General features: G+C 45.5%; 4 protein-coding genes across 17 annotated transcripts; 2 read left to right on the plus strand and 2 right to left on the minus strand.

The window, feature by feature from the left end:
* Positions 1 to 1,213: 1,213 nt before the first annotated feature.
* Positions 1,214 to 41,309, plus strand: ADGRG1 (adhesion G protein-coupled receptor G1). Of its 7 annotated transcripts, none has more exons than XM_081017014.1 (15): positions 1,231 to 1,365; positions 13,004 to 13,112; positions 21,687 to 21,884; positions 23,064 to 23,516; positions 24,907 to 25,045; positions 26,970 to 27,117; positions 27,646 to 27,789; positions 29,865 to 29,990; positions 30,992 to 31,037; positions 31,755 to 31,858; positions 31,960 to 32,078; positions 32,733 to 33,001; positions 34,429 to 34,537; positions 35,485 to 35,744; positions 37,415 to 41,309. In XM_081017014.1, the coding sequence occupies exons 3-15, from the start codon at positions 21,845 to 21,847 to the stop codon at positions 37,531 to 37,533; spliced, it is 2,076 nt and encodes a 691-aa protein (XP_080873140.1). In that variant the 5' UTR covers positions 1,231 to 1,365; positions 13,004 to 13,112; positions 21,687 to 21,844; the 3' UTR covers positions 37,534 to 41,309. The 7 variants fall into 7 exon arrangements, with proteins under 7 accessions (XP_080873145.1, XP_080873140.1, XP_080873143.1 ...); XM_081017013.1 differs by having other exon boundaries at positions 1,243 to 1,365; positions 12,889 to 13,112; XM_081017015.1 differs by lacking the exon at positions 1,231 to 1,365 and adding an exon at positions 1,755 to 2,493.
* Positions 41,310 to 42,524: 1,215 nt separating this feature from the next.
* LOC308483307 (uromodulin-like) lies at positions 42,525 to 57,246 on the minus strand. Of its 2 annotated transcripts, none has more exons than XM_081017043.1 (9): positions 57,008 to 57,246; positions 50,810 to 50,881; positions 50,000 to 50,170; positions 48,578 to 48,783; positions 48,105 to 48,265; positions 46,862 to 47,107; positions 45,824 to 45,983; positions 43,003 to 43,138; positions 42,525 to 42,678 (listed from the first exon to the last, which is right to left on the minus strand). In XM_081017043.1, exons 1-9 carry the CDS (start codon positions 57,240 to 57,242, stop codon positions 42,587 to 42,589), a joined length of 1,479 nt encoding a protein of 492 aa, XP_080873169.1. In that variant the 5' UTR covers positions 57,243 to 57,246; the 3' UTR covers positions 42,525 to 42,586. The 2 variants fall into 2 exon arrangements, with proteins under 2 accessions (XP_080873169.1, XP_080873170.1); XM_081017044.1 differs by lacking the exon at positions 57,008 to 57,246 and adding an exon at positions 53,784 to 54,189.
* Positions 57,247 to 57,261: 15 nt separating this feature from the next.
* On the plus strand, positions 57,262 to 85,649 carry DRC7 (dynein regulatory complex subunit 7). Of its 3 annotated transcripts, none has more exons than XM_081016991.1 (18): positions 57,262 to 57,280; positions 59,882 to 60,060; positions 61,429 to 61,603; positions 64,244 to 64,369; positions 65,347 to 65,541; positions 67,953 to 68,111; positions 68,749 to 68,967; positions 69,858 to 69,986; positions 70,690 to 70,762; positions 71,999 to 72,127; positions 72,565 to 72,693; positions 74,311 to 74,537; positions 74,945 to 75,160; positions 82,952 to 83,062; positions 83,542 to 83,652; positions 84,492 to 84,686; positions 85,009 to 85,148; positions 85,445 to 85,649. In XM_081016991.1, the coding sequence occupies exons 2-18, from the start codon at positions 59,921 to 59,923 to the stop codon at positions 85,536 to 85,538; spliced, it is 2,568 nt and encodes an 855-aa protein (XP_080873117.1). In that variant the 5' UTR covers positions 57,262 to 57,280; positions 59,882 to 59,920; the 3' UTR covers positions 85,539 to 85,649. The 3 variants fall into 3 exon arrangements, with proteins under 3 accessions (XP_080873117.1, XP_080873116.1, XP_080873118.1); XM_081016990.1 differs by lacking the exon at positions 57,262 to 57,280 and adding an exon at positions 57,283 to 57,394; XM_081016992.1 differs by lacking the exon at positions 57,262 to 57,280 and adding an exon at positions 57,337 to 57,355.
* A 2,330-nt stretch (positions 85,650 to 87,979) lies between these two features.
* LOC308483304 (cell adhesion molecule 2-like) lies at positions 87,980 to 104,815 on the minus strand. Of its 5 annotated transcripts, XM_081017037.1 has the most exons (8): positions 104,741 to 104,815; positions 103,249 to 103,421; positions 100,010 to 100,336; positions 98,096 to 98,416; positions 93,285 to 93,587; positions 92,432 to 92,635; positions 91,856 to 91,902; positions 87,980 to 89,398 (listed from the first exon to the last, which is right to left on the minus strand). In XM_081017037.1, the coding sequence occupies exons 1-8, from the start codon at positions 104,803 to 104,805 to the stop codon at positions 89,255 to 89,257; spliced, it is 1,584 nt and encodes a 527-aa protein (XP_080873163.1). In that variant the 5' UTR covers positions 104,806 to 104,815; the 3' UTR covers positions 87,980 to 89,254. The 5 variants fall into 5 exon arrangements, with proteins under 5 accessions (XP_080873163.1, XP_080873162.1, XP_080873164.1 ...); XM_081017036.1 differs by lacking the exon at positions 104,741 to 104,815 and having other exon boundaries at positions 103,249 to 103,546; XM_081017038.1 differs by lacking the exon at positions 104,741 to 104,815 and having other exon boundaries at positions 92,432 to 92,593; positions 103,249 to 103,541.
* Between the last annotated feature and the right edge of the window lie 499 nt (positions 104,816 to 105,314).

The following is a 105,314-nucleotide window of genomic DNA, read 5'->3' on the forward strand; positions in this document are numbered from 1 at the left end:
GCCATATAACTTCATTCCAACATTTTTCTAACATTCATTGATTTTACAATATCTCTGTAAATAGTCTTTAAACTTTTTCCAATCTTCTTCCACCGACTCTTCTCCCTGGTCTCGGATTCTGCCAGTCATTTCCGCCAATTCCATATAGTCCATCAACTTCATCTGCCATTCTTCCCGAATAGATAAATCTTGTGTCTTCCAATACTTCTCGATGAGTATTCTTGCTGCTGTTGTGGCATACATAAAAAAAGTTCTATCCTTCTTTGGCACCAATTGGCCGACCATGCCCAGGAGAAAGGCCTCTGGTTTCTTCAGAAAGGTATATTTGAATACCTTTTTCATTTCATTATAAATCATCTCCCAGAATGTCTTAATCCTTGGGCATGTCCACCAAAGGTGAAAGAATGTACCTTCAGTCTCATTACATTTCCAACATTTATTTTCGGGCAAATGGTAAATTTTTGCAAGCTTGACTGGTGTCATGTACCACCTATAAATCATTTTCATTAAGTTTTCTCTTAAGGCATTACATGCCGTAAATTTCATATGCCATAAATTTCAAATTTATTCCCACTAGATGCGTGGGAGGGCGGAGAACGCAGCGCACCCTGCACTGGTTCCAGAGCAATTCACATTGATTCTTGCATTTAAGGAGTCGGAGGCCTGACAGAGCCAGCATCCGGGGGTCATTTTAGATCCTGTAATCTTACGGGGAAAGGGAGTGGGGGCTCTTCCCTTCCTCCGGCACTTGAGGGCCTCCTCTCTCAATCTCTTTTCGTGAAGTTCCCAAACCCAGCTGGTCCCACTGCACTCTGCACATGCTCGGCATTCGGCGCTCTCCTTTCGCAAGTCTGAAAAAGCCCGATCTGTGACGAGCGAACACGTGCGGGGATCGAGTGCCCCGGGAGGGGGAAACAGCCACCCAGACGCCGCCGCTGCCACCTCCGCGGCCGCCGACGAGTCATCCTTTCCCCGGCAGCGTGGGACCTTGTTCCACTCCCTGCAGACGAGAAGAAGCGCGTAAGAGGAAAGTCCAGCCCCGGGACGCGCGGAGAAGCAGCAGCAGCAGCCCTAGCGCAAGGAGACGCGCCAGAGCAGGTGGGCCGCGGCTGCTTGAGACGCCTCTTTCTCTCTCCGAAGGGGCGGGCAGGCGGGCGGCTTCCCCACGCCGAAGAGCGCCGCGCCCAGCGTCTCCTCCGCCTCCCCTTTGCGAGACGCGTCGCCGGTGGGCAGCAGGTGAGCCGGGTGAAGGGGGCGCGCGCTTGACGTCGGGGACGGGCTGTGTGCGCGCTTACTCGCTGTGGTTCCGCGCTCGCCTTCTGTCAGGCTTAGGATCGGGCTGCCCGGTGCGTCTGTTTCAGTGGGGTAAGTGCGCGCGAGCCCCTGTTTACAGGACGTTAATTGCGTGCATTGCAGTTAATTATTCTCAACACCCCCACCCTCTTTAAATGGAAATGGCAATCGCGGAGCAAACCGAGCAGGGGAGGGGGGGTTGGCGTGCTTGGTTCGCCCCCACCCCCACGCCACCGCTGTGCTTTGCAGCCGAAGAGAAGCCTTCAAATCCCGGTGGAAACGGAGAAAGGGGGGTGGGTGGCATGTTGAATTTCTCTCCAGGTCACACCCACCTTGACTTTGCCTGTGCTTGCATAAGAAAAGCCGTTCAGTTTAATTGCACGCAGCCGTGTAATGATTAAGCCGTGCCCAGTCTGTTTTGATCCCAGAGCACGCGAAACCTGGGGAATTGTTCTCTAGGAGGCTGCGCTATGCTTTGAGCAGCCTGATCCTGTGCTTGTTGTCTTTGGTTCCGTCGGGTTTGTTCCCCAAATCAGCGTGGATTAGGATGGCAGCCTCGCCACTGCGACCGTAAAGTCTCTGGGATTTGGGTTGATTTTAATTTCTGGTTTACCTTCGGTTAAGGCTGGCAGGCATCTTGGAATGTCGTGGGCAGGATCCCGCCAAAGTAGGGCTTTGAAAGCCTCGTTTGGGAGTTGAAGAGGTGGGAGTGTTTAAACGTTGAAGTCCTAGGCATGCTTTAGTTCATAGAATTACATAGAGTTGTAAGGGGGCCCCCAAAGGACATCTAGTACAACCCACTGCAATACAGGAATCACAGTTCAAGAAGCCCTGACAGATGGCCAGCCAACCTTGGAAAATGTCCAGTGGAGGAGAGTTCACCTTCTGAGGGAGTCTGTTTCGCTGTCAAACAGCTCTTACCACCAGACAGTTCTTCCCATTGTTGGGAGTCTGCCACACTGAATACTCTGGGGATTATTGCAGAGTGAAAATGCATAGGATTATGGTGCATTTCTCGCCCTTCAAAAAGAAATGTCGTTTCAAAATGTTTAAATACTTGGGGTGGACCATGTCCTTATCAGTATTCACCAGCCAGACAACGAATGCAAACTGGTTTCCATAGCTACACTAGGGAAGGACCAATCACCTTGTGATGTGGTGGTCAGAACAGGAACACATTCATGCCTCAGCCTAAAGACTGTAAGTAGCCTCATGGCCAATTTCATTGTGAAATCTGTAGTCTTTTTATATTTTAGTGGGTATGTTAGGGACTTTCTTTTCTTCATTTTATACAGTTGCGGCATCTCCTGTTTTGTACCGTTCTAATCCTTTGTAAACTGCTTTGGGTCTTTTTAACAACAGCATCAGCAGCAAATTAATCGGGATTCAAACAAATAGTAATAACTTAAGACAGCCCTCAAGGTGGAGCAGGGTGAAATAGATAATAGATAAGTAAAATAAATGGGGTTGGGAACCTGAATAGGATTATTTAGTCCTATGGAGGTACCTAATTGCTTCAATTTCAGCTCAGAACTGCTCTTTGTTTGGGTGTGTGAGAAGCCAGTCATGGCATTATTGAAGCAGGGAGACGAAAGGACACCCCCCCCACGGACCCCCCTCAATGTATACGCTTGCTCTCCTCAGTTGATTAATGCAAAATTCATGTGTGTGAGCCCCCCCCCAACTCCAATTTTCAATTTTTAATCACAAGCACGGCATACAATCCCCACTGGGCTCATAACCTGCATTGTACAGCTGAGGTTCGGGCGTTCTCCGCCAAAGCGCCGGCAATTGTTCATACGGTGCCGGGAAATGAGCTAAAGAGAGATATTTGACTGTTTTACTTTAGCACTGGGGAAAGTGACTGATGATATGCGTAATAAAGGGAGACTAAATGGGGTGGGGGTGCGGCAGGGGGGAGAGGTAGGAAGACCCTGAATCCAGATCAGAGACCCTGGGTAACCAATTGATACAGTTACAGGTAGGTAGCCGTGTTGGTCTGCCATAGTAAAAAAAAAAAAATTAAAAAAAATCATTCCAGTAGCACCTTGGAGACCAATTAAGTTTGTTATTGGTGTGAGCTTTCGTGTGCATGCACACTTCTTCAGATACCATGCACACAAAAGCTCATACCGATAGCAAACTTAGTTGGTCTCTAAGGTGCTACTGGAAAGAATTGCTACAGTGTGTCTCCCAAAGGACACCCCCCCATCTGGTGGTCTATCCAACATGTAACATTTGCCGTGCTGGGCTGTGTTTGCTCCTTACATTCAAAATATGTACCATATTTTTCGCTCTATAAGACACACTTTTTCCCCTCCTAAAAAGTAAGAGGAAATGTGTGTGCGTCTTATGGAGCGAATGCAGGCTGCGCAGCTATCCCAGAAGCCAGAACAGCAAGAGGGATCGCTGTGCAACGATCCCACTTGTTGTTCTAGCTTCGCCGCGCAAAGCCTCTTCAGGGCAGCAGGGAGCCTTCATCCTGCTGCCCTGAAGAGGCTTCGCGCGGCTATCCCAGAAGCCAGAACAGTGAGAGGGATCAATCCCTCTTGCTGTTCTGGCTTCTGGAATTCATAATCCCCCCCCCCCTTGTTTTCCTCCTCCAAAAACTAGATGCGCCTTATGGTCTGGTGCGTCTCATAGAGCGAAAAATATGGTATCTTGGGAACTGTAGTTTACCCTTCACACAGTTGCAGTTCCCAGTGCCTTTAGCAAACTGCAGCTCCCAAGATTCTTTGGGAGAAATCACGGGCTTTAAATGTTTGTTGTGCATGCAGCCTTAGATATATAGTACAGTAATTTGCAAAATCAGAATTGCAGAGTTGGGAGGGATCCCAAATTTCATCTAGTCCAACCCTTTGCAGTGCTAGAATCATAGGTAAGGAATCTCTGACAGATGGCCACCCAGTGTCTGTTTAAAAACCTCCAATTCCAACCAGCTGTCTTGGCAAGAGGGCCACATCTCAAGTCCAGAGTCTGAGACCATGCTATTCTGCTTAGCTGGTGCAGTGTAGTGTATTGGTTAGAGTCTTTGACTACTGCATCCACACACTTAGGGCTGCGTACACACCATACATTGAAAACCCATTACTTCCCACAAACAATCCTGGGAACTGTAGTTCACCTCTCACAGAGCTACACTTCCTAGCACCCATAGCAAACTACATTTCCAAGGATTCTTTGGGGGGAATTAAATGTGCTTTAAGTGTTTGCACACAGCCTTAGATACAGGTTATGCTCAATGACCAGAGTGTGGTGAATGTTGACATTTGTGTCTTGCGAGTCCTAGATGAACTCTAGAAGTTCTGCAGATAGAGAGGTGGTTCCTTGCTGCTCGATCACAACAGTGATTTTAAGCTGACAATATTTAGGTCACCTGAGTATCTATGAGTTTTCAAACATTTACAAAGACTGTTTTTGTGGCTGTCAGCTTTCACCACCCTGTGTGAGAGAGACAAGCACACCCGCACTAAGTGTGGCGCATTCTAAGGACTGGATTATATGTGATGAGAGCAGACCCCGGAGTCAGAATTTGGTCAATGCTGATTCTTTTTGAAGGGGGTGGGGTGGGTGGGGGCTTGCAAAGCACAGCTTGGTTGAACGCAAGGGCAGCTGAACTCCTTGCCTGCATCACCCCCCCCCAAAAAATCTGGTTTCCGCCTGGTTGAGCTCCATAATTGAAAATAATGTTTAGGTGGAGAAAAGTTATTTCAGCTCAGCTCAACTCTCCCCTCCCCCTTTCATCCACTGGTGCTGTGCTTAAAGTCCCTCTTTCCCTTCTACTTTTATAGGTATTTGCCATAACCGACCTGGGTCATGCTCCCAGCACCTCTAGTTATGCCCTCTTTCATACATTACATTGGGCAAACTATGTTTCCCCAAATGGGTACCTGCCGCTTGATACCTGAGCTCATTTGGCATCCTCCGTGATGTGTATTGCATGTGTGATGTGGACCTCAGTTATGGCACTGTTAAAATGCGCAATTCTGTGTACCAACTAGGGGCTGTGCCCCTGCTCCCTTACCTCACCAACTCCTCTACCCCCACTTGCCAGCCCCCCTAACCTTTGCTCCCCTTTCCTTCTCCCTTCCACGGTAACCCATTGACCTTCCTCATCTCACCTCATGCTGCTGCCGCCACTACCACCATGGATTTCAAAGCAGCTGCCTGATTCAGGAGTGAGAAAGCCACCAAATCAGGTGCCTCTGAGCATTAACAGAGTGCAGGAGGGAATGGCTTGAAAGGCATGAAGGATAGATAGAAGACTTCTTCCTCTTAGACCTTCTGCGAAGGGATGTGGTGGCAGGAAGTCCAAGTGAGGTGCAGAGAAGCCCCCTCCCCACACCTTTTAGACCTTTTCCTGTGAGAAGGAGGAAAGTGGGACAGCCCAGGTGAGCTGTACAGAGCCCCTCCCCTTTAAACCTTCTCCTGTGAGGAAGATGGAAGCAGCCCAGGTGAGCTGCGGAGGAAGAGTGGTGGCAGGTAGGGACACCTCCTCAGCAGCCATCCTGATCATAGGAGAGGGCTAAAATGATAGTGTCAGTGAGCTGGCTGGGTTTCTGAGGAACTGCCCCTGCATGTTGCAACTCTTCCTCCGTGGCTCACCTTGGCTGACTGCCACTGCCCTCCATCAATGGCCCAGCAACTCTTTGAAGGTTGTCATCATGCTGCATTTCACAGTGCCACCTATCTGTAGCCAAGCAAACTGCAGCATGACGACACTCTTACAGTTTTTATTATATAGTAAGAGAAGATAGTCAACTGCCAAGCTTTATAGGAAGGAGAGAAGCTTTTAGCCTTTCTGAGTTGGTCAAGCTGGGCCTGGATTGTACCACTTCAGGCTGCAGGTGGGGCAGGTACATGATGACATGCACCTCGGTACAAAAAGCATTCACTTCATGTAGAAAATTGGCACCTCCTCTCTGCCATCTTATTCCTGTATGTGCAGGGAGGCGGGCGGGAGGGAGGGAGGAGGAGCATTCCTAGGGTTGGCCACCTCACTGAGAACTGGAACATAGCTTGACTGCATCACTAAGAGCTATAATTTATGAAACATGGGCCAGTGTGTCCCTCTTGTTGCAGAGGGATGAGATCCTCCAGGGGGAGACCTGACTGATGTTGGGCCTTTCCTATTCCTGTCATGAGGAGTTACGGTACCTTCCCTAACTTTGTGCCCTCTAGATGGCACTGGGTCCTGCTGGCTGGGGCTTCTAGGAGTTGTAGTCCAAAACAACTGGGAAATACAGCTGGCAACTGGCAGCTCATGAACTCAGTCTGGCCCCTTGAGAGATATTTCATTGATGTGCATCTTCAAACACAGCTGGTGGAGGAAGTGGACAAGAAGAGGGACTTTTTGCCCCATCTTCCTTTTCCCAAGTCTATTTCCTTGCTGACTTGTGCACTGCAAGGTTTCCCTTTGTCACTGCGACCAGCGGGTTGAGTGGCTGACCTTTGCCTTTTCCAAACAGCAGACGTTGACCATAGTGGGTGCCAACCACATTGTCTGTGTGACACAAGGCATGATGTCAGCCTCATCCTCCCACACAATGTTATGTTCCGCTCCTCAGGAATGTCTCTTGAAGTTCTTGTTTGACAAGTCCAGCACTGCACTTGGCTCAGGAGAAGCTCTCACACAAGTGTGCCCTGAAGTGGCTGACATGGAGTGGGAAATGGAGAGGGTCCATCACCCTCCCCTTTCATTGTCTTTAGATAGGATGAGAAATGTGGTCTTTGTTCCTTTTGAAGAAGAATAGGCCCATTCGCTTCCAGAAATTGGACATTGAAGTTGGTCTCCTACTTCAGTTCTGGAGTTGGTTCTTGTGTCTCTCCCCTGCAGTTTTAACCCTCTGTTTGTAGTTATTGCCTCTGCTTTTGGTGAGAGCTGCTTTACTTTTTTTGTCATTTTGCTATTTTCAGACAGCGTGTTAGCAAGATCATTCTTCACACAGCTGAGATCTGGCTTCCTTCTAATGCAAGATGGTTCAATGCACTTTGTTTCCGACTCTTAGATGCTTTTACGAGAGTGACGTGTTGGGCTTGGTGACACGGCATTTCTGTGATGTTTTTCTGTGACGCTAACAGAAAGTGTCACTTTGTTTCCTAGCAGAGCAATTTGTCACCCCAAACAAGGAGTCCATTCACCTCAGCCCTGGGATAATGATTCATTGGCAAGGCAAAAGGTTGCCAAAATATTAAAGGATTAGCATAATAATTTCCCAGCAGCGTGTTGGACAAGATTTGCTAGTGCATTGTGAGAACCAAATTTAATTAATAGATCATATCCAACCAAATTTCCCACTCCCAGAAGAGGCTGCCAACTGCACCCCTGTATGGTTTGTTGGTCTGGCTTTGCCTCCTCCCGTTCAGCACTCACCAGGTGCCAAGTATGACTTGGAGCATTCAGTAACGGCCACAAAGAGGCAACAGAATTAGTCCTAGGAGGCTGCCTCCTGTACCTCTGAGAACTGCTGTTCCGATCTTACTCCAGTTGAAGGAGATACTTCTTTTGAGTTGCAAATAAACACAGGTCCTTGGCTCCTTCGAAAGCAGACAGCCATTATATTTTAAAAGTTAGAACTTTTTGGGTGTCTGAGTGGAGCCTGTCTGCAACTACAATTAAATAGCAGAAGTGTACTCTCTGCTATTTAAAAGTTTGGCAAAGACTAGGTCACGGCTTGATCAGCCTGGGATGGGAGCCAGTACCATGTCTAAGATGTGCGGTATACACTGTGTGGTATTACTGATCTAAGTACAGTAGCTTCTTTCAGCATGGACCAGCCCTCCCCCAGCTGTTACCTTCCAGATGTTTTGGACTACAACTCCCATGCTGGGGGAGGTATCTGCTTGGAGAAGTCTGGTGTTACTGGTAGAAATAATTTCAACAAGAATTAGCACTTATTAGTATCTAATGAATTGTGTTGCCCTTTGCTGTGAGCCTTCATTGTGGGCTGTATATTATAATTATGTCAGTTGTCTGTGGCAAATAAATAAATAAATAAATAAATACAGTGGTGCCCCACAAGACGAATGCCTCGCAAGACGGAAAACCCGCTAGACGAAAGGGTTTTCCGTTTTTGAGTTGCTTCGCAGGACGAATTTCCCTATGGGCTTGCTTCGCAAGACGAAAATGTCTTGCGAGTCTTGAGATTTTTTTTTCGCTTCCCCCCCCCCTTTTTCTAAGCCGCTAAGCCGCTAATAGCCTTTTAGCAGCTAAGCAGCTAAGCCACTAAGCCTTTAATAGCCGCTAAACCGCTAATAGCGCTAAGCCGCTAAGCCGCTAATAGGGTTGCTTCGCAAGATGAAAAAACCGCTAGACGAAGACACTCGCGGAACGGATTAATTTCGTCTTGCGAGGCACCGCTGTAACCGTAATCAGATATAATCAGATGCAGCAGAAAGGCCCTGCTGGATAAGGGCAAAGGGACCCCATGATGTCCAGCATCCTGTTCTTACAGTGTGGACAACCAGACACTCCAAAGGGGAAGCCTGTGAGCAGGACTTGAGGGCAACAGCTTGTGAATCCCAGCTACTGGCGTTCAGAAGCAAACTTCCTCCGACAGTGGAGGGAGAACATTGCCATGGCTGCCAGTAGCTACTGGTTGCCTTATCCTCTATGAAGTGAGCTGGCACCCTAGAATTCCTGCATTGCAGGGGGTTGGACTGGATGACTCTTTGGGTCCCTTCCAACTCTACAATTCTATGATTACATGCTGTGCAAGTAACCCCGCTTCTGTCTTGGTGCCTGGCAGGAAGAAAAGGGCAGTGCTCAGTTGGAGATTATGCCAATAAGTTCCTTTCTCCCAGCTTCAGTGGAGCCTTGCTGTCTGTCGTGTCTGCAGTTTCATTCTTCCTTTCTCATCTTCGTGAGAAAAGGGGGTGGGTGCTTGCAGAGAGAGGAGCTAAGGAGCGGACCACAGTGACAGGCCTCCTGTTCATTTGCAGTTACTCTGAAGAGGGGATTTTCCTCTGGGCGTTCAGTCGAGGTGAGGGAAGCAGTTCCTGCTGGGATTCCCTTTCCTGCTCCCCCCCCCCTTACTGCCACTTTTCCTTTGTATCTGGTCTCCCAAGAGGGCATCCTGCCTGAGGCACTTGAGCACTTCCTTGCTGCTGCTTCCCTTCCGAAGGCTGTCAGAGAGGGCAAGTTGACAGGAGCCCAAGAGCTGCACATGCAGCCTTCCTCACCTTGCAGCTGCTGGGCAGCCACCCGTGCAGCGTGGTTTGGAGTGGGACCCGGAGCAGTGACTGCTGGTCAAGCCAGCTGGGGAATAGGGGAGGCTGTGTGGTTGTTTTCTAAAATAGCTCTCCATCTAGAACCCAAACATCGAAAAACCACTTGATCTAAAAACAAACACAGCTGCAACTTCGACACGAGAGGAAGGTACAGTCTCATATCTGTTTAGCACAGGCCTGAATGTGGCCCTCCAGGAATCTCTGTCTGGCCCTTGGGATTCTCTGTAGGCCAGACTTTGCTTTGCACCCTCCTTGAGTGCTTTTGCAGCCATAAAGGTGTCCCTTTAGGTTCTGTCTGCAGTCAGGTAGTCTCCTCACATCTCTCTCCCTGCCTCCCCCCAGCTCCCCAATTTATTCTCCCCCCCCCCCCATGTGCATGCACACACTAGCACAGGCAGGCCCCACAGCTCTCGCACAGAACAGGCTGTGGCTGCAAAATGTTACATATTTGGTTGTGATCCAGGTTTTCAGCGAGCGCTTTGAAGGGAGAGGAGGGGGCGGGGAGGTCGGGATGCAGCAAGGCTGCGAACAGCCATAGGGTGGGAGGGTCGCAAGAAGCCTCTTCTCTACCCAGTCCTGCTAAACTGTGTGGGGATTTAAACCCAGGTCTCCCGGGTCCTAGTCCGACACTCTAACCACTACACCACCACTGGCCTTCTGTTCCGTTTCAATTTTCTGCGAATCTCAGGGATGGGGGATCCCATGCTCTCCCACATGCCCGGGAGGTAAACCTGGATGCACGTCTTTTGGGGCTGCATTCTTGGGCAAGTCATGTGACTTGCACGAGAGCATGGCGCCCCAAAACACGTATCTTTCAGGGCCATGCTCTGACATCCCAGGAGCCAATCGGAAGCTAGGGTGTCTTCTGTAATTTCTAGGATGTTTTGTTTAAAATGGGCCAGTTGAGGGGTATGAGATCCTCAGGTCCAAATGCCACCTTCCAGGCCTCTCTGTCAGAATTCCACCCAGAATTCTACACACCTCACCAGCCCTAGTTCACTGCCTCCCACCTAGTCTTTGCCTGGCTGGAATATGTCCCTGAATTCTGACGATGCTTCTTGCTTGGCCTGGAAGGAGGAGAGGAAGAGCTCTCTCTCTCTCTCTGTGTGTGTGTGTGTGTGTGTGTGTGTGTGTGTGTGTGTGTAGGTGTGTGTAGAAACTAACTACTACAAAAGGGTAGAATTAACAATAATTGCTCTAACCGCTTCTGTGTCTGCCTCCACCTCCCTCTGGCATGTGGTCCTCAGAATGTTGCCCAGAAGGGAGTGCGGCTCTTTGGCTGAGAAAGGATTCCCAATCCTTGGCTTTATCTCTCGCCCTTTCTCCTAAAAGGGTGCCTGGAGCATTCCCTAGGTGGGTTTTTCCACAGGGAATGGCCACTCAGGATGCAGTTGCCAGCTTCCCAGCTGCCCCTCAGAGCAGCTGTCATGTGGCAAGAGCCTCTGACCATGGTCACCCAGCAAGATGAGCAACATTTGGCAGGGAGGGTAGCCCAAGTCCTGCTTGCTTTGTGGGCAAACCAGTTGTGGCCACTCCTCGGTGCAAATTGCACACAGGTGTCTTCAAAAGTTCACAGTCTTCTATTATAACACTGTGCATGCGAATCGATTTATCCTGAAGGAGGAGTGAAGGCCGAATCAGGGGAGAAATCAAGTGAATGGCAGAAGGTAGGGACTCCCCACCCCCGCCTTTTCTTCAGAAGCAGAATTTCACACTGAATATGGTATGGATTGCAAAGCGTGTTGTGGGGTCCTGAGACCCGTGGCTTTCATTTACAGCAGAAGAACTGCTGGAGAAGTTAGGAAGAACAGGCAGAGCATTCATGCCAAATTCCATTAATTCTGTGTGCTTTTGTGACCACCCTGCAGCTGAAGCAGAACGATGGAGATCCAAAAGTATGGTGGGCAGCCTCACTTTTTATCTTTCAACCTAGAATCTCCCATTTAAATTGACCCTCTGAATTTTTCGTTAGGAGAGAACCTGCCCAGCAGGATTTTGTTAGTACGGAAAGTTATTTGGCTAAGGAGAGGAGTTTAGTTGTCTTCAAGCTGGGTACGGGTGTGTGGGAGGTTCCATGACATACATTTTCTTTTATAAAGAGAGTTTCAAGGTGGGTAAGGGAGTTGGAAACGGGATGGTGGGAATTGCAGTCCAGAATATCTGGCGGGCAGCAGGGTGGGGAAGGCTGCATTCATGGGCTCCTCCTTCAGCGATGGGCACTTCACTTTATTTCATTTGTTGGATTTATCTTCTGCTGTTCAACCTCAAGGCAGTATATAATATAAAGGCACAAAATAGTACCAAAAAAATTCCACAAAGCCAGCAATCTCAAACAAATACCAGAAAGCAAAATACTGAATTATCAAATTGCTCTCTGTTAGGTGAAGGAGAGCAAGGTGAGAGGGGAAATCTGACAGGGACAGGCTTGTCGTGCTTCAGCCCTAAGAGATGAGGAGAAGCTGTATTTGCCCCAAATTCCTGAGGGTATTGGCATATCTGCGGAAGCTGATCCCCTCTGGTTTTGTAACAGAGGATTGCTAGGTTGATCCTCTTGTAATGGATGTCATTGATCCTACAGATTTGCCCCTTCCTGGTGCCTGTCCAGCTCCTCCGTGTAACTCTGCCCGGGATCACACAACAGAGAGCAATTTGAGAGTTTGATGCCCCATGCAAGCAGACAGTTCCTCTGACTACCTCTCCACTGGGACAGTTCTATTTTCTCTGGAAATTGCAGCACTTATAGCCCCAAACCCTAGAAGCGAATCAAAAGAGAATTATGGGGAGGAATGAGTGGGGGACCAGGGATGGGCAAACTTGTCCATTTTGGTTCTCTCTGTTTCCTAATATTAAGCCCAGTTCTCCACATTTCTGCAGCAGTTTGCTTGTTTTTTAAATCATGAAAATTCACCACCCTTTTAGTGCTAATTTATCCTAATAAACACATATTTGTAGCAGTCTTTCCCTAATATAATGCATTTTTGTATGCTGTTTTCACTGATAATGTGTGTTTTCATGTACATCTCCCCTAACACTTGCATTGCAATATTAGTAGACATTTGAATTTCCAAGGATAGTTGCATTTCTGTTCAAATTAGGTGGTTCCTAGTTTAAATGCAAACATGGTCGGATTCCTCCTCCCACCCTCATGGGCATCCTGGCCAGCCCCTGGGGCTTCCTGGGGCTTTACCTGCTGTTTCCAGAGTATTACATCATGGGAGGACAGCTCATAGGGACAGGAAGGTGGGGGAGGCAGGGTGCCATTTGCAGCGGCATTCCCCTTGCTTATCTAATCCCCCTGGGGAGCACTCAGTTCTCTCTCTGACGAAGCAGAGACTTCTTTTTATAATGTCCTATTGTTCTCTTTAGCACAGCCCATTGCAGTAAGGGGCTGGCTGGTGTGCCTTCTAAATATACCCCAAGGCCTGCTTGAAACAGCCTGCTTAGGGTGGAGATAAGGCTGTTTGTTCTGCGTCCGTTCCAGGATGTGTGGCTGCAGAAAATAAAAAAATGGCCAAGGAAGAAGCCAAGCCTGACCTTCTGAGATAAGACTGCTCCCGCCACAAGTGTGTGCCTGCGCTTCTGCTGCCAGGGTGAGTTTTGACGCATATTGGTCTGGATGCTGTTTGGTTTCTAAGAACAGGAAAGCTTCTAGAAACCACAGCGAACTGGCTGGCACAAGATATGATGTCCTCCTATGACAGCTGGCAATGGTCTAGCTTGTGTGGTATGGCCCCAGAGGAGAGTGGCACTGGAGCAAATCTGCTGGCTGCCAGAAGGAGCCTGTTCCAAGAGCTTGGGTACACACGATTTTCATATACAGTGGTATCTCTGGTTATGTACTTGATTCGTTCTGGAGGTCTGCTCTTAACCTGAAACTGTTCTTAACCTGAAGCACCACTTTAGCTAATGGGATTCCTGCTGCTGCCGCTGCGCCGCTGGAGCACGATTTCTGTTCTCATCCTGAAGCAAAGTTCTTAACCCGAGGTACTATTTCTGGGTTAGTGGAGTCTGTAACCTGAAGCATATGTAACCTGAAGCGTATGTAACCCAAGGTACCACTGTACATGCAGAACAGATGTGGCCATATTATGCTTCCTCCTGCTGTCCTACCAGGAGCAGTGACCATGTTTTGACTCTCTTTCTGTGGCTTTGTCCCATTGATGCAGGAGGTTAACCCCTTCCCTGCCTTGGTGACTCACAAGGATGGAGCCTTCCTCTCCCTGCCCATCTCAGGCCAGAGTTCTCTTCCACACACACACCCTGCCCCTTTGGGCTGTTTCTTGTGGTTCTCCCCCATTGCGCCTTGCCCACAGACTCCCTCCTGAGCATGGTTGGCCCAGGACACTTGGCTACCTGAAGGGGAGCCGTGAGGAAGACCACCCACTCAGCTCAGGCTGGTGCTTTGAATGGCCTTGCTTGGTTCCTCCCCTTGTTTCCTGCTGCATCTCAGGACCAGCTGTCTTGGAATCCTGGCTTGGTTTTTGCACCCATCATGGATACACATTGCCTCCTACAGCCCTCCCCAACTTGATGCCATTCAGATACTGTTGGACTATGGATCTAATCAGTGCTGGCTGTGGCTGGTGGGAGTTGTAGTCCACAACTTCTGGAGGGCATCAGGTTTGGGAAGGCAAGCATACTTCAGCAGGGCAAGTATAAAAGAAAGAAAAGAGTTGTTACAGGAATGATAGACCCTGCATGAAATTATTACACTTAAAAAGAGTCTAATTGGGTTTGGCTGGCAGGCAGTGCCCTGATTGCAGAGATCGACTCAAGTCCTCTTTTATCACGACTAAACTGCAAGGACTAGTTTGTGCAGAAAAGTCCTCTTATCTGCCGAACTCTTACCTCTTCTCCCCACCCACCTCTTTTCTCTCTTCATTTGACATTTCTGTCTCTGAATTTATGCTTTTCTGCTGGGTGAGGAGGAGCTGTTTGCTCCAGTTTCAACAGGAATTGCTGGCTTGGGCCTTATTTGGAAGGCCAGGGATGCAGAAGGGATTAACACTGAGTCTTTGCACCATGAGCTCAGCTAGGTAGGTGCAAGCAGAGTAAATGCAAGGCTGGTTGGAGACAGGCGGAGGCAGAGGGTGGGGGAGAAGAGAAGCTTGTCCAAGGCCTTAGCCAGAACTTTGCTTACCTGCACTAATGAGCGTCATCCACTCCACCCTGCTTCTCTTTTTCACCATGTTGAAGGAGAAGTAAAACTGGGTACTCCACCACCACCTGAACTCCTGTAGGATGCACAGCCCAAAATATTATTTTCCAGCTCTTCTGGGGCTTGAGCTTTTGGGTGTCTCCCCAGATTCTTAACCATTATCTCTCATTGCTCATACATTCCACCTTCCATTGAAGTAGACCCTCAGTTGTTCTTCTGGAGAGGACTATCCCGAGTTCTGAAACATATCGTGGGATGGGCAACCAGTGGCCTTCCTGGTGTTGCTGGACTCCCAGCAGCCTGCATGACCAGTGATCAGGGATGACAGGAGTTGGTAGGCCTTCTGGAGGGCCTCAGGATCCTCATCTCTGCTGAACTTGGTGCAGGGCCAGCGTCACTACTGCCGGTGTTGTGGTCATGTGGCTTGCTCTCAGCCACCGATTTTACCTTGCTGGGGTGTAAATAGGAGCAGAAGAAGCTGCTTCCTCCAGAGTTGTACAGAGCATTGGCCTATCTGCAAGAGAGGGGTGCTTTGTTCCACAGAGCTGTGGCTTTCTTCTTCTGAAAGCTGAGTAATGCAGCCCTGCATGCTGACTCCTGGGGAGAGTCACCGCTACATTGGCAGAAGCACTCAAGCTGCTGATGCCATTTCTTGCATGAAGCTCTTCCTTCCCATGGAGATTCACTAGAGTTCAGGGGTGCCAACTTGAATGAAATATTGCGGGGGCCCGGGGAAGCCCCACCCTGCATAATCGATCACATGATACAGGGCACACACCATTTGAATGGGAATGCCCATCAACTTTGTGGGGGCCCAGCCCCCTCAGATATTTTATTGCGGGGGCCAAAGTCCCCATGGCCCCTGGTGGTTGGCTCCTATGCTAGAGTTCAAACCTTACTCTCTTCAGGAAGCTCTGAGAGAAGACCTTCTCTTTAGTCCTAGCTAGGAATAGTTGCCCCACTTGAATGTAAGAAATCTGATTTATGCTTAGTCAGTCTTTTGTTCCATCTGACTCAATGTTGTCTACACCAGGGGTGGGAAACCTCTGGTTCTCCAAGCATTCTGGGGCTCCCAACTCCCACCTGCCCCAGCCAGCATGGCCAGTGGTTAGCGATGATGGAGGTTGTGGTCCAGGAGCATCAGGAGGACCATAGGTTTCCCATCCCTGGTCCAGAAGAACATTGTTTTTCGGCCTGTTTCTTCAGCCGTGCTCCCTTGGTTTCTATTTCAGGTCACTTACAGGAAAAAGGACTGAGATAGCTGTCAAGGGGTACATGCCAAAATTCTGTGTCCAGAGTTTGCAATTCCAGGACTTACCTTAGAACAAGAAGTTGGTAAACATTCTCCTCTGGAGTTCCCAATCGCCTGCTGATAACAAGATATCTTCTCCTGAGATAGGAGAAGAGAATCACTTGCAAGGAGAGCAGCAGTGGGGCAGGCATCCAGCCCTCCTCGTGTGCTTGCAGTATTGGCACACATCCTGCAACTGTGAGGGATCACTTAAGTGGCCTTCTTGTATGTGCATTTTGAGCAATTATTGGGGGAGGGGCACATGTAGTAATGTATGTAGCAATTATGCCTGGTTGTTTTAAATCATCACTCAGTGCTTAATGCCACAGATGTGCCTACAGGGTCCCCTGGATTAAATTGTAGCAGTTTTGGTTAATTCTTGATTTTTATTTATATTATTTTGTTACGCTCAGTTAATTAGTTAACTAATTAAACAGAATTTGTGTACGACTGAATGGTGAAAAACCTCTAAGCAGTTTACATAAAATGAAATATACATTAAAATTATCAATAAAAGTTAATGGCAAGTTAATCTCCCCCCAAGAAATATCAGTGATGATGATATAATATAATTTTATTATTTATACCCGCCACTCTGGGCGACTTACAGCATATCTAAAAACATAATAAAAACATCAAGCCTTAAAAACTTCCCTCAACAGGGCTGCCTTCAGATGTCTTCTAAAAGTCAGATAGTTGTTTCTTTCCTTGACGTCTGATGAGAGGGCATTCCACAAGGAGGGCGCCACTACCAAGAAGGCTCTCCACCTGGTTCTCTGTAACTTCACTTCTCACAGTGAGGGAACCAGCAGAAGACCCTTGGAGGAGAACCTCAGTGTCTGGGCTGAACGATGGGGGTGGAGACGCTCCTTTAGGTATACTGGGCCGAGGCTGTTTAGGGCTTTAAAGGCCAGCACCAAATAAAATCAAAAGTTTAAAAATATTCATGATAAAATAATACATGAAAATATATGCCAACTTCACATATCTCTAGGTGTGCTTGCCTAAACCAAAATAGTTTTTAGTCGGGGTGAAAGCTGCACAGCCTTTTCCACCCCATTTGTCGCCTGCAAAAGTCTAATTTGTTTGTCCCCACTTTAGTGCTGATGGGGAAACCCCAGCTTCTTTTTGATGTGGTTTTCACTTGTTGAAATCTGACTCTTGAGATCATTACATTGCTGGAAAGCCCTGAGAGGGGACTCCTGTTCTTCCTCAGCACCCTTCTTCCTTCCAGCCTTTGGGTTTTGTGATCCATCATGGGGCATTTAGCATGTGCCCCAAATTCAAATGGCAAGTGAGCCCATGTGATTTAGCAGTGCTCTAGAAAGCCGTGGGAAAGTAGTGGGGGAAATGGGGAAACCAGCCTCGTGACTGAAGCGTTATCGCCTGCAACCCGTTTGTGGGCACCTTTTTGACAGGGCAGCACTGCAAGTGAGAAGAAGGATTTCCAAACAGCATGAAGAGAGGGCATGTGAGTTCTGACAGTTAAGCGAGGGATTTCCCTACAGCAGCAAGAAGTGAGGGCACCTGACTTCTTGCTTGTGGAATCCTATGAACTTGAATGGATCCCCACTTGTTAAAATAAGTCGTTCCTGTTGGCTAATCTTTCCATACATAATTTTGTCAACGTATGCTCAGTATCTTTATTTCTTATTTATGGCACACTGTTTCTAGAGTGAAACATAATCGAAAGGGCAGGGTCTCTGCCACACAGGTGCTACAGTCTGAAGTTTTGAGTGAGGAAGAGGCCAAGAAAGAGAGGTCAACAGACTCTGAGGTTATCAGTGGAAGAACACAGTTGCATAAGTGGATAGAAATCAAAGATGAACCCAAAAACCTCTAAAGAGGGGAGAAGGGAAGCAGACAGTTGGGTCCAAGCTGGTGATCCACACGTTTGCTATCTTTGGCTCCATGAGGAATTGAGGGGCCTGTGCTTACAAACTGATGCTTAAGCAGACATCAGGATAGACAGGATGCAGTACCGAGGGAGGCAGGGATGAGACTGTGAAATCCCGCTACAGTCAAACCTTGGTTGTCAAACATAATCCGTTCCGGAAGCCTGTTCGGCTTCCAAAATGTTCGACAACCGAGGTTCGGCTTCCAATTGGTTGCAGGAGCTTCCTGCACTCAAGCAGAAGCTGCATCGTACGTTCGGTTTCCAAAAAATGTTCAAAAATCAGAGCATTTACTTCCGGGTTATCAGTGTTTGGGAGCCGAAACGTTCCAAAACAGAGGTGTATTTGGGGTTGTTGGGTTCTTAATGTCTTAAGTAGAGAAGAAAGTGCTGTTGACTTTTTAGAAAGCCACGTGCACACCTAATAACTGGCAAGTTGAGGAAACTTCTATTTTAGTCTTGATCAGAGAAAGTGAAGAGCCCAACCAAGAAGCTGGCAAGTGATATGGGTTTGCATTAACCATGGTTTCCATTGATGCACGTGTGACATGAGATTAATCTTGCAAAGGAACCTAGGTTCACTTCGGGGACAGGACGGGGGAGGGAGGGAGCGCACATCTCCACGACTGACTCCCAGTTTGCTGATGCGCTTGGCAAGGTGCCAGCATTGCACCTCCACTGGTCCCACAAATGAACTACATCTGGGTGGGAACAGTGCTCCAGGATGATTAGAAGATATACAATGAGCTTCTGATATGTTGCATGAGTGAACAGTTAAAAGACCAAGTTTTGCTTAGCAAAAAAGTGATGGTGCATTCTGAGTCGCTAATGTCTAAAGTTTCACTGACATGCTTTCATATCAAATGATTTGCATTCATTGATGGCAGTAGAGGCTTGGAAAATTCCTGTTGCCAACATTGCAGCAGCAAGAAAATTTCCCACACCCACAAATACTCTATTTTTATGTGCCAATCAAAGTGAGAATGTCTTCTGAAATTTATGAAAAATGTGAAGTTTCATTCTGATACTGGGGTAGGGAAAGCAAGCAATAGGCTGCATTCATTACTAACATCTAGCCAATTTCTATACAGGCTCTATCACCTTGTGAAACAATGTTATGTATGATCTGCTTTTAGTTTTGCCCACAAACACCTTTTTGAAGGTAGCTGTATTGAACAATGCCCCTGTTTCTCATCAAGTCAGTATTGCAAGGAGTTTATTATTCTGACGAAGTTATCTTGGCCTTAATGAATGAGAAAGCAATCCAGCCAGATTGCTTTATGATGTGCAGGGGGTTGGACTTAATGGCCCTTGGGGGACGTTTTCAACTCCATAATTCTATGATTCCCTACCAGCGATCTCAAGAAACCAAAGCTGTTGCAGTCCAACAGACACAGATAATACAGAGAGGGATTCTTGTGGCTTCATCCTCCATCTCTAAAGCATCCTTCTTCTGAATATCTGTCAAGAAATTATGAAAGCTTTTCTCCCGGTTGTTGACAATTACATGCAGAATAATCCTTATGGAATGGTTTCATCAACTCCTTAGTGAGCATATTTGCACATGACGTACTTCTTGATGCATGGACACAGTGTGAGATGGTCACACATCCAAGATATGTGGTGAATAAATAGAAAGAATCGAGTGGATCCAAACTCTTGCACCAATTTAAATTCCCATGCTAGCACCGGGGGGGGGGGGCAAAGACTGGGTGAAAGGGAAGGTTAGAGAACAGAGGACATCACACACCTCATGCAAACATTCGTCCGCACTGTTACAAACCTGTGCTGGAAGTCTAGTACTACTGAATGCAGTTGTTTGTTTATTTCAGGGAATGTGTGTTTTCTCCGAGTGTCAAATTGAAACATCACGTTTCCCATCAAACTGGGTACACATTTTTGCTTTAGTTATCTTCTGTGACATAATCTGTAAACCTTGGGATGGCTCAACCTTTGGTTACATAACATTTCCCAGACCTGCACATCCCCTTTGGTTGATTCCCACAGGAAACTGGAAGCTTGCCAGCAAGGAGCTGAATCTTAATCTCAGATGGGGGTGGATTTGGTTTGGATTTGCATTTTAATGTGAATCTACCTAATTTGCACTTCCTGAAACAATTCAGAAACCAAAACACTGCAATGTTTCATATTTGCACTTCTTTGAATTTTGTGGCACAGGCCTCCAGCCAAAAGTGTGTACGAGAATGCATGTATTGATGCATTATATTAGGCAAAACTGTATATAAAAATCAATTTTAGGAGAAATGTGATGTAAGATGCTGACAAACTTTTGTGAAGACTTATTTTTTATAACAACAACAACAACAACAACATCATATTTATTGCCCAGCCACTCTGGGCGGCTCCCAATAGAATATTAAAAACACGATAAATAGATCAAATATTAAAAACTTCCCTAAACAGAGCTGCCTTCAGATGTTTTCTAAAAGTTAGGTAGTTGTTTATTTCATTGACATCTGTTGGGAGGGCGTTCCACAGGGCGGGTGCCACTACCAAGAAGGCCCTCTGCCTGGTTTCCTGTAACCTCACTTTTCGCAGAAGGCCCTTGGCGCTGGACCTCAGTGTCCGGGCTGAACGATGGGGGTGGTGACACTTCTTCAGGTATACCAGGCCAAGGCTGTTTAGGGCTTTAAAAAGCACAAACTGCTGCAGAAATGTAGAGAGCTGAATTTGAGGTTGGAAACATAAGCAACTGCACGAAAGCTGGTTTGACAGATCTGTCCACCTTAACTCTCAGCATGTTAACCACTGCTGTATATTTGCACCCCAGGAAGCCATAGAGTCTTTGATCACACCTGTGTGCATTGCAAACGGGGTCAGGGTGGAGATTGTGGGGCCAGAATGGGAGGGGGAGGCAGCCCCAAGGAACAGTGTACAAATCTCGTTCCCATTGCACTGATGTTGTCATTCCATGCACAGTCTGCATGGTTGACTCAGACTGGAACCAGACAGATTTCTATTTATTTGTAAAAGCTGCCTACAGCTTCCGTAAACTTACTGCTGGTGTCTGGTGGGACTAATGGAAGGATGCCCTTTGACAGTGGGTGGGGAGTTGAAACGTGGGCTCCTGGTTCCAAGTTATTCCAAGACTGGGCATGGTTGACATGTTATGAAAGAAGCTGAAGTGTGTTTTTGGAAGGGAAAAACTCACCTCTTGGATGCATCCCTCAGTCTGAGGTTCTCAGCATGAGAAGGACTGCCCTGATGGAGCAGAGTTGAGGAGCCTCCAGCCCTATGAACTGAAGGGAGCCCCTGGGAGCAGTATGGAACTGTGCCAGAATCTCCAACCTGGTAATTTCCAGATGTTTTGAACTACAGCTCCCAGTAACCCCCACCCAGCACAGCTGTGCTAGCTGAGGCTGATGGGGGTTGTAGTCCAAAACATCTGGAGGGAACTGGGTTGGGGAAGGCTAAACTATACTGACAGCGTAATTCTTTATATGCCTCCTCAGAAGCAAAGTTGTGTTGAGGTTCAGTGAGAGGAAAGTTGGTGTACCTGAGGAAAAGCCCTGTGGAACTCAGTGGATCCCATTTCTGTGGTGACATGTTTAGGATTTCAGGGTCAGTTCATAAAATTAACCCTCTGCATGCATTAAACACGCATCTATATTATAGTGCCACACACCCCTGCTTCCATGGAAACGTTAAGCACCCAGTGTCAGTGGGGATTGAAAGCACTTAACTGCAGATTGTGCCAGTGAAGCTACCAAGAGCATCATTTTAAAAGGGTGTAGGTAATTCCAGAACTGTAGGTAATTCCAGAACCCAGAACTCTTTACAATGTTCCCTTCCCTTTGCAGACTCGGGACAATGAGTTTTTAACTACCACGATTGCTGGCACTTCCAGCTGGGCTGAGGAAGACAAGAGTGTTCATGGGGCCGCATGGAGAAGCTTGAGGGGAGCCCTCTGTCGTTGTAAGACCTTGACTGTGAAATAAGCTCTTCAGAATCGCTCAGAATGCTGTTCTTCTTGTTGCCTCTCCTCTTCCAGTCCCAAGGTAATGTATATGTCTTGTTACCACTATTCATGGAAAAATCAGGCCGCACCCCCTGTCTTCACAGTAAAATGGTTCCCTGCATTTACCACCTTGTGTCAGGGTTCCTCCTGGGATTCTGAGGCTTCTTCCAATGCTGCTATTTTGGAGGTGGGGGGTTCAATCACATCCCAGCAAATTCAGGTTGTGTCAGTTAAAAATAGATAAGGGACTCTGGGGCAACAAACTTGCTCCCTCCACCAAATCAGATGTGAGTTTTTTTGTGATCAGGAAATGCACTGGAAAGTGCTTAATGCAACATCATATAACCTTTTCTTTAATAAAAATCAGAAGGAATGCTGGAAAAAAATCTGACATTTTCTAACCTCCCCACAAACTTGGTGCAAAGAAATCGGGATGAAGGCTCGATAAACAGGTCATCCGGAAGTGTCCTAAATTGCTAATGCAGAAGGTCCTCTACAGAGTGCTACTGGTTGATGTAACCGAGGGCTTATCCAGACTTCCTTTTGTGCTGTGTTTCTAGGCACAGGTCTGTGTTTGAAAGTGCCAAGTGTCCCCACCCCCACCCCACCCATGGCGCTTTCCCCATAAAAACCCACTCTTTACTGATGAATCTGAGCAAACAGCATTCCACAGAAAACCCGAATTGCTGTTTGTTCCAATTCAGCGTCAAAGAGTGGTTTTTGTGGAGCAAACAACAAAACACTTGGACGTGGCACTTTAAATCATGGACTTATACCTAGAAAGTGCTGGGGAGAAGCTAAGTGTGGATGAGCCCTAAGAATCCCTTGTAGGGCTGGTCGATATCTGGCTTTCAGCATCATCATATGTCACTGGCTAAACATTGCAATATACTGATATATCATGATGTCTGGAATAAGGATGTAGAAGCATTGACTGGCTTCACAGTCTTTCCCACATTGTGATTTTTGCATAGCATACATACACATCATGATTCATGATAAGCTGCCAGGTCAAAAATTATGAAACTGATGTCACAATATGGACTTCAAACTGGTTTTGGATGATAAATGGATATATTGCCCAGCCCTAATCCCTTCCACATTCCTATATAACCTAGGACTTCTGTTTTAATAATACAGTCAGTGCAAATACTTCTGGGTGTTTTTCTCATGTCCTGATACAATGTCTTGTGTTGTTTGGGGGATGTCTGTGATGCAGGTATTTGTGGGATCAGCGGCGATGAAGGAGACTTCCAGTTTTGTGCAACCAGGAATCAAACAAAGAAAAGCAATATAAGCTATGAAATCCAGAGCGACGGCATCAGCATTGTAAACAGTGCAGAGAAACTGATCCTAAGAGCACCTTTCAGTCCAGAAATTCAGTGTGGACGTTTTACAGGATCCAAGGAGTGTCCTCTGCCACAACAATTGGGGCCTTATCGCATCTGTTTGCACTGGTTTCAGCATGACAGTCTTTTGACGATCACCTATGGGAAGTCCCAAACGAATTTCAGCCTGACTAGCCAGGCATATACCCTGTACTGTCCCATTACAACTGAAAATTCTTCTCAGCATGGCCCCAATGTGCTTTATAGGGTCTCCTATGCCTTTAATAGGGGTGTCCACAACACATCCCTTCCGGACATGTCTGCATATCATTTCTACTTCATAGGTAAGCTTGCTTCTTTTTAGAAGATGTAATTATGGAACCCAAAGGTCCAGCAGGCCCAGGGCCATTCTTGTGTGGCAGCACCCCCTCCCCAGAAAACCAACTTTGCAGCCCAGAGCACAGTGGGCCACAAGCTGGTGTGCAGCTGAAAATTTCCTGGTGTCTCCAGACTGTCAGTATTTTCTGGGAGGGATTCCAAGTATTGGAACTTCAGGTTTGCACAGTTAAAGTGGATTATCCCTAGTGTAACAAGCCACTTAAGAAAACAACAACAATTTTGTTGTTGTTTGGAAAGTAATTCATTGAAAAGTGAGGAATGAAGGGGTGATTAACTGAGAAACTTATAAACAGCCTTACAAGCAAATTGGGATGAATTCAGGATGAATGCTCATTGTCGAATAACTGCATCATGAACAAATGAGAATGCTCAGTGAAGACCAGATAAAGTCTCACTGTCACATAAGCTTTGTATAATCAAATTGGGGTGAATGCTGAATAAACCAGCCATCTGGAGGAACCCACCAATAAGCAAGCTGGGTTATATAGCCATATTTCATAGAGCCACCTGTTCACCAATTCCTCGCTTTGCCAAAGCCTTGGCTATAAGCTAACCCATCCATGTCTGGAGGGCAGGAGGGCATGGAGCCCTGAAAGATCTTATATGGGGAATCATAGGTGGAAGTACTCATTTCCCCTAATTCAAATTCCTCCCCCCTCCACTCCCTCTATCATCTCATGGTCCAGTGGCTTCTCCTCTGGGTATACCAGACCTGTGCGTGGAACAAACGCTGAGGGCAGGTGGTGGGCTGTTGTATGTACCTAGAGGGGGGAGAGAGGAGGAAAGAGGTGGGGGTGCATGTGCAGGGACGTGCATCGAGCAGTCCTATGGCAGGAAGTGGAAGGGGAAGAAGCTAACCAAATAGGACAAAATGATGAGTTTGTTAACCAAGGAGAAGTGGCGGCGGAGGTTTGTCTTAAGACACACAATGATCAAAGCTGTCTAATGAGCTACTATAACCAGGGCTATATGCACTGCAAAAAGAAAATTCACACGCCCTTCCCCCAAAGTAAGTAACCATTCCCAATTATCCAGAGAAACCAGCTATTCTGTGGAGGCCCTGCCTCCCTTGACAACTGGAAACCTTCTTGGACCCCTTTGCCAGCTCCTGAGAGTTTGTGAGGTACAGGTTATGTTTCTGGACATATGTTTACGATTATGAACGATAAGCTAGGACCTTATTTTTAAAAAACTAAACCTGAGTTTATCTGGATGCTGAATCTGTGCCTTTTCTGCTCCTTTCATAGCATGAGTAAGGAGTCCTGTAGCCTGGAATATAATCCCTAATGAGACTGTTCCTTTTTTGCTTCCTTTTTGTGTTTGATTATGGGACAGGTGATCAAGGAAAGACACCTGTTCGAGTATGTGATATGGAAGGAAAAGTTAGGAGCGTAGAAGAAAAGCTGAAGACCCTGGAAAAAGGCGGGAAGCTTGGCAAGAGTGGCAGGAACGGCCTTCGGCCAAACCCATTTGAGTAAGTATTCATGAGCCAGTCAACACTTTCTGCTGGTGAACTATTTATTTAAGAAATCTGTATGCCATCCTTTGTCAAAAAGCTCCAGGGCAGTTTACAGTGCCGCAGCATAATAAACAATGTAACATACATACACCACACAATAGCCATAAAATACAAAATAATATAAAACAACAGTGTCAGATTATTCGCAGTGTCAACCCAGCAATAAACTTCGCAGCTCAGCCCCTGGGAAATGCAACCGTCTAGAAACCTGTTATCATCTACTCCTGTCAGGTGCAACTATAAAAAAAATTCTGTGTGACTCTGTGAATCCCCGCTACCGCTTCTCTGTGGCAAAGTGGGGGTGGTGGGGGAACAATGTGTACAAGCCACAGGAAGTGTACGTGTGTGTCTGTGTTACTCTTCCCACACTTGAGGAGGCTTTGTATTGTCTGCATTTTTAAGCAAGCAGACCCTGATTCACACTTCTGGAGTACACAGAGAAAATGCCATTCTTCTTAGCTTTTGCACATCTCCAAATGTTGTGATACCAATGCTCATTTCTGAAAATTCACAAAATGTGTATTTTTAGGTTAAAATGCCTACACAAATACACATGTAGAAAAATGCAGTTCCAATACTTTCCCAAAAAAATGTATTTTTTCAAAAAATAATAAATCTTGGGGACATCAAACTCTGCACGAAGGCATCCAAAACAGACCTGGGCAGGAAATATCCACCTGTCACTCCTGTTGCTCACTGTGGCTCCCTCTCCCTCTCCATCCCCAACATAGAAGATGTACACCTGGGAATTCCAGGTGCAGGAAGAGGCTAAGCAATCTCCACCTGCTGCTCCTCTTCAGGAATGGTCCCTCTTCTCCTTACGCCCAGCTGCTTTGCAGGGAGAATTGGTGAAGACTGGATTCCAAGATGTGTGTTTGCCACCGGATGCAGAGATCCACTTTGAGTAAATCCCACTTCCCCAGCTCAGCACACTTTTCCAGCTGGTCACTGTAGCTGTGTCCCACCTTTCCCATGATCTTCATCAGATGCCCCTCACCCACTGTTTACACTGGAAGCACAGCTTTACCTTGGAGCTTTTCATCTGATACGCGTAGCAAGTGCAAGGCCCCAGACTGTGATTTGTTCAGTATGGAAAAAGGTTACTGCCCCCTACTCCCTGGCAGGGTCTGATCTGGCATGGGCTCCCTGCACCTGCAGGCTCAGTGAGCAACAGGTGTGATGTAGCAATATTACAACCAGACCTCAAAGTAGCACCTGCAAATATTGGAAATGTGCCAGCATTGCATAGGCAGTCTGCTCTCTACTGCTGCGTCATCTTGTTCAATATTGCTTATGTTTATGTTTACCTTCACTAATCTGGCGCTGTCCAAGTGTTTTGGACTACAGCCCCCATCATCCCTGACCAGCTTGGTGACGGCTGGGTTTCCTATATGGGTTTTTCACCTATCTAAAGGAGCCAAAGACTGAACCTGGGGACCTTCTGCATGCGCAGATCCTGACTATGTCCAGATACTCTGAATATTGTGGCTTGCCAACTATGAAACATATCAGTGACTCAATACAGTTCCATGCTTCCTAGCGGGTACAGTCAATTCTGAAACAGTGTCGCATGCCATTATGCAAATATCGAAACCATACCTTACCAGCTTTCATTCACTGATACCAAATATTAGCTGAATATTAATCAAAATGCAGACATTCAGAAAAATAGCCTGTGATTATTTGACAGCAGCCTCTGACAAGGCTTCTTGGAAGCAAATTTGTTCTAAAAGCAAAAGTCCACAATACCAAACATACTTGAAGGCTAATAAATGACCAAGTTGTATCAGCTTCTTTCCTTGGCACATACAGTTACCCAGGAAGTAGCTGTGTGGACCCTGGTATCTCCAGCCATACTCAGTTAACCTTTTCCCGACAGGTTGCTCCAGCGTTTGGAGTCAGAGTTGGGAGAAACAGAATTCCAAGGGAAGAACAAGACTTTTGGGAAGGGAGCACTGCTACATGCAAGCGTCTGGAATTTCCAGTCCTTGAGTCATCAGAATATAACTTTTGGACCCAAGCTGGAGGTGAGTAAAGGGAGAAAGGACCATTTAAAATTACCTGCCATACAAATTATTGCTCCATCCTTACCTCCCCATTGCAAGAAGTTTCCTTCTCTGTAGGGGAGAAATTCAGTTCCGTTAACACCAAACTTACCTCATTCACATTTTCTGACGCAGCATGAAAACCGAAAGGCAGCCATCCTTCACAGCCCACACTTTTCCAATTTTTGTCAAGTAATGTGTACAAAAGTGCATATACCAGGACAAAGTGTTCATAAAAATGTCTGTCTTAGTGAAAATAGCACACACCAACATATTGCGGAAATTGCTTTGCAATAAGTTCACATTAAGCAAAAACACATACAAACATGTACATCGGGATAAATTAGCACTAAAATTCTGATTAGTTTTCATTATGATTTTTTAAAATTGCAAATTGAAAGGTGGAGAACAGAACTTAAAGCTGGGAAAATGAGAAGCTGAGAGAAACCCAAATGGAACTGGACCACCCCCTTTTCCTCTTCTACAAAGTATTTTATTTTCTTTTTGCAGGAGGACAAAGAGGTTCGTGGCTTTGAAGTGATGCTGCCTAAAGCGGTCCTGGACAAAGTCGTCCTTGCAAAACCCAAACTCGGGCGCAGGCCTGCCACACCGAGGGCAGTGCTGCTGGTGGTTTCAAGCTCCACCCTCTTTCAGGTAAGGATGTGCAGAGAGGCTGCGGGTACGTCCTCCGAGGAAACTCACCTATCAGGCACAGAGATGTGAAGCTCCTTCAGGGATGAGTTTCTGCAGCAAGAGCACCAGATGTTTCAGCACCATTTGGCAAAACAATCCCTGCCCAACTTATTGAGGTCTTTCGTGAACTAGATGGTGGCATCTTTAAACTATAGGGTTTCTTTTTGGGGTGGGGTGGGGAATCAGTCTGTATGATGCCCTGAATGCCTTCCAATTCTTTGGTTTCTGTGAGGGTAGACAGTATGGGAACAAGCCTGCTAAACCAGCCCCTTTCTCTAGGAAACTGTAAGACAATGGCCGTAGCTGACTGCTTAAACACCATGATGAGCACAACAGATGAAGTCACCTTGTGCCAAAGGGCAAATGGGTGGGCCTTTCCCCTCAGCTGCCTGGTACTTAGAAACCAGGGTAGTTGTGCGAGAGCTGAGCAGCAAGAAAGCAGGCTGAGGAGCTGGACACAGACCCATGCTTGATTTGTGCTTGCATCCAAGGCAGTAACGAAGGGAGAAGCAAATTCTCTTAGGGTGTAAATACACCTCCATCTTAGGCTCAGGTTGTATATATGTGTAAATAAACCATATATCCAGTGCTTTTTTTTCCAGAAGGTACTCAAGGGTACACAGTACCGGCACCTCTCTTTTTGTTGTTGTTGTTGTTAAAAAGTGTGGCACTTACTGTAACAACTTCATGGTGAGTACCGGCACCTATTTTTCTAGAAAAAAAAGCACTTCATATATCCTAAAGGCACCACAAATCTCAACCAACCCTCACTCAAAGGAAACCAAAGCTGGGTAAGTGCCTGGAACCCTAGGAGTCTCTCACTGCTCAGAGATGGGGGTTGGCGTGGAACACAATGAAATTTCACCCCCTTCTTGTTCTGTTATATCTCATCCTGGCCCTCCAGATTACTTTTGCAAATTATCTGCTGGTGCGACAAGGAAAGCAGTTGCTGCTTTGAGATTCTGCATGATGCCCATGCTTATCTATGTGGGCTTTCGTTCTGCTTGGTTGGTTGTAAGTCGCTTTGGGTTGTCTTGGGCTTGATAAAATGACTAACAAATTTAATAAATAATAACAAATAATAATAATAATATGTTGAGAGGGAGGATATGCTGGAGTACTTTTAAGTGGCTGTTTATGCACTTGTGGCCAGGGACAGGCAGAGAGTGATTTTTTTCACCAGGTATTATAGTATTCACTGTATAATTCCCCTAGGGGGAATATAGACATTCTCCAGTTTCTCTTTTTTGAACAGTAGGCTGAAAATCTGTTGCCTAATGGTTGATAGGGCTAAATATGTTGCATATAAGGTTTCTGTGACCTGATTTGCGCAACACAGTAAGCCAGTCTATGGCTTAGCAAGACCACACAAACCTGCAAGCTATCACGGACAAGTTCACGGCTACTTTGTTGCTTTCTAGTCTTTTTTTTACTGTTGCACTGCACTGAACTAATAGCATGTTGTCCAATTTGGGATTCTCCTCACTAGCCAGGAACTGTAGCCAGAAACATGTCCTGCTTGCCTTGAAGTCTCTAGGCCCCATCCCCGGCTGATTTCCCTTGGGTCCAACTTGTATGCTCCTGGATGAAATATGGAGCACAGGAAGCTCCAGACTACAAGGGAACAGACTGGTCCTGCCAATAAAGCATCACTTAACTGAAAACTGAGCAGTTAGCTTCCTCCTTTAGGGCATCAACTGAAACGTCTTCCAAGCCAGGGATAAATTCCACACTTGCTGAAACATCAGCTGCATTCCGACAAGCTCAGGTCGTGGCATGAAGTTCTTGGGTTCTGCTGCTGTTGGGAGAAAGAGACTCAAATTCTGCATGTGATGGTGGTGACTGTGTACAGGCAGGATCAGGTCCACATGGAGGGAAGGTTGGGCAGAACCAGGTTTCATGAAGCAATACTGCCCCAAGAGGAGAGACATGCAGGTGGACTTTGGAATGCCTTGGTATGCACAGACTACACAAATGGGCTGTAAAAATGAGGTGACTTGGGTGGTCTCAAATTCTCTGATCTTTATTTCCTGCAGGACCAAAGTTCTTCTGACCAGATCCTGGGTGGGAAAGTGATTGGCCTCTCCATCTGGAACACTTCAGTCCATGGCCTGCTCAGAGAGGAGCGGGTGGCACTCACTTTCTGGCACAACAGTCTTCCGGTAGGCCCTGAAAACCTTCATTCCACTCAGAAGATCACGGCATCTGCTGGTGTCCCTTCTGATGTGGCTAAATTCTCCCTAAAGCTCGGCTGTTTTCCAGTATGAATTTACAACTCAGGTTTTAGCATTGCATGTGGAACCTTCTGAAAATCTTGGCCTGGTCACTTTTTCAAAGAGAGAAACACCACCAAGTGACAACTTCCTGTGCTGAAATTATTCTATGGATGCTTGTTCTTGGAACCGAACCCCTATTTTCCAATCTCCTCTCTACAGTCAGGATTCCCACTAAGCCCACTAAGCATGCCCAGTCCTCACAGAGCTATTTTTACTCCTCACCCTAAACATTTCTTGCACTCTTGCAAAAACTGCAATGTAGGGAGTTGGACTAGATTGGTCCCTCCCAACTCTTTGATTCTGTGAAATCCTTCTGCACTTCTGTAACCTGCCAATTCCTGCCTCCTGTGCAGATTTTGCCATTTGCTTCCATAAGGTTGCATACAGAACTGAGGTTGCTATCACTAGGAACATAGGGGGCTGCCTTATACTGAGTTAGATCATTGATCTATTTAGCTCAGTGTTTCCTACACTGACTGGCAGCAGCTATTTATGTTTTCAGGCAGGAGTCTCTCCCAACCCCACCTGGAGATGATGATGATGATGATGATGATAATGTTGCTCATCTGGCTGGGTTTCCCCAGCCACTCTGGGCAGCTCCCAACAGAATATTAAAAACACAATAAAATATCAAACATTAAAAACTTCCCATGGGGGATTGAAACTAAGACTTTCTGCATGCAAAGCAGATGCTCTTACTGCCTGTTTCCCAAAGTATATTGCTCCTGTCTTTCTATCTCTGCTTCACTGGGTGGAAGTATATTTAAGAGAATGTGTAGTTGTGAGAAAGCTGTAGGGATATCTCACTTAACAGCCATGTTTCCCTGTTTTGGCTTTTAAATTAAATCACCTGTGTTAAATTCACCCTCTGGTATTTGTTCTTTCAGGCGAACGTGACTCCCCAGTGTGTGTTCTGGGACACTGGCTCTGAAGGTAAGTTCCTACAGTAGCTGGGGTGGGTGAGATGCTTGGAAGGAATTCCCCTGAGACCTCCTTCCACATTCCCTGTACAGTATTTGGTTGCTCCTTGAGAGCATGCGAAACCAGGTGTGCAAAACACACCCTCCCCCTGCAGTAGCCCACATTAAGGACGGACTATTTGCACCAGAGTTCCCCAAATTTCTGAGAGCTGAAGCAGACTTTTCTCTGTGTTAAAAATTGGAGGGGCCCTTTTTCCACCTGAAATGATGTACGTTGGCAGCATGTATGAATTATCACTGTCTGGAGTTTCGGCATGAGTCACAGTTCTGGACATACCTCTTGGTTGGAAACAGGTTGGGACAAAAGCAGTTCAAGTTTCAGAGGCCTGCCTGAATAAAAAAACTTCTTGGGAGACATCTAGGAGCAGGCAGGGACGATTCCTGGGAAGCCTCCACTGTCACGAGTTCCACAGGACAGCGGTCCTGCTCACAAAACCCTCGGTCCCTAGTAAAGGCCGACTGAATCTTACAGGTGCAGAGAACTTTCTGTCTGGATTAGTAGAACCCAACAGACCTCTCCCACACTGTATATGTTGTAGAACCATAGAACTGTAGAGTTGTAAATGACCCAAAGGGTCCTCTAGCTCAACCCCTTGCAATGTATAGCCTTGCTCACTTCCTTTACATGGGGACACTCACCTGCAGTGAGGCTTCTCCTTTTCACCCCTAGCTGGCCACCCAGGCAAGTGGAATTCGTCTGGCTGTGAAGCAGAACAACGAGCGGACCGAACCATCTGCCGCTGTGACCATCTCACCTTTTTTGCTGTGTTAATGGTGAGTACTGGTGGCTCCCATGCCAGGTAGACCTGTGCAAAGATTTTCCTGCCCCACCCCCCATTCTCTGTCCTTTTTAAACTATCTCCTTCCACCTTCAGATGTCCTCCCCAGAAATCGACCGCAGCCACCAGGTCTACCTGACCTTGATCACTTACATTGGGTGTATTGTTTCGGCCGTGGCATCGTTCTTCACCATCTTCTTCTTCCTCTGCACAAAGTAAGGCAGAACCAAAAAATTGCTTCAAATATGGCAGAAGTCCTAGGGGATTGGGGAGACAGCCCAGGAGGAAGACTTGCTAGATCCTAGAAGGAGATCCAAAAGGAAATCATGGACTGAGGGGTGGGGGCAAGAATAATCAACAGAGGGTGGAGGAGAGATGCAGTGAAGGTGAAAAGTCAGAACAGGCTTCCACAACCTGGTGCCCTCCAGATGTTTTGCACTGCAACTCCCAACAGCCCCATAGTTCAAGGAACCATGGCTTTGTGTTATGTGCGAGCCAGGCCATTGTCTCACTAGTGAGCTCGGTTGTGTTTTTTACTACACCAAAATAGAAGCATGGAAGAGGAGTATCCCAGGAAAAGGCGAGTAGGTCTTTCCTTGGGAATACCTAGCTTATGGCAGTCTTATTCTGGCCACCAGCTGCCACATCTGTGGAGGGGAACACCATGGAGAAAAGCCTATGGACTGCTGAAGCCAGGTGTGCATATGACAGACATGTGTGGCTTGTATTGAGAAAGAGTAAGGCACTGATTATCAAAACATTGATTGAAGCCATATCCTGGGAGACTTAGTGTATGGTTTGACTGAAGCTTTGGGTGGGGATCCCACACACAACTGGGAAAGAAATATCACACTCTCTCTCCTCCCCAGGAGAAAGCAAGGGGACAACATTGTCTACGTTCATATGAACCTCCTCTGGGCCATCTTCCTCCTCGACATGAGCTTCCTCATCGCAGTGCCTCTGGCCCCTATCGGTGGTGACGTAGCTTGCAAATCTGGCGCCATGTTTCTGCATTTTGGGGTGCTGGCCTGCCTGACCTGGATGGGTATCGAGGGCTACAGCCTGTACCTCCTTGTGATCAGAGTCTTCAATTCCAACATCAAGCACATGCTCCTTAAGCTTTGCCTGGTGGGCTGGGGTGAGTGGCCAGGGGTCGCTGGGAGTGGTGCAGGTCTCTTGTGGACATAGCCAAAGAAGTTTGTGACTAGGTCCATTAGGAAGCTGGGCTGCAAGAGAAGAAAACCGATAAGCAGAAAGAAAGCATCTGATGCAGTGGAGTGGCTCAGAGTGTGGCCAGATTGCTGGGAAGCCCCCAGTTCAAATCTGGCCTCTATCACAAAAGGAAGCTACTTTATGCCAAGTCAAACAGCTGGTCCATTTGGCTCAGCATTGTCTATGCTGACTGGGTGTGGGTCTCCAGGGGCTGGTATTCAGCTGAGTCCTACTCAGAGTAAACCCACTGAAATTAATGAACTGAAGGTAATGCTAGCCATTAACTTCAGTGGGTCTATTCTGAGCAGGACTAATGTTAAATGCCACTCAGGGTCTTCCATATCTCTACCTGGGGATGCCTTTCGGTATTGAACCTGATCCAGCCATTGGCCTAATCCAGCAGGACTCTTCTTAGGTCAATTGACAGGAAGTAGCTCTTTTTTTTTTTTTTTTTTTGCATAGGGGAATATTCAGAAGTGGTATCCTCTCCCTCTGCTTTGAACTGGAAACTTTTATCTATGGTAAAAAATAAATAAATTCAGGTATAGTGCCTGAAGTTGGGGTGGGAGTGACCTCATAGAGCAGGGATGGGGAGCCATTTTCAACCCCAGGGAACCCTTCCAGGGAACTTCCCAGGGAACCCATGTCAGTGGCAGATGGGGCTGGGGGCAAAAGTGGGCAGAGCCAGAAATGTGCATTTTGCCTTTCTGCAATCTGCTGGCTTCCACGCACAGCCCTCCCTTTCCTCCATTCAGTCTAGCAGAGTTGAAGGACACATCCCTGCCAGGCCAAGCCACTGTGGAAGGGTGTGGCTTGGGGAGAGTCTTGAGGGCCAGTTAAGAGAGGCTTCAAGGGCAACATTTGGCCCCCGAGAAGACTGAGGCTTCCCATACCTCTTCTCAAGCTTGGGGAGCAGCTGCTGCCCCTTTTCCTTGCTCCACCCCAAGATACATTTCTGAGTTGTGGGACATGGGAGGGCATTCTGTCTTTCCAACTCTGTTCCTGTTGACCACTCACAAAAAGAACATTTGGCCCCCTTCAGAACTCCTTGGGTCCAACAGGAGGGCAGAATCCATCCTCATTTTGGATCCACTCATTTTCCTGTCTGCTGTTCAGAGTGATTTCATTCTGCTGCTTGTGGTTGTGTTCCTTTTTTTGCTTTTTTACTGGTTTGAAATTTTTATCTAGCATAGTTCACTTTTGCCTGCTTTGGAGATTTTTGTACGTGACTTGCAAATACTTAGAAGTAAAATGCATGTGTGCATGGGGAGGCAGGGGGGTGGATGCAGGTGCCAAGGACCACCCAGGGAAGTGGGGTATAAACATTAATGCATATTGTCCTCTGCCTTGCAGGTCTTCCCCTATTCATTGTTCTGCTGATCTACGTGATCAACCAGTCGCATTATGGCCATTTCCCCATTAAAGTGTATGAATCCTCTGGGGAATATACCAATACAACAATGTAAGTGGCTTTTTTGTGGGGGGTGCAAGTCCTCTCACAGCCAAGTTGATTCAGGTAGCTGCATTCACAGTTTAGCCATAACATAGAAGTATAGAAGCCTTTTCCTGGTAGTGGGCAGGGCAGAGACAGGAGTGGGTTCTCTCTCTCTCTCTCTCTCTCTCTCTCTCCCTCCCTCCCTCCCTCTGTGCCACCCTGTTTCTCCACATTTCCAACCCCTGCGTGCTCTGCTCCTGATGGTTCCTCTGCAGACACAATGTGCATTCAGCCCATTTAAATTTAGTGCCGCTTGGGCCCGGGGTGGGATCCACCTATCAGATGTGGCCTGTGGAGGGTTGGCCACCATTTGATCTGGCCCCAGGTGGTTTTCCTACTCCTGCCATCCATGTTCCTGCTCCACACAGGTTTCACACCAGCAAGGTTCCAGCAAGCACCAGGCAGCTTTGTCCCTAAGGGGTGTCAGGTAGTTGGGCTGCCTGCAACTCTCTTCCCGGTGGCAGCACTGGGTGGGTGGGCGGGCGGAGAGGGTGTAAAATGGGCTTTCTTCTGCCTTGAGATGTTCAATTAACTTTGAAAGTCCCATAATGGATTGACAAAAGGATATCCTTTTGTTGTGTCCCTCACCCAAACGGATGTGCTACAGTCTGTCCCCAAAGTTTTCTGACAAACACACCTCACTCAAATTTTTGATTAGCCACCTTCCAAAATGCAAGCATGGGTGCCCCTATTTCAGTCATTTCTGATCTCAGAAGAAGGGGAAAAGAACATTCTAAAGTTCCTAAGCTTGTTTCTCTGGACTTGATTCTTCTGGTCGGCCACTGTGAGGTCAGGATGCTGGAGTACATGGGCCACTGGCCTGATCCAACAGGGATCTTTATATGTCCTTATGAACATGCTTTGGGACACTGTGCCACATCCCTCATGCCTGCTCCCTCCCTCTTCTTTTCCAGCTGCTGGATCACCAAAAAAGAGATCAACAACTTCCTGAATCTGGGCTTTCTAAGCCTGGTGCTCTTCTTCAACACCATCATGCTGGGCGCGATGGTGCAAGCGATCCTCAAGCTGCGATGTCAGTGGGGATATGCCGTGATGCTCCTGGGGCTCAGCTGTGTGCTGGGCATCCCTTGGGGGCTGGCCTTCTTCTCCTTCGCCTCTGGGACCTTTAAGCTGGTGTCTGTGTACCTTTTCACCATCATCAACTCACTCCAAGGTCAGTGGGTGGCAGCTGTTTCCTCCCTTCACTTATTTGGGTTGTCATTTTGTCACTGTTTCTTCTCTCCACTGGAATTTGGTCTATTAGGGTGAACAGGCCACTGCCCCACCAACCTTAGTCTCTACCTGGCTGCCGCCTTCATTTCAACCAGTCCAAGGGGTGGCTCTCCTTGTCGTTGGCTCTAGCGCCACCTACTGTTGACTCCCTCGCCTATACCAGTCCCAAAGGGGAACCAGCCGCCATCAGTGCTGGATTTACATAAAAGCTAAACAAGCTATAGCTTAGGGCCCCACTCTCTTGGCCCCCCCCCCAAAAAATTTCACAATATACTACTTCTTAATTGTATTTCAGTTCAACAGTTACTTTGATAAAATACATATTTTGTTAAGTGCAAATGGCTTTAGATACCTATGAGGTCCATAAATTACCATATGGCATACATTCACCACAAAAAACAGTGACAATTTGTTGTTGACAAAGGACAGATGGACATATAAAGGGCCCCATTACCTTCAGTAGCTTAGGGCCTCATCAAACCTAAATCCGGCCCTGGCTGCCATTGAAATCACCTTCTTCGGCTTGCAGTTTGTTTATTACCAGGGCAGCATCTTCAGAATCAGCCCAAGGGCCAAACTACATGTGACATTAGTCAATAGGGCTGTGGGTTTTGTTTTGGTTTTTTGACATGGGGCAGGGAGACAGATCCTAATATGGAGGCTTAGGGTTTTTAGCCCTTTTCCTCCCTTGCTACAGTACTGATGCAGATTGGGGCCTTCACACTTGCAGTTTGCACTGCAAAAAAGAAAAAAAGCCCCCCTCATTTCAGTGGGATCTTGTCTGACCACAAAATTGCAGGGGGTGGGTGGGTGGGTGTGTACAATCCAAAGCAACTCCACCAAAAGAAGCAGAGGGCTTCTTAAAGTCCCCTCTACCCTCCATGTTAGGGTTCACATTAGTAGGAGCAGAGGAAGCTGCCTCATTCTGAGCCCTAGAGCATTGCTGCAACCATCACAGCATCATCAGCACTGACTGGCAGAGGCTGCCCAGGTTTTCAGGCAGGGACTTATTCTCAGCCCTACCTGAAGATGCCATCAGCGATTGAACCTGGGACATTTTGCATGCAAAGCGGTCCTTTAGCCCACCTCTGCTCCACACTGACTGGCAGTGGCTCTTGGGGGCTCTCCAACACAGAGTCCTTCTCAACCCTACCTGGACCTTGTACCTGGGACCTTTTGCCCTCTGGTGGCTGGTCCATTGTGATGCATGGGGCTCCCTTGGAAGGTGGTGGACGATCCTTCCTTTGAGATTTTTAAGCAGAGGTTGGGTGTTGTTGAAGTTGTGATTCCTGCATTGCAGGGGGTTGGGCTAGATGACCCTTGGGGTCCCTCCCAACTTTATAGTTCTATGTTTCTAACCTTAGCTTTCCCCTCACTTGCCTGCACTCTTGCAACCAGTTGTCTCCACCTCTTGCTGGCCTCCCTGCCTCTCACTAAGCAGTCTCTAGGGACACCACCCACTGCTGCTTTTGCATGCAGAGTGTGGGCTCTGTTGCTGAGCTGTGTTCTTCCCTGGCACTGCCACAGGGGAGGTGCACACAGGAGGACAAGTCTTGGCATGCTCTCCAACTCCTCCTTTCATGTTTACTTCTCCTTCTTCTCTCCCCACAGGGTTCCTCATCTTCCTTTGGTACTTGGCAAAAACCCTCCAGTCCCGCAGGTCTTCCTCCTACTTCTACAGCACAAATTCCAGCAGCATCAAGCTACAGCCGAGCAGCACCAGCATATGACCCAGTGAGGAGTCACATTCTGCTTGGATGTCCTGCCTTGCCTCCTGTGGAACCAAAGGCCTCATCCCTACCTGCATCGGAAATCCAGGCTTTCAGGGATCACTTTGTCCTTGCACTGCTCATAGCTGAGTGGTTGGCGTACAGGCTATTTTAAAACCTGGAACCCTCCATGCCTATCTCTCCCCTATTTATCAGGGGTATCCTCACCTCTAACCTCCGTCTCCGTGGAAAGTGCTCATACCTGTTGAGCATGCGCAAGGGAACTGTTGCAAAGAGGAAACCACGTCCACAAATGGTTTAAATGCAGTATTTCGTTCTATATATATTTATGTAATTTTTTTAAAGGGGAACTCTTTTTTGACTCCTTTTCCTAACAAAAAAGGACTGCTCTCCTTTTCTGTCATCGGTTATGAGGCATGTCGGGGTATGTGATGGCAAAAAAAATTTGGATAGGTATTGAGCATGGATTAAAAAAGACCCTGCAGAAATACAATGGAAACAAGTTAGAAATTATTCTGTTGCCCAATCTCCGAGCACTGCAAAGTTCCAGGCACTTACCCAGGATTCATGTTTCCTTCACAATGGGCCTCAGTGGAGACTGTGGTGTCTTTGTGATATACGGTTTATTTACACACATCTATACAATCTGATCCCATGATGGAGGTGCTCACAGCATTAACATCCCAAAAGGATCTTGGATTCAAACAGACATCAAACATTGCTCTCTGCCCCTCTTCTGGTTTACATCACAGCCCCCAAACTCTACTCCAGACTCTGGCATTTGTCCTTCTCACTATCTGCAAGTTGAAGGAGGAGCCCTGCCTGTTTGTCGTCTCGCACAGAGCTTCAGTCTCTTAATCTGGAAGCCTCATCTAGAAACTAGCCTGGCATATATTTTAACACATGCTGGATCCAGGCATTAGAGGGGTCTGGTACCTCCGAACTCATAACAATACTATAATTTCCAGAAAGAAAGAAAAAAATCCTTTAAAACAACTTTAACTCTCACTAACAAAGCAGAAGCGGCCAAGTTCACTGCCGGACTTGCAAATAGGATCAAAGGACCTAGCAGAAGGCGGGGAAAACTGGAAGGAGTGAAAACAACCACTTTGGAAAAACAAATGCAAGAAGGCCACAGGACTGCTGAGTGGGCTGAATCTCTTTGGATTTTCCTGAGCATAGAGAAAGTCTAGATTTATGGAGGATAAAGTGTGGGACAAAAGTAGCTGAAGGAGAATGTTGCATGGACGAGGCGGAATTAAACGGATCACAAGGGGTGCAAAATCCACATTCTGCCGAGGTGTGGACAGACCCCGAACAGTCCTTTCTGTGTATATAAGAACAGCAGCCCTGTGGTGTGTCCAACCATACAGGCATTTTCATCCTGAAACAGTAGCTCTTTCTATCTCTTTTTTTAAACTGTAGTGTGGAAAGCTGATAAAACTCTTTTTGTAATTCAAAATGCATTTGTTAGAAATCCTTTGCGGCAGATGCTTTGCTTGACTTCACCTGGATCAAGTAACTCTTTCAAGGGTGGGGTCCCTCCGATGCATTCCGCCCTGGGGGCTGCTCTTTGAAAACACCAGCTGCTGCAGAACTAGCCCAGCAACACGCCCCCCCCCCCGTTTCCTTGCTGGCTGTGCCCCACCCAGAGCAAGTCCCAGCAGCACTCTCTCACCAGCTTGCAGGCTTCCTGTTCCCTTCTGGGCACAATTCAGAGAACAATAAAGCCATTTTCTTCGGGATCAGAAAGTACTGACCAAAAATAATCGTCGTTCCGTGCCATTTGGCAGGATAAAGGAGGAGAGGTGGGGAAAGCAGGCATCAACTTACGTCACAGGACTCCAGAATGATCACACTTGTTTTTAGTACCAAGATCACACAATATATTGGGGGGGGCACCCTTCATTTTTGCTTTCTCCCAGCCTTCCCTAACCAGATGCCCTCCAGTTGTTTTGAACTACAACTCCCATCAGCCCCAACAAGGGGCTGATGGGAGTTGTAGTCCAGAACAGCTGGAAGACACCTGATTGGAGAAGGCTGCTTTTATCAGAATATAATGTGGTAGCCCAGCAGGCTTTTCTATAAAAGTAGGCCATACATTTTGACATCTTCAGTGGGAGAGAACAGCTTCTCAACTAAGTCCCAGTACGTTTTTGAGCACAATTCAAAGTGTTGGTGCTGACCTTTAAAGCCCTAAATGGTCTCGGCCCAGTATACCTGAAGGAGCGTCTCCACCCCCATCATTCTGAGGTCTTCCTCCCAGGGTCTTCTGCTGGTTCCCTCCCTGCAAGAAGTGAGGTTACAGGGAACCAGGCAGAGGGCCTTCTCAGTAGATGTCAAGGAAATAAACTACTATCTGACTTTTAGAAAACATCTGAAAGCAGCCCTGTTTAGGGAAGTTTTTAGTGTTTGATCTTTTATCGTGTTTTTAATATTCTGTTGGGAGCCGCCCAGAGTGGCTGGGGAAACCCAGTCAGATGGGGGGGTATAAATAATAAATTATTATTATTATTACTAAGAAAATAGAATTGAATGTATTGGTAAGGGAGACTCCAGCATGAAACAGTTGACCATTATTTATATGCTGTTGGAAAATTAGACTTGTAGTGGCAAAGCAGAGTCTACAACCAAATTTATGCCACAAAAATGTAAGCACATAGCAAACCCAATAGGCGTCTTAGGGCAAGACTCATACAGCTGCCCTGCTAGACAGTTTTGTTTTTTAACATACAGAAATTATATTTATTGACCCATTTATAACTAGGGGCTGTGCCCCAGCTCGCACCACTTGCCAGCCCCCAGCCATTTCCCTCGCAGATTGACCCACTAGATCTTCCCACCACATTTCTGGAGCTACTTTTCCATTCTGCACCCCCATGCACTAGCCTCACCCCCCCTTTTGTGAAACTGCACCTTGCACACAAACCACCCCATGGTAAGTTGTATCTCCCTCCCCCCTTAGAATATTAGAATAGTAAGTTGGAAGGGAATCAGAGGGTCATCTAGTCCAACTCCCTGCAATGTACAAATCCTGCCCATAGCTGTCCCTGGGTGGGCTCCAAGCATCAACTTTCTGGTCAACAGTGACCCATTGCACCAGCAACCAAGCACCCTTTTCACCTTCTGCCCAATTTTGAAGGCACCACCTCTCCTGTTCTTTTGTCCATGCTTTCATCTTCAACCCCATTTCCATGCCTCCTACTCCTTTTTTTAGCCCTCTTCGAGCCCTCAATTCCCCCCCCCATTACTTTTCTCAACTCTTCCTTGCACACAGACCCTCCCCCTCATTCCCATGCTGCTTTTTCTCCAATTCCACAGCCCCTTTTTTCACGCTCACCAATTCCCCCATGCTGATACATGCTACTGTATCTTTAAGACAAATAGACTCAAGAGCAAGCTTGTCAGTTAGTGTGTTCAATTACAGAAGATTAAGTTCTGTTAGATGGCTGGTGTACACCTATGGATGCTTGGTTGTTAAAAAAAGAAAAGTATTAACAACTGTTTTGATTGTTTTTTGTGTGAAAAAAAATCAAACAAGTTGGTAAGGCACAGGGTATCTGAAAGGGGCCATTAGGGCCAGCAAACCATACAGGTCCATACAGTTGCATAATGGGTATTCAAAGTGTGTACGATGAATGATTCCTAAATAAGCAGGACCAGCCTGTTGTACGGCAGTGCAGAAGGCGAGAGGAGCTATTGCCCCTGTTAGCACCTTGTATGAGAGGCTGCTGAGACTCAATAAAGCTATCCACCTGGACGATTCCTTGACAAAAGTCTATTTTGTTGTGTCAGTTTCTCTGAAAGAACCAAAGACCATGATCACTAACCACCTAGTGTGAAAAGCGAGTTGTGTTTCCCGTGGTGTAAAAGAAAGAGTAGAAGTGATATGTGAGTTAATTGTGGCAGGTCTTGTGGGGAAATAGATAATGTAGCTAACTGAGGAGAACGTGGAAAATCCTGGTCCAAAATGATGGTACAACTGGACATAGCCACCAGCACATACTGTATGGTAGACAGCCCCAACCAAACAGCACCCCCAGCAGCAGTCTTTGGATTGGGAAGGCTCCCTGTGTCCTAGTTTAAGAAGCTTCAAGTGCCACCCTTGGCCCTCTTTCAGCACAGATTCCAGCAGGGGAGGAGCTCAAGCTCAATTCTCCGGCTGCCATGTTGCTCCAGGAGTCACACCTGTGCTCTAACCTTGCGTTGCTTCAGCACTGCACATGCATAGCAAATGATGGGGAGAAACTGGGCAACCTGATGGCTTCCCCCACCACCTGTATTTGCCCCGCTCCCCTTTCAGACGTTAATGGAGCAACGTACCAGGATCAAATGACAGGCTCCCATGCCGCTGTTATAGCGCATAAGCCAGGCTGCAACGTGCAAAGGTTGGGTGTGTTTGTGAGATCTGCTTCCACTTGCATTATAATACTGCAGGGCCTATGCAGCCCTTACTTGTTGGCTTACAACACCCGGCAGCCCCAGCCAGCGTCACCGATGGTCAGGAAGTCAGAGTCGTGGTCCCAACAACATATGGGGACCCAGGTTGATGCTAATTGGATGGAGGGTAGCATATACATGGATCAAATAAATACATACGATGGTAAAATCACAAAATACCTGGTAGTGGCTTATCTACATAGTGAACTGGCCAAAAGATGATGCTGATTGATTTAAACTATGCTGTCTCATTTAACCTTAAGGTAGGAATGTCTCATTACCTTTCACCGCAAGCCTGTTGGACAACCTCTCTTGCTATGTTGGCTAGAAGGCATCTGAGTCCCTGAAGCTCCCTTCTTGGCCCTGCAGCCTCCTGCCTCCCAGGAGATAGTCCCACAGTAGTATCTCAACCCAAAGAAGTTCTTTCACTGCTTGCTTTGTGTGTGAAATGGGACAGCAAAGCTGAGAACAAAACAGTTCCATCATACATCGTATCTCTCACCCCTAAATTGACTCCCAGAGTAAAGCAAACTAGTGAGTGAGACACCACATCTATCTGCAATTGTATTTATTTGGAATTCTGCTGCTGCCGCCATTTGTTTTTACAACTTGCTCATTTCTTCATGGCTTTTGCAACAGCAATCAAAATGATGACGACAGCAATACTTGCTGAAACCACGGCACCAGGGATCCACAGCTGCATTTCTGAGGGGAGGAAAGAGAGAGTCAGGCAGGTTAGTGTAACTGAGGATGGGGGCTGTGGCAAGAGAGAATGACCAAGACTGGGTGGGGATGATGGGAGATGGAGTCCAGCAGGGGCCCAAGGCCAAACACCAGTGGCCCAGATCAACCTTCCCCAAACTGGTGGTGCCTTCCAGATGTTCCAGACTACAACTCCCATCACCCCTGACCATTGACTGTGCCAGCTAGGACTGAGTGAAACTGTGGTCCAAAGTATCTGGAGGGCACCAGGTTGGGAAAGGCTGGTCTGGGCCATTCATGACCTGATCCAGGAAAATAGGTACATACTCCAGATGAGCTGTTGGTCTTCAGCATCCCGCACTTCCAGGTGTGATGAGGCCAGGAAACGGATGGGACCATAGGAGATGATCTTCTGGTAGTCATCAACCAGCTCCCTCTTGCTTCTTTGCTTGCTGGGACATTGCTGCAGTCAAAAGCAAGAGGGAAAAGGTGTGAATCTTACTCCACTGCTGAATGTGTACAAAGATGCATCATCTTATATAACACAGAATTATAGCCACATAATGAGCCATCTCTGCAAGCCCATCAACCTGCGGTTTTCAAAGATCATTTAAATAAATTAAAACAGATCTCCTCTTCCCTCCCAAGAGCCACAAGGAAGGATACAATACACAAGCATCTCATTTGATCTTTTGCAACAAGTCTTGGGAAAGGGAAGAGTCTAAAAAAATTGTTGTGCTGGATCAGCACATGGGCTACTGTAGTCCAACATTTCGGGTTCCAACAGTAGACAGATCAGCCAAGCTCTGCTCTGGGTCACTTTCACATGTTCAATCGTTAGTCTGTCCTGCCCTGTTTGTGCATTACTCTATTACAAATGACTGTGCAGATTTTTATTTTATTTTTTAAAAGGTTGAAAGAAAGACTATATACACATCACACATTTAAAGCACAAGACTTCCCTGCTGCAAGAATCCTGGGAGCTGTAGTTTGCCAAGGATGCTAAGAATTGTAGCTCTATGAGGGAGTAAATTACAGTTTCCGGGAATCTTGGGAGGGGTGGGTGCTTTAAATGTATGGCATACCTGCAGCCAAAGTACGTTTAAATGTTTATTAAATTATTAAATTATTATTTTTGTTTAATTGCCATTTTTTAGATTATTAGTCTCACAAAGCGGTTTACAAGTGCTAAGATATATCAAAAATTATTGTTAAAATTTACCTTCCGCCCCTAGAAACAGTTGTTTGTTGGGCTATTAATATCTTAAAATTGATTATTTTATTACTTGACTAGTGCATAAAACATAAGAAGATAAGAAGAGTCTGCTGGATCAAGCTAATGGCCCAAGAAGTTCCCTTTTCACAATAGCCAGCCAGATGCCCATTATGGGAAAGCCACAAGCAGAAGCTGCGCACAACATCACTCTCCACCTTTGCAACTTCCAGCAACTGGGATTCAGAAACATTACTGCCTCTGGCCATTGTAGTTAATAGCCACTGATAGCCTTCTCCTCTATGAATTTGCCAAGCCTCTTTTAAAGCCATCCAAGTTGGTGGCATTACTGCCTCATGCACGAGAGAGTGCCATATACTTTAACTTTGCAGTGTGTGAAGAAGTCCTTTATTTGTCTGGAATCTTTGAACATTCAGCTTCACTGGATGTCATCATCCCACTCCACCACCACCACCACCTCCCCGCCCTGCAACCTTGACCTTAGTATTTAGCTTTGTATGTGCACACATGCTCCTAAATCCAGTCCTTCTCAATCCAGGAGTTTAAATTCCCAGCCCTTTCTTTTCTCATCCTTCCTACCCTTCTACAAAATTGTTTGTTGTTCTTTAATAGTTAAGTAAAAGGTAAAAACAGAAAAAGTAAAGGACTTCCCACCGCAGGAGTACCTATTTATCTACATGCACTGGTGGCTTTCAAACTGCTAGGTTGGCAGGAGCTGGGACAGAGTAATGGGAGCTCATTCCATCATGCGGATTTGAACCGCCAACCTTCTGATCGGCAAGCCGAAGGGGCTCAGTGGTTTAGATCACAGCGCCACCCGTGTCCCTATTAGTTAAGTACAATACCCTTGTCCCCATCCATCAAGGGGCATTAGCTGTCTTCTTTTCTCTGAAGCAGTGGCTGAGTTTTATACCGTCGCCTCTCCATCCTTTCACAATATTTTGCTAAATTATATTTAAAAAATTGTATCTACTTTAGCATACACCTCTGCTGCATCAGTGGCACATCCTTGTAGCTGTTTGGTCACTACTGTACTGGGTATCAACAGCAGCTTCATAGCTTACAAATTTATTTTTAATTTCCCGTCACTGGTAAGCAAATATCTCACCTCTAGCAGCCTCACCCTTGCCAGTGGGTTTGCTCTGCTTCTACCCACTAAGCAAGTGCATTTCAGAATTTCCAACCACTCTATCTCACCTTTGCACCAGCAACCCCACCCTGACAATGGTTTGCTATACTTCTATATACAGCTGCAGCAGCAACCACCAACTAGTGGGTACAGTTCTATTTTTTACAACACTTCATCCTTAAGAGTTGCACCCTTATACGCACATATTTTTTGCTATACTTCTGGGCATTAGCTGCAGCCTAGTGGACAAATGTTTGTTTTTAATTCCCCAACAACTAGATCTCTCAAATTTAGTATGCCACCAGCAATTATTCCTTTATTATCAAAATTGTGGAGTCAGACCACTACCCCTGCAATGCAGGATTATTACTCACTTGCTATACTTTTATATACCGGGCATAGCAGCGGCCTAGCAGATTACACAGTTCTATTTTTAAATTACAGTGTCAAGTTTAGTACACCAGTAGCAATACCCTTATTCCAGTTTACAATCCTTTGTTTTGCTCTTCTACATTTCTTTGGTGTGATTGTACACACAAAAACACGCATACCCATCATTATAAAAGAGAGGCACTCATTATAAAACGATTTCACTGGTGGCGGGGGTGGGGAGCCTTCCATTGACTAAGGAAGATATTTTTTCAGCACAAGGATGAGGAAGGTCAATGGGATCCTGCTACCATCTGAGGATACATGTGAGCCCAGGAGCACCACAGTGGTGACCTACACCCTACAGAGATGCAGAAGAGTGGCCAATATCCTAAAGACACACAGAGAGAGGTTACCTTGGCGCAGGGCTCTTTGTTCTCCGGTACACAAAGGCGCACTTGGCAGTGCAGGTACACCTCCTGGAAGTTTTTGAACTGGAACATCTGAAAGCTAAACTTTGCCACAGTGCTGTTACCAACGGCATTGAGGAAAGTCAGTGTCTTGTCGTGCGGGCACCTGGAAGAGACCAAGCACAAGCTTAAATGCCCAGGCTCCCAACTTAACCCAGGCTGTAAGAATTCAGTCCTGGAACACAATTTTTTTTTAAAAAGAGTGCATTTGATAATGTGCAAAGTGCCTTTCACCCCACTGGTAACCACAGGCAGCTTTAGGAGCATCGTTGGTCATACCCTGCACTGGCAAGGCTCATTTGACAACGGTGAGAAACCGAGCCTCCAGTGTCATCGGCTCAGTCCAGTGGAACTCTCTGCCAATGGAGATTCAATAGGCGCTTTCTGTGCCAGCTTTTATTTTTATTTTTTATAAATGATTTTTATTGGTTTTACATATAATCACATTACATAACATCATATCCTCTTGTTTTATCTCTTTGGATCGACTGAGCCTAACGACTTCCCTCCCTCCCATCTGATGGTTTACAAAATTTAACTTTACATCTTTACATTTCGCTTCAATTCCTATCCTTGTTGTATCATTACCTAAAATATTATATTACTCATCCTGAATAGGTAGCAATTTCACCTTACAAATCCTCAGATAATTCTGTGCCAGCTTTTAAATGGCTGCCGGAAACATTCCCCCCCCCCACCAGGCCTATGCAGGCAGTTAAGAATACATCTTTCCCCAATAGTTAACTGATGCCTGCTTTTAATTTTTTTTTATTGTATGGTTTTATGTTTTCATTGCTGTAAACCATTTTGATATTCTTGTTTATGATATAGTGGTATGAAAATATATTTTTTATAAATAAATAATGGGGGGGGAGTTTACTTGTAAAGCCCGCAACTCACTTGCGGAGGCTTTGCAACCCACAGGTTGGGGAAAGCGGATATACAGGATCAAACCCCTCAACAAATGCCATGCCAGACTCTCACCCCTTCATGATCAGGAAGTGCTTTGTGCTGTCCAGTGGGTCACCTGTCGGAGTGCCCCAGCAGTCCTCCATGCCGAGGAAGAAGTACTTCGCCTGATCCTGCCCTTCTATTTTCACGAGGACGTAGAGCATGTCTGTTACGAGGAACGTCAGTTGTGACTTGGGATAGGCACGCACATAGCTGGCGTTTTCATACAGCTGCATGTTGACTCTGAAGTCCCCTTCCTTGACCGTAAACTGGACAATCCTAGGAAAAGAGGCAGCCACACACAAACCCCGCCAGAATCAGTCAGGGATTCACATGGACAAACCTAACCCACCTGCCCATGCTTATCCGCTCTCCCACAATCACCACCTTTCCCCACCCAATTCTGGAGTCCCAGGACAAGATACAAGGAAGTTAAATAAGTATATCTAATAGCAAGCTCAGGTGATGAATGCCAGAAGAATCAAAGACAAAATGAGAAGAGGGAGATTCCAGCATGCCTAGGGAGAACCCATTTTCAGAAGTACCAAATCAGACTATTGGTCCATCTAATTGGCCCACTTCCAGACCGGATTGTCACAATAATCTCCATGTGGGGCTGCCCTTGAAGACTGCTTGGAAACTTCAACTAGTCCAAAATTCAGTGGCCAGATTACAACTGGGGATACATTTAGATCTCATATAATCTGGTACACTGGTTTCCAGGCCCAATTCAACATTGGTGTTTAAAGCCCTAAACAACTCAGGTCCCAGATACCTGAAAGACCCCCTCCTTCCCTATAGACCCCCTCAGGCATTAAGATCCAATTCACTTCCAGCAGGGTTTAAAATATCCTCAATTCACAGCATTTTAGTATGATTTTCTAATATACATGTATGGAATTGTGTCTCATATACACATTGTTTTCGAAAACATTTTCTCATTATGTATTTTTGTTTCATATTTTCACTTTCCATTTCTACGCACACTTTACCCTAGTGCATGCGCTTTTGTACACATTACTCGGCTGGAGAACTGCATTGCAAAATTCAGAGAAGTGTGAATTTTGGGGGACGGTTGTGCTTTGGTTTGCGTCTTGCTTCAGGAAGTGAAAATTAGATGGGTTTGCCTTTAAACTGAACCAAAGTTCTCCCCCACCCCCCTTGGCCAGCCCTGCAGCACATGCCACAGTGGAGCAAGGATGGGGAAGCAGGCCAAAGGCTGTGGCCATCAGAGGGAAGCCCCTGGGCCAGAGTCACAACAACAACAACCACCTACTTGTCCACAGGCTTGAGTCCGTAGCCCAGGCCAACCACCTGCTTGGAGGCATAGATGCAGGAGAAGTGCAAGCGGATCTGGACGCTCCTGGTGATGATACTCTGGTCGTTGTCACTGCCAGACTCAATCACATTGGTGTAGGACACATGAGTCTCATTGATCTGAAAATGGACCAGAAACTGGATTAGGGGGTTCAAAACCACATGTGGATAAAGAGGACAACAATATAAAATCTTGCCACAGTACTTCATGCATTGGTTACTTCAAGATTGAATTTCTGTAATGTAATGGATGGGAGGAGGAAGAGGAAAACGAACACGAAGAAGAAGAGAAGGAGGAGGAAGACTATCAATGGCAGTGAGCATGTCTATATTTTTTTTGTGACATTGCTCCAGATTTGTATATGAAATAAAAATAAGTAGTTGCACACTTGTGTGGATCTTCTTCTTTACGAACTGCTCCAGAGCACTTACATTAGTGGTGGAGCCACAGGTGGTGTGGTTCTCCCCGGTCAGCTTTGCACCAAAGTAACTGACTCCGTCTTGCCATTGCTCGGAGACCAGGCAGGCACGGCTACTCAGGTGGAGAGAGGCCAGGGGGATCTTCAGCATTTCAAATGCTTCCTTCCTCACCAGCATCCTCATGAACTCTTCCATGCATTCCAGTTTCACCACAATTTCTGGGGGAGAAAATCCATCAATTAGAGCAAGTGGGGAACCTCCCTACCTCTGAGGCGTGCATGCAGTGGTGGATGGGTGCTTGTGGGTGCATGCCAGTGGGCGTGGCCAGCGCTGGAGATAGGAGGGGCCATTAAGACCCCATCCACACTGTACATTTAAACCAGTATCATACCACTTTAATTCTAATGGCTTCCCCCAGAGAATCAGGAGAACTGCAGTTGTTCGGAGCTAAAATTCTCAGAGTGGTTTAACGGTAAATTCCTTTTTGCAGGGAACTACAGTGGTACCTCGGGTTAAGAACTTAATTCGTTCCGGAGGTCCGTTCTTAACCTGAAGCACCACTTTAGCTAATGGGGCCTCCTGCTGCCACTGCACCGCTGGAGCACGATTTCTGTTCTCATCTTGAAGCAAAGTTCTTAACCTGAGGTACTATTTCTGGGTTAGCGGAATCTGTATCCTGAAGCGTATGTAACCTGAAGCGTATGTAACCCGAGGTACCACTGTATGGGAATTGTACCTCTCTGAGGGGAATATGGCATCTCCTAACACCTCTCAGCACCCTGAACAAACAACAATTCCCAGAATTCTTTGGGTGAAAGTGGTTCAAAGTGGTTCAAAGTGATATGAAACCATGGTGTGCTTTAATTTTATAGTGCAAATGGGGCCTAAAACACACACACACACACACACACACACACACACACAGTTTTTTCAGGTTGCTAGGGTGGGCGGTTAAGCACTTCAAACAATTCCAATGCAGCCCAAATTTGCTGTCCTATTACAGCTCTGGCCCCGCCCACTACTGGCATGTGGCCCCACAGAAGGCTGGTCTTAAGTGACCATGGCCCTCAGGCTGAAAAAGGTTCCCCACCTCTGCTTCAGAAATACCCCGGAATCCTTCGTAATGTAAAATATGATTTGGCAGATCCTTCAGGAGTTTTTTTGGCAAAGTGCTGTGAAAGGAAGGAACTTTGAAAGCCTACCTCAGAAGGCAGTGGACTCTCCTTCACTGGAGCTTTTAAACAGAGGTTGGGTGGCCATCTGTCAGGGATTCTCTAGTTGCAATTTTCGCGTTGCAGGGGCTTGGACTAGATTGCCTTCGGGACCCTTTCCAACTCTACCATTCTATAATTGGGACCAACCACACCCAGAGATGCAAGGGGGATGGGGAGAGAAAGAAACACACTTCCCCACAGCACAGCAGACCTGTGTTACCTTTACAGCGCAAGCCAGTGAACCCTGGCTTACAAGAGCAGCTGGCATTGTTCCCAACTGCAGTGCAGTCTCCCTGGTTCCAGCATGGGTTTGGGAAGCAAGGCTCTCCCAGATTCCTCCGAGGACGTGGGGCAGCTTCTCCTCTTGCACTGGGAAGCTCCGTCAGATGACCTACAGCAGAGGAAAGCCGTCATTCTGTTGGCCAGTGGAGGGGTGGGAGGTCAGGTAACCTACTTTGCAGAGGACAGTCCTCAGTTGGACGGGCTGCCCTGTCCCCAGTCTGGTCCTGAATGGGGTAACTGTGCAAAGGACCAGGTGCGAAGGACCAGGTGCGCAGACTGGGAGTAATTTTGGACTCATAGCTGTCCATGGAGGCACAGGTCAATTCTGTGTCCAGGGCAGCTGTCTGCCAGCTCCATGTGGTATGCAGGCTGACAGGGCCGTCTTAAGCATATCCGGCACTGTGGTTCAAAGATCTCTCAGGATCCCCCTTTCCCAGAGTTGTCGACCTTTCCCCAAGCCTCTGTGGGGATCACTCTCCTCCCACGGAGGCTTGGGAAGGAAGCTGCATGCCTGCCAGCCATATAGTTGGTGGGGCGCAGCTTCCATCCTAAGCCTCTGCAGGGATCGCTCACCTCCCGCGGAGGCTTGGGGGGCAAGCTGCATGCCCACCAGCCATATGGTTGATGGGCCACAGTTGGCAAACTGTAAACTCAGTTTTCAATGACACATCTGTGGCCATCTTATCTATTGCCCTATTGACATTCCAGCAGCCTCTTTGTTTTCCAGGAAGGCCATCAGGAAACTTACTGTGATAAGTTGTCTCAGTAGCAGGCAGGAGGAGGACCAGAACTAGGAGCAACAAGCACTTCATGGCCATTTCTAAGGGGCAAAGAGAAAGAGAGAGAGACCTTGGAGTCATAGGCGATATTGCGAATATGTCAACCCAGTGTGCAGTGACCATGGGGGGAAAAAAAGCAAATTCCATGCTAGAAATCATTAGAAAATGAATTGAAAATAAAACTGCCAGTTTCATACTGCCATTATGCAAGTATATGGTGCGACTGCATTTGGAATATTTTGTGCAGTTCTGGACGTCTCACCTCAAAATGGATATTGTGTAGTTGTGAAAGGTTTAGAAGGCAGCCCTGTTTAGGGAAGTTTTTAATGTTTGAAGTTTTATTCTGTTTTTAGTGTTCTGTCGGGAGCCGCCCAGAGTGGCTGGGGCGTAGCAAGGGGGGTGCGGTAGAGTGTCCCACTGAGGGGGGTGACAAAATGGTGGACAGCACTCACCGCGGGGCCTGCAGTGCTCCTGAGCCACATGTCTCTCCTGAGAGTGACACGGTGGCTTGGGCACCCACAGGCTCCGCACTGCCCCAAACGGTCCACCTGCCACCTCACCCTCAGCGGTAGGGCGGCTGAGTGGGAAGAGGCAGGCAGACTCCTCAGAGGCCCCTCTGTGCCCCTGTGGGCGGCTGGCCCAGTCCCTGGGTGCAGGGCAGGCGCGCCACCCCAAGTGCCTGATCGGCTTGCTCCGCCACTGCCCAGAGTGGCTAGGAAAACCCAGCCAGATGGGCGGGCTTTAAATAATAAAATGATGATGGTGATGATGATGATGATGATGATGATGATGATATAATGAAAAGGGCAAACCAAATGGACAACTCCCCTGTGAAAAAAGACTGCAATATATGGGACTTTTTAGTTTAAAGGTGAGGAAGCGGCAACATTATAGAAGGGTATAAAATTATGCATAGCATTGAGAAAGTGGACAGAGAAATATTTATCTCCCTCTCTTATAGCACTGGAACTCAGGTACACCGACGAAGCTGATTGTTGGAAGATTCAGGACAGATAATAGATTCGGATAATAGATTGTTGGAAGATTCAGGACAGACTTGTTCATGCAGTGCAGAGTTAAACCCTGGAATGCTACACCTTGATGGGGCTTGTTGCATTTTTAAGGTTGGTTGTTCTCATGCTGAACAGGTGTGAGCAGAAGGATTTAAGAAACCCTTGGCTAATTTTAAAGTCAGCCAATGACCAGGGATGATGATTGCAGTCCAACAAGGTCTGGGGAACTGAAGTTGAAGATGGAAGGGCTGTTCAGTGTGGTAGAAAGTCTGGTTTAAAAATAAGGAATCCTAAGGAGGAAAGTATGGATGGAGGGGTGTCTTGAAATAGCCAACCAGCTGTGAGCAACAGGACCCGAGCAGGTACTCAGGTCAAGAGTCTTCCCCTCTATGGTTAGATATATGCATTTCTATTTAAAATATAGTAAATATTTCTAAATTTGAAAACATTATGGAATTCTATGTCCCCTTTTGTCCCCATTTCTGATGACACCTCTCCTGGTTTGGCAATGTGTGTGTGCCCCCCCCCCAAATCTACCCACCAACAAACTGCAGCAGCTTGTTGTAGCAATTGTGATGTGCAGTGCTAGGTGCTGTATGATTTCAGCGGCACTTTATTGATGCTTCTATTTCTCATACATTGCATTTTATTGCATTCAGTATAACACAATATATAAGGAATAAAGGAGACACATTAAAATACTATTAAAAAATGAATATGCTATGGATGTGCCATCTTCCATCTTCAACCACAAATCCAAAGACACCATGCAGATAACCTGAACGAAGCTAAGGGAAGACAGTTTGGGAACCCCTGGGAAATATTAATGGGTGGGGAGTGGGAAGCAATGAAAGAGCTCTCCAATACTGAGGGGCTGTAGAGTTGGAGAAAGTGCCACACAGGTACCAGAAAACCAAAATGGCATTGAGGGATGGATGGGAGACTGTCTTAAGGGTAGCAAGAAAGAATTGTAGTAAATAATACAATAGGGTTATCCACAGAACTGGTTCTACAATTATTATTTTTAAAAATAAATGATTAACCAAGCAGTTAAAACTTCCACAGTCTCCTTCATATTATAAAGGGGGAAACAGACTGTTTTGCCTAGCAGTGAATAGAACCTTTACCCAATTGTTTGCAAAATTAGCAACTTCAGAGAACTTGAGGTTCAAGCTTAGATAGGATTGCCAACTTTTTTTTTTGCAGGTAAGATACCTATGCCTTTAAGAGCTGCATCTCACAGGCAGATGTTGGGTGGATCTAACTTTCTCAACTAAAATGTGTTTCAGGCACCTGTTAAGGCATAGGATCCCTGACAGGAAAAAAAATTGCAAGCAGACATGGGAACAATTATATTCTACATTTAGAATGTCAGTTTCCAAAGTTGTATCACACCAGCATAGTTTGGGGGGAAAGCAAAACAAATTAGCTATCAGTATCACCATTTAAACACCAGCATCACAAAGACATTTCCCAAGCCTTTTGACTGCTCATTGCTTGGGAATACATATTAGGGTTGTCATATGTCTGGAATTTCCTAGACATAGCCAGAATATGGCTGTCAGAAGCAGTGCCCAGGTGGAACTCGCTAAAATGTCTGGGAAAATCCAGACGTATGGCAACCCATGTCAGAAGTCAACAACTTTGTCCCCCACAAAAAAACACACACACAAAAACCCCTCAACAAACTCACATTTTGAAATACAGCAACTCTCATATATATTTATATAACATTGCCTTCTAACCTTGCAGCTTGAGAGAAAAGAAAAGAGAATTGGGACTCTTTTCTGAAGGGAGCACTTGAAGACAGAGATAGGATACTGCCAAAACTAGTTAGAGCTCTGTGCATTCGGCCTAAAATGACAAAACAATGATAATACAACGCATTCCTTTCCAAAGCTTTTAAGGGTACAAGCCATTGCACACTTACTTGGAAGTAGGCCCCTTTGGCTAGAGATGGATAAAGGATACCAGGCTGCATCCACAACTTCGCTGCTCAGTCTCTTACTCGCTTTAGCCAGCTTCTTGCAACCTTGCAGCTCCTCCTCAGCTGCCACACAGACCTCCCTTTCACCCACCCAGCTCCTTATATTATCTCTCAGCAGCTGACCCTCTTCCTATCCCACCATGGGTTCCCTAGTGATTGTTTTTGTGCCGTTTCAAGGACTTCTCATTGCAGCTGCCAACAGAAAGTTTCATCTTCCTGCTTTTAATTTCAGGTCTCCATCAACCGTCACCCAAGGTCCAAAACAACTGTCCGGTTTTGCTCTTTATGTTATTTTATTATTTTCTGCTACACATTTAGAGAATTATTGGTATCCTCCCTCTCCTCAACTGTGCTTTGAGAAAAGTGCTTTCTTCGTGTGGGGGGGTGTTCCAGATGTTCCTCATAACGATCATCGAATGGAAACATTGCAGGTGTTTAACTACATCTCTGCTTTTATATCTAAAGGGCACAAGCAGACACAGATAAGATTTCTGCATGAGTTTTCCTCCCCAAAGCAGTCAGAAAAATCTCACGCTTGTACTGAACTGGGGGAAGAGGCAAGAGAAAGGTTCCTTATGAAACTGATTCCAAGAGCAGCAGTTGCCCATTATCTTTATTAAGACCAACTGGAAATCTCAAAACAGTTAGTTACCTTTCATTCTGCACACCTGTGGTCCCCAGTAAATGGTATTCAGTAGCAGATGAGGCTGGTGGAAGTTCCACAGGGCTGTGGTTCAGTAGTAGAGCACATGACCATTGGGAGAAGCGCAGAAAGAAGATTTGCCATGGTATATCCAGGGGCGCAGGAAGAGGGCAGTGGGGGCAGACGGCCCCAGGTGTCAGCCGGGCTGTGTGTGACAAAATGCCGCCTAGGTGAATCGCTGCTGTGCCAATCGCCGCCCCCCAGTGTATCGCCACCACGCCGATCTGCCCCCTGGGCGGATTGCTGCGGTGCCCCTGTGCGTGAATTGCTGCAGTACCCCCATGGGCAGATCGCCCTGCCCCTGGTGCTCCGGGTGCCGGAACAGCAAGCTACACCCCTGGGTGTATCTGTAGCAGCAAAATCAGATGCCTTCATCTGCCCCAGCTGCAGCAAAACATCTCTCTCCTGCATTGGTCTCTACAGTCACAGCAGGCGCTGCAACTGTCCAACTGCTTGACCTCACCCGCAAAGGCACACTCCTCCATTGTCTCCCAAGACAGATGGATGCCAACCATTCCATGTTTTGCATGTAGCAAGACCCAGGTACAACCCCTGATTCCCTGGCACCTCCAGATAGACATGAGAACATCTCCTGCCTGATATCCTGGTATTCAGTGCTAGTCCTACTACTCAGAGTAGTTCCATTGAGATCAATGGACATGACTAACTTGGGTTCATTAATTTCAGTGGGTCTACTTTGAGTCGAATACCACCCACACTCTTCAGCTTCATCGTGGCTTCCGTTTTCTAATTGAATGAAGACTGGTTTGAGGGGAAGCAAATAAAACTGGAGTGTTTCTCAAGAAGCTGGAGGATACCAGTGGACTGTGGCTAACATCACTGGTACTCGGCTTCAAATACCAGAGGTGGGAGCTAGGGGTGGGGAAGAAGTTCGGCTCACATTTAAAGCCTAATTTATCAAATTCACACTTTCCAAAATAATGAGAAAACGAAACACAGCAAAATTCACACTTATCTAAATTTTGTTATGCTGTTCTCCAACCAAATAGTATTTACAAAAATGCATAAGATATACATAAAATGAATATATTAATGAAAACACAAAAATGCACATTATTAGGAGGAATTGCTTGCCAAACAAATATGCTTAATAGGAGAAATTTGCACTAAAATGCTGAAGAAGTTTCACAAGGAAGCTAGAATAAGTGGTAATGTGTGCACAGTCCAGCTTCCCACAATACTGCAACTGGCTTCTGCATGTTCCTTGGGAAAAGGTGCCATCTTGTCTTGCACCTCAGGCAGCAAAATATACTGAGCTGGCCCTGCTCCTGCTTGACTCTTAATGATAATTAACACCACTTGAAATAATAGCAGCAGCTTTCCATTGAAAAGCACCCAGTACAGATTATGTGACCGGCAGAAATTCAATTTATAAGGTATCAGGATCAAGAGTGTTACAGTTTTGTAGGAGCAAGGAGTGTTTAGAGTAGCTGGTTTGCATTGATCATGTTTGTATCTGTGAAATGAACTTGTAACTTTTCTTCAGGAAACAATAAAAGTTATTAACCAGAAAAAAAAATGAAAATCAAACCAATATCACTTTTCCCCACGAGTGCATCTCTGTTTTGGGCATGCTGTATTTATTCATTTATTTAACAAAGTTTGCTTGATGGAAAGAAAACCTCAAAGCTGTTTACAGAAATATGAAAGAAGACATTATTTTTTAAAATATATATATAGAGAGAGAGAGAGAGAGAGTTTTACAAAACATATTTAAATTCAAACAAAACATCCGCCTCATCATTTAGGATTCCCAGAATCCTTTGACTCCCCTCCACCCTTCCATGGTTACCATTATCAATCTTCCCCCCCACCCAACTGCTTCCCTTATTTTCTTTTTCTTCTTTTTTAAGAAAAACAATCCATTTTTACCAGTTTTTCGTACATTACAAGCATTACTCAAATCCTGCCAAAGTTTTTTGCTGTTTACAGTGTTCTCTTAAATACATTATAAATTTTTCCCATTCCTTCTTAAAATTATTCTCTTCCTGATTTCTGATTTTCCCAGTCAATTTCGCCATTTTGGCATAGTCCATCATCTTCATCAGCCATTTATCTCTCATCAGAACTTTGTCTTCTTTCCATGTCTGGGCCAGTAGTATCTGTGCTGCTGTCGTTGCGTACATCAATAAAAACAGGTATTTAAAATATGGGAAAGTTGATGAAAAACAACAGTAGCTAAAAAGAGATTAAACACCTGTTATATTCTGCATGTCTGGATAGGCTGGCCTAAAGAAAAATGTTTTAGGTGCTGAAAGGGATAAGGTGAAGATGCCTGCCTGCAGGGAGTTCCTAGAGCTGGAATTGTGGGATGAAGTGGCCGGGGGAGGGGGCTTCAATGTAACCAAAAAGCCCCACTGCCTGACTTTCCCCAGTTGTAGCTTAATCTTAAAAATAAAAACGCAGCTAAGGGAACCATCAGGCCCCCCAATAAATTACGCACTGGGACAGCTGCACCAGCTGGGTTTCTGCCTGTTAGGTTTTGCATTCTTCCAGAACTGAAAAACATGGTTCCCACCGGAAGCTAAATTGTTGGGGTGGCATTGCCCGTCGCAAATGTGCTCTTTCTTTGCAAACTTGGGAAGAGAAGACAACTCAGACCTCGTTTGTGGACGAGGAAATGGACACATACGACTACAACTCCCAGAAGCCTCAGCTTCCCAGGAGGTGGTTGCCATGGAGACAGAAATCAACAGACCCAGGAGAACCTGGCGAGGTGAGTAAGTGGGAAGGGCGACCGGTCTGTGCGGCTGCTGCGTGTGCAGCTTCAGAAAGGGAAGAGAAAGAAAGTGTGCGCACAAAAGCTCATCTACACAAACAGGACGTTTTGGTAGATATTCTATCCCTGGCTTAGCTCCCCAAAGAGGCCGGGGTGTGTGTGTGTGTGGAGGGGGGGAATGTTAGCTTGAATTCTGTGCGTAATGCGCACTCTAAACCTCCTCTCCTGGGCTCCCCTTCAACTGCTTTTCCAGTGTCATTTACATTTGGCAGCCAGGACAAAGCACTAAAGCAGTGGAGCAGATCGTTTAATGGCTGCTGAGTGGATAGAACAGATAACTGACTTGAAATGAAACCACTTCCGATCTTAACCACCTGGCCAGCAGTATTTCGTTGGGCCAAGATTGTGCCATTGTTTCTAACTCAGCTCCCCAGAGCCCCTGGGTTTACCCTGGAAAGGTAAATCATCTGAAATAAAAATGAGGTGAAATAAAGTTAAATGGGGCAGGTTTCAAAATGCTGAGTGTTCAGTTGGGATCTAGGTTTGTATGATGGAGAGGAGGTTCAAGCGGGACGCAGTCATGAAATCAGAAACCATTATGTGACATTACGGATGAACTGCCTTTGTGTGTGAGAGAGACACAGAGAGAGAGAGAGCGCACACTACATTACCAATTCTTGGTCAGATGATGGTTGTGTGTGCACAAAGCATTTTCCTTTGCCTGTTACATACTTTTTATATTTTCTGGCAGTATTTAAACTTTGTTTGTTTGTTTAAATTCACTCTAATTTCTATTAAATTGTCAAACTTTTATATAATCAATGTACATCAAGCAAATATCTTGCTGTTGGTTAACTTCTATTTTGTCAAGACCATGTTAATCAAGTAAATAAATTCTGCAGCCATTAAAATAAACACCACACATTGCCAGTTCTTTGGCTCAGTTCTGAGCAATACTAGATGTCCTCCACCTACCCACGCAAAGCATTTCAGGGGGCAATCCAGACGGCCTTCTGTCTTGGTAGGGCTTGGTTGAAGGAACGAACACTGACATGTCCTTGCATTTATCTGTATGCATAATTCTCATTCTTTCCCCCAAAACAAGTGGAAGTAAAGGGGATGTACAAGGTCTTTTTGTCATTTGGTTATCTCTGCTGAGCACAAAAACAAAATCAGAGAGCAGTTTGCCTTGTCAGCCCTTCTCTTCTTTCTCTTCTGCTCATTACCCATTTTGTTTACATTCTTGGAATTGCCTCTCTAATAAGAATATTTTTGGGGGGGAGAATGGTGACAGGGGCAGGGGGATCAGCATTCACATAGTTCCAGGGCTGAAAAAGTGCCTTTTCAACTCAGTTTCTAATTTAGGGCTGAGGAATTTCCATTTCACAATCTGTCCAGGGATGTTTGGGGAAGGATATGGGGAACATCCCCCTTCTCCCCAATTGTAGGCCATGTATGATGGAGCCCCTCTGATCCTGGCCAGCTCATCAGTGCAATTCATGATGGTTTGAAACAATTAAATGGACCAAGGTAAAGCAGAAACTCCACTGACCTCTGCTGACAACCTTCTCATGTTGCACTGTAAAGATGTATGAAAGCAACCACAGCAGATGTTCATAAACGAATGCACTCTGTTCACAGTGCAATCATATGAAATCTACTCAGAAGCAAGTCCCATTAATTTCAATTGGGTACATTCCTAGGTAAGCAGGTATAGAATTCCAGCAGATGTCACCAACTTTTTGGAGCACATTTGTGGACCAGAGAAACTGTTGTGGACCTCACACACACAAGCACACCCTGTAATCTCTTCTATTGGCTACATCAGAATGCTTTTTTCCAGCCCAGTTTCAGCAGGAGTGTGTGCCAGAGGACCCAAAGAAGGCCTCTGTGGGAGTATGTATGCCACAGCTCACTGGCGGAGGAACAGGGGTGCAGGGGGAGCGCACCGCCCTCGGCGGCACAATCTCGGTGGGGCGCCACACCCCCAAGATGCGCACCATGCCCCTGTGGGCAGCGCACCATTTACCCAGGACGCATGCCACACCCCTGCGGGCAGCATGCCACACCTCAGGACTCGCACCAGCCATGCCCCTGCCTGCTCTCCACCCCACCCCCCGCCGGAGCTCGAAGCTCCACCACTGCCACAGCTGCCACGTTGATGACCCCTGGTGCAGAACATGCTGAGCTAGATGAACCCATGACATAGCCCTGGGTAAAGAGAGCATTCATCAGGCCATGCCAGCCTGAAGCTCTGATGTCCTTCAGTGGGTCTTACACAGGACAAGTCTAATGGGCTGCACTCATTGGATGGAATCCAAATGAAGTTGGACTTGTCCAGACAAGTCAGCAAGACTTGTCTAAGGCTAAGTTAAGCCCTGTGGATTTCACTGCAGTGTTAACCCCATTGATCCTCAATAGGATTGACTTCTGACTAGACATGGTTAGGCTTGGACTCTAAAGCAGCACTAAGAACCTCTCGATCCAGCGTGTTGGCCTGCAGACATTTTGTATTAAGTGGCAGATAAATAGAAATAATATCGGTAATAATGCAAGAGGTAAATTATTTTTAAACACTTCCCTTCATTACTGCCCTAGGTCTTCTAAACGCCGACGTGTGCAGCCTCTAGGAGCAGGATGGAGAGCAGTGAGGGGAGCTACGTCTCATCAGGAGAGGAGGAGGAGGAAGAGCTCGCCTCTTTCCAGCTCAGCAATGAACTTCAAGATCTAGAGAAGCAGCTGTCCCACATCCAAGTCCATATTCCTGAAGTTGTATTGTAAGGCGGGTCTTAAAGTCCATCTCTGTGTGAACATGGAAACACCAGCTTCATCCACACCTTCCTGGCTTAGTCTTTGCTACAGAAACCCCAGCCCAAAGCAAAAGATTTTGCATTCTTCTAAAACAGATGGGGAGCCTGTGGTCCTCCAAATGTTGATGGACTCCAACTTCCATCATACCCAGGCATTTGGCTGGGGCTGATGGGAGTTGTAGTCCAGCAACATCTGGAGGGCACCAGGTTGGGTAGGACTGGAATATGTAGACAGTAACTGAGCTAGATGGTTCAATGGTCTGGCACAGTGTAATTCAGCTTCCTATGTTCTTAAAGCAGGAGAGGGGAACCTCTCACTATCTGGCCCTTAGGACTCACTCCAGGCCACACACCCTCTCCACCCACACCTCTCACCAGCCTTATTTCACATCCTCCTTGTGTGATTTTGCCTGGGTGGGATGTGTCCTTGTAGGTGAATGACTAAGGGACTTGGGAACAGTTGAGGGAACTGGCTGTGTTTAGCCTGGAGGAGAGGAGACTAAGAGGTGATATGACAGCCACCTTCAATTATCTGAAGGGCTGCCACATGGAAGATGGAGCAAGCTTGTCTACTCCTGCTCTAGAGGCAGGGGCCTGAGCTGTGGATTCAAGTGGCGAGAAAGGAGATTCCAACAAAACGTTAGGAAGAATTTTCTGAGGGTAAGAGTTCAACAGCAGAATGGACTCTCTTGGGGTTTGATGGCCATCTGTCAGGGATTCTTTAGCTATGGTTCCTGCATATCGGGGTTGGGCTAGATGACCCTTGGCGTTCCTTCCAACTCTGCAGTTCTATGATTCTATGAACTCCTATGATGCCTCTTGCTTGCCTGATGAAAGGATAGAGAGGGGTGTGCCAGTGTGTGTGAAACTAGAGTACTGTAGAAAGGAAAAATGTTCACTCTTGCTTCTGACCTCACCTGCCCACCCCAGCCCCCCAAAGTTGCCCAGGAGGGAACATGGCCCATGAGCTGAAAAATGTTCCCTGCCTTTGTCCTAAAAGAAGGAGCTTGCTTGTACAGTGGTACCTCTGGTTACGAACTTAATTCGTTCTGGAGGCCTGTTCTTAACCTGAAACCATTCTTAACCTCAAGTACCACTTTAGCTAATGGGGCCTCCTGCTGCCACCACGCCGCCAGCGCACGATTTCTGTTCTCATCGTGAGGTAAAGTTCTTAACCCGAGATACTACTTCTGGGTTAGCGGAGTCTGTAACCCTAAGCGTTTGTAACCCGAGGTGTTTGTAACCCGAGGTACCACTGTATTGAATGCTGCAAGGATGGTGCTAACCCATTGCTCTACAAATGGCCCATTTATCCACTTGTTCTTCTGCATACAGTGAATTTGACTGGAGTTCCGTTGACACCAGCAACCTACCTGAGTCCTACAAGACAAACTCTCCCAAGGAGCAAATGCTGTTGCAGGTGGCTGACAATTTTCACCGACAGTATGCGCATCTCTGCCCAGACCGCGAGCCTCTCTTCCTCCACCCTATAAACGAATGCCATGTGGAAGTAAGTGGAAGGGCTGGGATTGGTCCAAGAGCTTTACTCAGCTTACAATTACAATTACATGGACAGAGTTTTGCATGAGGTAAGGCTCACCATGCCTTAGCTAACAAGCTCTTTTCAGAACCAGGCTCAGACTCTTACCTTCACTTACCACATACTTCACTGGGTGGCCTTCCAGATCTGGGACAAGGTTACTTTGCATTGTTTCTGCGTACATCCTCCCTGTGTAGAAAATAAAACTCTGTTTAGACATTTTGAGTTCTCACAAGGAGTCCTGGGAAATGCAGTGCAGTGAGTTTCCCAATCACCCACCTTCACCAATTACAGTACTCCAGGAAGAATGACTCATAAGCCAGTTTAATACTGTAATGGAGATATGCACATATCTGTGCTATACCTAGTGCTGGTGCCAGGCAAATTTGCACCCTAGGCAAGGCTAACTACTTGCACCCAGGCTCAAAGATTGCTCACTTCAATTTTCAGAAACGTATGTCTTGTATAAAAAATGAAAAGGACATAACTTGACGCTGCTAAATTTATTTTAAATTGCAAGAATAATTAAAACAACAATCTTTGATTGTCTTTCTCAAATACAAAAGAAAATGTAGCACGCAAATCATTTCGAATAATCCTGTAGACTGTGGTGTTCAAATTTAAGGCTCTTAAAAGTCTCAGTTTCAGGCACGTCAAAATCTCACTTTACATGCCTTTTCCTATGCAAATTTTGTCACCAATTCCTTCAGGTCAAGTGCTGATACTTGGGCATGTTCATTTGATATACAGGTGACTCCCCACTTATGTGGGGGCTACATTCTGAGCCCCCCACACACATAAGTGAAATTGTATAAAGTGGGGAGCACCCTCTATACACCCTTTAAACACCCTCTCTGCCACTCTCTTCAATCCATACCAAAAATACTGTGTCCAAAAATATCCACAACTAGAATTGAAACCCTGGAGCTGGCAAAATGCTGGAGGACATACAGGTAAGCTGCTACTACTGCTGTGCTACCCCCCCACACCAGCTGTTAGGCAGGGAGGCTGGGCAGCATAAACAAAGCCCTGTCGCATCTCCAGTCTCTTTGGGGCTTCCTCTGCCCACAGTGACATCCTCTTCAGGCTCCGGGGAGGGTCTCCTTGCAAGCCACAAGGACTCTCCAGGTCTCTCCTACCATTTCCAAGTTTGAATTGAAGTACCGTATTTTTTGCTCTATAAGACTCACTTTTTCCCTCCTAAAAAGTAAGGGGAAATGTATGTGCGTCTTATGGAGCGAATGCAGGCTGCACAGCTATCCCAGAAGCCAGAACAGCAAGAGGGATTGTTGCTTTCACTGCACAGCGATCCCTCTTGCTGTTCTGGCTTCTGAGATTCAGAATATTTTTTTCTTGTTTTCCTCCTCCAAAAACTAGGTGCGTCTTGTGGTCTAGTGCATCTTATAGAGCGAAAAATATGGTATTTCATTGTTTTCCGGTGCTGCGCATATATGCAGTGACGTGCGAGTCGATTGCACATAAGTGGGGGAACATCAGTAGCTGCTAAGTCAATTAGTCCCTTTTGCAGCCTTGTTGAGCGTATGTAAGTTTTTCATAAATTTCAGCTTTGAGAAATTGTGTTCACCACTCGCCACTGACACTGGAAATGTGAGAAGGATCCTTACAGAAACAGAAAATAAAGGCACATTATCCAGGAGTTTTTGTACTTGTAGCAGCATAGACTTTGGAAGTCTTTGAGCTACTGCTATAAGTTCACACCATCAATATGTTTTGTTTCCACTGTGCATCAGTGATTTTTCCAATTTCTTGCAGGCCTTTAGTACATCTTCAGTAGATGTTTTGTTGATAGTGTGTATATCATACAGGAAGCCAAACAGGGAATTGTGTTGTAGCAGTTGGAATCTCCCTTCAACAGATTGTATAGCCATGATCTAAGATAGCATAGTAGAAACCTACTTCGGATTTCTACTCTGAATTTCAGCTGTAGCTCACTAGAATAATGAATACATTTTCTAAATTAAATTAAGATGTGATAGTAAGATTTAAAATTAAATGAATTTTCACTTTTTATGTGGGTGTGTGGGTGTGTGGGTATGTGTGTGTGAGAGAGAATAAAGTTCTGTGCAATACATAGTGCAACAGTTGCACTAGCAGAAACTGGTTGTGCATAATCTGCATATCATTTGCACAAACGGAGCAAATCCCAAACAGCAGTTGGTGAGTATATGTTTGCTTTGCCAGATGGTCATTCGGAAATTATTGATCCAAATGGGGAATTCCTCAAATTAGTCTCCCCCCCCCCTTTTTTTTTTTTTTGCTTTTAAATGATTGATTTATGTATTTATTATTTAAAGGGCTTAATTGTTTTGCAGAGTGTGTTGTTTGTCATACCAACCACAAATGAAGAGAATATATTTTACTGAAATCAACATGCTTAGGACTAGAATATAGAAACTTTTTTTTTAGTGAAAGCTGTGATTTTCACATATGCACAAGCAGCCATGCAGCTGTGCTTCCAGGGCCATAAGTAGCCCTCTGCGGGGAGTGGGGTTGGAATGTATTGCTCTCTGCTGAAGCCCAGACTCCTTCCTTGTGATCAACTTTTCTCCTTCCCTGATACATCCACAAACCGGTGCTATTTTCTTGCAGAAATTTGTGAGCACCACTGTGCGCCCAACTCTGCTTCCTTACTCAGAGTTGTACAACTGGGATGGCTGTGCCCGCTTTGTGGCAGACTATCTCACCATGGAGCCGCTTCCGTCTCCTATCGCGCCGGTAAGAAACAGGGCCTTTTTGCATTATTTTCTTCGCTCAGATTCTTTTAGGCCATGTTAGCCAACAATACTAGGGTGTGTGGGTTCTGCTGGGGAATTTCTCAAGGTCAGAGCAATGCAAAGAACAATTCCGGGTGCTGGTTTTGACTTGGGATCAAGTGAGACAGGATGCTAAGCATGTCATTAACAACCACACTTGCTTCTTCTGGAAAATTAATAGCAGGTATGGGGTGGGTGGGTGATTTTCACCAAGGCTGCAAAAAGAAGGAATGTTTAATCCTTTCTTCCAATGCTACAACCCCTTGCCAGCTTATATGAGCCCCAGGTAGCAGGAGGAATGGAAGAATCTGTCAGTTTCTCTCTGTTTCCCATTTCTTCCAGTCTTAAATTCAGTTCTACACATTTCTCCAGCAATTTGCATTTTTGAAAATATTCTCATGAAAATTCACCAGCATTTTAGCGTGAATTTATCCCCATGAACACATTTCATATGCAGTTTTGCCTCACATGCTCACTTTTGCAAAGCAACATCTCCTGATAGAATGGGTTTCTGTATGTTATTTTCATGAATCAATGCATTGTTATACGTACTTTCCTCCTCGTATATTGCATTTTTTGGTAGTCACTGTAGGATTGGCAAGCTGCATTCAAAAATTTGAAGAAGAGAGTTTCAAATGATATCTATGTTTCGGTTCTCACTTTGTTTCAGAAAGTGTGAATTTGACAAATTCAGCTTTAAATGTGAACCAAAAGACACTCCCTCCATTCCTGTTCAGTATAAGGCAGCTTCCAACAACAACTTGTTGCTTGTAACCTGCCCATCTGACTGGGATGCCCCAGCTACTCTGGGCAGCTTCCAACAGAATATAAAAGAACACATAACACATCCTGTGTCCCTAACCCTTTCCATGACTATTTGGGCTGCAGGAATAATGCAGGGGGCTATTCCATTGAAAACATGGTCTTTTGTCTACACAGCCCAGCTACCTGTACTCCCCGACTACGATCCTGCGCTACCAGCGGGGGAACTGCTTTGACTTCAGCATCCTGCTGTGCTCTCTGCTAATTGGCGCAGGTTATGATGCCTACTGCGTCAATGGCTATGCCACCCGGGAAATATGCATGATGGATGAGTCCAGGGAAGTGTGCCCACTCTTGAAGAAACCAGAAGAGGTGAGAGCTGTGGGTGTTTTCAGGGCCAAGCAGTGTGTGAGGGGCTGTAATTAGGACCAGGGGGTGGGATTTGAAGGGCAAAACATCAGTTGACTCCTTGGCCCTGGCTCAAGAAAGCTTTGCTAACTCTGTTCTGCTGATACTCTCCCAGCAGATGGCAACAGGAGCCACTAGGAGGCAGCAGAGGCATAATTTTAATGGGCATCAGAAAGATTTTTTCTCTCTCTCTTGTATATGTTGATTACTTCTCTATATTTCTTTTTTCTTTTTTCAAATTTATAAATTTTATTTAATCATCCATATACATCCCTGTATTTCAACTGCATATTCTTAGACATATCTAAGGTATCATACCACATTTATATGCTTATATAGAAACATGTAATTTGCACATGGTCTTTAATATATTCCGTGCATAAATACCACATGCTACTTACACATTTCATCGGTACGTTTGCTATACTATGAAATGCCTAAGATCCTATTTGAAAAGGTATAAAGGCTGAATATTGTGTATTATATAATGATATGTAAAGACTACATGCATGCATGCATGCATGTTATGTATTAGCTGTGGCATAATTAAGAAAGATCAATAAATAAACAAATGAATAGTGTATCAATGTTCATGTAAGAGCACACAAAATCATACTCATAATAACATTAAGTCAACCCCAATCCCAAAAAGTTTAGACTAATTTTTTTATATTGGTGTCTTGCCAAATGCAAGGGGGTTCTTTTAATGAGATTCAGAAGCAATACAAACAAAAGTGAGTGAGAAGATTAAAGATATATACATTACCAAGCAATATATACATTACCAAGCAATATATACAATATATACATTACCAAGCAAGCACTTCAATCTGCCACTGGGAAGCCCTCAAGAAGTGGCGAGGTGACCCCCAGGTAACCTCAGGTTGCACGAACCTGCAATCGATCAGTCCATGCATGAGCTTCTCAGAACTATGCCCCAAAACCATCTGATTTATTGATAGCTAACTTGTTAGCCTACATGCATTGCCCAACTAGCTAGCACAGATTATTAATTGGCTATCCTCCTCTTCCAATACCACTCATTCCTCCAAACAATGTCTAACAGAATGTACCCTGCATTATCACTGGCCTAAGAAGGTCAGAATGTACCCTGCGTTATCGCTTCCTTCCAACAAATTAAAGGCTGTTCTCAGCCATCAAAGAGCAGAACCAAGAGATAAAGAGGGGAAGTAAACAGAGGCAGGAAGAAATGACCATTTCAGATCACTAAATTCCTCGAAATACAAATATCTTCCGGAAAAGATTGCCCCTACAATCGGTCCAATGACTGGAGCAATTCTGGGAGCTTCTGTGGGCGAGGACCCTTCTTGTGGAATGGAAGTGGTTTCATTTCTCCAGGGGTGGGTTGGCCACCCCTTCCCCCAACGTTTTAGTCCCATAGGTTCCTGCATCAGCTGATGAGAAGCAATTTTCATCTTGGGAGTCTAAGCATCTGCTTGCTTGCTTGCTTGCTTGCTTGCTTCTTCTGCTTCCCTTTTAAACATACCTCTGCCTTTCCTCCAAAGAACTCATGGCAGCATACATGGTCCTTCCTTCCCATTGTCCTCCCAGCAGCCCCGCAAGGTAGGTGAGGCTGAACAATTCTGGCAGGGTTGCCCAGGTGAGCAAAGATTTAAACCCAGATCTCTCCAGACTAAGTTGAACATTCCATTTCCAGTACACCACATTGGCTTATACAGCAAGATATTTGCTCATAGTATGGCAAGTCCCATTCCTATCCACCCCCACTTCTGGCTCATTCATGAACTGTAATAAGCCCACACTCTTCACACTGCCAGAGGCTGCCAAATAAACATACACAACCTTGCCCAACTGCATACAGGCACCCTCCGCTTAATGGCAGTTCATTTAATCTGAGGGTAGGCAGAATGTGATTGTAATATTCTGGCAGATGAAAGGCAGTGTAAATGAATGAATGAATGAATGAATGAATGAATGATGTAGCAGCTCAGTGGAGGCTGCTGTGATTGGCACGGGTAGGACGGAAGGCAGGGAGTCCAACAGTAGGTAGTGCCAGAGCCAATGATAGACAGAGACAACTAATTCTGGTCTTGTCCCCACCCTCTTCCCTGCTGAGTTCTATAAGGGCAACACAGACTGAGGAGCATAGCTGTCAATGTTTCCTTTTTTTAAAGGGAAATTCCCTTATTCCGAATAGGATTCCTCACAAGAAAAGGGAAAAGTTGACAGCTCTGCTGAGGAGGAGGAAGTGCTTTCATCAGAACTCAATGTAGTAAGAAGGCAAGGAGTGTGGGGCTGGCCAGGAGGAGGGTCAACACGGAGGGTCAGCACCCTACTTAACTGAAAGGACTTGCCTCCACTGGAACAGCTTCCTTTTTGATTTATGACTACAGGTCGCAGTAGAGGCTACAAAACAGAAGCCCAAGAAGTACGCCATCAAGCCCCCCCGGGATTTAAGCAGCAAATTTGAGCTGCGCCAGGAAGCCAAGCAGGAGGCAATTGTGCAGGCTGCTCTGGAGAAGAAGCGGAAGGAGGAAGAGGAAAAGAGACTGGTGAGCAAGGCTTGCAGAATTCTGTCTTGCTGCAGGCACACAGCCTGGATGCGGAGAAGAACACCCACCCACCCCCTGGGAAGAATCCTAGGAGCTGAAACATAGTTCCCCCCAAATGTTTTCATTTGTGCAAAAACCACTCTGCACACACACACACACACACACACACACACACAGACACACACACGTTTGTGCATTCATTAGGATTGCCCTTCACTTGATCTTACTCAAAATTGCCTTCAGTGACATAATCCTCATTTAGCGACAGCATGGTTTGTCTGAGCATCTGACCTCAGCCCAGCCAACTAACCATGGTTAGTTTTCTGACAACAAACCATGATGTGAAGCCATGGGGTTTTTTGCCAACTTACAAACCATGGCTAAGTTTACCCAACAGCCTTGTTCAGCTGTGATGATTTCTTTGGCCACCTCAAACATTCATCAGACTGCAGTGGCACAAAGCAAGAACAGCTAGAAAACAAACCAGGTTTTGGAGAAACAAACAATGGCTTGTTTTTTCATCTCTTGAACAAACCATGATTAAAGTAAACCATGGCTCAGTGATGTGCACAAAGGGGAAGAACAATTGCTTTTAGTTGTATTATAGTCATTGCTCTTCTTTGTTTCTGTGTGGCAGGAAGCTGAGAAGCCCCCGCCAGACAATCTGTATGGTCTCCGGGTCCATGCCTGGGTTCTGGTTCTTTCAGGCAAGCGTGAAGTGCCAGAGAGTTTCTTTATCGACCCATTTACAGGGAAAAGCTACAGTACCACAGACGATTACTTCCTTGGTATTGAGAGTGTCTGGAACCACCGGAATTACTGGGTCAATATGCAGGACTGTTGGAATGCCTGTAGGGTAAGCCAACGGAATGACTGGCTGGGTCTGAGTGTGGAACAATTAATTGACTTCTGGCTAGAGGGGAAATGTTTCTCTTCACCAGATCTAGCCTGAGTGATACCCTCTAGTTGTTGTTAGACTACAACTCCCATCAGGCTCAGCCCACATGAGTGATGGCCAAGGATGATGGGAGTTGTAGTCCAATAGCATCTGGATTTGTAGTGGTTGGCTATGTAAGCTTGGGGCCACTGACAAATGGGAGCTATCATGCAGTCTAGGAGTGTTGAGTAGTGGGATGGGGAACCCTGCAGGCTCTCCAGATGTTGTTGGACTCCAACTCCCAACAGCCACAGCCAGCAGACCAATGGTTGGAGATGATGGGATGCGTAGCTCCTGGAGCCCTCTTTGGATCCATCACAAGGCACATGCCTCTCCAACATAGTCCTGCCTTCGGCACACTCTTTCCATTCTAAATCAGGGATGGCCAAATCGTGGGTTGTGAACATCGCCAAATGCAATTTGACCATGACACACAGGTGGCTGCCCTCTCTTTCCACCCTGGCAAAACAGAAGGGGTGTTCACACATTACATCCAATGATTGTACAATCCATTGAGCTGCACCCCCTTGCAGTGATTCGTTCAACAAGTTTTCCGTCTGCGTAACTGTGAGCATGGTAGCGGAGCTGCCCAAATCAGAATGCGTCCATGCATAGAAACAGCTTATTATACCTGTCTTTGCTGCAATGTGTGAAGGAGCCTCCAGGGAAGGAAAGGGACAGAGGTGGGAAAGAGCAAATGGAGGACAGGGTGGGGGCACAGCAGCAGCGTCTCCGAATGATCTGGACTCAGAGCATCCCTTGCAAAGTTCCTGAGATCTGATTCCTTTGGCAACTGATTGTTTCTCCAGGATCTCCAGTTTGACCTCGGGGACCCCGTGCGGTGGGAATTCATGTTGCTCGGCACTGACAAGCCCCTCCTGTCCCTGCCAGAAATGGAGGAGGAAGAGGACCTTGCGGAGGACGAGGTGGATGACATGGTGAGCCATCCCGCCTTCTTCCTTGCAGTGCCAGAGGATTCTGTGCTGTGCACTAGCTCTTCCTGAGGATGGGCTCATGCCTTCCAGCAGCTTTCCCAACCTGGTACCCTCCATATGTTTTGGACTACAAAGACCATCAGCTCCAGTTAGCAGGACTGTGCTGACTGGGGCTAATGTGAGCTGTAGTCTATTGACATGATGTCACCTATTTACATAGGATCAGAAGTCACTTGAGCAGCAAAAGATCCTAAGAATGCCCTCAACCCCCCCAGTTCATTGTCCCCATGACATGGACTCAGCTTATCACCGAACTTTCATCGTCCCAGTTTCCAAGAGCTGACACTCCTGGCCTGACCAGAAGTAAATGGGGTGGCAGGTTGGACCTGAAGTGATGTTACATAGCTGTGGTTGATCCCAGGAAATGTTCTTTCCTTCCTTGTTGGACCAGACAGCAGGTGGGTGGCAAAGGGGAAAGAAGAGAACCTGAAAGAGCATTTGGCGTTCAGCAGCAGAGGATCAAATAGAGCAATGCAGGAGATCAGGAAGAGGCTGGCTGACTCAGTGGCAAGTCAAGACAGTGATTCCTTGCCATATCAGATATGGAAAGTAGATGGGGTTTGCCCAGATGAATATGGGGGCAGGTGTTTTGGGCAGAGCAGGATTCAGCCTCCTAACGGCTTCTTCTCCTGGGTCTTCTTGATAGATGAAGGAAGAGGAAGCAAAGGGCTTTGACATGCCTGCATCTTGGGTGGAGCAGATCCAGATTTCTCCAAGAGGTATTCTTCTCCCCACCATCACCACCTTGACTGTGTTGTGAGTGGCCAAAGTGTAGATCACTGATGCAGCTCCTTGGTGCTTCAGGGATTGCTTCTGGAGAATTCAAGAGTGAGGCCATTCAAAACTGTATTGTCCTCTTCCTCCTCCCTATTCTTCCTGGGGCTGAGAGAGCTTGGGAGAAGACAAAGGTCAATGTCAATAAAGACCTTCCTTGGATGCTTTTAAACAGAGGTTGGATGGCCACCTGTCAGGGATTTTTTTAGTTGTGATTCCTTCATTGCAAGGGGTTAGACAGATCTTGGGGTTCCTTCCAGCTCTATGATTCTGTAGGTCGTGCTGGCCTCAGTGACCAGTTGGGAGCTCATGGGTTGGGGAAGGAAAGGAGCCGGAGGATCAGTTGTGGATCAGGAAGCAACGAAGGATGAAAGGACTATAGAAGGCTCAGACCAGGCAGAATACAGCAGGCACTTCAGGCAGCAGATGAAGGGGCCGAGGAGCAGCAGCAAAACATTGGAGGATGAAGCTGTGTATATCCATGGCCTGACACCCCTCCCCACTCAAAGACAGCTGCTTGCACTGTAGTCAGGTGCTGCTGCCTGTCCATTTGGCTTCTGTACATGGAATGGGAGGGCCGCCATCTTTGCTTCAGGCAGCAGAATGTCTTGGGCTGGCCCTGTGAGGGGGCTCAAAGGAGCCACAGCAATGTCTAGGCTGGTCTCTGGTGAGCATGTGAAGATGTGAAATCCAAGGACGTTGATCAGCTGACTGTTGAGGCCTGCGTAGCACCTTGCATGGAACATTAGAATTATAGAAATGCAGAGTTGGAAGGGACCCCAAGGGGCCCTGTAATGCAGGCAGAACTAAAAGACTTCAAAACTTTAACACCAGCTCTTGGACCACCTAATGTAGCACTACAGATAGTGTATTCCAGTGAGAAGTTTAAATGGGGATTTGTTTATTTATTTAGAGCATTTGTGCCTCACTTTTCAGCCCAAAAAGGCTCCCAGAGTGGTTTACAGGCCGTCAGTTAAAACTAGACAGTCCCTGCCCCTTCAGGCTTACAACCTAAATGACATCCAAGGAGAAAGTGAGAGAAGGAGGCAGGGAGACAAGCTCAGGTGCCAGTTCTTAAATACTTACTTGTTCTTATGATGACTGGTTTGCAGAGCATTTTGTACCATTAAAATGCATGCTCCATGGCCAATGGTCATCTTTGTTCGTCTTCTTGCTCCTAGAATTCGAGACACGTTGTCCCCAAGGCAAGAAGGTGATTCAGTACAAGAACGCCAAGCTGGAGAAATGGGCGCCATATCTGAATAGCAACGGACTGGTCACCCGCCTCACCCTCTTTGAAGATCCAGACCGTGAGCCAGCTCTCTGGGGTTCTGGACAGGGGTCTCTCCCAAGCCCACCTAGAGATGCTGCCAGCGATTGCACCTGCTGGGGGACATCTGCATGCAAAGCAGATGCTCTACCCACTGAGCCACCATCTTGGCATTGCCGAAAGTTGCCTCAGTTTATGGGGCTGATAGGAATTGCAGCCCAACACCACCTGGAGGGCATCATGCTGGGGAAAGCTGGTTTTCACAACGCAATCATTTACACCAATCTTTCATTGGGTTCTCATTTACTGTAGTCAAGGTCTGATTGCTCCCAACACCCTTCTAGCATAGTCCACAAATGAGTGGAGGGGTTCATTTATTATTGCACTTATATCCTGCCTTTCTCGAGCAGCAAAACATCCAGGGCCACCCCATGTGTAAGCCGCCATTGCCATGGATTGTTCTCTTCTCCTCCTAAGGCACCAAAGTGCTGGAAGTGAAGGAATGGTACAAGAACCGGGAAGACGTGTTGGATACAAGAGAGCTGAATAAGAAAACGGAAGTGACAAAGGAGTTCTTCATGCCTGGGCATGTGCAAGGCCTCAAAGGTGTGTGTTTTTGTATTGTAATTTTATGTTGTGAACTGCCCTGAGATCTACGGGTATAGGGCGCCATACAAATGTGAATGATAACAATAACAACGGTAGCCAAGCCTTTTCTCAATGTCCTGGTTCAGGCACTGAAGTCTGGGGCTGTTTCTCCAGCAGCATCTCATTCCTGAGTCTCAGCTTCCTTGGTTCTCTGCCAGGCCCTGATCCAGGCAGGCACTTTCACAACCTTCTCCGTCCTCTGAGTAGACTCACACACGGCTGGCAAGGCTCTTCACCAGCAGATCCAAAGCGCCTGCCTAGGGTCGCAGCTTCTCTGCTTGTGTGGCCCTGCAAGTGACTGGCAGGAGCATTACAATTCATGGAGGAGAGGGCTATCAATTGCTACTGGCAACAACTGCTATGCTCTGCTCCACAGCTGGAGGCAGCAATGCTGCTGAATACCAGTTGCTGAGAATCACAGGAGGGGAGAGGGCTCTTGTATTAGAATACTGCTTATGGGCTTTCCATTGGGGCATCTGGCTGGCCACGGTGAGAACAGGATGCAGGACTCGGTTGGCCTGATCCAGTGGGATCTGTTGATGTTCTTACTGGCAACAGAGCTATGCTTCCAGAGCGGTTGTGCTGCTGTGCCAGTGGAGGGGCCCTTTTGCCCCATCCAAAACTCTCTCAACAGGCTTGCTGTTAAGGTATGTATGCTTCAGCCCACCAATTGCAATAATCATGAATGTGTTTGCTGGTTAAGATATGCCCCAGAGGCTCTGATCTGGTTACCCATCAGTAGCCCTGGGGAGTTACTGAGATGGGGCATTTGCAGTGGAACTATAATAATTATAATAATTGTTTATTTATACCCCGCCCATCTGGCTGGGTTTCCCCAGCCACTCTGGGTGGCTTCCAACAAGAGATTAAAATACAATAGTCCTTCAGATATTAAAAGCTTCCCTAAACAGGGCTGCCTTCAGATGTCTTAAAAGTCTGGTAGTTTTTTTCTTTGACATCTGGTGGGAGGGTGTTCCACAGGGCGGGCGCCACTACCAAGAAGACCCTCCATCCCCAGATGTGTTTTGCTGGTGCCTTCTCTCTGCTATCCTTTAGGCTGTAGGAGAAAATCATCCCATCCTTTAATCAGATCATCTGTTGCTTCTCAATTGGGCTCTTAATTGCAGGTTTTATTATGCATAGAACTGTAGAGTTGGTAGGGAACCCAAGGACCATCTTTTCCAACCACCAACAATGCAGGAATCACAGCTCAAGAACCCCTGACAGATGGCCATCCAACCTCCGTTTAGAATTCTCCAATGAAGGAAGAGTCCTCCACCTTCCAAGGTTCCACTGTGGAATAGCTTATATTGTCAGAAAATTCTTACTAATATTTAATCAGGATCTCCTTTCTTTTAACTTAAGTTCATTGGTTTGGGACCTCTCCTCTAGAGCTGGAGCAGGAGAAGACAAGCTTGCTCCATCTTCCATCCGACAGGCCTATGAATGTGGCCATCATATCACCTCTCACCGTGCTATCTTGTATTTTGCAGGATATAAATGTAACACATCAAATAAATAAAAATAACATACCTTTTTTACCTGGCAATTCACCCTTCTGTTTTGGGTTCCTAGCGCACGACTACTTGACGATGGACCCCGAAACAGATCGCACCATGGAGTTTTATAGCGAGACGCGGGTAGACGGCCTTCAGAAACGGGTTGAAACTCCCAATGAAATGGAGGAGTATTTTGAAGGACGGTCGGATTTCCTGTATTACCGGCACGCTGAGTTTGGCAAAAGAATAAAGAAACCAGGCAACGCTGCAGCCACCACTGAAAGCAATGCCCGACCTATACTGGTAAGTGGAGCACAGGGGCTCCGAGTACAGCTGGGGTAGCACGTTGCCCCCGAGAAACAGAGCTGCAGATCAGGAAGCCCTTGATTGGCTCTGGTGCCACCTACTGTTGGCCTCCTTGCCTTCTTCCCTAACAGTCCCAGTGGGCACCAGCCACCACTACCCACAGGTTAGCCCTCCCAACTCTTTGCCATTGCTCCCAGCATCCACTGACTCACTCTGTCTAATGCTAGAGCCAGCTCAATGTGTGGCATAACATCGCCAACTGCTGCTGTGCCAAAAACTTGAATCTCCTCCTCTCCCTCGCTCTCTCTCTCTCCCTCCACCCACCCACTCCCTCCTGTTAACTTGGTGGCTAGGAGTTTGATCCCAGCTGACACCCCCTTTTTCTCTCCACACGCTCTTCCCAGAAAATCACTGAGAGGTTCCACAGGAACCCAGAAAAACCAGCTGATGAAGATGTGGCAGAGCGCATCTTTTCGATAGTGGAGGAGAAGATCTTCTTGACCTACCACTGCAAGGAGAACTACATCACCCCCTCGAAGAGGGACTTCAACAAGCGGGCAGATGTGGACAGCATGGGGAATAAGATCATCATGACCCCTGAGATGTGCATCAGTTACCAGGTAAAAAATAGATGGGGAGATCTGCATGTTGCAGAGAGCAACTGGAGTCGCAGCTGAGATGGGGCAGAGAACTTAATGGGTTGTGGCTGGCAAGGAAGCCACTGGCAACAAACCTCAAGGCCTGGTCTTGTTTTTGTCATAGAATTAACTTCAGTGTGTGCATTTGGGGACATGCATTTTAACAGATTTCTTTTTTAAAAAATATGGCAGCTAATTAGCTGGGTAAGAGCCACGTGGACTACTACTCACCATACCTAACAGCAGGGCTGGCTTTGGTCCTCACATACTTCTTCCTCCCCTTCCCTTAATGCACTGTGATTCCCTCCCTCTTTCCTCATACGAGGCAATCCATGGTTTGGTGTTGCATTCAAATAAGGGAAACAATGGTTTGTGATCATTATTATGATTACTTTGATTTCTTACCCCTTGTTCACCAGAAGACCCTAGGGCAGGTTTCAACCATTTAAGGACTTCCGGAGGCGGCGCGAAACGGCAATGGCGGTCCTCTTCAGCTGCTGAAGAGGGGCTCCGCGGAAAAGGGTCGTGCGCTGCGGCACAGCGACGACCCACTTAGATAAACCACGGGTAGAGTGAGCCCGTGGCCGTGGGATTCGGCGGGCACCAGGAGCGACCTCCGAAACGAAGAAGGGACCCCGTAAGGAGCCCCGGAACGTAGAGGGGGTAGCGGTGCTGTGAATCCATCGCTCTTTCCGCGGAAGTGAAGCCGCGCGGCTGCTGCTGATGAGCGCTGACCTTTCTTCTTTCAACACTTGATTTTGAAACTACTTACTCGTGAGTAAGAAATCTGAGACTCTATTTGAACTCAAATTTGTAAATTTTGGCTGAAAGCGGGAGACGCTAAAAAGGAAGTCAGTCTTCCGTCTTTGTTTAAAGCATCAAGCAAAGTTTTATTAAAACGGAAGCTTGGAAAGGAGCTTAAAAGAAGTTGGAATATACCCTGCAAATTTGGACTTGATTGGTTAAAAGTAAAAGAAAAGTTAAAACTATATTATAAGTGGACAGAGACTGTGATTTTTCTCTCTACTTTTTGTGGATTACAAAGTTATGAACTCAGCTCTCGGGCTGTCTGGATACAAAGTAACATCAGACAGCGGTAACTGTGTATGAGGCATAAAGTTATATTGGGCTACTTTGTAAATTACAAGAAAGGAACTGTGGTGTGCACCTTTGTAAAGAACTTTTATTTCTGCAGTTTAAAGTGAACTCAGAGGGCTCTCTCCCCTGTTTTGGTTTCTATTCAATTTTTATTTGGGAACTTAATGGTGGAAAATTTTTATCCTTCTCCCTAATTTTTTGGGGAGCTCCCCCTGCTGGATTGTGGAACTATTTGTCTCTGAGAACTGCTGCCTGCCTTGGAATTTTTTTGTGCTTGGATGTTTATTTTCTAGATTGCTTTTCCCATGGGATTTACAATTTGACCTTGAAACTTGGACAGCTGTGGAATGAGTGGTGCAGCAAAAACAAGGGCTGCTAAGAAAGCAAAACAAACTGAACTGTTGCAATCAACTCTGCCAGTGCAGGTACGTAGGTCATCTGTTCCAATCGTGACAGGTCTACAAGAAGGCCAATCTAGACAGCCAGCTTTTGGGGATATGGCTGCAGGAGGGCTAGACCCTGTATCTAAAGAAATATTGGACCAGCTGGCGGCATTAAACAAGAAAGCAGATGAACAAGCGACCAAATTTGACCAGGTGACAGCTACAATAAATAGATTGACAGACCAAGTTGCCCAAAACACACAGGCAATAGGAAATTTTGAAAAAAGTATAACAGAAAATCGAAAATTAGCTGAGGAAGCAAGTACAAAAGCAGACCTTAATAAAAAAAGGATAGAGGAACTTAGTGGGGAAGTAAGACCACTGAGTAGACAGGTTACTGAACAGCAAGCGTATCTGTCGATGGCAGAATTGAAAAATAGGGAAAGCAATCTTAGGCTTAGAAACATCCCAGAACTAGAAAAAGAAGACTTGATTGGCTATTTGACAGCAGAAATATCCAAGTTCTGGGGTTTGGCAGAAGAGAAGGATTTCAAAATTGTAACCGCTTTTAGATTGGGAAGAGTGGTCAAAAAGGATAAACCAAGAGATTGCTTGATCATTTTGAGATACAAGCAAGAAAAAGAGAACATACTCGGCCTACATTTTAAAAATCCATTGGTGATACAGGGAAAGACAGCAGAAATCTTTAGAGATATACCAAAACAGTTGTTGGATTTAAGAACTACATATAAAGACCTGGCAAGCTTGCTGAGAAACAACTCAATCCGATACAGGTGGGAATTCCCTCAAGGACTATCTTTCAGTGTGAAAGGGAAGAAGGTAAAAATTAGATCAGCAGAAGAGCAAGAAAAGTTCCTAAACGATTACGGGGAGGACCTTCGGAAAGGAACAATAGGTACTTGGCCACCCCCCACGCCTGGTGCAAAACCAGATCCACCTCTGGATATAGACGACAAGGGAGACAACCCCATTGGTTGACAAACTGAGCCAGGATGTCTTTGCAGCTTTTTAGTTGGAATATTAATGGCGCAAATTCCCCCGAGAAAAGGAAGAGAATTTTTCATATATTGAGGAAAGAACAATTAGACGTCATTTGCCTTCAAGAAACTCATGTAACTAGGCTCCATAGAAGAGTATTAACCAATAAGAGACTAGGCCAAGATTTTACATCATTAGATAAAGTCAAAAAAAGAGGAGTTGTGATATATGCAAAGGAGAGCCTAGCACCAAAATTTGTGTTTAAAGATGAACAAGGAAGAATTTTGGCGATTGAAATACAATCACAAGGAGAAAAATTTCTGATAGTAGGAATTTATGCACCAAACGAGGGGAAATCAGAATTTTATAAGAAGCTGCATGAGATAATGCTGGAATATATGGACTATACTAACATCATTTTGATGGGAGATATGAATGGGGTTGTCTCCACGCATATGGATAAGTCACAAAATCAAAATTTGACTAAAGATGGCAGACTACCTAAGACTTTTTTTGAACTTACAGACAATATGGACTTGATTGATATTTGGAGGACAAAAAACCCTCTAGGTAAAGAGGGAACATTCTTTTCTGAAGCCCACCTATCCTGGACAAGAATCGACCAAATTTGGATATCTAGAGGACTGGCTCCTAAGACTAAAAAAATAGAGATCTGCCCCAAAACTTGCTCCGACCATAATGCTTTGAAAATAGATTTAAGACTCACACCAGCTGGATCCTTCAGATGGAGAATGAATGACTCCTTGTTTAGAGATCAGGAGATTGTGAAGAAGGCCCAAAAAACGATGAAAGATTACTTTGAAATAAATTTGAACACTTCGGTGGAAAAGAAAACAATCTGGGACGCGAGTAAAGCTGTTATGAGAGGGTTTCTGATACAACAGAATACCATAAAGAAAAAACTTTGGAATGGTAAAAGGGATAAGATTTTGGAGAAGATAAGAGACGGAGAGAAAAAGTTGAGACTTAATCCAAAATCAAAAGAGGTTTTAAGAGAAATAAAATTCCATCAAGCACAATATGTGAAACTGACAAATCAAGAAATTGAATGGAAAATTAAACAAATGAAACAAAGATCATTCGAGTCGGCTAATAAATGTGGGAAGCTGCTGGCATGGCAGCTGAAAAAGAGACAAAGACTGAACTTTGTTACCAATCTAGAGGTTGAAGGAGAATGTATTCAGAAACCAGAAGAAATTAGAAAGTGTTTCCAGAGATACTTTAAAAAATTGTTCACCCAAGGACCCCAAGTGGAGATGGAGATAAATAAATTTTTAAAAAGTCATGGCCTGCAAAAGCTTACACAAGATAAACAAACAGCCCTGAATTACAAAGTATCACAACAGGAAATTGAAAGTGCCATTCAGAACATGCAATTGGGCAAATCCCCAGGCCCAGATGGACTTACCTCCAAATACTATAAGACATTGAAGGAATATTTGGTTCAACCATTAATGGAGGTATGTAACCAAATTATGGAAGGGAAGGGGGCACCAGAATCGTGGAAAGAGGCATTCATCACCTTGATACCAAAATTGGAATCTGAAAAGACTCAACTTAAGAATTACCGTCCCATCTCACTCCTAAACGTGGATTACAAAATTTTTGCTGATATCTTGGCAAATAGACTGAAAAAAGTTTTAAAAGAAGTAATTCATAAAGACCAAGCAGGCTTTCTCCCTGGCAGGCATTTGTCTGACAACACCAGGAATATTGTTGATGTTTTGGAGTTACTGCAGACAAATTTGAATACAAAAGCAGCTTTGATTTTTATAGATGCGGAGAAGGCCTTTGATAATATATCTTGGAAGTTTATGAAGAAAAATTTGGAAGGGATGGGAGTGGGAAGGGCGTTCCAGAATGGTATTGAAGCAATCTATTCAGAGCAAAAAGCTAAATTGATAGTAAATAATGTGGTGACAGAGGAGTTTAAAATTGAAAAAGGAACACGACAGGGGTGCCCCTTATCACCCTTGCTATTTATTTCTGTCCTGGAGGTGTTGCTTAACTTGATTAGGAAGGATCAGCAGGTGCAAGGAATACAGGTCGGAGGAAAACAATATAAACTGAAGGCTTTTGCAGACGATTTGGTTTTGACATTACAGGAGCCAGAATCTAGCACAAAAAGAGCTTTAGAACTAATTTCTGAGTTTGGTCGGGTGGCGGGATTTAGGTTAAACAAACAAAAAACCAAGGTCTTGGTAAAAAACTTGACACCTTCAGAAATAGATGGGTTTCAAAAGGAAACAGAATTAAATGTGGTTAAAAAAGTGAAATACCTGGGAGTTAACTTGACCGGGAAAAATTTGAATCTATTTAAAGACAACTATGTAAAATGTTGGACCGAAATCAAAAAGGACTTAGAAATTTGGTCAAGATTGAAACTTTCCTTGTTGGGAAGAATTGCTGCCGTTAAGATGAATGTATTGCCAAGAATGTTGTTTCTGTTTCAGGCCCTGCAGATCGTGGACAGAGTAGAGTGTTTTGGAAAGTGGCAGAGGGACATTATGAAGTTTGTCTGGCAGGGCAAAAAGCCCAGAATAAAATTTAAAATATTAACAGATGCAAAGGAAAGAGGGGGATTTGCCCTGCCGGACTTAAGGTTGTATTATGAAGCTGCATCCTTCTGCTGGATGAAAGATTGGTTTTTGTTAGAAAACACTGATGTCCTAGATCTGGAAGGGTTTAACAATGCTTTTGGATGGCATGCATATTTGTGGTACGACAAGGTGAAGTCTCACAAGATGTTTAAAAACCATATTGTCAGGAAATCTTTGTTCATTGTCTGGACTAAATATAAGGACTTAATTGAAAATAAGACTCCGAGGTGGTTATCACCGATGGAGGCTAAGGCCACAAAAATACTTAATATGGGGGGTGGCTGGGCAAAATATTGTGAAATAATAGAAAGAGAAGGTGACACTTGGAGGTTGCAGAGTTTTGAAAAATTGAAAGGAAAGGTGCGAGACTGGTTGCATTATGCCCAAATTTTAGAGATCTTCAAAAAAGATAAAAAAATCGGCTTCCAGGTGGAAAAATCAGAATTAGAGTTGGAATTACTTGAACCTAAGACGAAAGTGCTTTCAAGAATGTATAACTTGTTGCTTAAATGGAATACTCAAGATGAGATGGTTAAATCAGCCATGATTAAATGGGCACAAGACATTGGATACAACATTATGTTTGAAGACTGGGAAAGGTTATGGACCACCGGTATGAAATTTACGGCATGTAGTGCCTTAAAAGAAAACATTATGAAAATGATGTACAGGTGGTACATGACCCCAGTCAAACTTGCAAAGATATACCATTTGTCAGACAATAAATGTTGGAAATGTAAGGAGGCTGAAGGAACATTCTTTCACCTCTGGTGGACATGTCCGAGAGTGAAGGCCTTTTGGGAAATGATTTATAACGAGTTGAAAAAGGTATTTAGGTATACCTTTAATAAGAAACCAGAAGCCTTCCTCCTGGGCATTGTGGGCCAGAGAGTGTTAAAGAAAGATAGAACTTTCTTTTTATATGCAACTACAGCAGCAAGAATTCTTATAGCTAAATATTGGAAGACACAGGAGCTACCCACACTGGAAGAGTGGCACACGCAACTGATGGACTACATGGAATTAGCCGAAATGACGGGCAGAATCCGAGACCTGGGAGAAGAGGCAGTGGAAGAGGACTGGAAAAAATTTAAGGACTATCTACAAAAACATTATAAGCTATATGAAAGTTGAGAATTTGCTAAGTTTTGAGGAAAACATGCTTCAGTATTGAAAATTGAAAATGATTGAAACTAAGTTATAACGGTGAAAAGGTTTAATTTGGAATATATAAATAGATGAAAGTACAAAAACATACGAAACAAGGTATTAATTTGCTGTATAATACTCTTTTATTGTAAAGAATGCAGGGATGGAAGATTTGGGGAAGTCCAGTTGAATATGAAAAAAGATGTGGAAATGTGAATTTTCTTTTTTCTAACTTTTTCTTTTCTTTGTAAAACTGCTTTTGTTGTGTAAATTGATGATGGATTTTGACTTTGGAAAATAAGCAATAAAAAAATATTATTAAAAAAAAAAAAAAAGGTTTCAACCATTTAAAACGCAATATTAACAACAGTTCAAAACAAGTGACAGTCACAGGAATAGAGTGAGTCCTGAAAATAGGTCGCCCTTAAAATCAGCATTGGAAATCATGGTTGGGTCGTGGTTTGCAACTGATAGTTTGTCTGCTTGGGACGTGTGTGTAGCAATCTCAGGTTTCTCTCAAAACAGGAAGCAGAGGAAGAGAGAAGAAATCAGTGTGTGAGGGGAGGTGTGAGCTTGAGGCTTCTGGCAAGTTTATGCTCTTAGTGCCCAGCTGTGGTTTGGTGGTGTATCTCAGTGGTGTATCTCAGCTGAACTCGTGTGCTGTAGCAGATTGCCTGTTGAATGGCTGCCGGCTGGGCTATGAAATCCCAGGTGGGTTATGAAGCCCTACAAGTGAGCTTGGGCCAGCCAACCATTTCTCAGCCCATCCTGCCTTACAGGGTTGTTGTGGGGAGAAAATGAAGGTGACCCTCCGTCCCCCACAGCTACTGCAGCTTCTTGAAGGAAGGGCACTGTGGAAAACTAAGTAGTAATAGGAGTATATTTTAATGCTGCCACTGGCTGACCATTTTTTGTATGGTTATCGATGACTAACTTTTAGGTTAACTTTAAGCTCGTTAGCATCCTGTTCTTACAGTGGCGAACCAAACACCCCAAAGGGAAGCCTGCAAAGAGCTCCTGAGTGCAACAGCACCCTCTTTACTTGTGAGTCTCACAACTGGTATTCTGAGGCATACTGCCTCCGACAGTGGAGGGAGAACATAGACATCATGACCAGTCACCAGGAAATTGTCTGATCCTCTTTCAAAACCAGTGAAGCTGCCTTTTTGAGGATCCTGGACATATGTGCAAGTTGATGTGCAATGCCAGAATCATGTGCCTTCAATGCCTCTAAGAGTGACCCTACACTGTTTTGAGGCGGGTGGTGGGGGTTTACAATCAAGTGGTCTATACATTTTATGAAAGAAAAAACTCTGAAATTAGCTGTGATTCCCGCATTGTGGGGGCAGGGGGCCAGATGTTGCATTGGGTCTCTTCCAGCACTGTGGTTCTGTGATTCTGTGTGCCATCTACACCTCTGAGAGTGACCCTCCCTTAAACCCAAGATGTCTTATGTGTTTCGGAAGGGCTGGCCATTCTTTCCCCTCCTCTTCCCCCTTCCTCACAGGCTCCTTTGCCTTTAGGCAGGGTCCACAGAGAAGGAAAAGAAGCTGTTCCACCTGTATGAAATGATGATGCACCTGATAGAGGACGAGAAGAAATCCCGGCACCTAGTGTGGGAGTCAGAGATGGAGGTAATGGGAAAGGAGTGGAAGGCGGGTCATAGCTTAATAGTGGCCAAAGGCTTTGTCTACAAGCAAAATAGCTTGCAGAGCAGATTTGGGAAAGACCCCTTCCTGAGGCCCTGCAAAGCTGCTGCTAGTTTGAGGAGGCAGAGTTGAGTTTTTAATGCATTGCATTCATTGTTCTACTCACCACTGGCATATGGCCCTCAAAAGATTGCCTAGAAGGAAATGTGGCCCTCAGGATGAAAAAGACTCTCCCTGCCTCTATTCCAAAATATAATGTGTGCCATTAACTATCACATTTGCTAAACACAAAACCACCTACTCTCCTTTTTCAGATGTGGTGGATCTTTTGTTTTTTTTGTGTGTGTTTTTTAAAGTTTTCTGAGTCTTTCTAAGCTCCAGCAATCTCTCATGCACAGAGTGTGCTATGGCCGAAGGGGTGTGTTGGCAACAAGGTTATTGCTAACATTTCTATCCCATCAAAGGTCCTGGATATTCTGAGGATTCGAGAAGAAGAAGAAGCAGCCAGCAAGTTGACCGTGTCTATTTATGATACCGAGAGGAATGAGAAGAGCAAGGAACAGCGAGAGGCAATGGTAGGTGATGAGGGTCATCTTTAAACTCAGGAACATTCATTCATTTTTACATTTATATCCCACCTTCCCTACAAGGAGCTCAAGGTGGTGTACAAAATTCTCCCCATTTTATTCTCACAACAACCCTGTGAGGTAGGTTAGGCTGAGAGGCAGTGACTAGCTCAAGGTCACCCAATGAGCTTCATGGCCAAGAGACGATTTGAACTCTGGTCTCCCAGGTCCTGGTCTGGCATTCTTAACCACTGCATTCCCTCTTCCCAGGGAACCCTCCCTCTGCTAGTGGTGGGTGGGGCCAGAGGCCAAAGTGGGTGGAGCAATGGATGCCGCCGTGCTAGGCTCATTCCGGCCATGCAAAAGTAAAAGGTTTCTGCACACACAAACCCCTCCATCCAGGCAAGCAATTCTGACAGTTCCAGCTGGCCAAAGCACTCGAGGTGGTTGTGGAGCAGGGCTGGGTGGGGGGGGGAGTGTGGCTTGGGGAGCATCCAAGGGCCAGAAGGAGAGCTCTGAATGCTTGAATTCTGCCCCCAGGCCCCTGACATGGAAGATACAAAAGGCCCCACTGAACCAGGTCCTGTTCTCAGGGTAGCTGTGAGAATCAAACTCATAAGAAAATAAAAGAGCTCTCTGGGTCAGGCCAGTGGGCCATCTACTCCAGCATCCTGTTCTCACAGTGGGAAACCAGCAAGCAGGATTCAAGCACAGAAGCCCTCTCCCTGTCCTGCGGTTTCCAGCAACTGGTGTTCAGAAGCATTGTTGCCTCCAACTGTGGAGACAGAGCCCAGCCGTGGCAGCAAGCGTAGTACCCACAGGCTTTCTCTTTTTATCCCCTCCTCCAGGAGCGCCAGCTGCAAGAGGAGCGCCAGCGGCAAGTGGAGCAGGATCTGGACTACCTGGCGCCTTTCCTGATCCAAATTGGTGGCATCGAGAAGATGACCAAGTGGCTGGCTTTGCGCCTGAAGGAGGACTGCCTCACCGATTTCAAGCACCGTCTCGTTGACAAGGCCAACCTCATCCAAGCGCGTTTCGAGAAGGTGCCTCCTCTTTCCTCCACCCTTTGGCTTTCTTGGGGGGAGGGCCAAAGCATGATGAGCTTTTACTGCCTCTTTGGGGCAGAGAAATTCAACTCAGTTCACTTTTAAAGGCGAAGGTACGTAATCCACAATTTCCAAAACAACCGAACCAGCACAGCTGGTTATGGACCACACCTCAGCTTTTGTTCCAAATGGAATGACAGCCAGCTCCTTCTCCTCCAGACCTAAGCTGCCCAGTGCCTGACCCTTGCTAAGCCCTGGTCCAATGCCCCTCCTTCCCCTCTCTCCACAATCCTTTCTCTGCCTCTTTCTCCCTGCACAGGAAACCCAGGAGCTCCAGAAGAAGCAGCAATGGTACCAGCAGAACCAGCTCAACATGACCCTAGAGGATGAGGATGCCTACCTGACTTACTGCTCAGATGCCATGTTCCGCATACGCATCCTGGAGCTCCGCCTCAGCAGGTACAGCAAGCAAATTTTTATAGATGAGTTGTATGAACCTGCCCAATGGTTAAGGTCTACCTCAGAGTCCCTGCAGGTGTGCCTGCCTGCTAGCTCTATGCTGTTGGCAGGCACAAGGGTCGGGGGCTTTTCTGTGGTGGCTCCCAGGCCTGTAGAACTCCCTCCCTGAAGATGGGTGCATGGCTCTGATGCTGCAGGCTTTAAATCAGGCACAGCATCCCAAAGTGCATAAATGTCTGCAATGTAGAGGATATGCCTCTATTTTCCTCATCTTTTTCTTCTTCTTCCCTTCTCAGGCACAAAGAGAGAGCTCCGCTAAAATACATAGCGTTGGAAGAGAAACTATGCAAAGACCCTCGCCTGTCTGAACATCTCAGATTTTATATGTGACTTTGCTCCAAATTTGCACAACCATAGCTGGGAATGACCCCTTGATACCTCTTGACGGCTTCCTTGATCTGCCAGTGCAAAGTATAATGACCAAAGAAGACTTTTGTTCTATATTGTGTACCATTGGCCTTCCTTTTCTTCCTCCTCCTCCTCTTCCTCCTCTCACTCTCACTCTATCCCTTTCTCCCTCTCCCCCCCTCTCTCCCCCCTCTCTCCCCAGAAAACACTGGGAGCTTCCAGCCATGCAAACACCCAGTGAATTGTTTTTTTTTTCTTTGGGTGTAACTACAGCTAGCAATTCTCAGTTTGGTCAGGTGAGCACAGCTGCCCCTCCACACCAATCACCACTGACCACAGCTTACAGGCCCATGTCTGTCACAAAAGCCCACTAGCGGCAGTCTGGCTCTTCTTACATCTGTATTCATGTGAAGTGTCTTTAGGCTCCCTTCATGCCTGTTTCATTTGCCAAATGTGCTCCCAGTAAATGTCTTCAAATGTCTTCCTCTGGCATCTTTTGTTCCGCATCATATAATTGTAGAGTTGGAAGGGGGCACTGAGGGCCATCTAGTCCAGCCTCCTGCAATGCAGGAATCTAAAAGACCATACGGTACTATTGTTTAAAGGTTTCACAACTCTTTGCTGAACCCCTAGCTGAGGGCTCAGGGTGCTGGTCTCAGCTCCACTTTGCAACCCTCAGGACCCATCTACGTATTGCAGTCCAGAAGACCTCATAGTGGTGAGCAGAAACTTCAGAGCAACAGGAATCTCCTCCCTGCCCTCCACATGCCTCCAACTCACACAGAAGAGATAAGTGAGAAAGTGGTCAGGGCCAATGACAAGAAGGCAATGCATGGGCATATTTGCGTTGTGTCTAGGGCAGTTGTAGGAATCTTGAGCAGCCTTGGGACCAGGTCGAGGAGGAGAAGAGTGGAGAGGGGTGGGGAAATTTCTTTGTCCCCCTGCCAGTAAAAATAACCCCTCAGAAGCTCCTATTTGCATTTCAAGAGAAGCCTCAGTTACCACCACTGGAGAGGCTTCCCTCCAAATGCAAATAGCAGCCTGTGAGAGGCAATTTTTACTGGCAGGGGGGCAGGGAGTTAAATTTTCCCACCTCACTCTCCACAGCTGCTCTATAATTAACAACAGTCATGCATAGTAATTGCATTCAAGCAATTAACATCACAGCAACTTCGACCCTGAGTCTGCCTCTCGGCCTCAAATTATCCTGCCCTTCTACTTGTCCATATCATCGAACCAAATTTAAAGGTCCTTGGGTTGATGGCATTATGGGGGCGTTGCGGTAGATGAAGAGTACAGGCTTAAACCAGACAGAATAAAATCAGTCAGACCTGATCAGCCAGACAGTGCAAAGGATGTGTGGCTCTGTGGCTTGATCAGGCTAGGAGATAGGCACACACAGAAGCTTCTAGGGCTGCATGTGTCGTTCCTCTCCTCTTGTTCGAACAGCCAGGGCTGCACCAGGTTCACAGACCTTGAAAGAGAGCACTCAGCTGTGCAAGAGGGCTTCCTCCACTTTCCCTGTCTCACCCCCCTCCCCTCTCGTTTCCTGCCAAGAAGTCGATAGGTGAAGCATCTGTGTACACAATCTCAGCTACTCCAAATGAACCTGGATAGGTGGGGGTCATGGGGTGCAGATTATCTATATGGGGGGGGGGGATTCCAAAAGAAGGCAAAAAGGATCTCCTGGACTGGGTGTAATTTCAGACTATGGACTTGGTGGGGGTTTTTTCTTTTTGGAGGGGATCTAAATAGGGTGCTACTTCAAATGTGTTGAGCCAGCCTTGCTACATTTGAAGACCCTGCTTCTCATTCTCCTCTGCAGGCCCTGGATGTCTGCCTCAAAACTCTGCCCTGAAGGCAAAATGGTCTGGGGGAGGGGGGGCAGGCAGGGTGTTGTCAAATATTTGAATACTCCCCTCTGGAAAATAGTGTACAGTGGTACCTCAGGTTACATACACTTCAGGTTACATACGCTTCAGGTTACAGACTCCGCTAACCCAGAAATAGTACCTTGGGTTAAGAACTTTGCTTCAGGATGAGAACAGAAATCGTGCAGTGGCAGCACAGCAGCAGGAGGCCCCATTAGCTAAAGTGGTGATTCAGGTTAAGAACAGTTTCGGGTTAAGAACGGACCTCTGGAATTAACAAAGTACTTAACCCGAGGTACCACTGTATGTACATTAAAAGACTGGATGAAGCTGAAGCATACCCTGGCCTTGACACACTATGTGTGAGGAAGGGTCGCTGTTGGTTTTCTAACATGAGGAAGCAATGAAATACGTGGTTTTCCCCAACTGCAGTCTTCAGTGTTTACAGTCCTATGAATTCTGGGTAATGTACAGTTACTGTGGCATGAATATGCACAATATATTATGACAGCAGAAGGGCTTCTTATGAACCAAGGTAAGACACTTAGGTGCTTGGCATTAATAAAACTGCAGCATTTAAACACTTTTATTGCAAATGAAGAGGACAGGGAGAGAACCGGACAAGTGGAGGCCACACAACTTGTATCCCAGCAGAGAAGCAACTGTGCCCCTTCTGAACCAAAGGAAAACATTTTCCAGTTTAGTTAGGTGCTAATGATCTGTAAAACAGCAGTGCTTAAGTGTCCACAATATCTTTGCAAGGGAGGGAGATGGGGAGAGCACACCAGAACTTGGCCATGTCCATGACCTCTAGGCGGCAACACCTCATGTCTTTGTGGCCCTACTAGATCCAATAAGCGCCAGCTGCCACTGGCTGTACCACACAGTTGTCCATTGTCTGAATGTGTACTTTAGTGCATGGCTCTGGCAAATGAGAAGCAGAGAGCTGGTAGAATCATACAAGTGTTGAATTAGAAGGCACCCCAAGGGCCATCGAGTCCAACCGTGGCAATGCAAGGAATCATTGCTCATTTGACATGACCCACAAATCCAAGCCTCTTCTAGCTGATTGCTCCCTGGCCTTGGGGATGGAAGCTCTTGAGAGTAAGAGGGGAAAGATTATATACGGAGAATTTCAGCTGAGATCTCCAGTTGCTTGACAAAGGCTGTCGCACTCATTTACAGCATTGCAGCCACTTCTCTGCAACCAGATCAGATGCACGGTCTCTCTCACACACCCAGTTGTTACATTTGCTTGTGGCAGTTGCGGGAGTATGATCCACACAATTGGCCCCCTCCCACATGGTAAATGTATTCACAAATCCACACGGCAGCCATGTGGGGAAGTGGCTTCTCAGCAACCGCAGGTGGGAATGAAGGAAAGCCAGCAGCTCTTGGAAGCAAGTGCATTCATTCCAAATGTTGGCTCTGGAGGACACCCAGCCAAGGGACCTCGCCCTAGTCAGTCACCCTCTTTGCAGCAGCAGCCACCACATGCTTCCTTCACCTGCTCCTTTGGAAGGAGGGAGATGGCTGAGATGGCAAGGATCAGTGATGGTGAGGGCCAGTGATGGCTTCAGCAGCATCCCAAGAGGCGGACATCATGACCATTGATTCAGGCTGCCCAGCAAAAGATGAGGAAGAAAGGGGGATGAGGGCGTCAGCAAATCTTCCAGAATGTGGGTCTTCAAGGCAACAGCTCCGTTTTTTCTGAAGGGACCAGGAACAGTGTCATAGAGAATGGGGGTCCAAGGGCTTTTGAAAGGTGGCTCATGCCTCGCTCCCATCCTGTTTCATTTCCTCTAGTGCAAGTGGCTGGTTTGGAGGCTAGATCTGGCTGTTGCCAGCTCGCTGTTTCGGTTTTGTTCGCACTTCCGCATAGATCACCCCAGCATCTGGTTCCACTTCCTTTTTGTTGAAACGAAGGCTGGCATAGGTCAACTCTTTCTGCCGGCTGGTTAAAGGAAGATGCTGTTAAGAGAAAGAGAGAGGGCAGGGAACAGAAAGTTTGTTTCATTCTGTCTGTGGTGGTCTTGAAAGCATATTGTTTGCAGGTGGCAAAAGAAGCTGCAGAAATAAATATATACATCGGGAGCTTTGGATCAGGCAAGAGGGGAAATGGATACAGTAAGCAAACTTTTGACAACCTGGTGCCCTCTGGATGTTGTTGGACTGCAACATCTGGAAGGTACCAGGTTGGCAAAGGCTGCAAGAGATGTGATCCAACCCTTCCTCAAAGAAAGAGAAAGAGACAATTGCACCATCCTGGGGAGGCAGCACCACAACAGGTGTATCACCGTTTTACTCCCCCTCTAATAGAGAACTCGTGTGATAAGAAGAAGAAGAGTTTGGATTTGATATCCCACTTTATCACTACCCGAAGGAGTCTCAAAGCGGCTAACATTCTCCTTTCCCTTCCTCCCCCACAACAAACACTCTGTGAGGTGAGTGAGGCTGAGAGACTTCAGAGAAGTGTGACTGGCCCAAGGTCACCCAGCAGCTGCATGTGGAGGAGCGGAGACACGAACCCAGTTCCCCAAGTGCAAACAGAACTAGAATCAAAACCAGGCCACTAAGAAACAAGAGGGGAGGGGAAAGGTATCAATCAGCATGTTTGGGGAAAACCCAAGGTTTGCAGAAATGCATTTCGGGGTAATGTATCAACATCCTAAGGGAGATATAGCTATAGCTATAGCTATAGCTATAGCTATAGCTATAGATATAGATATAGATTTAAAAGACTTAACACAAATCACAGTCCAGTGATGACTAACCACAGTGGGTTTGGGGTTTTTTTTAAAAAATAAGTTGCCAGTACTCATATCTTGATTAAAGTGTCATGGGTGACAACTTAAAATGGCTGCCCTGGGCAGGAAAAAAAGTGACGGTACTCCATAGCAGTGAATAATGTCACCCCCCGAAAAAACCACTGACTAAAAATATTCAATAGCTACAGAACACTGAATCTTAATTGAGAGAGAAAAATGAAAGTCGGGGGAATAGAATGGTGAGGTTGAGGACAGCATGAATGGGCTGATGAGCTCTCTGGTGGAAGAAGGAGACCCAGCGGCCAGCCAGATGCCTGTGGGAAAACTGAAAGCAGGATTTGAGCAGTTTCCCCTCCTGCCGTTTCCAGCAACTGGTACTCAGACGTTATTACCTCCAGCTCTATAGGCAGCATAGGTGCCAACTCCCTGGGGCCCTGGGTGCCTGAGCACCCACAAAATTCCCCATGAAGGGCCCGGGCACCCACAAATTTCAGTACCAGGGCCAGTCATGCTGCATGTCACCCATGGCCCCAGGCACCCACGGTTGCGGGGCCAAGTTGGCACTCCTGGTAGGCAGAGCAGTTATCATGGCTAGTAGTCATTGACAGCCATCTTTGTGGGAAATTAGTAGCCAAATCTAACAATGCATATTCTTGCTAGTTAGCATGTGAAGGGGTTAAGACCACAGAGCTGTACTGCTGATAGGCAGACCCAGGCCATAAAAATGTATTGGTAATTGGTAGAGAAGGCTCAGTGTGATGTCATTTCCCTGCCTCTCTTGAGTAGGAAGGAGCAAATAGTATTTCCTGTTCCTTTCTCTCCCTCCTTTTCTCTTTGACCAGCAATGGAAGCAGATGGATATCCAATTGCCCCGGTTGAGGCACATGCATGAGGCTGCTTTTACTGTAAATTCAGTATTTTGCCTGCATTTATTTTACTGCTGTTGCTGCTGAGAACAAATGCGTGACTATGAGTGAGTAACTCATATTTTAAACTTACTTCTCAGTCTGTTTTCTGATTCTTTGCTAAGTGGGGTAAGAAAGGGGTGCCAGCTTATTTTGCAACTGAATTTCAATAAAAGAAGGCTTCACAGCCTAATTCCTATGCTTCATTTTTCTTCTTCTACGGATGGGGCTGCATTTTAAACAAAGCAGTAAGCTGATCTCTTTCTATGTCCAACCCAACCATGTGAGCACCTAAATTGCAATTATTATGTCTTCTCCTACCTATTTAAACCATCCAGAGTTCCAGAGTTTAGCTATCTCCCAGGTGGGAAGTGATAGGATGGTAGGGAAATGCAGGAGTAAATAAAGATGAGCAGGGGTGAAACAGACTTGTCCGGGAGTGGGATGAACCCATTCTATTCCAACCAAACTCTAGAGTGGATAGCAACATGTGGAAAAGATCTATGATCCCTTTTAGGGATGTTAGGCTGCCCTGCACAAGAAAGTGACACCTAGTGCTCCCCACTGTGAACAGAAGGCCATTTGGGCAGACAAGATAACACTCAGGGTGGACCAGAGTGGACATCCCAATGCACCAGATACCTCAGAGCAGGTGCGGGGAGAAGCCTAGAGTGGCCCCGGCAAAGCCTAGCACAGCCTGGGAATTTATAGGAGCAGGATATGTGTGTTCATTATGTAACAATAATCCCTCTTACCGTTCCTGCTTCCTTGGTTGAAGCACCTTCTGTCTCTGTTGTGCTTTCTGGAATGGAATGATGAAGAGAAATTTGAAAGTGGTTAAGCATTAAAGAATCCCAAGAGTGAATGAGTCAAGAACACATGTGATTGATGACACATTCCACAGAAATTCCTTGTTAACCATCCTGGGTGGAGATGGGCACTAATTTGCATTTCTGAGACTTCTGGGGGATCGCTGTAGTCAGTGCTTTTTTTCTGGGGGGACGCAGGGGTACGCATACCCCTAAACATTTTGTGAATCTAAGTTTGGGTACTGTCCTTCATCATAAGATCTCAGGGCAGTTCACTCAATGAAGGACTCTATCTGTGGAACATTGTAACTCATGGTCATTTATTTTTTCCTCCTCCCAAGCTATCCCTTTTTTGTGTTGTGTCTTTTAGAATTGCAGTTCTTCCCTATCACAGTTTGCAACACCTCCCTGGCATGCCCAGGGAAGCATTTGCAAATGCACATTGTGGGAGCTAATCCGTTTACCTCCCATAAGACCTCTCCAAGGTGCTTGGCTTAGATCTGTCAGGGGAGAGAGCCTTACCTTTAGCCCTCTTCTTGTATCTCCATGCTAAGACACTGAGCAGCAAAAAGAGGAGGAGGATTCCTGCTGCAGCTGCAGCTCCAGCTCCAATTCCGGCTCCAATTCCAGGTCCAATTCCAGCTCCAGGACTTCCACTATCAGTTTCTGGCTGCTTGTCACGTTCTGGTTTAAAAGGAATAGGAAAAGGAAGACCCCCTTGGTGGTCTGTGGAATGAAACAGGCAGGCAAGATTCTGCTGCTGCACAGGGCTTCATTTGAGGGTATGGCTGACACCCCAAACTTTTGCTCATGCCCAGGTTCCAATTTCAAGAAAATTAGCATGGATATAGGACCAGTGGGTAGTGAATCATCAAGTTGTTTTGATAACTGGTCATTAAGTTGTTTTGTATTTTATGGCTTTGCTAGCCACTTTGAGACTTGTGGGAAATGATGGAGGTTTTATACCTAGAAAGTGGAAGTGGGAGCAGTGGAGACACATTCACTGTCCCTCAGTCTTTCAAAACATCCATCAACTCATCAGCGATAACAGAGCTGAGTCCCCAGAAACAGCTATTTATTTGTTATATATGAAACTGAAAATAGAACTTGCAACCTGCTGAGAAATGTTCTCTGCTCCCCCACAACAGTGGGGACTTTGAGCAAGAAGGGGGAGGGCAGAGGATGGAGCAATTGGAAGCTCTTAACATCTGGTTTGGGTCAAAAGTGACCCAGAATTTCTATCTTTCTACAACTGCTAAATTTTCTTTTCATTTTCTTTTATACCCCTGTACATTTCACACCTATCAGTTCCAAACACCTTTGTATCTCATTCCCTGTAGAAAGGAAATCAGGGGGAAAAAATGATTCTGTTTACCAGAGATTGTCACCATGGTCCCATTTCCTCGGCCATTACTACCGACAGCACATCGGTACATTCCAGAGTCATTCCTTTGGACACTGGGCAGAATGAGAGAAGCCAGGCCTGTGGTTGTGCTCAGAGTCCTGCCTGCACCTGTCACCTCCTCCTCATGTCCATCAGTGCCATTTTTATACCAGGTGACACTGTACGGGAGGAGTCGCACATTCTTGGCAACTGCAATGCTACAGTTTATAATGAGTGTTTGCCCTTCCATTCCTTGGATGAAAGCAGGTGACTGGATAACTGACAGATTAGCCGCTGTGGAAAGAGCAGAAAAAGCATTTGACAACTTCAGTGTGCAACCTTCAAATTGCCAGAGGAGATAAAGTCTGCATCTGTGAGACTGGGCAAATAATGCCAGATTTTGTGGCTTTGAGTTAAATACGCAGCCATGGAACTTGTGCATGAACGATTGACTTCTTTGAAGTTTGCGTTCTTGGCTTTTCTCTGTTAGGCTGAGTACTGAGGGTGCCAAATGGCTTTAGGAGCAGCTGTGAATGCAGCCTTCAGTGTGGGACAGGGAACAGCCCTCCAGTTGTTTAGGACTACAATTTCCATCATCCCCAGCTAGCACGGCTGCATAGCGTTGGAGCTGATGGGAGTACAGTTGCGCAGGCTGGGGTTCCGGAGAGTTGTAGTCCAAAACATAATGGAGGTCAGCAGGTAGACAAATGGAGAATGAACCTGTTGGAGTGCTATTGCTGAAGTCTGAAGCTACATGAGGCAGACAGAGAGAGATTCAGATCTGTTTCATCACAACTGAATGCAAACCACATTTGCACTTCCCCCAAATATATACAAACCTAAATGCAGCTACATGTTGAAATTCACACGACCCCAAATTTGGCAAAGCAGTGCTCTAGCGATATAGTGTCTACAAAAATGTGAACATTAAGGGGGAAGTGTATATAAAGATGCATATATGTGTGAAAATAGCATACAAAAACTCATTAGGATAAATTGGCACTAAAATGCTGACAATTTTCGTGAGGACTTTAAAAAAAAAGTAAACTTGTGTGAAGATGTGGTGAACTGAACTAAAGACTGAAAAAATGAGACACCGAAAGAAACTGAAATTGAGGGATCCTCCTGCCTTTAGCACAGAGCAGAGGATTTGATGGCCTGTGGTGGGCCAAGGAAGATCCAGTCTGTGCCTGATGACTGAGAAGTGTCAGCCTGCCAAACATAGGGTGGAGCTAAAAGCAAACACTCTATGGTCCACATGCTGCATTTAAAGCACATGGGTGTCCACCGCCGCCCCCAGAACCTTGGGAAGTGTAGTTTGTTAAGGGTGCTGGGAATTGTAGTTGTGCAAGGGGTAAACTACAATTTCCATTATTCTTTGGGGAAAGTCATGTGCTTTAAATGCACAGTGTGGCTGTGACCTATATGCTTCCCCCTTAAATCTGGACATTTACCCTGTGATTTTAATTTTTTCCCAGGAGACCATGTGAAAGGGATTGAATGACTGAAAAATTGTGTCAGCTTCTGACAGCTCAGGCTGTAAAAGGTTTCCTACCTCTGCATTATGGAGCAGAAATACAGACTTGGGTCTTGGAGGGACCTCCAAGGACCTCTGAGATGCTTCAAATGGAGAGTTACTATCCTCTGGGGTGCATTCCTATAACCTTCTCTGCTCATTGCTTAATAACCAGATAGAAAGGGAATTTATTTAAAGATAACTACGAAAAATGTTGGTCAGAAGTGAAAAAAGATTTAGAAATTTGGTCAAATTTGAAGCTTTCACTGCTAGGCCGTATTGCTGCGATAAAGATGAATGTACTGCCCAGAATGTTGTTTTTGTTTCAAACTTTGCAGATCGTGGACAAAATGGATTGTTTCAAGAGGTGGCAGAAAGATATTTCTAAATTTGTCTGGCAGGGCAAGAAACCCAGAATAAAATTTAAAATACTAACGGATGCAAAGGAAAGAGGTGGATTTGCCCTGCCAGACCTTAAACTGTACTATGAATCAGCAGCTTTTTGCTGGTTGAAAGAATGGCTACTTCTTGAAAACACTGACATTTTGGATCTAGAAGGTTTTAATAATGTATTTGGATGGCATGCATATTTATGGTATGATAAGGTCAAAGCACATAAAGCATTTAAAAACCACATTGTCAGGAAAGCGCTGTTTAATGTTTGGATAAGATATAAGGATTTGCTAGAAAATAAAACCCCAAGGTGGCTGTCACCAATGGAAGCGAAAGCCTTGAAAAAGGTCAATATGGAGGTCAAATGGCCGAAATATTGGGAAATTTTGGAACAAGACGGAGATAGACTGAAATTGCAGAGTTTTGAAAAACTAAAAAACAAAGTGCAAGACTGGCTTCATTATTATCAAATAATGGAGGTATTTAAATTGGACAGGAAAATTGGCTTCCAGGTGGAAAGATCCAAATTAGAAACAGAATTGTTAGAACCCAAGACTAAGAATTTGTCAAGAATGTATAACTTGCTGCTGAAATGGAATACTCAAGATGAAACGGTAAAATCGGCTATGATTAAATGGGCACAGGACGTTGGACATAACATCATGTTTGCTGACTGGGAACAGTTATGGACCACAGGTATGAAATTTACGGCATGTAATGCCTTAAGAGAGAATATTATGAAAATGATATACAGGTGGTACATAACCCCAGTCAAGCTTGCAAAAATCTATCATTTGCCCGATAACAAATGTTGGAAATGTAAGGAAACTGAAGGTACATTTTTCCACCTTTGGTGGACGTGCCCAAAGATTAAGGCTTTCTGGGAAATGATATATAATGAATTAAAAAAGGTATTTAAGTATACCTTCCCTAAGAAACCAGAGACCTTTCTCCTGGGCATAGTCGGCCAAATGGTGTTAAAAAAGGATAGAACTTTCTTTATGTATGCAACAACAGCAGCAAGAATACTCATCGCAAAGTATTGGAAGACACAAGAACTTCCCACACTGGAGGAATGGCAGATGAAACTTATGGATTATATGGAACTGGCTGAAATGACTGGTAGAATCCGTGACCAGGGAGAAGAGTCGATGGAGGAAGACTGGAAGAAATTCAAAGACTATCTTCAGAAACACTGCAAAATTAAGGAATGTTAGAGTGATGTTGGACTGAAAACAAGTGGTTTCCAGCTGTACAGGTTAAAGTTAAGGATAGATTAAGATTAAAGATCAAGATTAAAGATGTTTAAAGAAATGGAAATTTGATATTAAAAGGGAAAACTTTAAAGTTATATGATATTAAGATATTAAGATTAAGGATTAGGTTTAAAAAAAATGTTGACGTTATATATTTTAACATTTTATTAAATTAAAGATTGGGATTAAAAAAGTGGAAAAGAAACTGCTGGACAAATAATGTGGACTGGAATACAAAAGAGGGAGGTATGAGGAAGTCTAGAAAATAAGTAATTTAAAATTGGAAATGGAAAAGAGAGTTTGTTTTTAATTGTTGTGTTTTGTGTTTTTATTGTTAAGTTTTGTATTGTTTTTTGTGTGTGTTGTTTTTCTTGTTTTGTTGTTTAAAACTTTAATAAAAATTCTTTAAAAAAAAATAAAAAATATATATAACCAGATAGAAAGTTCCCGGGGGGCCACTAGGTTGTGCGTTGGAAGATGGCCGGCAATAACATCTCTCTGACCCACACAAGGTAGTTTAGGGGCTGCTATGGGAAGTAGGCAGCCTTCCCTCCCCACCAGGATGTGGTGGGGCCCTGTCTTGCCAGCAGTGTTTACAATGCACCCCCTGATCCGAGAGATGGGGGTGCTGAACACTTGGCACGAGCCCTCGGTGAAATCAGCTCTTCCTGACGCCGATTCCAATTAGCGCGTGCTGGTTGCTTCAGCCCGGAATTATAATTGGAAACAGATGATTGGAAATGAGGTTGAAGCACATATATCAAGTAAAGCTCGACGATAAGGCTTCTGAATAATGGATCTCTGCGACCGAGAGCGACGGAAGGATAAGTAAATCTTTGGATGTGTCACCACCAAGAGACTGTATGTTTGGAACGAAGGGGGGGGTGGAGGAAAAACTCTTTCTGCTTCTTTATATGATGTGACAAAAATAACCCTCCACCCCAGAAAGAAACAAGATCGTTGCGTTTTTTAAGAAACATAAGCAGGATTTTAAGAACTGTGTGGGAGGTGGAATACAATAGGAGAGAAGATTGATGAACGGTGAGGAATTTTTATGACACAGTTAAAAAATGGCGTCTCACCAAGACAGGCTGCCGGAGAAAGAGAGAAGGGGGAGGAGAATCAGGAATGTCGGAAAGAGAAGGAGAACGGAATTGAAAGTTTGACCTGACACAGCCCCCTGATCTATTTGATTTATTTGGCTTGCCTGGAAAAACAAAGGACAAATTGAAGATTAATTTTGTCTATGGAGGTGTCAAACAGAGGCTGTCCTGGGCTGATATAGCTTCTGAAGAGTATAAAACCCACACAGAGAAGCCAGCTTTCAGTCTGCTTGTGAGAATCATCAGAGATCGCAAAGAAAGAAATGTACAACTACAACAAGATGAAGAAAAATAATAAAGGACTATCCGGAGTAAACTGGATAGAACTGATTAATTAATGCAGTAAAATAAGTGATGTCTGGACTTATCCGGAATTTTGGACTCGTGCGGAGCTTGATATATGGGTACCCCCAAAAAATTTAAAATTTGGCTGTATAATTTGGAACCAATGTGATTTGAACAATGTGATGTGATTGGCTTGTTAATAAAAATTATTTAAAAAAAAAAAACAGATAGAAAGTTCCCAGCACTTACTTGTGATGACAACATGAGATGCAATTCCTGATGATTTTGTTTGATTTCTTGGTTCTCTCCCAACGTTACAGACGTACAACCCTGAATCGCTCACAGTAGCATTTGTGAGGGTGAGAGAAGCAAATCCTGCTCTCAGGTTCTGAGTGATCCTGTACGAGCCTGTCTTGTTAGCCTGCTCAACCGCAAGCCCATCTTTGTCCCAACTGACATACATGCTGCTGTTCCTGCCGACTGTCCTGAAGTGACACTCGATGGTGACATCCGCCCCTTCCACTTCATGGATGGATCCAGAAGTCTGGTTCACCTCAAAGTCGGTAATTTCTGCATGAAAGAGATATCATAATCTAGACCCCTACTGAAAGCATTGGACACTGAGAAGGTAGCTAGAGTGGAAGAAGAGGGATTGACGCATTCAGAAAAAGCACCTGGGACAGTCCTAGGACTGGACTGCTTTGAGGAAGAGATGGATATCTCTGTGTGTGTGTGTGTGTGTGTGTGTGTGTTCAATTAATTAATTATCTTTTTAATTAAGATAAAACAACTATGTACAGTCAGAGAATCATCTCTGGATACTCCAAAGAACTCTGCCAAAGTATATATGCTAAAATCATCACAATCTTAACAAACACAACATTATACATAATAACCTCCATTGCTTGGATTATTGCCCACAATTAAAAAGATATATTGCATCAGCAGCAGTCCTAGTCTGCAGAGTTTATATACAAAGGCAGGAGGAGAAAATAAAAATAAAATATGTGCTTCAAGAATGCCAAACTGTGCTGTAGACCATAGGCACCGTTCTGCTATATGTATCATTGTTTGTATGATCCATAAAGTTGCCTCAGATTGCATAAAAGTTATCATAGTTCCTCTAACCTCTTGCTGTCTTCAATTTCCATGTCAGTTTTTTCAATAATGCCACGTGCCAGATTGCACTATACCGCTGGTCCATGGTCAATAATTGCAATGATTTCCATGCCCTGGCAATGGCCGTTCTTGCTGTGGTTAACAGAGGAGTTATGAGTTCTTTGTTCCAAATTCATGGCGTAACCTGACAGGTTAAGCAGAGCCTGTCCTGGGGTCATGGGTACTATCTGACTTGTGATCAAAGATATCTCTGTAAAAACATTTCCCCAGAACTTTTCAATTTTTGGACATGCTCACCACATGTGTCATTATGTCCTTATAGTGGGACACCCTCTCCAGCATATGGGAGAACTGGTTTATAAAGGCGAGTCAGCTAGGTGTTAAGTACCAACCATGTATGGTTTTAATGGATCTTTCTCTGTTTGTTGCTAATATAGATTTAGGTGTCTATGTGTTTGTGTGCTCTGCAACATAAGAGAGGCAATGGGAGAAAAGGGGCCTCTGCATCAGCTCTGCTGAAAACTGGCAACTTTTGACTGCTTTTCTCATTTTAAATAATCACAGTAAACAAGTTTATGGACCACAGTGCAGCACAAAATGATCAAAGCAGTGAGCACAGCAAAAACAGGATAAAACACAGGCATACGAGCTCTAAGAAAATTAAAATGAATTGATGAGAATGGGTATCAGATGAGTGAAAGTGTGGCAAGGCTGTGGCTCTGACTTTACCCCACACTTTGTTTCAGAAGACTTTTTACTTACATGGCGCCCCCTCAAATGTAATGTGTGAAGGACACTTTCAATTTGCACATTTCAGAAGAAAAATGGACCCCACTGATCAGTTACTGGAATATTCCTGGTGCTCCCATTAGACTAGAGAGGCACTGATTTTTATCTAAACTATTGTCTTACTTTGGAAAGCTAAAGTGGGTTTTCTGAAAAGTGTTGAGCAACCCCCACAAACATTCTCCAATCCACAAACTACACAAGTGGACTGAAGCTACCCTGTTAAAACAGATTTTGGAAAGAAATTCAAGTATTTACCAATGATGGTCACTTTTGTCCCATTACTGAGAGGTTGAAGAGCTGTATCGATGACAACGTTACACAGATAAGTTCCAGCATCCTTCAAATCCACAGATTTCAAAGTGAAATTACTTAATTTGTCTTTTAGATGTGTAAATATGTGAATTAGGCTTGAGTTAAGCAATTCCACCTGTTCATTGCCTTTAACTTTATACCATTTAATAGACCATTTGGTGCTGTCTCCACTGAACTTGCACTGCATATTCAGTGTTGATCCTTCCTCCACAGTCACGGTGGCAGGTGTTTGCATCACTGAAGAATGTGGAACAGCATTCATAATAGACCCTAAAATGGCAAGGAGAAAAACGGTGTAACAATATGAAAGATTAACCTAAAAGCACAATATCTGTCATTGAGCCACAAACTTCCCAATGCAATTGCATCCTGAAAATTGCATGCATGCAACTGCAAAGTGCATGTATGCATTCTGCATATCTGCAAGGAACACAAGTCTGTCTCTCTCCTGAGACATGTTCCCCTCTGCTTTGATCTTCTTGCAACAGCACATGGTTGGGCTAAATTCAAAATTCAAAATTGCAAACAGTTAAAACAAAATACCATCACAGGAATAGGGCGGTTCCTGAAATACACCTTCCAACTCTATGAGCCTATGAATACTGGAAATGGGCTGCTGAGGGGAAGGTCCTTAAAGTAATGGAAAGCGGCAAGATAAGGTTGGAGACAAATGAGAGGTCCCTACTTTCCACATTAGGTGTCACTAATGGAATCTGTGATTATTCCTTCCCTCCTCATTTGAGCAAGATTTCTATTTTTAAGGGGAGTTTTCTTGCCTTTTATAGCCGCCTTGGCTAGGCTCATTAGCCACACTGGCATGTTCTTGGACACTAGATACATTTAAGCTCAGCTTCTATAATTCTAGTTTTAAATAACCTCCAACCACCCTGAAGAGACCTGACTTTTCCAACTCCCTCTCAACTCCCTTCTAATGACTTCCTTGAAATTTGTTGAGATTTTTCAGCATTTGCTCTTGTGAAACAAACATGACCTTGCTGAACTTCTTGAGGAACCGGCCACATGCAGAATTGGTTAACATGAATAGAACTGTGGCCACTGGTCCTGAAAGGTCAAAACGACTTACAACTTTCACAGGATCCTGGACACCACTCAAGATTAGGTACATTTTTGTGGGGGGGGGTTTCCCCCACTGGGGAGATACCACAGAGGGGAGAGTTTGGTTTATTGGATCTGGCTTGTGACAAAGAGCTTGTTACAGGCACACATGACAGGGGTGAAGAAGAATGGACAAAGGGCAGGCTGATCAACTTTCAACAGAAAACAGGGCAGGGGATTAGGTACAAAGTTGTACCTGATTAAGAAGAATGGGCAGAATTAAGAAGAATGGGGTGGGCAGAATGTCCTTGGCCAATCACTGTCTGGTTTGCAGTACAATGGAAATGATTCCCATCCAGTCATTTGCTGAGCATTCAGCTCTATGGAAGAACACAGTGTGTGGAGCCAGATATACTGGCCTCGGTCCAGTATATGTGAAGGAGCGTCTCCACCCCCATCGTTCTACCCGGACGCTGAGGTCCAGCACCGAGGGCCTTCTGGCGGTTCCCTCACTGCGAGAAGCCAAGTTACAGGGAACCAGGCAGAGGGCCTTCTCGGTAGTGGCGCCCTCCCTGTGGAACGCCCTCCCACTAGATGTCAAAGAGAACAACTACCAGACTTTTAGAAGACATCTGAAGGCGCCCTTTTTAGGGAAGCTTTTAATGTTTGATGTATTACGGTATTTTAATATTTTTTGGGAAGCCGCCCAGAGTGGCTGGGGAAGCCCAGCCAGATGGGCGGAGTATAAATAATAAATTAGTATTATTATTATTTTCAAAAAATCTGTTATTACTATGCATATGACTGTTTCCCCCCCTATTTTCTTATTCTATTATCTATTTATGTAAAATATTTATTAACCCCGCCGCCTCCCCCAGCTCCCTTCACTAAAAACTCCAGGTCAGTGAACAAAAGTGTCAGAGGCACCAACTTGCGCTGAAGATTCTCCTTCTCCTTCATTTTGTGGGCTTGCTTAACAGCCTAGGCCACATTGTCCTGGGCAGCTGGAGCTCTGGAAAGCCCTCCCCCAGAGGCTGCACAGGACAATTCCCCCTTCATGGGCTGGTTTGTGCTATGCCAAGAAGGCGCTCTTTCCAATTGCTTATGGACTCCTCTAGAATCATTCCAAAATGTTGCCCACACATTCCATGTGGGAAAGAAGTCTCGGAAAAAGAAACTTGTCCATACGCAATAAAAGCTATCTTGCGTACTTTTGTACTGCTGTTTCTACTACTAATATCACAAATGGCAGTAAGTTTTTGACCTGCTAGAGCAGCCTTTCCCAACCTTGGGTCCCCAAGAGTTGTTGGACTACAACTCCCATCATCCATAGCTAGCAGGGGAAGCAGTCAGGGATGATGAGAGCAGTAGTCCAACAACTTCTGGGAACCCAAGGATGGGAAAGGCTGAGCTAGAGACTCTCGTGGCCTACACCTTATCTGTCTACCTACCTGTCTATTTTATTCCATTTCCTCCAAGGACCTCAAGGTGGCATAGCCAGTTCTCCCTCATTTTATCCTCACAAACATGTTAGGCTGACAGGCAGCGACAGACCTAAGGTGAGTCCTGGTGGGCTTCTATGACCAAGTGGTGATTAAAACTCTGGTCTCCCAGGTTCTAGCCTGACATTTTAATCACTACACCACCCTGACTCCAATCTATCAAGCTAGCTATCTAAGAAGTCTTGTACCTGGCATTGCCAACAACACAGGAGTCACTGTAGCACCATTTTTTCATGAGTCACCAAGGCAATGTGAATATCCACTCTGCAAGCCAGGTAGCAGAGAATGGGGAGATGATCTGAACCCAGCCTGTCCCCTTTCAGGTTGTAGGGACAGGAATCATATTTCTGCCTCTGGAAAAGTTAGCAGGTCTGAGAGGGAATATTCAGCATCGTTCTCTGCTTCTAGCTTGCTACAGACAGGGATTTACATGAATATATATTTACATGGAGGTAGCATCCACCACTATGGTCCCCCCCCCCCATTACGATATGAAGAAAGCACAGCCCAGAATTCTACAACCTCAGTCTACTGCATCTTATTCTGCATAATGTGCCAATAGGCTGTTAGAGGACCCGGGTTTTCTGAAAGCAGGACAAAACATCTCTTGGAAAGGAAACTCACCCACATGCAGGAAAAGCAAAAACAGCAAGCATGGCAGCCACATTTTGCCCTGTTGGAGACTCCTCTTCTTGCAATCTATCTTTCCAAGCAGAGACCCAACTGCTAACTCCACAATGCCAGGAATCCACCATGTGTAGTTGGCCGGTGGTGATTTCCTCTCAGTCAGACCCACCCTGTAGGGAAAGAGAGGCTGCTGGATTGCTGAATAACCAGGTCTTTTTTTCCTCTTTCTGCTCCACCACTCCCACCCTCTGAACATAGTTCCTCTTTATTCTCTCTCTCTCTTTCGCTTTCTCTGTCTCCATTCCATCCATTTTGCAAACTGGTATCTGTTCCCTTTTACATTTGCCATTTGTTCAGCTTCAGGAACAAGATAACTACACAGAGGAGGCATGTTTAATAATAATAATACCTTTATTGTCAATGTACAACCTGTGTACAACTTCCTTAGGGATGTTTTTAATGTTTGATGTTTTATCGTGTTTTTAATATTCTGTTGGGAGCCTTCCAGAGTGGCTGGGGAAACCAAGCCAGATGGGCAGGGTATAAATACTTTGTTGTTGTTGTTACTGGGTTGATATTTTTCAGGGACACTCCCTGAGATAACCTCATGGTGGAGGAGATGGGGGCATTATCTTCCATACTTCGTAGTTTCATGCAGATTTTTGCTGATGCTTTTGAAAATCAAACCAGATGTGCACCGTTGCCTCAGGTTTGATTGACACAAAACAATCTATTTGCAGGCCTCGAACAGATCTTTGGTTGGCCACAGTGAGAACAGGATACTGGAGTCGATTTGCTCCCTTTGGCCTGATCCAGCAGAGATGCTCTTCTGTTCTTACAAGTCTGAGGAAAGTCAATGAGAAGATTAGGGGAAAGAGGGAGGAAGATGACTCTCCAAAAGCAAGAGGCAATAAAAGTTGACTGTTCCTGACAGCACTAATAAAGCAGACAATAAATCAAGGGCTCATCCAGATTTCCTTTTGTGTCACATTCCTAGGCACAGATCTGCATTTTAAAGCTCTGTGTCTGAGCTAAAAAGTTGTAACATCACTTGGGAATTCAAAAAATATTTTTATTAAATCAATATAATTTATTATTGCTTGTTAAATAAAATTTGTGTACAATTGCATAGAAATAATTAAAAATGATTGTCAAGTACTTGCAGTTATATTATATATTAACATTCTACACACACACACACACACACACACACACACACACAGTGCTTTTTTCTATTAAAAATGATTAGGGGAACTCTCATTTTCCTACTCATATTGAAATAATGCCCCTCGATGAGGCCAAACTTAGATTCAGAAAATGTTTAGGGGTATGCGTACCCCTGCATCCCCCCAGAAAAAAGCTATCTATCTATCTATCATCTATCTATCTAATACTTTAGATTACCTGACACTTCTGGAAGGCAAAATTAAAATTCTTCTGTTTTCTGAGAGTAATTTATTTGCTTCTTAATTAAAAAAAAAAGACTTACCAAGGTAAATGTTTTCCAATCACAAAAAATAATAGCAGATTTGAATTCCTCACTCCCAAAAACATATTCTTAAGACTCCTCGTTGAAGAAATTTGCAAAAATTAAGTTTCATCCTCTAAAATGACACACCCTAGTGGATGAGCGCTAAAGGAAGTCAAGTCGGATACACAAGTAAGCAGAGATAAGAAAAAAATTCAGCTCAAATTAGACACAGGAGTTGAAGTCCTCTCTACATATTCTTATATCCTCTTTTTTGATGTCGCATTTGTGACAAAGCATAAGTGGCTACAGTTATATTGTTTCAAGCACTGTTTAAATGTTTCTGTGAGTAGTGGGGGGGGAAACATAAAAAGCAGGGGAAATGGAAAGGAGGATCTGGAAAGAGCAGGGAGTGGTTCTTTGTCACCCTTCATGTCCAGGGGAGGCTTTTCTCTCAGTCTCCAAAATCGTTTCAACTATGATATTAAGTTTTACAGCACAGAGAGCAGCACAGATACATCCACCACTCTGCAAAGCGAATCTGTAGAGAAAAGCTCATTTCTAAACCAAGTTCCCTTATATCTTAGTATAAAGG

Source organism: Podarcis pityusensis (assembly GCF_964106645.2).
Source record: "Podarcis pityusensis genome assembly, chromosome: 8".
In the NCBI taxonomy this organism is placed as follows: Eukaryota; Metazoa; Chordata; class Lepidosauria; order Squamata; family Lacertidae; genus Podarcis; species Podarcis pityusensis.

What these genes read in the sequence shown, in the direction of transcription:
- ADGRG1 (XM_081017019.1), top strand. Translation starts at nt 21,845, where the DNA reads ATGCTGTTCTTCTTGTTGCCTCTCCTCTTCCAGTCCCAAG. An exon ending in CTTTTGGACCCAAGCTGGAG is followed by an intron (nt 27,118 to 27,645) that starts GTGAGTAAAGGG and finishes TTCTTTTTGCAG; the next exon opens with GAGGACAAAGAGGTTCGTGG. An exon ending in GAATATACCAATACAACAAT is followed by an intron (nt 34,538 to 35,484) that starts GTAAGTGGCTTT and finishes CTTCTTTTCCAG; the next exon opens with CTGCTGGATCACCAAAAAAG.
- LOC308483307 (XM_081017043.1), bottom strand. Translation starts at nt 57,242, where the DNA reads ATGGCAACCACCTCCTGGGAAGCTGAGGCTTCTGGGAGTTGTAGTCGT. An exon ending in CAGCTGGTGCAGCTGTCCCA is followed by an intron (nt 50,882 to 57,007) that starts GTGCGTAATTTA and finishes TTTGCCCCTTAG; the next exon opens with AAATGGCCATGAAGTGCTTG. An exon ending in TACTGAGACAACTTATCACA is followed by an intron (nt 50,171 to 50,809) that starts GTAAGTTTCCTG and finishes CCTCTGCTGTAG; the next exon opens with GTCATCTGACGGAGCTTCCC.
- DRC7 (XM_081016991.1), top strand. Translation starts at nt 59,921, where the DNA reads ATGGAGAGCAGTGAGGGGAGCTACGTCTCATCAGGAGAGGAGGAGGAG. An exon ending in TAAACGAATGCCATGTGGAA is followed by an intron (nt 61,604 to 64,243) that starts GTAAGTGGAAGG and finishes ATTTTCTTGCAG; the next exon opens with AAATTTGTGAGCACCACTGT. An exon ending in GATCCAGATTTCTCCAAGAG is followed by an intron (nt 70,763 to 71,998) that starts GTATTCTTCTCC and finishes TCTTGCTCCTAG; the next exon opens with AATTCGAGACACGTTGTCCC.
- LOC308483304 (XM_081017036.1), bottom strand. Translation starts at nt 103,507, where the DNA reads ATGTTCAGAGGGTGGGAGTGGTGGAGCAGAAAGAGGAAAAAAAGACCT. An exon ending in GACAAAAGTGACCATCATTG is followed by an intron (nt 98,417 to 100,009) that starts GTAAATACTTGA and finishes TCTTTCATGCAG; the next exon opens with AAATTACCGACTTTGAGGTG. An exon ending in GACCATGGTGACAATCTCTG is followed by an intron (nt 92,636 to 93,284) that starts GTAAACAGAATC and finishes TTCATTCCACAG; the next exon opens with ACCACCAAGGGGGTCTTCCT.